The 136,818-nt window shown below is 43.4% G+C and overlaps 23 protein-coding genes and 1 long non-coding RNA gene across 32 annotated transcripts in view; 5 read left to right on the forward strand and 19 right to left on the reverse strand.

Annotated features, from left to right (window-relative positions):
* The window catches only part of LOC134179830 (beta-galactosidase-like), a 10,380-nt gene extending 9,826 nt beyond the window's left edge, over positions 1–554 (reverse strand). For both annotated transcript variants that reach the window (XM_062646807.1, XM_062646806.1), the window contains exon 1: positions 317–554. In XM_062646807.1, coding sequence (XP_062502791.1) covers positions 317–543 — 227 coding nt within the window. In that variant the 5' untranslated portion in view covers positions 544–554. The remainder of the gene's footprint in view (positions 1–316) is intronic.
* A 209-nt stretch (positions 555–763) lies between these two features.
* On the reverse strand, positions 764–3,645 carry LOC134180135 (uncharacterized). The gene has a single exon (XM_062647221.1). The coding sequence runs from the start codon at positions 3,580–3,582 to the stop codon at positions 973–975; it is 2,610 nt and encodes an 869-aa protein (XP_062503205.1). The 5' UTR covers positions 3,583–3,645; the 3' UTR covers positions 764–972.
* A 2,501-nt stretch (positions 3,646–6,146) lies between these two features.
* LOC134180045 (cyclin-dependent kinase 2-interacting protein-like) lies at positions 6,147–7,572 on the reverse strand. Its single transcript, XM_062647118.1, has 4 exons — positions 7,404–7,572; positions 7,205–7,334; positions 6,486–6,615; positions 6,147–6,424 (listed from the first exon to the last, which is right to left on the reverse strand). Exons 1-4 carry the CDS (start codon positions 7,532–7,534, stop codon positions 6,222–6,224), a joined length of 594 nt encoding a protein of 197 aa, XP_062503102.1. The 5' UTR covers positions 7,535–7,572; the 3' UTR covers positions 6,147–6,221.
* Positions 7,573–7,640: 68 nt separating this feature from the next.
* Positions 7,641–9,155, forward strand: LOC134180043 (uncharacterized). Its single transcript, XM_062647115.1, has 2 exons — positions 7,641–8,775; positions 8,932–9,155. Exons 1-2 carry the CDS (start codon positions 7,641–7,643, stop codon positions 9,153–9,155), a joined length of 1,359 nt encoding a protein of 452 aa, XP_062503099.1.
* A 134-nt stretch (positions 9,156–9,289) lies between these two features.
* On the reverse strand, positions 9,290–10,957 carry LOC134180044 (uncharacterized). 2 transcript variants are annotated; one of them, XM_062647116.1, is made up of 6 exons: positions 10,806–10,957; positions 10,642–10,696; positions 10,401–10,536; positions 9,991–10,310; positions 9,784–9,843; positions 9,290–9,697 (listed from the first exon to the last, which is right to left on the reverse strand). In XM_062647116.1, exons 2-6 carry the CDS (start codon positions 10,693–10,695, stop codon positions 9,560–9,562), a joined length of 708 nt encoding a protein of 235 aa, XP_062503100.1. In that variant the 5' UTR covers position 10,696; positions 10,806–10,957; the 3' UTR covers positions 9,290–9,559. The 2 variants fall into 2 exon arrangements, with proteins under 2 accessions (XP_062503100.1, XP_062503101.1); XM_062647117.1 differs by lacking the exon at positions 10,806–10,957 and having other exon boundaries at positions 10,642–10,799.
* A 196-nt stretch (positions 10,958–11,153) lies between these two features.
* Positions 11,154–20,524, reverse strand: LOC134180165 (serine/threonine-protein kinase Nek9-like). Its single transcript, XM_062647259.1, has 28 exons — positions 20,397–20,524; positions 20,117–20,294; positions 19,996–20,048; positions 19,851–19,921; positions 19,683–19,788; positions 19,576–19,625; positions 19,437–19,518; positions 19,289–19,348; positions 19,181–19,225; positions 18,426–18,544; positions 18,305–18,365; positions 18,167–18,241; positions 18,043–18,105; positions 15,828–15,972; positions 15,603–15,770; positions 15,512–15,550; positions 15,403–15,449; positions 14,938–15,096; positions 14,822–14,877; positions 13,258–13,310; positions 13,033–13,194; positions 12,813–12,971; positions 12,567–12,742; positions 12,443–12,511; positions 11,793–12,387; positions 11,623–11,723; positions 11,507–11,560; positions 11,154–11,437 (listed from the first exon to the last, which is right to left on the reverse strand). The coding sequence occupies exons 1-28, from the start codon at positions 20,493–20,495 to the stop codon at positions 11,309–11,311; spliced, it is 3,174 nt and encodes a 1,057-aa protein (XP_062503243.1). The 5' UTR covers positions 20,496–20,524; the 3' UTR covers positions 11,154–11,308.
* Positions 20,525–20,698: 174 nt separating this feature from the next.
* Positions 20,699–21,950, reverse strand: LOC134179557 (transmembrane emp24 domain-containing protein 10-like). Its single transcript, XM_062646485.1, has 5 exons — positions 21,725–21,950; positions 21,546–21,663; positions 21,396–21,475; positions 21,207–21,333; positions 20,699–21,151 (listed from the first exon to the last, which is right to left on the reverse strand). The coding sequence occupies exons 1-5, from the start codon at positions 21,896–21,898 to the stop codon at positions 21,030–21,032; spliced, it is 621 nt and encodes a 206-aa protein (XP_062502469.1). The 5' UTR covers positions 21,899–21,950; the 3' UTR covers positions 20,699–21,029.
* Positions 21,951–23,780: 1,830 nt separating this feature from the next.
* On the reverse strand, positions 23,781–33,189 carry LOC134179305 (protein broad-minded-like). Of its 2 annotated transcripts, none has more exons than XM_062646170.1 (39): positions 32,894–33,189; positions 32,693–32,836; positions 32,579–32,636; positions 31,595–31,765; positions 31,452–31,532; positions 31,260–31,385; positions 31,128–31,206; positions 30,919–31,022; positions 30,800–30,861; positions 30,608–30,737; positions 30,486–30,545; positions 30,307–30,421; positions 30,115–30,243; positions 29,979–30,053; positions 29,816–29,907; positions 28,932–28,994; positions 28,745–28,872; positions 28,413–28,605; positions 28,283–28,350; positions 28,150–28,207; positions 27,996–28,076; positions 27,631–27,718; positions 27,454–27,572; positions 27,234–27,398; positions 27,085–27,173; positions 26,911–27,021; positions 26,748–26,853; positions 26,374–26,482; positions 26,276–26,321; positions 26,150–26,220; positions 26,002–26,085; positions 25,880–25,940; positions 25,700–25,821; positions 25,479–25,633; positions 25,327–25,410; positions 24,353–24,409; positions 24,185–24,286; positions 24,027–24,113; positions 23,781–23,966 (listed from the first exon to the last, which is right to left on the reverse strand). In XM_062646170.1, the coding sequence occupies exons 1-39, from the start codon at positions 33,097–33,099 to the stop codon at positions 23,853–23,855; spliced, it is 3,993 nt and encodes a 1,330-aa protein (XP_062502154.1). In that variant the 5' UTR covers positions 33,100–33,189; the 3' UTR covers positions 23,781–23,852. The 2 variants fall into 2 exon arrangements, with proteins under 2 accessions (XP_062502154.1, XP_062502153.1); XM_062646169.1 differs by having other exon boundaries at positions 25,880–25,943.
* On the forward strand, positions 33,154–34,857 carry LOC134179308 (ribokinase-like). 2 transcript variants are annotated; one of them, XM_062646174.1, is made up of 8 exons: positions 33,154–33,295; positions 33,375–33,507; positions 33,566–33,629; positions 33,857–33,939; positions 34,003–34,084; positions 34,149–34,237; positions 34,297–34,485; positions 34,553–34,857. In XM_062646174.1, the coding sequence occupies exons 1-8, from the start codon at positions 33,225–33,227 to the stop codon at positions 34,730–34,732; spliced, it is 891 nt and encodes a 296-aa protein (XP_062502158.1). In that variant the 5' UTR covers positions 33,154–33,224; the 3' UTR covers positions 34,733–34,857. The 2 variants fall into 2 exon arrangements, with proteins under 2 accessions (XP_062502158.1, XP_062502157.1); XM_062646173.1 differs by having other exon boundaries at positions 33,857–34,084.
* On the reverse strand, positions 34,099–39,255 carry LOC134179306 (ephrin receptor 1-like). Of its 2 annotated transcripts, XM_062646172.1 has the most exons (17): positions 39,130–39,255; positions 38,794–39,057; positions 38,410–38,682; positions 38,159–38,344; positions 37,081–38,097; positions 36,760–37,004; positions 36,494–36,648; positions 36,390–36,426; positions 36,174–36,329; positions 36,034–36,101; positions 35,857–35,968; positions 35,746–35,793; positions 35,563–35,658; positions 35,388–35,501; positions 35,226–35,311; positions 34,929–35,149; positions 34,099–34,223 (listed from the first exon to the last, which is right to left on the reverse strand). In XM_062646172.1, exons 1-16 carry the CDS (start codon positions 39,179–39,181, stop codon positions 34,972–34,974), a joined length of 3,087 nt encoding a protein of 1,028 aa, XP_062502156.1. In that variant the 5' UTR covers positions 39,182–39,255; the 3' UTR covers positions 34,099–34,223; positions 34,929–34,971. The 2 variants fall into 2 exon arrangements, with proteins under 2 accessions (XP_062502156.1, XP_062502155.1); XM_062646171.1 differs by lacking the exon at positions 34,099–34,223 and having other exon boundaries at positions 34,749–35,149.
* Positions 39,256–40,259: 1,004 nt separating this feature from the next.
* On the reverse strand, positions 40,260–44,780 carry LOC134180252 (uncharacterized protein K02A2.6-like). The gene has a single exon (XM_062647355.1). The coding sequence runs from the start codon at positions 44,671–44,673 to the stop codon at positions 40,465–40,467; it is 4,209 nt and encodes a 1,402-aa protein (XP_062503339.1). The 5' UTR covers positions 44,674–44,780; the 3' UTR covers positions 40,260–40,464.
* Positions 44,781–48,256: 3,476 nt separating this feature from the next.
* LOC134180009 (uncharacterized) lies at positions 48,257–52,558 on the reverse strand. The gene is made up of 7 exons (XM_062647065.1): positions 52,483–52,558; positions 52,147–52,410; positions 51,763–52,035; positions 51,509–51,697; positions 50,488–51,447; positions 48,689–48,814; positions 48,257–48,623 (listed from the first exon to the last, which is right to left on the reverse strand). The coding sequence occupies exons 1-7, from the start codon at positions 52,532–52,534 to the stop codon at positions 48,355–48,357; spliced, it is 2,133 nt and encodes a 710-aa protein (XP_062503049.1). The 5' UTR covers positions 52,535–52,558; the 3' UTR covers positions 48,257–48,354.
* Positions 52,559–53,407: 849 nt separating this feature from the next.
* LOC134180583 (uncharacterized) lies at positions 53,408–58,633 on the forward strand. The gene is made up of 2 exons (XM_062647763.1): positions 53,408–56,030; positions 58,506–58,633. The coding sequence occupies exons 1-2, from the start codon at positions 53,408–53,410 to the stop codon at positions 58,631–58,633; spliced, it is 2,751 nt and encodes a 916-aa protein (XP_062503747.1).
* Positions 58,634–59,983: 1,350 nt separating this feature from the next.
* Positions 59,984–63,094, forward strand: LOC134180010 (uncharacterized). 2 transcript variants are annotated; one of them, XM_062647066.1, is made up of 3 exons: positions 59,984–60,409; positions 60,459–60,736; positions 62,076–63,094. In XM_062647066.1, exons 1-3 carry the CDS (start codon positions 60,061–60,063, stop codon positions 62,256–62,258), a joined length of 810 nt encoding a protein of 269 aa, XP_062503050.1. In that variant the 5' UTR covers positions 59,984–60,060; the 3' UTR covers positions 62,259–63,094. The 2 variants fall into 2 exon arrangements, with proteins under 2 accessions (XP_062503050.1, XP_062503051.1); XM_062647067.1 differs by having other exon boundaries at positions 59,985–60,409; positions 60,471–60,736.
* A 647-nt stretch (positions 63,095–63,741) lies between these two features.
* Positions 63,742–64,095, reverse strand: LOC134180584 (ankyrin repeat and SOCS box protein 13-like). The gene has a single exon (XM_062647764.1). It carries the CDS (start codon positions 64,093–64,095, stop codon positions 63,742–63,744), a length of 354 nt encoding a protein of 117 aa, XP_062503748.1.
* Positions 64,096–65,343: 1,248 nt separating this feature from the next.
* On the reverse strand, positions 65,344–67,555 carry LOC134180100 (uncharacterized). Its single transcript, XR_009969935.1, has 5 exons — positions 67,249–67,555; positions 67,063–67,187; positions 66,356–66,995; positions 65,991–66,298; positions 65,344–65,744 (listed from the first exon to the last, which is right to left on the reverse strand). It is a non-coding gene; the product is annotated as an uncharacterized LOC134180100 (long non-coding RNA).
* Positions 67,556–72,382: 4,827 nt separating this feature from the next.
* On the reverse strand, positions 72,383–73,777 carry LOC134180585 (dual oxidase maturation factor 1-like). The gene is made up of 3 exons (XM_062647766.1): positions 73,766–73,777; positions 73,219–73,418; positions 72,383–73,156 (listed from the first exon to the last, which is right to left on the reverse strand). The coding sequence occupies exons 1-3, from the start codon at positions 73,775–73,777 to the stop codon at positions 72,607–72,609; spliced, it is 762 nt and encodes a 253-aa protein (XP_062503750.1). The 3' UTR covers positions 72,383–72,606.
* Positions 73,778–79,837: 6,060 nt separating this feature from the next.
* Positions 79,838–85,509, reverse strand: LOC134180333 (dual oxidase maturation factor 1-like). Of its 2 annotated transcripts, none has more exons than XM_062647466.1 (5): positions 85,342–85,509; positions 85,086–85,143; positions 84,889–85,023; positions 84,726–84,818; positions 79,838–79,888 (listed from the first exon to the last, which is right to left on the reverse strand). In XM_062647466.1, the coding sequence occupies exons 1-5, from the start codon at positions 85,507–85,509 to the stop codon at positions 79,872–79,874; spliced, it is 471 nt and encodes a 156-aa protein (XP_062503450.1). In that variant the 3' UTR covers positions 79,838–79,871. The 2 variants fall into 2 exon arrangements, with proteins under 2 accessions (XP_062503450.1, XP_062503451.1); XM_062647467.1 differs by lacking the exon at positions 79,838–79,888 and adding an exon at positions 84,545–84,657.
* An 8,629-nt stretch (positions 85,510–94,138) lies between these two features.
* On the reverse strand, positions 94,139–95,526 carry LOC134180586 (uncharacterized). Its single transcript, XM_062647767.1, has 3 exons — positions 95,406–95,526; positions 94,541–94,929; positions 94,139–94,465 (listed from the first exon to the last, which is right to left on the reverse strand). Exons 1-3 carry the CDS (start codon positions 95,524–95,526, stop codon positions 94,139–94,141), a joined length of 837 nt encoding a protein of 278 aa, XP_062503751.1.
* Positions 95,527–95,971: 445 nt separating this feature from the next.
* On the reverse strand, positions 95,972–96,541 carry LOC134180587 (uncharacterized). The gene has a single exon (XM_062647768.1). The coding sequence runs from the start codon at positions 96,539–96,541 to the stop codon at positions 95,972–95,974; it is 570 nt and encodes a 189-aa protein (XP_062503752.1).
* A 5,720-nt stretch (positions 96,542–102,261) lies between these two features.
* On the forward strand, positions 102,262–115,141 carry LOC134179827 (dual oxidase-like). 2 transcript variants are annotated; one of them, XM_062646803.1, is made up of 15 exons: positions 102,262–102,401; positions 104,767–104,928; positions 109,794–109,981; positions 110,058–110,277; positions 110,347–110,513; positions 110,582–110,739; positions 110,795–110,990; positions 111,047–111,244; positions 111,308–111,486; positions 111,547–112,871; positions 112,930–113,220; positions 113,284–113,658; positions 113,751–114,409; positions 114,473–114,628; positions 114,700–115,141. In XM_062646803.1, exons 2-15 carry the CDS (start codon positions 104,769–104,771, stop codon positions 114,949–114,951), a joined length of 4,524 nt encoding a protein of 1,507 aa, XP_062502787.1. In that variant the 5' UTR covers positions 102,262–102,401; positions 104,767–104,768; the 3' UTR covers positions 114,952–115,141. The 2 variants fall into 2 exon arrangements, with proteins under 2 accessions (XP_062502787.1, XP_062502786.1); XM_062646802.1 differs by lacking the exon at positions 102,262–102,401 and adding an exon at positions 104,170–104,244.
* On the reverse strand, positions 105,337–106,654 carry LOC134179828 (uncharacterized). The gene has a single exon (XM_062646804.1). It carries the CDS (start codon positions 106,628–106,630, stop codon positions 105,509–105,511), a length of 1,122 nt encoding a protein of 373 aa, XP_062502788.1. The 5' UTR covers positions 106,631–106,654; the 3' UTR covers positions 105,337–105,508.
* A 3,072-nt stretch (positions 115,142–118,213) lies between the features above and the next one.
* Positions 118,214–119,419, reverse strand: LOC134180592 (uncharacterized protein K02A2.6-like). The gene has a single exon (XM_062647773.1). The coding sequence runs from the start codon at positions 119,417–119,419 to the stop codon at positions 118,214–118,216; it is 1,206 nt and encodes a 401-aa protein (XP_062503757.1).
* A 16,656-nt stretch (positions 119,420–136,075) lies between these two features.
* Positions 136,076–136,818, reverse strand: part of LOC134180598 (dual oxidase maturation factor 1-like) — a 6,702-nt gene continuing 5,959 nt past the window's right edge. Inside the window, exon 6 of the mRNA XM_062647785.1 lies at positions 136,076–136,818. This exon is cut by the window's right edge and continues 20 nt beyond it. Coding sequence (XP_062503769.1) covers positions 136,289–136,818 — 530 coding nt within the window. The 3' untranslated portion in view covers positions 136,076–136,288.

Genomic DNA, 136,818 nt, shown 5'->3' on the forward strand with positions numbered 1-136,818 from the left:
AACTGTCTCTCTGATGCTCCGTTCATTCACATTGACAACTGGTAACAGGCCAGGTTGTCCAAATTTTCAAAATCCTAAGCATATTTCTAGATTTGCCACACTTTGCTGCACGGGATTCAGAAATAGACAATTTAAATTATCAGCAAAATGTTGGGGAAATCCCCCCCCCCGGAAATGAATGTGCTTCCCGGGCCTCCGTTCGATCTCCCTGATGCTACCTGCAGCTGCTATAGCTAGATCCGCCCGAGTCGTCGTACTGCCCGCCCGCGCGCTGTCAAAATGCATTTCGATCCGTTTCATGAACACGTCTACGTACGTCTGAACTGCGTTGAGTCCGGCTGCGCGCATCTTCAACAGCCTGTCTTTCCAGTAGGCGCTTGGCACGCGAAAATAGTGGAAACTTCCAGAGACGTAACGAAATGGTTTGCCATCTCTCACAAACCGGTCATTGTCATAATCAATAGTAAACGAACGAGTCGCATTTGATCCAGACGATGCACCAACGAGAAGAAGCAACAGGCTGACAAGAATCTCACAAGACATCGTAAATCAAGGGAGATGCGCGTGCTCGTCAGACGGCACGCCTACGCATCATTAAATCGGAGCGAGAACGATTGCAAGCGTATCTATACACTCAGTAACTGTAGTCTAGCATCTATCTGCACACTAACAATTTATAGCTGCTGCGTGTTTAGTGTGCATTCTGGCTCAATCTTAGCTTCGTTTCGCATTTTTAATTAGAGAAATTGTTTGCCCATGAACCTGCATGAGCAATTGACACATTATATATTGCTACAGTGTACAAACTTGGATTTTCTGAGCAGCAATTAGCTCCAGCTATTGATCTCAACAACATTCTAAAACACTAATAACCGCAAACTTATCTGTCACAGTTGGTCAAACGACACCATAAAACAGCATACATAAGCTCATGCACAAAAAGTTAGTAATACCACATTTGGTCAGTTGCTGTTACTCCTGGGTGCTGTCCTTGTGTTGATTTTGCCAAACTGCATTGGGGGTTGGCAGCTGATTAACAAATGTCACGCCAGTACCTTTTATCCATTTGTCAATTGGAGTGTCTGGTGGCTTCGACTTTTTGTGTAGAAACATCAACACAATGGAAACAATCACACCGACAATGGCTACCACTGCCCCCACAATAGGAATGACTGCTCCAGCAATAAATTCACTCAATGCAATAGCGCCAAGTTCACCAGCAAGAGCAATAGTCTCAGCAGCAAACCCAATGCCAGCGGCCACAACATTGATGATATCTAAGACTTTAATAGCTATTGGTTGGTTGGTTTTAAAATCTTCACTGACTTGAAATCCCATGGAAACAACTGCCGCACCCATTGCTACCACATTTGTCAGTCGAGCAACCTTACCTGCAACACTGAAGTTCTCCCAGATGCGTACAGCTTGTACATCCTCAGCAGCAACTGCACCTGCTGCACCTGTGCCTGGATGGCTCAGATCTCCCAAGTCCATTTCAGCATTGTATTCTACTGCTGTCTCATCCATGTAATGACCCCAGAGCTCTTGCAAATCTTCTGCTTCAAAGACGGATTCAAACGTAAACATGTCTTCAAAATTAAATGCATCCATCAGACCATTCCAGGCTTTTTCTGCTTTAGCAATGACATCTGACAGCACAGCAGAACCCTGAGCTATAATTGCAACCTTTTGGTCAGTTCGAAAAGTGTTCCAATTGTTCCCCAGAACCACAAGACTCATGATAGAAACCCCAATTGTAGTGATCCATACTGCATGCCCAAATAAGGTAACTAAAGCTGATCCAAGTTTAGTAGTTTTGGGATACGTTTCACCAATCTTTGACCACCAATCACTTAGACGTTGCCACACTGGCTGGTCACGATTGGCACTCATAAAGACAGCACATTCCTCCCATAAGCTTTGAAATTTAGAAACAAATGCTTGTGCATTCTCGGAATTTGATTCTGTAATAGCTGAACGCACTTGAGAAACAATTTCTGCTTTGATTTGGGCAGATAATTTGATTGATGGATCGTCAGCATCAATCAAATTGACAAGCTTTGTGATGATTGCTGGGACAATTGTCTTCATTAATGCAGCGTTCAAAGAGCCAAAGTGCTGTCGCATGTAATTAGTTTGAACTTCAAGAACCCTTGCACAGAGATCTGTTGCATACGATTTGCCTGGTGCCAAAGCATATAGAATCATGCAGAGTTTATTGAGCTGGCTGTTGTCCGAGACAGCCGTGAGAACAGCCAGTCCATTGACATAGTCTGTACTGCTGACATACTTGTACAGCTTGTCTGCCCAGTCAGCTGGATTGTCATTCAAGTAGCGCTGCAATGCTGGCAAGGACTCCGTAAAGGCAATACGAGCCACCCCGTTGTTGACAAAATCAAATGCAGGATCTTGTGACAGGATGTTGGTTGCTTTACTTGCATCTGCTGTAACTACCTCATCAGCTTTGCCAGATCCCTGCCAAAAGTAGTGCAACCGCTCTTTTGTAGTCGTTACTCCACCATCCACCCCACTGAAGTCCTTTTCCAGTTGGGATGAACCACTCAGTGCCTGTACGGCATAAGCTCTAAAGAATTTCTCAGCAAGAAATTTCCTTGCCTTGCTGCCATTTGTTGGATCATCAATAATTGCTTGTTCTTCAGAACTCAGTGTTGGTGGCGTGTCATCCAGTAGAGTAGCCAATGTGTTAGAGTCAACAGTTGCCTTCATCAGGTTTGTTATCTTGGCAAATGAAAGCTTGTTTACTTGTTCACTGTCTGGTGGTGCCATCTCTGCCAGTTCTTCTGTGCTCATCGGTATTTCACTTTCCATCAGTTTCATGGATGATGCAGCCCATGCTGGTGTGGCAGCAGTTAGAGGTTGAGCAGGTACACTGAGCATTTGTGCAGATTCTGATGTACCGTTGTCCATTTGGTCACTGTCTGATGAGGTCATTTCTGCCAGCCCTTCTGTGCTCATTGGCATTCCACTTTCTGCCAGTTTCATGGATGAAGCAGCAAACACTGGTGTGGTACAAGTTAGAGGTTGTACATAGTCACTGTGCGTTTCATCAGACTTCGACGAGACGGGAACTTGATGACTCACAGACAAATCCCAGGCTGAATGCTCATGAGCTGTTGCAATGATGCCAGTCCACTTGCATCCTTCACCTTTGCCATTCCTCATTGTAGAATCATACTTGTAAAGAGTGCCATTTACTGACTTAAAGTCGTGTGACACGAGACCATCTCCACTGTGCCAACCAATGGCGAAGCTGTACTGACCAAAGTCTAATTGCACTTGAAGCTGACCATTTTGCATAGTAAGAGTGCATACCTTTGACAACATTTTGTTTGTTGCACTTGTTGATGGGTTGCAGGGATCACTTAAAAATGCAGTAGGGGCACCAATGTCCAGCCCTGTGTGCATTTGGAACCAGTTGATCCATGCGTCGCCATCCAGATATTTTGTGTTGTGTGTGTTTTCAGCACTTACTGCATACCTTTCTTCTACAGCTTCAACTCTTGAATTGTCTTCAGACAATCTACATTTGACTGCAAACCCACCTAAACCAGATGGATGCATGCGAAACAATATTATGGATGGCAAAAATCTGGCAACCACAAAACCATCATCTGTAAAATAAGCATCATGAGCAACTTGTTGATCCAGTGCAACTTTGCCTTGCACCATATACAGCTTGCCACACTCTGGAACCACTTCCCGATGCTTATCTGACCGAAGATGAGTGTGAGTTGAAATTGGTGCAGTGGACTCATCTACCCTGTGCAGCTTGTATGTCAGATGAGAAATGTGGTGTGCTCGAAATAGTGAAGAATAGTGACGATAGAAATGGTTGTTACGCTGATGCTTGTGAGGTACTGTATGCTTCATTTCATCGACAGCGCGAGCAATTCCATAAAGTGGCCAATCAGAACCTATAGCTTGACTTAAGCCTGATGCAGAAGTATAGAGTGCTGCATGGAGTTGCTGACGATCGATGTGGTGCATGTGCTTAGCACTAGCAAGACGATGAGTCAGTCGTGCCGACGTCAATTCTGGATAGTTTACTCCAACTAGAAATCCATTGGCATGATAAGAGCGACCTCCTTCACGAAAGTGGAGACCATAGATAACTGGTTTTCTGACAACATGCTCAGTGATTTCTTGGACCCTAATGGGAGTATAGTTGATTTTGACTTTGAATGGCTTGTGTTTCTTCACTTTAGCGTGTTGTACTTGAAACACTGTAGAGCCAACACCCAACATCTTAGCTTTCAACCATTCATTCTCTGCATTAGCACATCGAGGACAAACAGCACACCAGCCTCCTTCTACTGTCCAGAATGGATGAGCTTTAGTAAAAAATGGACTGAAGTCCATGTGACTGTGTTGTGCTTTGATCCCATAGATGACAATATCTTCAGTCATTTGATGAACTACTGGTTCATCCGAGACCACAGACAAAGAACCATTATGAGAAATGACAAGATCTCCTTCCTTTACATTCTCAATGGGAACATGTTCAACAGACCTGCCATCACTGGTAATCATCAAGACTATAGTGCCTGCCAAAAAGCAGCCGCCTCCACCTCCACTACTGCCAGACATAGTCCTGTGGTTGTTGGGTGAGTTAACGAATATGGCATTGAGATATGGTTGCTTCTGAGAGTTGAGCCAACTCTCCACTCCTGCTCCCCATGTCTCATGAATTTTACCTGGAACACACACTATTCCTCCACCAGCAACTGAGGGCAAGCAATAGTCAGAGTCTTGCTGTTTCTCATATGCCAGACATTTGCTCTGCACAGTGCCATAATGAGTAGCTTGTGCCAATTCAAGAAAAGCATTTGTATTACGAAAAGTTTCAAAAAAGTCAAACTGACCACCAACTAGCTGAAATGCTAGATCAACATGTGAGGGATCATGCTGCTGCCATGCCTCTTTTATTTGAGCCATAGCGCTGTCATCCAGCTTGCTCTTTGCAACAATCAGAAAGACTTGCACATGAAGAATGTTGCTTTCAACAGTAGCCTGCACATCAGCTCCCTTAATGAAGGTGCCATTGCTGTTTAAAAGTATTTCCTTTAAGAAATTAGAGTCAAAATGAGCATTTGCCTTTGCCATCCATTGATCAAATCGCATGCTAATTTGATGGTAAATCATGTCTGCTCCCACTCTCTTACCCTTCTCTGAGAACCACGTCTTGGTGTTTTGAGCAGCTACAGCTTGATTGATGGCCACAGAAAAATCCGGATGGCCATCCTGACCCTTCACAAAGCCAACAAGATAGGCCATTGAAGGAACTGCCAATGCATCTAAGTCTTCAGACAAATCTGTATGAAAGGGCTGAAACACACTGGGTTGCTGCCCAAAAAACTGAGTGGAAATGGCATGTCCTGCAGTCTTGAAAGCGCTAAGTAAGTCAGTGGCTAGACTAGGTAAAGCGCTAATAGTCTTGGAAAATTCCCACGCATACTATAAAAATCCTTAGGTAAAACAATGATATGATACAAAACCAAATGTTGTTAATTACTCACATTTGTAGACATGGATTCCTACTAATGCTGCTAGAGCACACAACAACAAAAGACCACTCAGTGCACTATTGATGATATGGAAATGTATGGGTGATTATCAACTTTCAAACCTGCTGTTGTGTCTATACCCATGCTTCTTATACACGCTACGATCATTCATTGGTCAGAAACTAATTACTGCAAATTATGTGACCTTCCTGAACTAACAATGCTGCCAAGTGTTAGAGCCATTGTGAACCTTGTTACCAAGCAAACCTGTTACCCTTAAGAACCTATCTAAGGCACCTCTTAAAACTAATTATCTCCTAGAAGACCCTTTAATATAAAGTAAAGCAAAATTCTTGGATGAAGCCCCAATGAGTGGGGCGCATAAATTTTTTAGTTTCAGAGAGCCCTTCCAACAGCATTCCAAAACAGACATATTGTGTGTAATGTGCAAATCAGTGTGTGTCTCAAAACTTTAAAGTTAATTAATTAAACATCCTCTAAAAATACAGTAATTGTCACTAGCTAAGGTAGGGTATTTACTAATTATGGGGCACATGGGTGCCATATGTACCTGCATGGTTCCAAGCAGCTAGTGTACTCTATACCTTCAAGTGCCCTTGCTCAGGTGTGCGTCTTTACTAACCCATTCAGACATCTATATACATGTAGAGCACAATGGATTGTTAGTACAACTTATTAGGTCTTTTTCAAGCCTGTCTCTATCAACATTGATTCCAACAATATAATCGAGGACTCGTCTATATACGGTTCATGAAGCCACGTTGAAATATATAAGGTTAAAGTGTCTCTATTCTGTTCATCTGGAATTGCACCAATAATCGTCTCTTTTACTGCTAGCTCATGAGTATATATGTCATAAAGCTGCTCAAATCTCTTGCCTAATCCAGATAATACAGTAATGAGCTAGACCATGGTGGCCAACACATGAGAACAACTTACTAAATTGACAAGCAGTCATTGTATGAAAAAGAGGCTTGCTTGATGCCTCTTCTCCATTACTAATCCACATCAGTTGGCTGACTGCACGCACATTTCTAGAAAGAGATCCCATTTTTTGGTGGACTTCTCTCTAGAGTACACAATACAACAAAACAAAAAATATAAGGTATGTTAAAAATCCAATCAAAAATCCATGAAAACAGCAATTATTTTCCTATAAAAGCCTTTCTTGTTGTTAACATCTGCCATGCAAGTACAGATCTACCAAGCAAGGACAGAGAAACAGACAGAGAGACAGAAAGACAGACAGACGGACAGAAGATCAAGAAACAATGAAGGCTATACAAATAAAGCTGACTTTAGAGGTTTTTGGAGGAAAAAATTCTCAATAATATTACAACAATGTAACGCTAAAGTCATCCTCCACAAGCTGACACGTGTCTTCCCTAGAGAAGTAGATGAGAACATACACAATAGAGACTATCAAAGTAGTTTGCATTAAACTAAAGCTGAACTCGGTAGATTGCTTGTATTTAGTGTTAGAAATGTAACGTAGAGTTTGTGTTTCAATAAATGAAATTGACAGACAGACAGACAGACAGACAGACAGACAGACAGACAGACAGACAGATACACACACACACACACACACACACACACACACACACACACACACACACACACACACACATGTATACACACACACACCACATACATACCAAAGCTTCAAATATAATTTTCAACTCTTCATATTTCTTTTCCACGTCGTCCTGCAGCTTCGCTATCACCCGACCTGGTAAGTCTTTCACGTTACTCAGACTACCCCAACTCTCAGCTCCATCTACATAACTACAAATATACAAAATTCATTTCAAAGCGAAGAGAGAGAAAACGTTAAAAATGCAACCCTATTCCTACTCTGTTTGTAGTTTCAAATTAATGAGATCGTTGGCAACTCGAACGCCACTTGCATTAAGCTTCTTCCACTTTTGAATGTGTTCATGTAATGACGCACAGCAATCGCTAATCCGTCGCTGCTCATCCTCCATTCTAGAGACTAGGCATGCGTACTAAAACAAAGACGTCATTGCGTTGCTACGTTACCTAGCGGCGCCGTTTGGATACCCTTGGTTCTCGGTATTGTGTCTATTCCGCATGCTGGTGTCCTATATGGATCGTCAGAGGTCGCTTACGACCGAATCGAACAGCGCGAAGAGTTCGACGAGCATTAGATCAAGAAACGGCAAGACAATGACGTCACGTTTGGATGAAATGAGGGAGAAATTCCATCATCGGCTCATGCAAGAAAAGGAGCAAAAGCTGGTTGCGATATACGAGCGCCAGCAGCAGCAGGCTTTGAATAGAATTGGCAGAACGTTTCATCACGAGACTCCTGTCGACTCGTCACCTCGAATTGTGAAGACAGCCGGTGGATTGAATGGTAGAGCCGATCTAGAGAGACCGAGACAGAGAGCTATAGTGGGAGGTAAACACAACGCTCTTGAGCCTCTCAACAAAGCCCCTAGGCCGAGTCTCCCACGACCATCAGTGCCTAACATAAGATACAATAGCCACGTGTCTTTTCCCTACGAAAACGTTACACGAGGAGGTTTCGCCTCAGAGAAGGGAGCAAAGGTGCCTCCAGCACGTCCATACTTGAGTAGACACCCTAAATTGCCTGCTGTTGAGGATAGAAATGCAAGAAGGGCAGAGAAGCTTAAGGTGGAGAGGAGTGAGAGATGTGGAGTGAGTGAGACTGATATTCTAGCTGAGCAGCTGGCGAAGAAGCAACGGGAGATATTTTTACAATTACAAGAAAAACAAACGGCTCTGGAAGTTATACAAAAACAGAGAAGAGAGGCTGATAAAGAAGTGATGCTGAATAGGGACATGAACACTGCCTCACAGATTTCAGTGAGAAGGCAGAGTACCAGCAACAGCAGAGGATCGATGAACAAGAGTCCCGGCAGTGATGTACAACAGACCGAGGAATATGTTGCCAACGGTGGTAACTTTGAGGCGACATTGCAATCGGCTCTTGGACAAACTGATGCAGATGAACCTTCATCTGTCGACTTTGTTCCTTGTTCTGTGTGCGGCCGCAAATTTGCTGCAGAACGTGTTGCAAAACATGTTAGTATTTGTGAGAAATCGAAGAAGACGAAAAGGAAGGCGTTTGACACAGTAAAGATGAGACTGGCGGGCACTGAATTAGTAAAGTATAGACCTAAGAAAGCAAGTGCAGCAATAGAAAAACAAGCAGGAAAGTCAAACTGGAGGGCGGCTCATGGTAAGAAATGGAAGAGATCAATACTTCACACTGACTAGCACTATTTGCATGAGACAGACTTGTGTGGTGTGTGTGTGTGTGTGTGTGTGTGTGCGCGCGCGCGCGCGTGTGCATACACACTTTTTTGTTCCTTCCTATGTTCATTGTTTGTTGCAGATGACTTTATCAAAACAGTCCGTGCGGCACGACAGATGCAGGAGCATATTAGGAAGGGAGGCAAGCTGTCTGATCTTCCTCCCCCACCACCAACCGAGAATGCACATTACGTCCAATGCCCACACTGTCAGAGAAAGTTCAACCCTGCAACAGCCGAGAGACACATTCCCAAGTGTAAAGACATCAAACATCGCCCTGCACCTCCGAAAACAAAACGAAAATAGAGAACACGATTTTTGTAGATAAGTGAATACCAAATTTGAATGCAATGCATGACATTAATTAATCCACAAGCAGGTGCAGGTACTGGGCATTGTCCGATTGTGTGATGAAAGAGAACAAGGAATACTCAATGTGGTTCAGATCTCTCGTTGATATCTCAGTTTAATGTACACAAATATTGGCAACAGCCTACACTGCACATACACACTGCATATACACATTGCACGTAGTAGTCAAGTCTTCTGCTCATTGTAAATTACTTAGTATACATATATACATCAGTGAGTATATACACACGCGGTGTTAATATATAAGCGTTTTCCTATAGGATGCAAAATTATGAAACTAGATCTCTCAGACTTAATTAATTAAAGATTGCCAATGGTTAACAATCCATGATCATCGATCAGTGCAGGCAAGGAACGACATCCATCTGAGTAGGCAAATGCTGCAGTGCCAAGAACGCATAGGGAGATTCATCTTTAGGCGGACACAAGCTGATGGGAGTGACCCTAGCGTTTGACGACTTGAGCCCGTGACTCAACTACGCAAACAGCACGTGCTATACTTAGATACCATCACGTGACTAACAGCAAAACAGTTACTCAGACAGCAGATACAAGGTCGCACCTTGAGGCTATAAACTCGCGACTCTTTACCCCTCGGATTCGGCACACGTCGGAATCCAGTCTGGAACAGAAACCACAATTAGCAGCACAAACATCTAAGGTCACGTGCATGACAGCATTCACGCTGTGCGCAATCTACACGTCAGACCGGGACCGAAAAACGTACACACAACGGCTCCAATGTTGCACTCACACACACTGCACTCACCGAGAATCGCGACTGACGCATTTTCTCGAAGTTGAGAAACGGACGAGTGACGCCGCGATGCTTCTTGCACGGACTCGCATCGATCCGGCGACGAAAGAGTGTGGAAGTGGAGGTCGCCGACGGCGTTGCCCAAGCGCCACCTCGAAGTATTTCCCCCAATTCGTCATCGGAGGATGATGACGACAATGTCATGTCGTGTCTAATGTGTTTACGTTTCGGGTGGTCGCAGCGTTCATTGCTTTGTCGACTCTCGCTTGCCGGTTCGGAGAGGCTCATCGCTGCCGTCTCTCTTGCCAACTCGCTGTCGTCTTCCTGCGAGTCTAAAAAAATTGAAAAAATTTGTGAACGCCTGGTGGGCTAGGAAATGAAACAATCGGACCAATTAGATGACGGCCATTTACTACACCTACCTTGCTCATGTTTCTCTCTTGTCTGCTGCTCGCTCTTATCTAGACTATCCCTCTCTTCGATGCCCTGACTGTGGCTGCAAGAGTCAGTGCGAGCAGTGTGTGATACCGTATCGACGACGTTCTCTTCCCGTGCAGGCTGACAAAACAACAACAAACCGAAATGTTAGCTAGCAACCAATTGTGGAGTAAGAATGTTGCTGTAGAACAAGCATCGTGCACCCCGGGTGTGTCGAGCTCTTACTTTTACTTCGACTTCATTGATTCCGGCGCTGGATCTGCGAAAGAACCTCAGCATTCTGTGCCGAGAAACAGAGAGAGGTAAACAAATCAATTGCAGAATATTTAGGACGTTGTGGTAAACGCTCTAAATGAGATTACGAGTGCAAGCAGCAATGAGCGACTCACTGAGTAGCACGTTTAGAGTAGAAGCAGACGAGTAGAGGCTATAAACTGGTGCACACGAGTTCAAATTGAGATTGTACCGAGGGCAGCCACGCGATAGCACCTTTCTCAGGGAAACGTTGATTGGTCGATTTCGTTACATCCGGTGATAGGCAATGGGTAGACCGGTTATCGCAAGTGCGTGCAGATACGCCCACCTTTATGCACATCAAACAAACTTTGAAGCAACAGCGCCGTTGCTTGTAGACGAATGCTTGTATACCGAAAAGCCACAGACGCCGCGCTGTATCTGTTCCGGTTTCCGGTGTGTTGGCGTGTATGCAATGACGTTACAAAGTGGACCACGCATCCTCCCCACTGATGTAATTAGCAATTCACTTTTGTATTCATTACACTTCCTTGAAAATCTTTAAAAGCGTTACAGTACTGCAATTTATCAAATTCATTCAATATCTCAATGTAAACTTGAGGTATAAGTAAAGAAAGTTGAGTATATAAAGTTGTGGCTATACATCCCATGTACTGGCAACAACAGATCTCTTGGGAGAATCAACTGCTAGAGCAACACGACAGTCGAAAGTCCAGTTGGCTAGTAGTCGCCACATGTCATCTTCCTTCTGCCTTCTCATCTTGTTCTTTTCATCATCCAAAAAAGAAGAGCAGTCAAAATGCTTGATTTTACTCCTAAACTTTTGTGTTTTTACCTCATCTGTTAACTTGTCAATCTGTCGACGTTGTTTCTCAATTGTGTCTTTCATCTACAAGAGAGAACGATTGCAAGTTCAATGGAAGATCAGTTTCAATGCAGAGCAGGGTTAACCTTGTCATTTTGAGCCTTTAACTTTCGAAGCTCTCGAAGTAAGAGCTGATCATAATCACTCAAACTATCCTGCCTCACTCTGCTACCTTCATTGCTTGACTCTGTAATAGACCAAAGATAACAACTTATTGCCAGTGACTTTAGCTTAAGCAAGCAGTAACCATGCATACCAGATAAAGTTTCTCCACTTTCTGATTCAGGGCGTTCTAAATCTAGTTGAATTTGCTCAGCTAATGACTGGATCTCATCCATGACAAACTTGTGGTCGGCTACTGACATGGAAAAGGTTCTTACGGGCGCTTTGTGCTTTCTCTTCAAACGTTTCTGCACCTCTTCCCCGCGTTTCTGCACCTCTTCCCCACGTTTCTCAGTCTGTCCTGTTGTGTCATTATACAATGCCATATCAAGACAAGAAGGGACAAGCCCATGAGCATCTGTTTCACCAGCCAGCATTCCAACATCATCAGACTTCACTTTCAACTTGCAGTCACCATTGAGTTTCCCAGAACTTTCACTCATCGCTCTGGTGTTTCCGGCCAAAGCATCCTGGCTCTTGACTATTACACTTCCAGAATTAGTTATTGTCAGTGTTGCAGAAGCAGAAGCAGTTGCCCTTTGAATGGCATGAAGTCGATCCATTGATGAAGACTTACAAACAGTACCACTAGACTGCTGTTGGGGAATTGTTGGTCGGCCTGCATCTAAAGACCTGCTGGGAGCATGTGGCCTAGTTACCAAATGTTTTTCTGTCCAAGCTGCAGTGTCCTGTACCAAGAATTCTATACTGAAACCATACCAATGCAACATACTCACAAGCAACCTCTAAAAGTGGCATTGTTCCATGCTGGCGCTTATCAATCGATTGTCTAGCAACTGCGTCTTCCCACTCCTAACACAAGCAGTGAGCACATAGCATCAAATGAAACAATCAGAAATGTACAAACTCTTCTCAGCCATGATGGAAGGCTGGTTGAGTCAGCAGAATTGTTCGCCTGAATCTGAGAATGACTCTTTGAATCATTGACACTGACAAACACTACGTTCTCTCCATTTAGAGAAGGTTCAGATTGAACAGTGTTGTCACTAGAACTGCTAATGGTTCTTGACGAAGTAACACGTTCTATAAAAAATATTTACATTACCCAACATATACTCTAGTCTATTATATAGTAGTTTCTCCACCAACCTACCTGCAATCATAATTGTATGCCAATGTCTACATGATAACTCGGGTATTGAGTACAACGACCCAAATACAGGTCTGGGCAACAACACTGTCTTTCTACCATCTGGTAATGACGTACCAAGCTGCCCTTTATCGCCAATACCCCAAGAATACAAGACATTGTCTACACACCATGATAGACATATATACATCTAAGACATATAAACCTGCATAAAAGTCATTACCGGATGTAGCAGCAACTGTAAAGCCATCCCCACATGCCACTTTAAGGACAGTCTTGCCTAGAAGTTCCCCTTCAACAATATGTGGTGAGTGGTACTTTTTCAAATCTCCAGTGCCCAGTTGCCCATGCTTGTTAGATCCAAACGTTATCAGTCGACCAGTATCTTACAATCAACAAATAGTATAAATACAAAAAACAAAAACGGCTTCATATGCAGGCAAATTACCACTAATAACAGCTGAGTGCCTGCTGCCACACGCTAACGATGAGATGTGGTACCTATAATGCAAAATACTTCAATATGCACAGAAATTCATATTTCTATTAAAATACACTACTGACAAATACACTTTGTCAACCTTGTCAACACAAAATCTATCTTATTAAGCCATGGGTTATAGAGTCGTCTCACAGGAAGTGGTGCACGACCGACTTGACAGAAATACCGACTCACCGGAAACGACCATGTAAACAACTTTGGAATGTATAGCGTGCATTCACTGGTGCAGTGTAGCGCTCCTCTAATCTCGACACATGGTTGTTGGAGCTTGTCCGCTAGTCTAGGCAGAGTCACACAGGACGTTCCAATTTTGATTACTGATCATAACTTTCGAGTGTACTTTCAAGGTCATAGCGAACAGAGAGTAAGTTAACCTGCGACAAAGCACCGTGCCGAAGTGATTTACCGTTTGATGATAAGACTGCCTGTCCTTTCTCAGCCACCTGTATAAACAAGTGTTGGGTCTATATACTAATGTCTAGTGAGGTGCACGTGGTGTTAATTAATTTGTGCATGCTTGCAAGTAGGAGCTTGCCAGTACATGTGCAGCAACTGTTTGGTGTTGTTAACCCTAGGCGTTGTTGCAAATAGAGTACGTACCTGTGCCTCGTTGTTGAGGCTAAAATCAATCATTAGATGTTCTAGGAACATACGCATAGGTAAGTTTCCTGCTTTGCAGTGCGTTTGGAAGCACATTGCTAATTCTATTGTACCCAAAGTACCCAGAACTAGAAAGGAACCAATTTCTCATCGCTTAGGGTTCAGCACTGCTAGTGCTCCCTTTCATTTTCAAACTGTATTAACGAAAGGTAACCATTAATTAAGTTGCATCCATGAGACTCGTTAGGATATAAGCAAGCAGTCATATAAACTGCAAGCAAAGATAATACAAATTTCTCAAATTAGAATTTGGGAAAAAGATACAACATACTTGGCAATAGTACAACAAAATGACACATTCATCTCTAACTAAGCCCTTTGTGGGCTAAAGTGACACAACAACCCAGTATTACATAACAGAGCAAGTTTACAATGATATCATACTAATTTTGTAATAGTCGGCACGCCTCACGTTAAGCCCTGTCCACACTGGCAACTGAATCGTGATCCGATCACGATAAATCCAATCCACATCGCAATGTGGTTTCGATCGCAATCGGATGGTGGAATCAATGTAGTCGGAACATCTAACCCTCCTCATTCGTCTTTGTTCTCGCTCACCTTACGTTGCTGTATCAATGCTTTCCACAAGCAAAGAAGCCACATGTACACATCAGTCATCAGTCGCATGAGATCGAAAATGAGATGAAGGTAGTGTTTTCAGAGTGCAGTGTAGATGCTCACTATCGCAATCCATTCTGGCCTAGTGTGGACAGGCATTAAATTACATGGTGCTCCCTCAACCTTAATACTATTTAATTAATTAAGCTAATTAACACATCAAAATCAAACATTACATGCTTTTACATAACCGGCAATTGTATATACACAGTTACTCTTGCCACTGTACCTGCTGAGTGACTTTACTTGTGATGGTAACGTTTTGTAACTTACCAGCTGTGCGCCCTAATGGATGACACAACCTTAATTCAATGTCTTCATGACACATCCAGCAAAACTACCTACCTTAGTTTTACTACTTCGAATTGTCAATGGAACATTGAGACCAAGCTGGTTGCACTCATTGTCTCCGCAAGCAAGGACTCTACCATTCGTTGTTAAAAGTAGTGAACCTCTTCTTGTACAGCATACAGCAATAACAGGACTCCGACCCGGAACATTCACCTTTAGAGTGTAACATTGAAATTCTCAGTTAAGCTTTTCAACACCACTAGACTACAGAGTTACTCACTCATATCCAATAAATGACAGTATAAAAGACAACAACATTAAAACTAACCAGCTGGTCATCTAATAAACCATTCATTTTCAGTCTCACTCATGCACAATTACATTCAACACACACACACACACACACACACACACACACACACACACACACACACACACACACACACACACACACACACACACACACACACACACACACAATCAATAAGCAAGAAGTGTAGCATAAATACAATCAATCACCTTTTGAGGAGAAGACACGTTCATCTCTGAACCCAATCCCAGTCGTCCTGCAAATTTTGTCATAAATTGGACAACAACAGACACACTATCACAATAATTATTAACCAACCAAACTCTCCACATCCCCATGATAATACTTCTTTGGATCCTAAACATCAAAACTTGAAGCAATTTGCAGTTATAAAACTGAAGACACGCACTTGTAAGTGCCACCACATGAGCATCTCCACAAGCAATCTGTTCAACTTGAAGATGATCAGGCAATGAGACTGGTACAGGAACTGTGTAGGACTGCTCCTGTTCAACAGGTTGACCTTGGCCAAGACAGCCCCAGTAATCAGACCCACATGCGTACACTTCACCATCCTCTGCAAAGCAACAGTCACCACAGCAAAATCACATTGGAGTTTCAACACAACTACAACCTGTGAGACAAATTGTGAAGTCTTCTCCACAAACAGCATGTCTAACTGGGATACCATCCAGTGTAGTAACAAGTTTCGGTGAACGATATGATGCCTTGTCACCGTGACCCAGTTGACCATACATGACCCCTCCACCCTGCCAGCTCTGTAACATAATACAATAGATAACAATTCTACAATTTAAATAAACCCAAGTTAGAGAACCAATTCATGGAGAAATACAGAGCAATAAGATAATTAAATAAAGTTATTAAACCTTTCAATTAACAACTGTACACATCTAGCCTAAGTTTTATGTATCTATCATACTGTTCTTCCACCTCTATCCTGTACTTAATTCAAAAAGCACACAAAAGTAACAACATGTAGCACAACTGCAAAAACGAATGTTTTGAAGGATAAGGTACAGTTAGTAAGAAGATGTTATACAAATAGATATAGGTCATGTTTCCACTAGCTGCACCTTAAACTAGTTTAGCTTAAAATGCGTTTCAAACTAAACCAGTTCAAGAAAGCGACTGTTTCCACTAGGAACTTGCACATCCAAGATGTGCTAAACAAACCGTCTAAGAACGCCTTAATTTGAAGTATTGGGCTGGTCTTTCACCGAGTCAGGGCAACAGTTGATTGTTACTGATTCAGCATCTGCTAGTAGGAATTTGCATGAAGATGACCAAGGACACCGTCTTCTCTCTTCTCTCTCTCTCTCTCTCTCTCTCTCTCTCTCCCCGTAGCTGATTTCTTTCCCCTAGCTAACGACCCTTACATCTTCTAGGGCAATCGTATCCCGACAAAATAGTCAATATCATCAAAACAGGGTTGTCAGAAGCCATCTAAACAAGCGCGCTACTGTCACGTGACAGTTAAACCTAAACCACTTTGCTAAACCTACTTCAAAGTAGGTTTAAGAAAGCGGTTTAGGTTTAACTTATAACTGGTTTAGTGCAGGTGGAAACAGGTCAATTCCAGGTTACCTTAAACCACTTGGTAAACCAGTTTAGGCACTAGTGGAAACGCGCCCATAGTCTGTGTTCAAAGCAAAACTCCAATCAACTTGGAGTCCATCTCCTCTGATCATCCACCAGTCACTGTTCTCCCAGGATTTTCCCAAACAATAAAGCTCATCATGTTATGACTTCACTTAAAATGATGTCACTCCCACCTTGTAACTTTGACATATTTAGGATTGATGCCCAACTAAACATTGACTAATACCCATTTACACGAGCACACACAGTGAGCCAAGCCGCACCAGCCTAGTATTCCCGCCCTGTATTTACATAACACTGTAGAAGCAAGCCAATGCTTTTAGTGGCATGAACGTGCGTTACTTACTTGAGATTGACATAACTCGCGTTAGCTCACGTTTACAATGGACAGAAGCCAAACTGTTGCATTTTTCTCTATGGCTTTACAACAGTCATATCAAGAAATGCATAGAACATATACGAGACATTGTACTATTCATAGGAGATATACGTCTATCGCCAGGCGACTGTTGCAGAAAAAGATTTGTTTCTTGCACATCTTGGTGGCTCCATAATCGGATAAGACAGAGTCTCCGTCTCGCTCCACACCATTTGTACCAAATGAGCATGAGCATCTCGTTTTCCAGCACGCTACACATTTATATGACATACTTGACCTGAGCCAGCCCGGGCTAGCTCGGCTAGAAATACCGAGCCAAGCTGGCACGGTTTGGCCCGCATTCACATGTACAGTAGAAACCGAGCCAGCACGGGCTGGCCCACTTACAAGTGCTCGTGTAAACAGAGTACAAGACCAAGATTAGGCCATAGAGACACAAATGCACTAATTCGAAAATAGAGCATACTAAGTATGTTCTTACTGCTGGTATTGGATAGGCATACTTCACCATCACACACACACACACACACACACACACACACACACACACACACACACACACACACACACACACACACACACACACACACACACACACACACACACAATATTTCATCTGCTTCTATCATTAATGTGCTTGACAACAAACAATACACAACAGAATTAGAGCTGTGGCTCATGGTACCTGTCTGCATAGAACCCATACTTGCATGCATGAAGTATAGATGTAAATCATGAAGTATAGATGTAAATCATGAAGTATAGATGTAAATCATGCCCAGAGCCTGTTAATTTACTCTTAAACTACCAGAAGCACAACCAAATTGTAAAGTTAATGCATGCTTACAGTCCATGTGTAGAGTTCCTTTTCAACAGTTACGACTGCAAAATGAGAGTATCCAGCAGAAACCTTTAAACGACAAATTAGAACATCCAATTAGAAAGAAGAAACCACATCCTCTTGTCACAACCTTCAATGCTGCTTTTCCGTGACTAAATTCATCCAGTCTCATGGGGGTCTGTTTCCCACCACCCCAACAATACACCTATCCACATCATAAGCTATTTATAACCATTCACCACAATACTGTGCACATGCAAGAAGATACCTCACTAGTCAGTGTTGCAACTACAGGCACTGAAGATCTGCTGGAACGCTCAGACATAGATCTTGACATCACAAAAAGAAGTATAATAGTATTGACTACTGTATATCTCCAGCCCACATACCGAGAGTTCTTCCTGCTGGCATCATCCAACTGTGATATCTTGATTTCCATGTCAGCTCTCGTTGCCTTCACTATCGGAGTTTCTAAGACATCATCTATGGTCGGCCTCTGGTCCGGGTTCTAACCAACACAATTAATTAACATCACTGACATCAACTTACCCACATATCAAAAACCATTAGTCTAAACACTCCACAGTAATTGTATACCATTACAAACAGCCTTCTGGCACTTAATCAAGACTAGTCAGCAGTTGTTTTGAGTTGCACACATCATAGAGAAAGATATCAAAAGCGGAATGTATAGCAGATGGATAGTACTCCTCAATTTAGGTGTGGCATAAACCATAATGTTCAGTACCCTAACCAACACATGCAAAGCTTCTGGAAGTAGATCAGTTCCATGTCACGAGCTGGACGACGAGTAGCAGCAATGTAGGTACAGCGAGAAGACACGAGCAGTCGACACCCTAATGAGCGCACAAAACAAGAGGACTTCTATTATCACCTGCACTCAAACTCTCCTCTTCACCGACTGACTACTATCCAACCCACCCAACCCACCGGACTAGTTCACTCAAACCAAAACGCACTTTCAGTCAAATACCAAGAAGATGCAAATTAATTATGGCCACATATAACAAAGCAACATAATTAATCAGTAATTAACTATATACATACCCTCCCACACAAATGTGTAGGCAAAAACGCTACATTCCAACTAGAAAAAAAGATTGAAAAATAAATCATTTCTCACCCTAGTCAGCAGAGACTTGATTAAATTCTGTAGATCACCAGTGTACTATAAAATCAAACCACAAGAATCAACAATACCAACAACTGAAGACAATCAACTGCCAATTACCTGCTGATGAATGAGTGGGATATCAGATTCCACAATTTCCAAAGCCAAACCTGCAGGGTTCTAAACACAAAAAAGAATACAAATTTCTACTATATACACACACAGTCGGCGTCATTCCAGTCTCTGCTAGTCCAATGACGTCACTCACAGATGTTCTAAACGGTATATCTAGTTCACACAGCTCAAACAGCACACATCCAATAGACCAGATATCAGCTTTTTGGTTGTACCTACAGATGACACAAAGTGACTAACTAACACACTATAGCAACCACAGGAACGCTCACAAACGACCAAGATGAACTTCTGGAGCCATATAGAAATACGTGCCCACATTCTGCGGTAAAAATTACCTTTATCCATATACGGGGAAGTCATAAACGTAAATGTTTACCGAAGCGGCCATTTGTCTTGTATCCTCCATAATCAACGACAAACCGAAGTCTCCCAGTTTGCACAAGCCTGACTTGGTCAGAAAAACGTTAGCTGATTTTATATCTCTACACAGACGCAGAGGTTCAGAGGGCGTGTGAGAAGCAAACGAGAGCGGAAACTGTCAGACCTGTGCACAATGCCATGCTCGTGGATATGCTTCACAGCAGAAGCCACTTGGAAGAAGTACCACCAGATAATCTGTAACACATCGGCTCTATGGACACACCGCCTTCGAATATAAATGTGCCGTCTCACTCTGCACGTTTCCCTACCTCTTCAGAAAACATCTCAACACGACATTTGATCAGTTCTTGCAGCGTCCCTCCTGACACCATCACAACAACAAATTGCACTTCGTACGTCCATTGTGCTCAATCAGACTATCGCACTTACCATTGGCGTATTCCATTTCGATCAGCAGCGTCCTCCCGTCGACGTAGTCGTTGTAGAAGGTGATGATATTGGGATGATTCATCAGAGACAAAACGCTCACTTCCTGCTTCGCACGCCGCAGCTCTTTCTCAGAGGCACGACTCAGGTCGATCTCCTTCCACACGACTAGAGAATCGTCCTATATAAGTATGTGAGAATGAGTAGGAATACAACAAAGTTAGATGAGGTCGAGTACACGCCCACAAACGGATGAGCAAATGTAAACATGCTCGACGTTTACCTCTACACGTCGATAGAGAACTGCCTCGCCAAATGCACCTCTTCCCAGGGTCTTGACGGGATGGTACAACACGTCGCTTGGTAAATCGTCGTCAGCCATATCGCATTGCCTGTTTACGTTACACTCACTTCTAGGTATCCCGGATTTGGATTGATCTGTGGAATTTGGAAAAGACTGCGTGCAGTCCGGCCACGCGAGGCTCAATGTTTTTAGTGAGATACGTTACTTTAGTGTACAGTACTGTAATACAGATTAGCAAGCTTTAGGCTACTAAACAACTGTCTACTCAGGAATGATGAAGTGCACAAATGTAATGAACCACACACACAGATATAAATAGCCCCAGTAATTGACGTCCCTACCCAGATGACAAACTACATCAAACAGACTACATCTCAGTTACTTCGAAGAACACGTGTATGTGCATGCATGTTGCACACATTTTACTTGAAACATGTCAAAGGTTATTTCAGATACAACTATCTACGACTAGGACCTGCCAGTAGACTACTGTAGTTGACATATTCACAACACTGACTGTTACACAGTAGATGAGGTTTACAACCACCTACTTAAAAATTATGCAGTCAGAGTGGCAATGACAATAGACAGGTCATCCATCGATCATTCTGTTTATTCAATTAGTTTCTTGGCTTTGAAATACCGTCTCAGGTAGAAGACTTGCCACACAGCCAATCCCAATAAACAAACCATAGAGAAGATACTAAAGTACAGCACTCGGGTGTTCGTTGACTCTAAAGCAAATGAATATGAATGTATGACATTGTGTACAGACCTCACAATCCATACCATTAGTATCTCGCATTTCTTCTTCTCTTGATCGCATGTATGCAAAGTCTTTCACAATAGACTCTGATAGATCCTCTAATTTTCTCAATTCTATTTCTAGTGGCTTGAGCTTTTCAGCTTTCCCCAACTGATAAAATCCAACCACATGGTAAACCACGTGAAACAATAAGTGACCAATTTCTCGCTGACCTCTGCATAGTTCTTTGCTTCTACTCCATGCTTCAACGTAACAGTAGCTTCTCTTTCAGCTCCATACCCATGGCCGTCACCTAAGAGCGTCGCACAATAGATGAAATTTCGTTACTCCTCGCCATCCGGGAATTTCAACGAATCACTCACCAGTCATTCGACTCTCCAAACACACTTCAAACATGTCGTAGTTGTCCGTAGTAAACGCGAATTTACCTTTGGAAGCATCCTCTTTCTTGTAAAGAATATGATTCTCAGAATCGCGAACCTGAAAGTCACAATTCGCTCTGTTAGATTCTCGAATATTTTCCGGCTCCAGTAAACATTACTTCTAAATTCGTTTGCTGCATAGGCGCGTCAGATAAGTGATATTCGCCTACAACTAGAACATCTCGATGAACTTCCTCTCGTAGACACTTCTTGACTCCTACAGGTAGCTGAAATGAAATGCCGAACGCTGTTGTAGCTATAGTTAACAAAATCAGTATTCTCAAGCGCTCCATCTAGCCGCCAACTATCAAACAAACGCAGCTATGCCACGTTGTTCACATACGGGACACTAGGGTTCCCCGGTCATGGCAAAGGGAAAAGCAAGGTACGTACACACACACTGTACAGTATGCCATGTCTCCAGTCACTCTAGTTGGTTGTGTCTGGTCTAGTTGACGTCCTTGTCTGTGTACACATATGCATGTGCCTGTTTGTCTAGATATGCGTGTCTGTTTTGTTCAGAGCTGAAATTAATATTGAGTTGCTTGGGCAAGGAACACACACAAAGTTGCTTTTCTTGACTCAGGAGCATTAATTAATGAGTATCTGGTCTTTGACTGGAAGTGCAACAGATTGAATGTATATATGTACGTTTACTAGTAATGATGTCGGTATTTCAATACAGTTTAATTAGTTAATAGTTAATTACCCATCCCTTTGAATGGTTGGGCAATTGAAACATATAAGTTAATTAATGACTCGACTAGGTACTAACTATTAAAGAATCTCTTGATTCATCTCTATACCAATAATATATATTTTTGACACACCACAATTGGTACAATTCCCTTATAATGTGCACTACTCGGAAAGGCTAAAAAGGTTAATGTCTTGACGTGAACTTGTCCACTTGTTAACCCAATGAGGGTTACAGTAGTGCCTCTGTGGACCAGCGGCCAATTGGAATGCAGCGCATGCGCTCATTGTTATTGCTGTGTTAATTAATTAGTGTGCCATGTGATGATGCTTTCAAGAGGTATCGAATAGCTATCCAATGTTGACAGTCCCACCTGCCAGTCAATGTGTCCAGCCTCCTCTTCATTGGTTCTAACTAATTAGATTCAAGGTGGATGAACGCTTGTAACCTGCAGTCAAAGTTTTGCACTCTAGCACTTCTTCATGTTGTATTTCTAGATCTGTCTGTCTGTCTGCATGTGTTTGTGTGTCTGTATTCATGACAATATATCAAATCTGTTTGTATCTTCTTCTGTCTGTCTGTCTGTCTGTCTATCTTTATGTGGTATGCGTTCATGTACGTGTCTGAATGTCTGTACATACGTATACCAATCTTTCTTCTTGCCTGTTTTTCTTGGTTGTCGCATCTTGTCTGTCTGATTTGTTCATTTCTTGAAGGACGATAGTCACACGGTTGGTTAGTGCTGCTGGAACAGGCTATTACTACACCATCAAGAAGCCACGCCTAAGAGATAAAATGGTCTTGAGAAAATATGACCCAAGAGGTGTGTCAAGATCCAACTTTCAAGTCAAAAAAAGTTCGATTGCACATGTTAACTAAACTTTGTTCCTTGCAGTTAGACAGCACGTGCTCTTTGTTGAGCAATCTAAGAAGAAATGACTACAATAAAAACTTGGTTCTTGAGTTGTTGCCATGTGTATAATACTCAGTATTACTATATTGGTAACAGCTTGCATAGTGTCACGTACAGTACCGGTACATGTTTTAAAGACTTTATTAAATATGAATCAGGTGTCTACCTCAAGCTGTGCTATGCAGTACAAGTCATAGTTATTCATGAAAGGCAATGAATCCCAAGCTAGAGTGTGCAGATATAGTTTGGCAGGCAAGTTCAATGTACTTGCTGGCTAATGGCTATGTTATTTGCTGTTGCATCAATACCACAAAAATGTGTACGTCAGAGTTCTTCCTGAAGTACAACTGCGAGGCACAACACTATGCTAAATTCTTACAGATTATTGGAGCATACATGTACATTCGTGGATAAAGTGTTTGCTTGTACAGTCTGATTAGACTACCATGAAGGCTACTCGGCGTAGTTATGTGGCAGCTGCCTCCTTATACTGTAAGAGTAGAGAGGAAAGAAAATATGTTGTCATATCTGACATGCTGTAATATGGGCTGCACTTTGATCTAAGTCATGGAAATTAGAATTGATTGGTATTAGTTGAACCACTACATCTTCAGTTACGATCAATAAACAAAATTTTTTAGGGTTTGCTTATATCTTTCAAATCAGTCAGAACGATAGTTCGATATTTCTGTTCCAATGATTTCATGTATTCCAAGTGTTCTGCACATTTGAAATTGGTTAATGGTGTTTCCTACAAACCAAAACAACTACCTAAATTACAATCAATGAAATAAACAGTGTTGATATTGACCTTCAGAAACAATAGGAGATTGTGCCGCTGGGTAGCCTCCAATATAGCACACTCAAGATGCCGAAACACGGCAACACAAAAGTAAACCTTAATTAACAAGACAATTTCCTTCATGTGCTCTGAGAACAGCTAGTTCAGGTGATAAAGTAATGACTCACTTCATAGTCAATTCCCATTACAATACACACAGAAAGAAATGTACAAATCTCTGGCCAATCCAAGTAGTTCCAAAAGCACTGGCACAACCAGTGCTGTGACATCTAGCCAATATGATATAATATGGAATTGTTTATCTTAAATACATAATAAATGCAGTTGATATGTACCTGTGCAGGAGTAAATCCTGAGAGACGAAAAGCCGAATAAACAAGAGGAACCTCAGCCTACATGCATACACATCTAACTTAATAACAACATGAATTAAGTCTCCTAGTCCAAAACAACACTCATACAGGCGTGTTAAGCCTAGTTACATATGTAACCCAACCTCAGCTCAACATCAATGTCAGTATCATTCGACATTGAAACTTATTGATCACTCAATGCAACTGCAATCAGTAACATCTCATCAGCAGCAAGGAATATCGGGCATGTGAAGGCTCCTGTTACCACATGTGAAATGAGCAATGCTACAGCTGTAATACCGGATTACAAGAATTCCTAGTTTTTGGTTCAGCTTATTTAGAGCTCAACAAGGGCATCATCACCTGGCTGGACACATTCTCTTTTCATAGTCGTCCTTATAACAGGTATTGCTGAATTGTCACAGGCAAGCAAAGTCTCTCACATCAATAAGAAGCTTCCTTTACAAAACACACACAAATGAACAAAATGTGGACAAATGTCAAGCCCTCCAGGTCATTTGACGTCGACCTTGAGGTCAGTTGCGGAGATAGCTTCCCCTGCCTCTAGAGACAGGGCCTCTATGCGCTACGTGGAGGCTTAGGGCCAGCGCTACAATCCACCTGGAGCTTGGTCGGAGTCATCCAGGTGCACTGACTATGGTGCAACTCTGGAACTGGACACCAAGGCCCACAAGTACCCATCTGCTGCATGATGTTACTGCCAAGCCAGCGGTCATGTCCTCCCCAGTCAATGAACAGATACTCATTTATACTCCTGAGTCGAGAGAAGCAATTGTGGGTAAGTTTCTTGCTAACAAATTGAGCTATAGTACTACACGAAACACACACACACGCACACACGCACACACGCACGCACGCACGCACGCACGCACACACACACACACACACACACACACACACACACACAAGTTTAGCAGAGAAGCAGAACAATGTACCTGCAAGAGGAGTTCTACATTATGAGCCGTTGACGAAAACAATGGATGAATGCCACTAGATGCCAAATTAGCTGGAAGGTGAATCTGAAATAAACAAACCTCCAACTACCCGTATCCAAAGCCATCATGTAAGAGAAAAACAGTTTACTTACAGATGAGTGCAGACGCGGAATCCAAAGGTAGCAAGACACCAAAAGTTGAGATAAATTCATTAGGATGTGCCACACACGATCACATTTTCCAGAAAACAAGAGAAACAGTGATGAAACAAACCAATCATGACCAACATATTCTCCTTTCATTGTGCCTACTCAAAGACAAACAATCACAAGTATTTAGTTATTAACCCTAGTATTACTTGTATTCAGCATACAGCAAGAGCTTTCAACAACTTGTCGTTGCTTCTTGAGAAAGCGACAAGTTTGTTGCAGTAGCTGTTGTAAACCTGCTTTGTGATCAGTAGGCCCTTCCAATACTTTTAAATACTCACCATAACTAACACAGAGAGATCAGACAGGCAATATCTTGTCCAATAGAGAAGAAGAGTTAATACCGTATGACAATATCAACACCAAGTCTTTGGATAGCACTGATTGGCTCACTAATTATGTCATCTGCTGCAACAAATTATTGCATTGAATAATAGTTATGTTGGCCACTGGACATAAAGCTAACCGGATTGGGAATTCAGTGGAAGAACAACTTCACCAGGAATATGGACTTGAGCCTCTACAACTTGCTCTAGCACTGCAGCAAATGCTGTAGAAATTAATCACACTGTTCTGTTTGGACAATAAGGAAACATTGATAACGTCTTCTATACTGTTTTCTGACAATGATTGTGACTTCAATGAATTATAGAAGATCTCACGACATTCCTGTATCCAGTCTGGGCTAAAGACAATTGAGAGTAATTACACATCTGGAGAATCTAAAGTTGATCATTTACCCTCGTTCAGTGCCTTTTGTTGCTTCAAGGTATTTCAAAATTGCATCTAGAGGTAATAATAGTTGCACATTGTCTCACAGACATTGAAATTGGTGCACCTGGTTGCTGCTGTCGTGGCTGATGTTGAATGAGATGTGGTTTTGGTCTATACTCACTCGGAACTGGAATGCTGGAAAACATTGGCCAAGGATAAGGGTTGTCTCCGTCCTAAGAATCAATGGCTCTTGAGCTTTCAAGATATAAGTCCAGTAATATACATACTTAGGTAACCATTCATTATATTATAGAAAACTGGCTTCTGAGGTTGTGTGTGTGTGTGTGTGTGTGTGTGTGTGTGTGTGTGTGTGTGTGTGCACGCGCACGCATGCACATGAGAGCATTGTTTGCAGCCAAAAACCCTAACTACAGGCTCAGCTTTCTCACAAAGTGCTTAAAACTGTAGCCATATACAATTATATCATAACCATGTCACCTCCAGATCTCGACTTGGTACAATTCTCTCCGAAGGTCCTCCAGTCAGATATGAGGCAATAAGTATGCGGTTCCTCTCAACTGAACACATATCAATTATGATGCGCCTGTAAAAGCATCTCACATCACAGTATTATCAGTAAAATATATTGTGCAACTCCAACCCTTCTTTGGTTGTATCAAGTTCCTGCAAAGACAACAGAGCATCAGTGATATCGTAGCAACTCTCCAAAAGTAGAAAAGAGTCAAGACATGTTGTCAAAACACTGAGAAATCTTCAACACAGCAGCAACATTCATATTTCTGATAATTTATAACATACATACATTTGCTTGTACCTCAAACCAAACAGGTGGGACTGCTCAAACTCCCATAGAGATTGGAATTTTGGCTCTGAATCTACCAATACCAACCTATCAATCAAGTCCTAATGAGACAGCCATAATGATAACACAATAATTACAGTGACCAAACAAAAAGAACTAACAAAAATAGTTGACGGCCAGCTGCTGGAATCTGTAATACTGCTCCCCATCACTTCACGTGCAAGTGAACGAGGATTTGAAAGAGCATTAAACGACACAGGTGGTTGGTGAATGACTTCATACAATGCAGAGAAAGACGACAGTACATTGAGAAGATTTACCAATGCCTAGCAGCAGTAAAAAGTTCCATCGTGTGCTCACTCACACAAACAACAGAATGACCTTGTGTCCTGCTCTGTGGATGGGATCCATTGGATCATGACGAGCAGAAGCAAGACGATCATCAAAATCTGACCCTTCTGTTACCATCCATAAGTCATGCACCAACAGACACAAGAAACCTACATATAGAGTTGTTTACCAAATATAGTTGAGAGACCGTTGTAACCAGAGTCACACCTGTTTCATACAAAGCAACCATTCCAGGAGCTGTAGATGCCACCATTGTCACCATAAACCCATAACCAAACTTTTCACATTTGCTAACCTATAAGCACATTGCAAACAGGCAAATTAGGTGAGACAATATGAACAAGAAATGCTGATATGACAACAAAAAGCACAATAAATGCCATTCAGTGACTGTGGTGACTGTATACTGTTACAACAATAAATAAACGTACTGATCAAATGTAGCTGGTTAGAAAAATACGGTCGGTAAGCACAATCCCTTGGGTGTAGTGCTACACGATAGAGCTACTTCCTCTATCTAACATCCTCCTTTAGCTAAATTAAAGACATTGAGTATATGACATCTTCTCTACCTGCAATTTATTTGTATATCGTTGATACATGTAGTCCACACAGCGACTCAGTGTCCCCGTCTGTTGGAGAAGTAGCAGCCCCTACAGTACGTTAACAATCAAGGAAGTCAGCTGATAACATAACAGGATCTTTATTCACTATGGCAAGACTGACCTTGGGAGTGCCAGCAAAGTTTAAAAGGTTGTCAACTAGTGTGTCTTCCCATTTAAAACTACAAAGTAATCAATCAAAACATGTTTATCCATCATATATAGTAACATGTCCATCTGCTCAAAAATATGCTCACTTGTCAGCACTAGAAGATCTTGATCCAGGAGATGGAGGAGGAAGAGGAGTGGCAACTGCTGAGACAGCCTAACAGTGACAATAAACCCTAAAAAATGCAGTGCTATCACCAGTTAAGAGTTGCATCTTGCCTCTCTCCATGCTACAGCTACATGCATGTGAAGCTCATATGGATAAAGAACAACTAGACCCTCGCATGTGTTGTACAATTGACGACAAACAAAGACGAAAGAACTGACTGCTTGTTCTGACGGTAGAGAACTGCTAAGGGAGCCTTCTAAAGCACGCTGAGCAAATTGAGCTAACGTGTGGACAGCAGAAAACCTGTAAAGTAAACAGTTATAATCAGCAACCAATAAAATATATCACCTACTTTGTAACACACACAAGTCAATAAAACATCATTTGTTCAATTAGTAAGAAACAAATGAGTTGATCAAACGGTTAGAGATCAAAGCCTGACCTAGTCTTTGTCCATCTTGGATTCTTCTCTCCATAAAGAAGCAGCTTGCGACCAGCCTGTGATGATGCCAGTACAGCCATTATGTCTCCGATCCACACCAGTGTTTCATCACACACATCTTGTGCCTGCTACAAACAAAGTAGAAGAAGAGCGTTATAAAAGATCAGATACAGCCAAACAGACTAACCTCAGAATCTGCAGCAGACAAACGCTGCTTAAGAGGAGATAGTAGAGCATCAATAAACTCATCCTAAAAAGGGTTGACAGAGCATCAACAACACCACAGTTGATAGTGACACGCTTCAACGTTATCAAACATACAAACTGACATCATGACAGCCCACAAACTGATTTGCTACTTGTAAGCCAAATGTGTGTGTGCGTGTGTGTGTGTGTGTGTGTGTGTGTGTGTGTGTGTGTGTGTGTGTGTGTGTGTGTGTGTGTGTGCGTGCATGTGTGGTGTGTGTGTGTGTGTGTGTGTGTGTGTGTGTGTGTGTATGTGTGTGTGTGTGTGTGTGTGTGTGGTGGGGCATGGTGGAGCAGATGATAGAGCGTTGGTGATGACATCCGGGATCTTGTATTCCGTGATGAGGATTGAAGGTTCGATCCTGGTGGAGGCGACACTGTCGCAGTTTCCTTGAGCAAGAAACTCACCCACACTTGCTTCTCTCGACTCAGGAGTATAAATGAGTACCTGGTCATTGACTGGGGTGGACAAGACCGCTGGCATGGCAGCAACATCATGCAGCAGACGGGTACGTGTGGGCCTTGGTGTCCAGTCCCAGAGCTGCGCCATTGTCAGTGCCCTTGGATGACTCTGGCCAAGCTCCAGGTGGATTGTAGCACTGGCCCCAAGACTCCATGTAGCGCATGGAGGCCCTGTCTCTAGAGGCAGGGGGAGCTATCTCCGCAACTGACCTTAAGGTCGATGTCAAAAGACGTGGAGGGCTTAACATTTGTCCATTTTGTGTGTGTGTGTGTGTGTGTGTGTGTGTGTGTGTGTGTGTGTGTGTGTGTGTGTGTGTGTGTCCATCTTTTCAATCACCTACAGGTCCACACACTATAACTTACAGTTAGGAAATGCTCTTTACATTTGCCTCGACCATACGCTATTCGTTTGAGCATATGCTGTACCAGAACTGCAGGATCATAACTGCCACCAACTACAAATGCAGACACCCAATTAGCCAGAAGCCATAACTGTACATCCCAACATATTGGCACCAAACCTAACCTCCCATGCTGCTTCTCCTGGAATCATACCTAAACATTGTCTTCAAACTTGCCACCAAAAAATCAGTAATTGTAACTAACAAGATATATTCAATGTAGATTACAAGTAGAACACATTCATCACATAAATATGTTACCCTGACAGTCATGCAGCTGCACAGGAAAAAGTTCTCTACCACTAGCATAGATGAGTAAGCGTCCAACCAAGCTGATTGAGCTAACAAAGCATGCATAGTTGATCTCATAAGATGTGTACACATACTCAGCTAAACACAAACCAACAATCATCCATCGGAGATTTTAGATATACTAACATACTGTGTTTATACCAGATGGATCGTCAACCTCAGGCGTCTTCAGCCGATCCATCTCTTCTTCTCTTCCAACATTCAGAAGACGAGAGTGGAGAAAGAAATCCATACACACAGTCACTGCAAACACTACCTGTAAACAATTGCATGACCCATGTAAACACTACAAATCGACAACTCTGTAAAACAATCAGCACCAGTTGATTCTTGTCTTTTCTTAAACATTCAACAATATCTGCTCTGCCATAGTTTGGATGCTACAACGTGACTCATTTTCGCAACAAAGTCATAGCAGCATATCCCACACGGTATTACACACCATCCATTTCTTGAACCACAATGCTTTTGGATCAATCAAAGCTACCAGCAAGAATGAACTCACTCTATGTCGATCATCAAGTGCCAATGATAAAAATGTAACTGTGGATGACACGATTTCTTTTGTGAACCTACAGAAACAATACTGGAAACAAAGGTACATTGTAAACCAATAACAAAATATTTTATGTACCGAGTAGCGTAGCGAACCCAGTACCCTGGCATTTCATGCATCAAGTCATTGAGCAGTTGTATCTACACAGAGCAGAGGCTTTGCAAGTTAAATACTCTTGTGATGATTGTAGTACAAACCCCAGTCAATACGTGATCCATTGATGTGTCAGAAGTGCAAAGACTTCCACCTGTTCTGAGATGAAGTCCAGATGGTCCCGTAAAGAAACTGGACAAGTGAGCAACTGGTGTGTGTGTGTGGGGGGGGGGGGTGTAATGCAATAATGCACAGAACAAAACAAACAACCTTTTACAACATAACACATGTCTATACTATTACAAATACTCACCAAGGTTTGTAAATATTTCCTTGGCACTGAAACCATTAGAAGCATTAAATAGCTTAGAGTGAAGCCTCAAACTTTGCCCCTGTGCCAAGAATTAATTAATCATGAAGTTACACGGAGCAACTGCGTCCTTACAGAAAGTGACTGATCACGGTCAGATAATGTTTCTTGAAGAGTCTTCTTTAGATCAGGCCAGAACTGACAATTCAGCAAGTCACCTGGAGCATAATGCCCCAAGGTATGTAATGCATCCAGTCTAACCTACACACAGTCACATGATGTCAAGGATCAGAGCATTACACTAGAGCCTACGAAAGCCTTACATACTTTTGATGGTTGAGATGAACTGAGATTGGCTGAAATACTTCGAAAACTGTTTGAAGACAAAAACATAAAACCAGTCCCTGTCTGTAAAGACGAAAGACATAAAGTTATGTTGCTAATATATGTGAGTGCATGATTGGTTGTACTTGATTCAATGTAGATGAATCGGAAGAATCATCATCACATGTGTACAGATAGCTTGGTTGTTCAGTTTGTCTTGACCGATTGTCTTTTAGTGCTGCAAGTGATGACTCTCGAAAATTACTACCAACAGTTACACCAGATGTACTAGATGATACACCAGCATATTCTTGAATCTGTCAACATTACCAATTGCAATGAAAACTGTTATACATGTACAACTTATACATATTAAAATCACATTACGATACGCAGTAATTCTATATGTTACTTTTTAGAGTTGTCAGTATGGACACTGTCATACTGTAAGTCATGCCATGTACATGTATAAGTACAGTACATGTAACATAATCAACTTCAGTTGACCAGAAAAGCAACAACCTTAAATTACAATCCATCCAGTCTCTCAAACTCCAACAAAAATTTTTTGCACCAAGGCCAAAAACAAAACAAACAGGGTCCATTTTTGGCAGACAAATATAGACCCTAACCCTAACCTAAACACTAGAAATATTTTTAGGATGTTTACTTACTGATACAAAATTCTTTACACAATATTATCATACGGTTGAATTAAATGTCAAGAAAATTGTCGAATGTATCTTTACAGCAGACATTTCCACTATCTTGGTTCAGATAGCAAGCTTCCAAACACTTGATCCAATTTTAGACATCCCGGTCTTTCCAATAATGGACCAGGATCCACTTTGGCCCGATCCATTTATGGCATGACAGAACACTACAATCATTACACAAACTGCTCACTTCAAACACTGTACAGGATGTGTCACATTGGTCATACAATTGGTCGATCGTTGGGCTACGCCAGCATGCACTTCCATGCCTCAAGTATTAAGCTAGTGCATATGTGCCTGCTCACCGACACTAATTAAATTATCAACACACAAATTTCAATAGAATTTCAATTAAGGACTTTGCCATCACCACAAATACATGCATGCCATAATTAAACATTCAATCCAACTAACCAACACATTGGCCGCCGATTTCACTGCATCCACAATATTTTCTCCGAGTTCAGCATACCTAAAATACAAGACCTAGAGTATGTAACAAATTAACTGCGGGTATCATTAACATACTCTGGAGACGTCAGCAGTTGTTCAGTGATCAGAGGCACCACATCATGGCCATCTCCCTCAAACACTTGCCGTTCGAGCTCAGTTTCAATCAGTGGCCCCAACTGTTCGTCTATCTTTGATCTGACAGTACGCACGATTTCATAGCTAACAAGAGAGGCTCTAGTCAGTTTATCAATCAAGTGCCATGTGACATCACATTGCCTGTGAAAATGCTCGTCTGTTGCCTCTAGATTAGCAAGCATGTCCTCCACTATTGGCAGATGTCCTGCATTAGCACTGGCTCTCACAGCCGACTCAAAACTAGCAAGCAATTGCCGCAAACCAAGAACCAAACGATTGTGATCGACATCCTGGACCCTGTAGGGCCCCACACCTGCAGGCAATCCTTTGCCATCTAAAGCTGCCATTGTATCTTCAGGAACATACTAGATACGACACGATTCCTTGCATACAACATGCAACAACATTCATCTGCGGCGTCCTTGGACACCGCATTGATGTCAACAACTCTATCACGTGATTTCGCACAATAATGAGCAGCAGTGGAAGTAGCAAAGAGTACGACGTCGTGGTGGTTGGCTCGTGCATGACTGATTTAGTTAGGTGGACACTATTTTATCAAAACTAATTGAGACATTATGTATGGACTAGATTTCCTGATCAATAGCATTTCATGTTGTAGTTATGTTCCTCGTCTGCCCAAGCCGGGAGAGACAATTCACGGTACTCGCTTTAGTATTGGCTTTGGAGGCAAGGGAGCAAACCAGTGTGTAATGGCGGCCAGGATGGGAGCGAAGACGGCAATGGTAGCAAAGGTGGAAGTTTCTGTCTGCGGCGAGTGAGATGTTGGTGCGGTACACTTTCAATGTTCAGGTAGGAAACGACTCGTTTGGCCATAGGACGGTAGAAAACTTGAAAGACAACGGAGTTGATGCAAGTAAGACTGTGTGGTAGATGTACTTTAATTTCAGTTCCCGGATGATCTGCTGTATGTACAGTACGTGTACGGTACGCGTACACGGTAGACTACACGTTTAATATCTGGGCACTGAACTATAAATGTAGTCCAGTTGAGATGGTGTGGCGTCTTCATTTTTCTGGGAGATGAAGTCTTCACACGTTGATTATCTGATGACTTTGTACGTTATAGCTTATTGTGTACAGGCTGTGTTGGTGTCGTTGATGGATTGTCATCAGGAGTTGCCCCTATAGCTGTTGATGAAAAGGGAGAGAATGCGATTATTATTGTGAGTGGGGCAAATAGTGACCTCAGTCCAAGTGATGTTCGTACTGCTACCTCTATTATTAAGTCAGCAGCTGTAGTTGTATGTCAACTTGAAGTGCCATCTGAGACTAGCCTTGCTGCATTAGAAATGGGACGTCAGAGTGGTGGTAATTGTAGAGCAATCTCTGATTTTAATATGCTTGATTTTAATGGATCTGCGTGTTTGTGCAGCAATAACCATCCTGAACCCAGCACCGGCTCAGCCTGAACTAGATCATCTTCTTAGCTGTTGTGAAATTGTTTGTCCTAATGAAACAGAAGTAAGAATGAACACTACAAATAATTGGAAACGATGCAAGAGCTGTTGTTTTGTATGAAGGCAGAGATTTTAACTGGTTATGCCGTGAAGACTATTGCAGATGCAAGTCATGCAGTCAGACTACTACTTAGTCGAGGATGCGAGAAGGTAGTCTTAACGATGGGAAGCCAAGGTGCTGTTTATGGAAGTAAAGAGTGTTCAGAGCCATGCCACGTGTCAGCAGAATCAGTTACTCCAGTTGACACGACTGTGAGCACATCATAGTTATCACAAGCAGTACAGAGGTTTATTGCTCAGTAATTCTCCTTTGATCTAGGGAGCAGGAGATGCTTTTGTTGGCAGTCTGGCTTACTATCTTGCAAAGCTACCAAACTTGTCATTTCATGAAATAGTCTGTAGGTCCTGTAAAGTAGCTGCTCTTTCAGTTCAGAAACCGGGAACTCAAACGAGCTTTCCATTTAGAAAGGATATGGTAGATTCATTGTTTGCAATGTAATCATTTAGACTCGTTTGTTCAGTACATTCATTTGATACAACTATCAGAGTTTTAACAATTCCATTTTCAATGCGATTATTTAACGGCAACCAACAGCAATAGTCTGTGCATGCAACTAACCGACCATCTGACTCAGAATCGTAAGATACATTGTGCCGACATGGGGCCTGTGCCAACATACAAATGGACAACTAACCTTTGTAAGTTATCGTATTACTATGCGTCAGAAACAAGGGCAGTTAGTCTTTGTAAGAACGTTGCAAGTCCTTGTAAAGCATTTCCGCATATCTGAGCGGATCCCCAACGTGTCCACCTTCTCCTTCGCTTTGGCTGTTGTTAGTCAAAAGACTGTGAGTAGGTGCGGCCAATCGAGACACAATATCTCGAAACGACGGACGCTTATGGTGATTCGGATGCCTAACAACACAAAGTTATCTCCGTCTACGCCGATGGTATATGATGGTACAAACTGTAATAATTCATTGGCAATTACCAGCATTCTATCATTAACGCGTAGATTGGCCGTGGGCAGCCTGGCGGCGGAGGAAGTCTGTAGCCATGATCAATCATTGACAAAACCTTGTGACACAACATGTTGGTAAAATAGAATGTAATGAATAGAAAGTATTTAAGTTAAGGGATTAGGATCACATACGTCGCTGTTGTTCTTCTTGCCGTAGGGCCGCATCCCCACACTCCAGATCTCGTACAACACAATACCGTAGCTCCACACATCACTAGCGCTAGAATACTTCTTAAAATTGAGAGCCTAACATGGCAGAGTGTGCAAAGTACAAAATTTGGTATAAATGCATGACGACGTCGCTCACCTCGGGTGCCGTCCACCTTACCGGTATTTTCCCATTCTGTTTTGATCGATAGTAAGAATCCTCGGCGATATCGCGAGAAAGACCAAAATCACCGATCTAAAGGGTATATAGAAATACAACGAATGATTAATTATATTAGTCCATCATTTGATAGTTACGGGCATGGTCATTGGATTGTTTTACCTTGCATTTTCGCTCACTGTCAAGCATCACGTTACGAGCTGCAAGATCCTAAACACGAAACAAACATTAAATTAAAGAACGAAGCAAGAGCTGGTTTTTCCTCCGTCTTACTCTATGTACAAAGCGTTTAGCGGACAAATATTTCATTCCTGACGCAATTTCGCGAGCCATTTGCAACAGTTTAACTTGTAACTTTTCCTCCGCTTCTTGACTATCGTCTAAGCTAAATGAAACAAACAAATACCATGTAAGTACTATTGTTCTCTTTACAGATGAAATGCAAGTAACTGAAGTCGGACGTCTTGAAGGTACTGCTTTAGATCACCGTTTGCCATAAATTCCAACACAACCATTAGCTGCAAAATATGAACATTAAGTATAAAATTAAACAATATAAACAGTTGTGCGGGTGTATATGCGGTACGTACCGCGTCTCCTTCTGTTACAACTCCAATTAGCGAGACAACATGTTTATGTTTAAATTGCCCCATGATTGCTGCTTCTTGCATGAATTTGACTTTGTCTTCCTCGTTGGCTTTGGAATTTAGCGTTTTCACTGCTACAGTTATTTTGTCATTCACATTCTAAAGTGGAACAGAAGAGATTGCACCAGGTGATAAAATACTTTGTACTATTGCACTAACTTTTTTCCACTCTGCTCTATGCACGTCACCAAACGCACTGCAGAGAATAAAATTAAGTAAGAGAAACAAACATTTCGTGATGCAATAACGCAACTACAGTGTACCCAGATCCAAGAGAGTCAAACATTTGAATCGATTTGACGTCCAGTTTGCGATACCGACGGCTTTCAAACTGTTCGTAGATTCCTTCGATTGTATCTGCTGGTTCTAGGTAAACTGCTGCATCCTCTTCTCCATTTGTGCTGAAATTTCTGGAGACCTAAACCAGATAAAACAAAATCAAATGCATATTTTAGAACGACAACAGCACAATTATCTACGAAATACATGTTGAAGAGAAACATCGAAAGCATGATCGATCGTTGGTTACCTGCGGCTGCTCATCTTCGATCAGATCCACGTAGGCCGACGTCAACAGCGGCTTATCCTCAACAGTTTGCGATTGATTGTATTTGCGACTTTTGGATAGAGCTTCATTCGTCGCCAGATAGCCGTCTTCATCCACAGCAGGTTCGTGCTGAGGTCCGACGGCAGCGTAATTTTGCTGCAAGTTTGGATCGACGTATTCTCCGTCTACATCAGCAACAGAATACGTCGGGTTCAACACGCCAATCTCTGAACATACAACCGAACAATTAGTTTAAGCTCGAGTACAACTGCAGACACCCTGCACATCTACTGTATACATTACCAGTTGTGTGGTGTTTAGGCACACACAGTTTTCCCGATCTGCGACGTCGCCGTATTACCAATAGAATAATGACAATAACAACGATCAAACATCCGACGGCTGCCGCAGGAGCAGCGATTAGGACTATGCCATCGTGTTTTTCCGACTCATGACCCTGTGGAGCATAGACGGTAGTTGCTGATAGGGACGCTGTAGCTTGCACGCTTGTGGACATATTCATGCGTGCTGTTGATGCTCTCTCACTCATTGCAGACTCCGAGCTTGTAGATGTCAAGAACGCTGGTACTCCATCTGACTGTCTAGTTGTTTGCTGACCAACTGTCGGGGATATTCTTCTAGCTGCAGTTGTCACTGAATTCAAAAAGTCGGTAGTAGCGACGGTATTGGCAGTTACTTTGCTGTCGATACTCGCAGTCCCAGATGTAGATACTTTGCTTGTGGCTGTTGTAGAAGCTAGACTTTCAGACCGACTACCTTTGGCTGATTTTGCAGCCTGACTGCTAATTTCATTGCTAGTCTGAGAAGATGTAACAAGTGATGATAGTGTATTGGTAGCATGAACAGTAGTCGTAGATGAAAATGACTTTGACGTTTGAGCATTAGTAGCAGACGTTGGGGTTTCTTTGCTGGTTGTAAAAGGACGACTAAAGTTTGTTGCGATGACGTCTGTTGTAGACAACTTAGTGGCTGTTGTTGAGCTGGTTGTCGATAGAGCGGCAGTTAATGGGGCGGCCGTCGATGGGGTGGTCGTTGATGGGATGGATATCGATGGGGCGGCCGTTGATGGTGCGGCCGTAGATGCAGCAGCAGTTGTTGGAGTGGACGTTGATGGGATGGATGTTGATGAAATGACCGATGATAAAGCGGCAATTGATGGGGCTGCCGTCGATGCAGCAGCCGTTGTTGGAGCGGACGTTGATGGAATGGATGTTGATGGGGTGGCTGTGGATGGGATGACCGATGATGGAGCGGCCGTTGATGGAGCAGCAGTTGATGGTACAGCCGATGTTGTTGGACCTGAAACACGAAAACGTTGGAAACTAAAACGTATCCAGTCTCTATACAGTATAAACATCACCGCCACAGTAGCAATGGCCCCATTTCTCCATCTTTCCGTCGCCGTCGAGTTTGGTTGCGCACCAGCTTGATGTAGAAATCTTGTAGTTTGTGCATTCTACAAACCTTTTGCTGTCATACTCGAACGGGAACTTGCATGCTTTTCCACCTCCATTCCCACCACATGTTTGAGTAATGACAGGAACATCTGTTATTATTTATCATAAACAACTTGTAAACAATAAAACTCGCTTTACAATAATTATTCTATACCATTGCATTTCGGAATATCACAATCTTTTTCATTAATATTGCCGTCTTTTTTGTACTGACAATAAGGTTTGTTGTGGTCATCACTATCGGGATATGGATTTCTGCAATAGTTGTGATCTCCTATTCCATATTTAGTGAATTCTTGCTTCATATAGTTGCTTTCCAGATCAGATCCTGATGCCGACCATTTAATGCATGTGTTACCATCTTTGTCTTGATTAACTGTTCCTCTGTATCCGCCACCAAAGTCTATCACACTGTAACACGACGTGTCTAGTACCAAAATCATAGCAATTAGATAGACAACATGGAACCAAACTGTCCAGGCATACAATCACGTTTTTATTTAAACAATTAACTGCATGAAGTGCGGTTATACTGTACCTGCACACTCCTGTACATCACAATATTCCCACTTTTTGTTTTTGTTGATAAAACACCATGGTTTGTCGTAAGGGTCTCCTTTTGGATTACGACAATAGTTGTGATCTCCGATGTCAGCTTGTGGGTAGTCGTCTGGCTTGTAGTCATCGTTTGATGTCCAACTCAAACAAGCGTTTCCGTTAATCGTCGTGCTATTAGTACCACGATAATAGAGACCGGCAGTTGCGGCACGATAGCAATTTTGTACTCTGTTGCTGCGACATTCTGCAAAACAGAACACTTCAAGTTAGCAAAAAGAAACGTAGCCATGCATGCACTCAACGTGTCGATGGAAACCTGTGAATGCTAGAAACAGCCACACTAGTATGCGCACGAACCGGCGTGTCATGCTGGCCTAACTTAACAGCTTGCAGCAACCACTTGGATGGAGTGATCAGAGTGCGTCACAACGTAACTGACTCCTGCACATTCCTTCTCTTCGAGCGCTCGTCATACCAGAACTAAGTCACATGACGACACGTGAGCTCCACTACTCATTCTATGCATTGCTATGACGTGCCATTTGTGTCAAAATTAGACAATGAGACGAGGCCATGAAACAATGAGATCATGCGATGAGACGATGAGATGAGACTGACAACCAGCGGCGTCCCAGGCATGTTTCCAGGTTGTCCGAAAAACCGCAAGAGGGCGTCACCTCTACTGCTACAGTAGCGCCAGTACTGAAGGATCCTATTTCACAACTGTAGTTTAACTTAATATGAAGATTGTTAGATCACTGATGCTATGCGATAGCAACAGGCAACGCATCTTTAGTAAAGTTTTTCTCACTCACCTTTTGGGTTTGTCGTTAACTAATTAACTCTAGGGTACGCAATAATTATATGGTACGGCTGACTATGGTACGCAAACCGTGAGGTTGTGTCAGAGATTGTATACATCCAGTAGGTTCATCCAGGGAAAGGAGATTGTGGCAAAGTGAGTCTACTAAACCTTGCCATGGGTGCTTAGTACGGACAACCTTCCAATTGATTGTGCTGCAAGATGTGTAAGTCTCCAACCAGCTACTAAAGACTACTGCATCCCACACATGCCATTATTGTGTATACAGTTTACCGTATTATTTATTAAATGTGCAAGAATGGTCTAGTTCTCAAACAGCTACACTACAAATTGATCGGGTGTTTGCTCTGCTCTGCTCTGTCTGTCTGTCGAAGTTGTCTAAGTGCAATTTTGATGACTTTTGTCTAGATAATAAAGACATTCAACATTTCGTTCATTGAATGTTATTGTTATGCATACGTAAAGTTAGCGATTGTTATTGGTAGAGTAAGAGTTCAAATATAACAATCTGTCTGTCTGTCTGTCTGTCTGTCTGTCTTTTCCATATATTTCATAACTGAATGCTATTACTGTGTCGTGTTCTACGACTCTGTTAGGTATTACCTAGTACACACACGAGAGGCTGCGGTTCCACGTGGCTCTATTGTCAGACTCACACCACGCACCCTCAAGTTACACAGTACCCGTATCTACCTGCTACTATATATAGTCCATATATACTCTACATCCCTTTTTCTTTAAACACAAAAAAAACAAAAAAAAAAAACTGCAACACAACCATCTAGACGTTCAGTCATTATACAGTACTGTCAGTTTTTTTTTTTTTAGCTACGTAACATAGTCTTGAAGATACTTTGGACTCTTCACCACTCGTCCACTTCTGGTAGTTCTCGTTGAGTTGTCTTGGGAGGTAGTGGTAGATACTGGCCGGTTCTCTATCTGCCTCTTCGGTGTTTTCGTAGTCTTTGACTGTACAACTTGCTGAGGTGCATGGTTGTCATTCCTTCCTCCTGCTGTGTCCTTTACCTGCTGGGTAGGAATCCTCACTGGTTCTTCCTTGACCTTCCTCAGATGAACCCTATTGCGTCTCAATTCTTTACCATGTTCCGTCAAGATTCCATAAGATCTATTGGGTAGCACATTAGTCACTACTGCCTTCGGCCACACTACGTCTCGTTTCTGTGTTAGTGGCTGTACTCGTACCGTATCACCTGGACGCAATTGTGGCAAATCTCGAGCGTTTCTGTCGTAATTCGCCTTTTGTTTCTCTTTGTTGACCCGCTGATGGTCACTCTCATCTGGATTCATCTTTGGTTCAAGAAGACTAGCTTTCGTCGGAAGAAGGGTGCGTGTTCTCCTATTGAACAGTCGCTGTGCTGGACTTGTGGCAAGTCCTTCACTCGGGGTGTTCCGATAATCAAGTAATGCTAGGTAAACATCTGTACCTGCTTCTCGCGACTTCTTGAGAATTCTCTTGGCTACTTTAACTGCATTTTCAGCTTTTCCGTTACTCTTCGGATATCCTGGACTTGCAGTATTATGTTGAAAATTCCATACGTCTGCAAAATGAGCAAATTCTTGTGACTGAAATTGCGGCCCATTATCGCTAAACAAGTGCTCAGGAATTCCGTGTCTAGCAAATTGTTGTTTCAATGATTTGATCACAGACTTCGACGTTGTTTCATATAGTCGCTCCATCTCAAGAAAATTGCTTTGGTAATCTGATATTACCAAGTAGTGCTTGGACCTATACTCAAACAAATCAACTCCAACTTTCACCCAAGGTCGTTCTGGGACATGGTGCGATACTAGTGTCTCCTTAGATTGCTTCACTGGATACTTGTTGCATTCTTCACATGACTCTATCTTGTCTCTTATCTGTCCTGTCATGCCTGGCCACCAAATACTTTGTTTTGCACGACGAATGCATCCATTGATGCCCAAGTGCGTCGAATGTACTCTGTCTAGCATATAGGATCGCAGTTGATCCGGGACTAGAAGTCTGTCTCCACAAAAGACTAGTCCATTCTGTACTACCAGCTGATCACGAACACCAAAATAAGGGGTCAGTGCTCTCGGTATCTGCTTCTTGTGATCTGGCCATCCTGAAAAAATCATTTCCTTTAGCTGCTTAATACCATCATCCGCGATTGTTGCCTGTCTAATCTTTTGTACTGTTTCAGGTTTCAAAGATAGCAAAGCATTGTCTTGTTCCTCATCTGCGTCTATTGCCATAATATCTTCCCGATTAGTCTCTTCTCTAGATCTTCTGTCACTCTCTACTGGTGCTCGGGATAGAGTGTCTGCTAAATGCATATCTGTTCCTTTCTTATATCGAATGGTGATGTCATACCGCTGTATACGTAACAACATACGTTGAAGACGTTTTGGCGCTGCCTGCAACGGCTTCTTTGCAATCACCTCTAGCGGTTTGTGGTCGGATTCCACATCTACTGCACGACCATAGGTATACTGATCAAACCGTTCGAGTCCGTAAACTATCGCTAACAATTCCTTTTCTATTTGCGCATAGCGCTCCTCCGCATCTGTGAGTCGTCTGCTAGCATACGCTACAGGTTGCCCGTTTTGCATCAACGCAACACCGAGTCCAACACTGGACGCATCACATTGTAGCGTAACACTATCTTCAGCTGAAAAATATCGAAGAACTGGAGCGGAACTAACTACTGCTTTTATCTGCTCAAAAGCTCTCTCTTGCTGATTCGTCCATTTCCACTCCACGTCTCTTCTGGTCAATTGATGTAGAGGTTCACTAATGTCAGTTAGATTCCGAAGGTATTTGGCAAGATAAGTTACTACTCCTACCAAACGACGAACTGCTGCCACGTCATTCGGTCTGTCCATTGCTAGAATAGCTTTCACCTTTGCTGGATCTGGTCTCACACCTTCCGTGGTCAAGATGTGACCCATGTATGGAACATTCGTCTTTCTTATGCTAAGTTTGTCTCGGTTTAAACGCACTCCTCGCTCCTGACAACGTCTCAAGAGCTGTTTCAGCTTCTTCTCATGATCTGCTACTGCGCTCTCTTCAGTATCTCCAATGCCTGCGATCAGAATATCATCTGCAATGGCCCACACACCATCAATGTCAGCAACCATTTCGTGCAGTCTCCGTTGGAAAACTTCTGGCGCTACGGAGATGCCAAACGGCATACGTTTGTAACAATATCTACCAAACGGGGTACCAAACGTCGTCAGCTCCCTTGACTTCTGATCCAGTTCAATATGCCAAAAACCACTTTTTACGTCAGCCACCGTAAAAACTTTAGCATTTGCTAACTGCGGTAGGATATCATCCAGGACTGGTATCTGATACCGCGATCTCTTCAGCGCTCGATTCAGAGGTTTGGGGTCTAGGCAGATCCTGATGGTACCGTTCGCTTTCTTCACGGCCACCATACTAGACATCCATTTGGTCGGTCTACTTATCTTTTCTATTACTCCAGTCCGCTCTAGTTTGTCTAATTCAGCTTTCAACGGTTGTCTCATCGCTACAGGAACACGTCGTACGGGAATCTGAACCGGTGTCACTGTCTCATCTATGTCAAGTTGTAACGGCTGTCCTAACGATCCAACTTTGCCGTCAAACACTTGCGGATATCGCTCACTAACATTCTCTACCGTCATGAGATCCTTGTCTGTTTCTACAGCGGGGTGTGTAGACGGAGCATCCAACAGCTGTATTCGATCATACTGCACTGTCACTAATTGCATTTGTTGCGCCGCACGTGAACCCAAAATAGAGACTGCTGCTCGATCAACTACTACGAAATGCGCACGGTAGTTTCGATTATTTCTAGGATTCTTCAATCGGAGCGTACAGCGTCCTACGGGAGTCACCTTCGAACGATCATAGAGGGTTAGAACCTGAGGGGTAGACTCCAGTTTGACATGTTTTGGCACATCAGCTCTCCGTATCACATTACACGAGGCACCGGTGTCAACTTGAAACTGTACCATCGACTTGCCTTCCAACAGCATTGTTGCCATGATCTGTGGTCTGTACTTCGCTGTCCTAACTGCATTGACATCATGCTGCCCTGTCAGAGTCAGCGTCATGAGCTCTTCTGCCTCATCACTACTTACAGATTCCTGCGCACAGTGTACACGCGACTTCACGCTTGGCTGACTACGGCACTTCCGCGCATAGTGATTTAGTTTGCCACACTTGCTACACTGCTTTCCGTTCGCTGGGCAGTTCACGCGTCCCTTTGCATGCTGCAAACCACAATACTGACATTCAGTCTTAGCGCTCACCTTCACTGTGTCTTTAGACTGATATCTCTTTGACTTCACTTTGGAGGACTTGGGTACGTACTGCTTCTGCACCCTGTGTACTTCAGTATCTGCTCCGCTCATCGTCTTGGCCCTCTTCTCGGTAGCCTCATACGCCCTGCATAGATCAACACAGTCTGCTAATGAGAGATTCTTTCTTTGCAGGAGTTGTTTACGCAACCCCTGATCATGCACACCACACACGATTCTATCACGGATCATGTCGCTTTCTTGGTCACCAAACCGACAACGTTGAGCTTGCTCTCTCACCGACGTTAGAAATTTGTCAAATGGCTCACCATGATTCTGCCGCCTCTGATCAAGGACAAAGCGTTCGTACGTAACATTTGCTTCACCCACGCAATGCGCTTCCATTAGCTCAATCACTCTTGCCATATCCGTCTTCTCCGCCTCCTCTGCGAATGGTAAGCTATTGTATATGCGCAACCCTGCTCTACCAATGCATGTGATAAACGACGCAAGCCTGTATTCATCTGGCTGCGACGTCATCCGCGTCACGGTCTCGTACGATCTCCAGAGTTGGCTCCATTCACGCCAATTCTCTGCCAAATTACCTTTTACCTGAAGTGGTCCAGGACTGGGAAAGGTCGCTTGAACTAGCAGTTGAGCCGCTGCGCATGCAGCTCCAGCTGCAACGTCTTCCGTGTCGTCACCTTGCCGGTCGGGCACTTCCCTGGCTTCCAGCTCAGCGCCGCTTCGTGGACTGTCTTCAGTACTCATAGCGCTAGCACTCCTGACACCATGTGTCGTGTTCTACGACTCTGTTAGGTATTACCTAGTACACACACGAGAGGCTGCGGTTCCACGTGGCTCTATTGTCAGACTCACACCACGCACCCTCAAGTTACACAGTACCCGTATCTACCTGCTACTATATATAGTCCATATATACTCTACAATTACAACCAAAACTATTTAAATGTTCCAGAGATCTAGACCCAATAGGGTCAATACATGTGCACCTCGCAAACTAATGTACGCATGATAGTTCTTTACATTGCTAGAACTGTCTGTCTGTCTGTCTGTCTGTCTGTGTGTCCGTCTGTCTGTTTCTTGATAATCTAATGTCACATTAGCCTGTAGATCACAATGGCCCGTATCTAGCAAATGGCTGTAAACCAGGTAGCGTGAGTAAGCCGATCTACCCAAAGTAAAAGTATGCGAGTGTAAAACACGATTAATTGATGTACTGGGACTATTTGGTCGCGTGGACTATTTGGTCGCGGGCAATTATCTCGCTCCTATTTGGTTCCCGAAACCGTTTAACTAGGGCTTATTTGGTTTCGGCCACCTGCAGGGACTATTTGGTCGCGTGGACTGGTCGCGTGGACTATTTGGTTTCGCATTTATTGCGCCTCAAATCGGCACTCTCCAACTCTTACAGCTGTACGAGACGGACGCGAACGACGTGACGATGGCCATGATAATTTTCACGCGACTCACAGACGTCTCGATGAGCCGAAATCGAGTGCAACCTGCTTCTTCTTCGTTTGTATTTGGCTTCATATGAATACCGAAGTCATCACGACATTGGCGATCGCAATTTTGCGTGTCTGACGTTTCGTTTTGAGGAAAATCTCGGTAGCGGGCGTGTCGAAAGTAGGCGGAGTAAGAATGTCTTGTGCGTTACAAGGTAAACAAACATGATTTGATCACGCAGCGCACGTGTAGAGATGTGCCTAGAAATGTTTTACTGCGTAGAATGCTGCGGCTAGCTGCAGATTTATGCATCGATCCTGCATGGCATCGATCGATACTTTTGTGCACAGCGACATGTGCGTACTGTCTACGCAAGGAAGACGATCTACGTCTCTGAAATTGGTTGCGCACGACCAAAGATCGGTGATGACGTTCAGAACAGAAGAGAAAATAAGTGAATATATGTAGTTCGAGAAATAACTAATTAAATGTATCTGATATAAAATCACTTATTTGCACTTGGTCTCTCAGATGAGTATTGATGGTTGTTTGTTTGCGTTGTTGTCCACTATCAAACAATACGTTTTGTAGGTTAGCTAATTAGTGGAGCCTAGTGAAAATCTTGTTTTCTTGTATACATGCATCTTCTGTGTCTTTCTGCCATTTAGTCTGTCCGTCTGTCTATCTTTTCTTTGAATGGTGACACAGCAAAATGTGCTGCAGTAGAACCAGGATATGCAGGCAAGAAAATGAAGACAACAAAACAACTATACTAATCAGCATGCAGCTATGCGCATGCAAGCAGATATGAGTGTGTATACAGAGATGCAATGCAAGAGTGATCAGTGGAAAGTTTCTAAGTTAAATTGTCTCATCAACAATGTAAAGTAGAGGACTTCTTATAAGACTGAAACATTAATTAAGCTTATTACGTTAATTGATTTAGAAATTCTAGCTTTGTTACGGTCTTGCGACTAGATCATGTAATAGTTTGTATTGAAGAATAAATAATCTGTCTGCCTATCTGTCTGTCTGTCTGTCTGTCTGTCTGTCTGTCTGTCAAATACATATATTTTTCAAATCCAAAGAAATTTCTATCAAGAGCTTAAAAGCTAGTCTCTTAGTAGAGTTCCTCTAAATCAACAACAAACACTTTGTCTGTCTGTCTGCCTGTCTGTCTGTCGTTTGCCTGTTTTTTGTGTACCGTGCTATTGTTGTCCAATCTTATTTCTGAACCAATGCTTAAGTTTTGGCTGCTCCTCGGTCTCTTTGTCTATCTCTGTTGTTTGGTTGTTCTTTGTGTGCCTTGGTAGTGTATTCAAGACTGTTTCTTATTTGTAATAATTAGGTTTTTGCTTTGAATTCTAGATAGATCGGTGATAATATTCCATTGAAACTTTTGTACCACTTCTCATGTTTCTCACTTTATGGCGTTATCAGTATCCTGGGAGAAGCGTTCCTGAAAGTATACGCATCCAACTAAACGTGGCGTTGCAGAGTATAATGTAGTTTTCTAGAGTGCGAGGGAATAGTCTAACTACTAGTAACTGAAGTTCCGAGGCTAGACGAATATTGTACTTTAGCGAATTTAGTGTAATATACAAACGTTCTAGTCCGCTGTCAAGCGACTTTCCACTTTGCAAAAGTTGTATTATATCTACAACTGTAGTCGTCCTCGCTAGTGCAACAACATCTGTGTTTACCTTGTAACCTACAAGACATTCTTACTCCGCCTACTTTCGACACGCCCGCTACCAGACGAGCCGAGATTTTCCTCAAAACGAAACGTCAGACACGCGAAATTGCGATCGCCAATGTCGTGATGACTTCGGTATTCATATGAAGCCAAATACAAACGAAGAAGAAGCAGGTTGCACTCGATTTCGGCTCATCGAGACGTCTGGGAGACGCGTGAAAATTATCATGGCCATCGTCACGTCGTTCGCGTCCGTCTCGTACAGCTGCAAGAGTTGGAGAGTGCCGATTCGAGGCGCAATAAATGCGAAACCAAATAGTCCACGCGACCAAATAGTCCACGCAGGTGGCCGAAACCAAATAAGCCCTAGTTAAACGGTTTCGGAAACCAATAGGAGCGAGATAATTGCCCGCGACCAAATAGTCCCTGTACAATTGAGATAAAATGCGCTGTCTAGTACCGATTCTAGGCTGTGGAGCTCCGTCACAATGGAAACATACCGGTTGTAAAGTATCCCCTGGCCCGTTTAGTTCTAGAATCGACCTCAACACGTACTGATCATGAGCTAGACTCTAGTGGGGGCCCGTCAACTTCCGGCTATAAACATTACGCTAAATGTATGCATACCTCTCTTCTATCCTTGACTTCTTAACTTGAGACGTCCAAAAACTGCGTAGAAGTAAGAGTTCGTACTAAACATTGGGCCTGATCGGCACACGGTCGTAGATGTGGGGCAAAAATATCGAGCAACAATTTAGTGAAGCACGTCCCCGCACTGCCCTCGTGACTCCGTCAAAAAGCAGAGAACAAAATGCTCAACTATCGGTACAAAACGGTCCCGTATGCGGAACAAACAGTCCCGTATGCGATACCACTTGCTTTTACCGCCTAGAATTTACCTTAGTTTCGTATACTATGCCTTCATGCGCGGCTGAAGAAGGCCTTGTCCACATTGTGTTCGCATGCACGAATAATACTCTGAAATCGGGGTATGCTATGCACGCATGTGAATTAAGCTGACAACAGTACTCCAGTTTTGAGCGGATTGAAGTCGCGTAGTAATAATATGGCGCAGCTGGTAAACGAAATCGAGTTGTGCCAGTCCAGTACTATACTAACCTTCCGGTATGAGTACACAAACCTGGTGCCTAGACATATTAATTACTAGTAATGGGTATTGTCACAAAATCAGATAAGTTAATATCATTGACTGTGCATTGCGTAATACGGTAATGTAGAAATTATAATACTGTAACTGGTATATGTTCCATGCAGCATGCAATCTGTCACATGTTGTAAATGACGTTCTCTGACTCACGTGCCGCAGTTCTCTCTATCCGATCTGCTGATTCATAAAGTAGATTCATTTTGTCAGATCTAGAATCTTTGCGAGACTCGGTCGTCGTCGAGAAATTTTCAGACATCTGATGTTGCAATGCAATGTCGCTATAGAGTGGATTCAACTGCATATCGTCTGACGTTTTGACATCCATTGTATACGACGAGTGAAGATCGTTTTTCCTTCTTCTATTTAATCGTAACCATTTCAATATTTCTAGAACAACAAGTATCATACATACACCTTAAGCAGCTCGATCCAATTTGCAATATAGAAAGTACTTCCATTGCACGCATCGTTTCTCTCTTCATGTCTTCTATTTGATAAAGTTGCTCTATGCTCTGCGTCATTTGCTGACCCACTTTTAGCGTTTGAAAATGTAGAATTACTGTTTGCAGATGATTTTTCTATAGACATTATAAAATAGAACAAAATCAGATTATTATGTCGTGCTCAACCAGATCAGTCTGGTTTGTAAAGTCTATTACAAGTACCGGAAGCAAACCCTGCTTCAGAAGTACTTAGACCATCACGGCTGTCTAGAAAGAAGACATGACTTTACGAAGGATCCGAGTAGATCCCAGAAGCACTGTTTTCTGTAAGTGCTGCAGGTTGTGATGACCTGGAATAATGTCCAGCCACCGTGCAATACCTGCGTGCACTGTGCCCAAAGCTCCCAAGACCACCGGAACCACCAGTGTTCGACAATGCCACATGCGGCTTATCTCCACCCTCAAGTCACTGTACTTCGCCAACTTCTCAGCATGTTTCTTGCCAATGTTGCCATCAGCAGGACAGCTGATATCAATAAGAAGACAAGTGTTTGTCTTCCTATTTCTGAGACAGATGTCTGGACGATTGGCTTTGATCCTCCTGGCAGTGGGGATGGTGGTATCCCACATCATAGTAATGTCATCCGTCTCCACAAGCCTATCAGGATGATGCCGGTACCATCTGCTCTCCACTGGAACCCCAAAATGGCGACAAACGTCCCAGTGAATGATGGATGCCACCTGATTGTGTCGATCAGTGTAGTCCGTCGGTGCCAAAGCACTACAGCCTGCCACAATGTGGTCGACTGTTTCCATATTGTCGTGCTCAACCAGATCAGTCTGGTTTGTAAAGTCTATTACAAGTACCGGAAGCAAACCCTGCTTCAGAAGTACTTAGACCATCACGGCTGTCTAGAAAGAAGACATGACTTTACGAAGGATCCGAGTAGATCCCAGAAGCACTGTTTTCTGTAAGTGCTGCAGGTTGTGATGACCTGGAATAATGTCCAGCCACCGTGCAATACCTGCGTGCACTGTGCCCAAAGCTCCCAAGACCACCGGAACCACCAGTGTTCGACAATGCCACATGCGGCTTATCTCCACTCGCAAGTCGCTGTACTTCGCCAACTTCTCAGCATGTTTCTTGCCAATGTTGCCATCAGCAGGACAGCTGATATCAATAAGAAGACAAGTGTTTGTCTTCCTATTTCTGAGACAGATGTCTGGACGATTGGCTTTGATCTTCCTGGCAGTGGGGATGGTGGTATCCCACATCATAGTAATGTCATCCGTCTCCACAAGCCTATCAGGATGATGCCGATACCATCTGCTCTCCACTGGAACCCCAAAATGGCGACAAACGTCCCAGTGAATGATGGATGCCACCTGATTGTGTCGATCAGTGTAGTCCGTCGGTGCCAAAGCACTACAGCCTGCCACAATGTGGTCGACTGTCTCCAGGCCTACACTGCACATGCGGCAAGTAGGACTGACATCACGATGTAGAATTTTGCGCTCATAGTACCGAGTCCGAAGAGCTTGGTCTTGAGCAGCAACAACCAGTCCCTCAGTTGCAGCAGGAAGATTCGCTGCCTTTAGCCATTCGTAGGTCTCTTTCATGTCCACAGGCGGTTGCTCAGTGAGACGGCGATACTGCCCGTGCATAGGCTTCCCGCTCCAGGACCGCACACGAAGAGAACTGCAACACGTACGGTAATGTCTCGCATCTGTTTTACATATTATTATTATTATTATTATTATTATTATTATTATTATTAAACGTAAAAGTTAAAGCAACGATCTATCACCTGCCACATGTGCTAGAACTAGTCTAGAGTCGAACTTTCTTACTCTTCTTCTCCAGACGATAGATGCGAAGACTATACACGCAATTAAAACAATAACTCCGATTGCAGCGACAACTGCTGCGTATATTGTATGGTTCGAAGAACTCGATTTTGCTATTGTAGCCAAGTCTGTTACCATTAGTGTCGTTGCCTCACGAGTTGTTGCATGTCTAGAATTGCTGGATCTATAAATTTGTGTAGTGTGAATTAATGACGTGAATGCAGGTTTTGTGACCATCGTCTTTGTAGAATCACGAGGCAAGACAGACAAAAGTGTTGAGCCAATCGGTGTAGAAAGAGCGTCGCTAGCGTGAGCAGTCGGTGTTGCATCAAGACGGGTTGCCGATCTCGTAGCCTCTCTCGATGACGCGCGCATAGAAGTCGTGGTAGGAGTGGACATTTGAGTGTTGACTTTAACAGTGTTTGGCCGTGAAACAGTTGTAGTCACTACTGTAGATCGAGTTGCCATTGACACAGACGCAACAGACCTAGTAGGTAATTGCGTTCTTTCTTCAGCAGTATATATAGTAGGTGATACAACAGTAGTTGTTAATGACGTCGATTGTGTTGTAAATGGACGACTAAATTGTGTTGTGATGACGTCTGTTGTGGACAACTTAGTGGCTGTAGTTGGGCTGGTTGTCGATAGAGCGGCAGTTAATGGAGCGGCCGTCGATGGGGTGGTCGTTGATGGGATGGATATCGATGAGGCGGACGTTGATGGTGCGGCCGTAGATGCAGCAGCAGTTGGTGGTGCGGACGTTGATGGGATCGCCGATGAAGCGGCAGTTGATAGGGCTGACGTCGATGCAGCAACCGTAGTTGGAGCGGCCGTTGATGGAATGGCTGTTGATGGGATGACCGATGATGGAGCGGCCGTTGATGGAGCAGCAGTTGATGGTACAGCCGATGATGTTGGACCTGAAACGCAAAAAACGTTGGAAATAAAACGTATCCAGTATCTATACAGTATAAACATCACCGCCACAGTAGCAATGGCCCCATTTCTTCATCTTTCCGTCGCCGTCGAGTTTGGTTGCGCACCAGCTTGATGTAGAAATCTTGTTGTAGTTTGTGCATTCTACAAACCTTTTGCCGTCATACTCGAACGGAAACTTGCATGCATTTCCACCTCCATCCCCACCACATGTTTGAGTAATGACAGGAACATCTGTTATTATTTATCATAAACAACTTGTAAACAATAAAACTCGCTTTACAATAATTATTCTATACCATTGCATTTCGGAATATCACAATCTTTTTCATTAATATTGCCGTCTTTTTTGTACTGACAATAAGGTTTGTTGTGGACATCACTATGGGGATATGGATTTCTGCAATAGTTGTGATCTCCTATTCCATATTTAGTGAATTCTTGCTTCATATAGATGCTTTCCAGATCAGATCCTGATGCCGACCATTTAATGCATGTGTTACCATCTTTGTCTTGATTAACTGTTCCTCTGTATCCGCCACCAAAGTCTATCACACTGTAACACGACGTGTCTAGTACAAAAATCATTGCAATTAGATAGACAATATGAAACCAAACTGTCCAGGCATACAATCACGTTTTTATTTAAACAATTAACTGCACGAAGTGCGGTTATACTGTACCTGCACACTCCTGTACATCACAATATTCCCACTTTTTGTTTTTGCTGATAAAACACCATGGTTTGTAGTAAGAGTCTTCTTTTGGATTACGACAATAGTTGTGATCTCCGATGTCAGCTTGTGGGTAGTCGTCTGGCTTGTAGTCATCGTTTGATGTCCAACTCAAACAAGCGTTTCCGTTAATCGTCGTGCTTTTAGTACCACGATAATAGAGACCGGCAGTTGCGGCACGATAGCAATTTTGTACTCTGTTGCTGCGACATTCTGCAAAACAGAACACTTCAAGTTAGCAAAAAGAAACGTAGCCATGCATGCACTCAACGTGTAGATGAAAACCTGTGAATGCTAGAAACAGCCACACTAGTATGTGCACGAACCGGCGTGTCATGCTGGCCTAACTTAACAGCTTGCAGCAACCACTTGGATGGAGTGATCAGAGTGCGTCACAACGTAACTAACTCCTGCACATTCCGAGCGCTCGTCATGCAGAATTAAGTCACATGACGACTCGTGAGCTCCACTACTCATTCTATGTATTGCTAAGACGTGCCATTTGTGTCAAAGTTAGACAATGAGATGAGGCCATGAAACAATGAGATCATGCGATGAGATGAGACTGACAACCAGCGGCGTCCCAAGCATGTTTCCAGGTTGTCCAAAAAACCGCAAGAGGGCGTCACCTCTACTGCTAGCGCCAGTACTGAAGGATCCTATTTCACAACTGTAGTTTAACTTAATTAAGAATATTGTTAGATCACTGATGCTATGCGATAGCAACAGGCAAAGCATTTTTAGTAGTTTTTTCTCACTCACCTTTTGGGTTTTCTTGTTAACTAATTAAGTAGATGGTATGCAATATGGTACGGCTGACTATGGTATGTAAAACCGTGAGGTTGTGTCAGAGATTGTATACATCCAGTAGGTTCATCCAGGGAAAGAGGACTATGGCAAAGTGAGTCTACTAAACATTGCCATGGGTGCTTAGTACGGACAACCTTCCAATTGATTGAGCTGCAAGATGCGACGTGTTGTAAGTCTCCAACCAGCTACCAAAGACTACTGCATCCCACACATGTCATTATTGTGTGTAGGTACAGTTTACCGTATTATTTATTAAATGTGCAAGAATGGTCTAGTTCTTAAACAGCTACACTACAAATTGATCAGGCGTTTGCTCTGCTATCCGCCCTGTCTGTCTGTCTGTCTGTCTGTCTGTCTGTAACATTGGCTCAGTTGTTCAAATATATAGTAAAGAACCTTTATGTCTGCTGTACGCTGTCCCGTTCCCGGTTGCGCCTGGGAGAACTCCCTAAAGCGAGTTCTGGCGCACATTCGCAGTTTTCATGATGTCGATCAGTGTCCAGAGGAGTTTATTCGGGAGTATGACCTGCAACAATGTCCAAGATGTCGTAAGTGGTATTTGAAGCTACAACAGCATCTCTCAAGTTCCACGTGTTCAACCGTTGGGAAAGATCTAGATGACGTAACAGGAAATGTTGGGAATGACGATGTAACAGGTGATGGTGAAGTAGGCAGAGTTACAGGTAAAGGCAACGTTTCGGATCTATTGTCTGAGCTACGTTTGGCTTCTAGTGTCATGTCTGATGACAGAAGCCGGAATCTACATGATATTGAGCGCGAGGCGTGGTTTGTGGTTGAGTCTCTCCCCGTTGCGGATATCCTCAATTCTTTGCCACCACAGACTATCCTGAATATTCCACGATCTTTACGACCAATGTTTCAAGAGTGTTGCAACATTTCGCTACAGAAGATTGATGAAGACCCCTCTAGTGATGTGGGTTGGAAACTCTTGTTTTTGTTACCTAGAATCTTACTAAAACCTCACGTGAGAGGCGGCAAGGTAGGATACAAGGAAGTGAAGGCCCGTTATCAAAGTTTTCTGAATTTTCGCTGGGATGAGCTAATTGAGTTGAACACACCAACAAACAGGAAGTCAGAAAATAAATCAATGACTGATGAGAACAAGAGAAAAGTAGCTGTAAAGTTGGCCCAAGTAGGTGAGATTTCCAAAGCAGCTAAGTTTCTTACAAGCAATGGTTTGGCCCCAGAAACAAGTGAGGTTCTTCAAAAATTGAAATCTAAACACCCTGAGGGACTCATTAATCCTAACGAGATTCCTGATGTATTGTCTTCTTCGAGTCCAACATTTCTTGACAGATCTGTTTTCATCAACGCTATCAAAAATGCTCCAAAAGCTTCTGGGTGTGGACCCTCTGGATGGAGATACGAACATGTTCGAATTCTCCTGGATAATGACATCACCACAGATCTACTGTTTCAGACTTGTAATCACATATTTTCAGGAGATGTGCCACCCAACGTAGTTCCTTTGCTTTCAGCCTCTAAACTCATAGCAATACCTAAACATGGGAATGATGTGAGGCCAATCGCTGTAGGGGAAGTTTTTCGACGACTTACTGCCAAGACTATTTGTCAACAGAAGTCACCTGAGTTTGCTTCATATTTCTCCCCTATACAGCACGGCATTGCGACACCTGGAGGAGCTGAGCTGCTTACACACCATATTCAGATCTTATTGGAGCAAAATCCTGATTGGTCAATCCTTAAAACAGATGTCAGGAATGCCTTCAATTCTGTTTCAAGGGAACGACTTCTTCAGCAAATTGCTAAAGACTTTCCTGATATCTATCCTCATGTCAAGCAGTTGTACGGGGAATCAAGCAAGCTGATATACGTCACTGACAAGGGAGTTGAGTTATTAACATCAAGTGAAGGAGTTCATCAAGGAGACCCTTTGGGACCTGCTCTTTTCTCAGCTACTATCCATCCTATTTTATGTGAGGTGATCAAGAGACATGAGGGTGTTACTATGCTGGCATATCTAGATGACATCTATGTGGTAGGTCCAGTCAATAGTCTTCGAAATATTTTGGATGATTTGAAGTCTTCCCTGTCCACGTTGCATTTGGAAATTTTAGACAGAAAGTGTGAGTTGTTTTGTCCCTCTGGTAATGTCTGTAATTTTCCAACTCCAGTTACCTCTGATGGCACTATTATACTAGGCACACCAGTAGGAAAACCTGAATTTGTTCGTTCTCAATGTGCTGACATTGCCAAGGGTGGGAAGGAACTTTGCCGTGAATTGGCCCTGCTGAATAATCGGCAAATCTCCATGCTGATTCTACGACACTGTCATGTGCCTAGATTGAACTACTTGGCAAGGCAAGTATTTCCTCGTGATCTAGAACTGGCAGCAGTCATCCATGACAAAATGACTAGATCTTCATTTGTGGACATCATTGGTTTCAATCATTTGAATGATACAGCCTGGAAACAAGCGACTCTAAAGCTGAAGAATGGAGGCTTTGGTTTAACACAGATTGGACAAATTTCTCATGCTGCTTTTGTGTCTTCTTGGTGTCAATCAATGAAAGAATTGCCATCTCGTTTCTTATGTATGACTGACTTGGTTGATTATCTTACTTCTTCTAAAGAAAAGTCGGGGTCGATTGGCTCAGAAGTAATTTCTAGCTTTTCCGACTTGCCACCATTGTCCAAGTCAGCTGACAATGATGAAGATTTTCAAACACTTGATGACATCATCGCTTATCCTAAGAAACTGCAGCACCGTCTTTGTACTGAGATAAACGAAATTAATGTGTCTGAACTCATTGCTCAGGCTCCTTCTGATAAAGATGCGGCAAGGCTGCGGTCATTGCAAGGTCGTGGAGCCGGAGATTGGTTAGATGCCATTCCTACTTCTGATAGGCACGCACTTAAAACAAACGACTTTTCTATAGCGTCCTATTTGAGGTTGGGATTGGCTTTACCGTTTACCAAGTGGGTGAAAGTGTGTGACTGTGCACAACAACTGGATCAACAAGGATACCACCTACTAACATGTAAATATGGAGGAGGTCCTGTCTGGACCCACAATACTATCTTGAAGGGTTGGAGTGAATGTTTGAGTGATTTGCACATTCCCCATCAAACCGAACCCCGGCATCGTTTTGTTAGTAGCGAAAACCGTCCTGATATGACACTCTTTGATTCTGAAACAGGACAGAATCTTGACGTGGATGTTTCATTAGCACACCCATGGAGTAAGGATGCTCTCAACCACGCACACAGAGAAGAAGGGTATGCTGCAAAAGTAAGAGAGGAGAAGAAACTAAAGAAATACTCAGGAGAGGTCCTGCATGGTGGTTTATCATCCAAGTGTGTTCCACTAGTCTTTGAACATTTTGGTTTGTGGGGCTCGCACGCACACAAGTTTTTGTCTCATATATCTAGGCAAAGCTACAATACCACTCATGCACATCCTTTTAACAGCGCTCAACGTTTTAAGGCATTCTGGAGAAAGCAATTTTCCATCATTCTTCAGAGATGCCACAAATAAAACGTTCGTGGTGGGGGTGGGGGGGGTGGGTGTAAGGACACACACAACACATGGCAAAGGGTGGTGGGGGTAGGGGTGGGGGGGTTATGGAGGGTGGGGTTATTTTTATCACATCTATTACAATATTTTCCATCATTCTTCAGAGATGCAACGCCAGAGTGATTTCGAGGAAGCTGTCGAGATTTTCATGCAGTACAAACGACAGTGACATAATGTTTGACTGCAATGTTGTAGGCCAAGTCCATTAATGTGTTATAATTTGCTTAGTTATGAAGGACTGGTAGATATTTGAAAGTTTCCTGTACATACGTAGAGTTTTGATGATAATAAATGAATCTGTCTGTCTGTCTGTCTGTCTGTCTGTCAAAGAACATTACTGAAAACATCAACGCTAATACAGAAAGGGCTACAGATAACACTAAGAGTTCAAGATAAACAACCATAGTAGTCGCACAAGAAAAACTCTAACGAACAGCCATCTGATGTTTGTAGCTATCATCTACAGAGTCATTACTACAAACTATTTTGTCAATCTTTTAGCTGTCTGTCTGTCTGTCTGTCTGTCTGTCTGTCTGTCTGTCTGTCTGTCAAAGAACATTACTGAAAACATCAACGCTAATACAGAAAGGGCTACATACAACACTAAGAGTTCAAGATAAACAACCCATAGTAGTCGCACAAGAAAAACTCTAACGAACAGCCATCTGATGTTTGTAGCTATCATCTACAGAGTCATTACTACAAACTATTTTGTCAATCTTTTAGCTGTCTGTCTGTCTGTCTGTCTTTCACTATTGAACACAAAAAGCAAAATTTTACAAGAACACTATAGGTAAAACTGCCAAGCTAAATGTCCATCTGCTGAGACATACAGATTGAATACTGTACTACTAGAATTCTAATGAACGGTGTTCTGAATGTCTTTCATTGTCTGTCTGTCTGTCTGTCTGTCACATCTTTATATTTCATACATATGAACTATTACAAGCTATAGATACAAAAGTCTGTTATATATCAATTAGACCCACACGGGTTGCATGCAATTGGACACTAAATATGTCACTAATGTAATTTTCTTTGCTTCGTGAGCGGTTCATCTTCTGGATGAGAACCTTTACGTTGCACCTTCGGAGAGCTACAGCAAATCTTCTTCTTCAGTAGCACTTGAAATCTTGGTCACTGTTACCAAGGTCAATGTTTTTACTTAGTTGAGATAATAGAGACAGGAATGATTGTGCTTGTCTCCCCCAACGACCGAAGTGTTCCATAACTAGAGGCACGGAGTTGAGGCATAATCCACCCAGCAGAACCTTCGACTGGTATTTCTCGACTTTCCTCTCTTCCCTTCTTACCGCTGCTGCCCCGTCTTCTCAAGCTGCTCTTGACAAGATATTGGCACACCGTGGGTGGGCCAAAGGCACATCTAGTTCGACGTCTGTTCCGGTTACTGGATCCATGATCGCTATGTCAGGTTGATCCTCGCAATCACAGTACCTTTCTTTGGGCTCTTTCTTGTGGTTTATGTGTAACTGGCTCAAACATTCGGACCAAACACCTACAATGGTATTATGGGTCCAGACAGGGCCTCCTCCAGTCTTACACGTCATGAGATGGTATACCTCAGAATCCAGGTCTTTTCCGCAATCGCATCTTGTAATCCATTTTGAGGAGTCTACCGGCAATCCCAGTCTCAAAAAGGTCGCCAACTGAAATTCTTTTGGTTTTAGTGCAAACCTTTGTGAGTTCGGGATGGCATCTAGCCATGCTCCCGCACTCTTCCTTGAATTGACCTCAAACGCAATACTTCTTTTGGACAAGTAGCCGAGTCAATCCTTTCACTGACTTCAGACCTGAGCAGACTGTCTGTTAGCTTTCGCTGTAATTTTATTTCAATTGTCAAACTGGATAGGTGGTAGTTGGGATGGATGGCTTGATGTAGTGAATGACTAATGGTGTTGTCTTCCTTGTTGGAAATCAGGCGGTCGACTACAAGACTGGTATCTGGAAAGCGCTGTGGCAACTGTGACAGAGAATGAGCCCAAGATGATACAAAGACAAACGCTGATGTGGATGAGAGCGAAGTCATACCAAAACCTCCATATCTGATAGGCCACACTACTTGCTGCCACTGGCCTTTACTAAGAGTCTTGCAACCCAATTGACTGCAGAATGTTCTTTTAGTATGTTCGTCATGTATGGCAGCCGCTGTATGTAACATTTCTGGTGGTATCACTCGCTCTAGATGATTCAACTGGCTCACATGGCAGTATCTTAGTAACAACATTGAACTTTGGACATCATTTAAGTCAAGTAGCTTGTTGCAGAGGAGATCACTCTTCTCAGCATTTGAACAGCAAGCTTCTGTGACAAACTTGCTGTGCTTTGAACTTGCTTCTGTTTGTCTGTCTGTCTGTCTGTCTGTCTGTCTGTCTGTCAATCTGTCGATCTGTCTGTCTGTCTGTCTGTCTGCTTCTCGATAATCTAATGTCACACTAGCCCGTAGATCACAATAGCCCGTATATAACAAATGGGTGTAAACCAGGTAGTGTCAGTAAAGCCGATCTACCCAAAGTAAAAGGTACGCGTGTAAAACACGATTAATTGGGATAGAATGCGTTGTCTAGAACCGATTCTAGGCTGTGGAACTCCGTCACAATGGAAACATACCGGTTGTAAAGTATCCCTTGGCCCGTTTAGTTTAAAATCGGCATCCACATGCACGTACTGATCATGAGCTAAAACTAGCCTCACCGTGCGAGCAGTTCCGGCTCAAGCACTTCCTCTCACGTGCAAGCAGGTGAACAGCACGTGAGGTCGCACAGCGAGCACGAGGAAGGCTTGGCTCTCGAGGCTAAGCTAAAACTATAAATTATGGGACCTGAATGAGGCCCGTCAACTTCCGGCTATAAACACTACGCTAACATTGTATTCATACCTCTCTTCTATCCTTGACTTCTTAACTTGAGACGTCAAAAGCTACCTAGAAGTAAGAGTTGCTACTAAACAGATCGGCAGACCGCCGAATGTGGGGACGAAAATACACACACACACACACACACCACACACACACACACACACACACACACACACACACACACACACACGCACGCACGCACGCACACCCCACACACACGCACACACCCCACACACACGCGCACACACGCGCGCGCGCGCACACACGCACACATACACACGCACGCACATACACACGCACGCACATACACACGCACGCACGCACATACACACGCACACACACACACACGCACACACACACACACGCACACACACACACGCACGCACACACACGCACACACACACACACACACACACACACACACACACACAGACACACACACACACACACACGCATTTTTAGCAACTGAACTTACCCTCTCAAAAGATTAGAAACAACGACGACGAACATGTAGGCTTTTTCCATTTGCGCATGCGTGGTTATGCGAACTGGGTTGGACCTACTGATTTTGCGCACAAAAGTTACATTTGGCTTACGGTGTGGTGTCTTGAGTTGCTTCATGGCTTCATCTGCTCGTTCTGCTTCTCATGTTGAGACAGACGACGATGTATGGTGTGTTGTGAGAAGCAACTATGTCTACCTATCTGATCGTCTCCGTTTCAACTCTCTCTTCCCCAATCTTCTGTATGAACGAGGATTTCTGTCGAGAGGTGATATAGACGCTCTTCGCAGCGACTTTGTCACTCACGACGACAAGGTTCGTCGTCTACTCATCGATGTCTTGTCGACGAGACCGCCAGAAATGTTTCCTGTTTTCTGCGACATCCTCAAAACAGTCGGACAACCACACGTTGTAGAACAACTGACGACAACGGGGAATACCCAGGGGATACGAAGAGGCCCCCAAGGTAAGCAACCAGTCCCTGTCTAATTAGACTGATTGATATGATTGGCTAGTTGCTGCTACAGATGTTGGAGAGATGGAAATGCTGAAAGATCAGGTGGTACAGTTGGACAGAGAGGAGAGAAAGGTGACGGTGCAATTGGAGAAGGAAAGAAAACGAGCGGAGGATGAGATGTGTACAGCAAGAGAAGAAATCAGGAAAGCAAAAGAGGAAACAAGCCAAGCAAGACAAGAAACTGGACAAGCAAATATTGAAACAAAGAGAGAACGGCTGAAGATTGTGGCACTTGAATATGAAAAGTCAAGGTGTCCTGCTAGTCATCATCATCAGGTAACTGGTCAGTCTTTCTGCATGTTGAACTAGACACAGGAGCCCAAATTGTGACCCTAAGGTACCGAGGGGCTGCAACATCCAGATACATTTCTACTCTACAAAAGTAGTCAGCTCCTCGAAAATGTTTCTGTTGGTCCCTCATCAGAAGGCTTCAAGCATTGAGTTATTGACATAGCACAGTAACATTTTATCCAGGCGGTGCCTTGCTGTGTCTTTACAAAGTCTTCCACAGTTTCAGTCTAACCTTAATTAACGTCAACTGTTTTGTCAAGTAAGTATGTTATGAGTTGTCTTTGCACCAACTCTTAGTCAACCAACTGTTGTGGAAATTATCACAATAATCTGCATTTCCTTTTTCATATTCTTTCTGTGAATAAGATTTATTAAGTAACTAAGTGATATTTGTCAACAAAACAGTCAAGCTCTGGATGCCTTGTTGTCATCCAAACTGATAACTATTACATAACAGTTTATTGCCGTTTTGTCTGGGGTCACAGTTTTTAGCCTGAAGCCACAATTTGTCCTATCACAGCGCGCACGTGTGTGTGTGTGTGTGTGTGTGTGTGTGTGTGTGTGTGTGTGTGTGTGTGTGTGTAGCTCAATTGGTTAGAGAGTGCATTTGGAGAATGAAACATCCGGGACCTTGCAGGGTTGGAGGTTCAAGTCACAGTGATGGCGAGCTATGGCATAATTTTCTTAAGCAAGAAACTTACATACATTTGCTTCTATCAACTCAAGAGTATAAATGAGTACCTGGTCATTGACTGGGGTAGACATGACCGCTGGCTTAGCAGTAATGTCATGCAGCAGATGGGTACTTGTGGGCCTTGGTGGCCAGTCCCAAAGCTGCGTCATAGTCAGTGCCCCTGGATGACTCTGGCCAAGCTCCAGGTGGATTGTAGCGGTGGCCCTAAGCCTCCACGTAGCGCATGGAGGCTCTGTCTCTAGAGGCAGGGGGAGCTATCTCCGCAACTGACCTTAAGGTTGACATCATTCACGAATGACGTGGTGGGCTTGACATTTGTCCATGTGTGTGTGTGTGTGTGTGTGTGTGTGTGTGTGTGTGTGTGTGTGTGTGTGTCTTTAAAATTAAGAAATAAACTTAAACAAGGTTAAAGGGATTGGTGGGAGGAAGAAGAGTGGGTAAAAGAGTGTATTGAATAAAAATGTGTTATAATATATCTTTTGATGTGATGTTTGATTGTTTTATAAAATAGTTTAGACTTGATGTAGACATGTAAACACATCTGATGTGAATTTGTATTTTTATTTTGTATTTTATCTTTTTTATAATTGTTTTTATTTCCATCTATTGTACATGTTGTGTTGATTCTAGATCAATGACAGTCTGCCATCATGGACACAGTGGAATGTACACATGCCTCATTACAGGTGGCCATATAATAGAATGGGAGAGATTGAAGGCAGACTAGTGGTAGGAGGTTATGATGGTAATCTGCATGTTCTCACTTATAAACATGATAAGTGGGACATGTTGTCAGAAAGAATGGTCACATGAGGAATGTAGTGTGTCATGAAGGTGTGTGTCTGGTGTGTCTGTATGATGGAGATAAACATCAGTTTGTGATTAAACGATTTAATTTGAATGAAGACAACAAATGGCGTTTCCTCACAGTTCTACCAAACGAACTGCAGTTGGATGGTGTATCTGTTGCTCTTCACGACAACTCACTGTATGTGGTGGGTGGTAGGACCAAGTCAGGGGAGAAAGTGAACACAGTACATGTGTGTGACCTTCATAGCGGTAATTTTTCTAAGATGGATGACATGCAAACAAAACATTGTGGCTGTTCTTCTGTTACTATAAACAACACAGTGTTTGTAGGGGGAGGATGGACTGATGGATCTTGCTTTAGTAATATTGTTGAGTGTGCGGATGTTTGTGATAGAAAATGGAGAACAATCCCCGCTACAACCACATATGACCCATCACTGATGTCAGTCAGTAACAGACTGGTGGGGACTGGAGGAAGGACACAACGGAGGATTATTTCTCAGTCTAATATTGTAGAATTATATGATGAGAGGTCTACCAATTGGCTTCCTCTTCCACACATGACACACAAACGGTGGGCACATGCTGCATTCTCAACTCAGAATGGAGAACTCATCACAGCAGGAGGAGAATGGGATGAAAGACTCAATACCATCAGTTCAATAGAAAGTCTGAAATGTCCATAATATTTTGTGTTAACAAATTACCTTATTTTAGTTTGTGTGTATTTGACATTTGTTATGTTTATCCAACTGTATGTTTATGGTAAGATACTTCGCATAGTTGCAAGTGTAAGAGCATCTAATGATACCATATTATATTATTATATCACATCAAGCTCCATATTCACGTTTTTCTATCAAACATACCTCATTACATCACCAAACGTTCAGAAACCGCTCAAATCTCATAAAACAATAATACCATCTATTATCATTCAGCAAGGACATAATCCATATTCTTCATGTGTACAACTGTTTATATAATTGACGTCGGTAGTAAACTCGGTCAACATGAACAGTGTCACCCACTGTCAGGACGTGACCTGTAGAACATGTCTTTGAGGTACATTCTGAGTGAAGGTGGTAAGGGAAGTTGATCGATTTGTCGATTCTTGATGGACCAAGCAGTTGGCGAATAGATACATGAAATAATTCGTATAGTGTTCGTAGACGACCTACAGACGTGGGCATGATGCAAGAATAGAGGTAGACACATGCAAAGGAACAAAGACAGGCAGACAAATAGCAAATGCTTGATAAATGCATGCGACACACACACACACACACACACACACACACACACACACACACACACACACACACACACACACACACACACACACACACACACACACACACAACTCACCATCAAAATAGTTTAGACTATCCATCATTTCTCGCAAACACGTCACATCTCGAGGACTCACAAATCCTGAAGAAGTATGTCTTGCTCCCCTTTCCTAGTAGCTCTAGCCAGCTGCCGTTCAGCCATCTGTCGCGGTGTCATGCACACTCAGACCGTCCTTTCGTGTTCTTTGACCACCACCAAATTGAAGCAGCAGCCACACCCTTTGTAGATCCCGACGATTAACAGCCCAATGCATTGCAGTTTCCTTACTAATAGGGCTCACTAGGTTAGGACCGGCACGGGCATCTAACAATAACTGTACAGCCTCGTATTGACCTGACTGACAGCAGACCATTAGAGGTGTGCAACCAAAACTGTTAAATTTGTTGAGTGATGAATAGTGAGAGATGAGCAGTCTGATGACGTCGAGACTGGAGTAATGACATGCCAAGTGGATGGGATATCCATCATCACATGCGACAGTTATCATATGTTTAATTGCAGAAGGTTTCAACTGTACAAAGGAGAAGGCAATTGGTCAAGTATCATTACTGGTATTGTAGTGGATGAATGCATCTCACATTAGACTATTGTATTGGAGGAATGCATCTCACAATTCGCTAGACTATTGTATTGGAGGGATGCATCTCACAATACACTAGACTATTGTATTGGAGGGATGCATCTCACAATACACTAGACTATTGTATTGGAGAGATGCATCTCACAATTCACTAGACTATTGTATTGGAAGGATCCATCTCAAATTACATCAGACTATTGTATTGAAGGAATGCATCTCTCAATACACTAGACTATTGTATTGGAGGGATGCATCTCTCAATATTAGACTACTAGCTTCCACCCGGCAAGTCTGAGGGCACGCGGTAGGCAATGGAAATCGAACCCCCCCCCTCCGCCCCGACTCTACTTCCGGTTTAGGATGAAGCAACTTCCCATGATGGAACAAAGCCCACCCGAGTCGAGTCCCCGGCGAGTGCAAGTGCAGGCGCCAGCCAGTCAAAATTGCACCCGACCGGCAGTGTCAGAGTGCTGATCCGTTCATCCGTCCTGCTGTACTGCGTGCATATGGACGATCTATATACTTCCTGTCTAGAGCATGAGGCAACTTCCGGGTATGGACGGGACGAGAAGGACAAAATGGCTGCTAGCACAAATTGCCAATCATATCTAGATTGCATTGGAGGGATGCATCTTACAATACACTAAACTATTTTATTGGAAGGATGCATCTCACAATATATTAGACTATTGTATTGGAGGGATGCATCTTACGGACTATTGTATTGGAGGGATGCATCTCACAGACACGTGCCCACACTGCCCCCATGGTTCGGTCAAAAAGCAGAAAACAAAATGCTCAACTATGATCGAACGGTCCCACAATTTTGGTACAAACGGTTCCGTATGCGGTATGCATAGTCCCGTATGCGGTACAAACAATCCCGTATGCGATACCACTTGCTTTTACCGCTTACCTTAGTCTCGTATACCATGCCTTCATGCGCGGCTGAAGAAGGCCTTGTCCACGTTGTGTTCGCATGCGCAAATAAATTACCCTGAAATTGGGGTATTATATGCACGCATGTGAAGCTGACAACGGTACTGGAATTTGAAGTCGCGCAGTAATAATGGCGCAGCTAGTAAAAGAAATCGAGTTGTGGCAGTTCACTACTATACTAACCTTTCGTATGAGAACACAAATCTGGTGCCTAAACATATTAATAATAATGGATATTGTCACAAAATCATATTAATATCACTGACTGTGCATTACGTAACACGGTAATGTAGAAATCAAATACTGTAAAAAAACTGGTACATGTATATGTTCCATGCAGCATGCAATCTGTCACATGTTGTAAATGACGTTCTCTGACTCATGTGCCGCAGTTCTCTCTAGCTGATCTGCTGATTCATAAAGTAGATTCATTTTGTCAGATCTAGAATCTTTGTGAGACTCAGTCGTCGTTGAGAAATTTTCAGACATCTGATGTTGCAACGCAATGTCGCTGTAGAGTGGATTCAACTGCATGTCGTCTGACGTTTTGACATCCATTGTATATTACGATGAGTGAAGATCGTTTTTCTTTCTTAGTCGTAACCATTTCAATATTTCTAGAACAACAGCAAGTATGATACACCTCAATTAAGGCACGTCTTGCCATCTTTGTCTTGATTAGCGGTTCCTCTGTATATCCGCCACCAAATGAAGTCTATCACACTGTCACACGTACGACGTGTCTACAGTACGAAAATTATTAGAATTAGACAACATGCAACCAAACTGCATGCCCAGGCATACAATCACGTTTTTATTAATTTTCAACAATTAACTGCATGAAGATTGAAGTGCGGTTATACCTGCACACCTGTACATAACAATATTCCCACTTCTTGTTTTTTGTTGATAAACACCATGGTTTGTTGTAAGAGTCTTTTCTTGGATTACGACAATAGTTGTACGTGTGATTGCCGATGTCGATCAGCTTGTAGTTGAAGTCGTCTGGCTAGTGCTTGTACGTACTGTAGGCATCTTTTGAAGTCCAACTCAAACAAGCGTTTCCGTTCTAATCGTCGTGCTTTTAGTACACTGTACCACGATATTAGAGACCGGCAGTTGCCGCAGGATACCAATTTTGTACTTTGTTGCTGCTACATTCTGAAAAACACTAGAACACTTAATTAAATAAATAAGTTAATTGTTCAATATGAGAGTAACAACGCACTTGTAGCTAGATGTTGATGGAGACTTGTGAATGCTAGAAACAGCCACATTAGCACGAACCGACGCGTCATGCTGGCCTAACAGTTTGCAGCAACCGCTTGGGTGGATAGATTAATTAACTTAATGGAGTACGTACTCCTGCACATTTCTTCTCTTCGAGCGCTCGTCCTAAAAGAAGTCACATGACGAATCGGTGATCACGAGCTCCACTACTCATTCTATTTTATTGCTATAGAAACGATTGAGATATTAATAACTAGATGAGGGTTTGTGGATGGAGTTTCACAATGCACAATCAACTCTATAGATACACGAGCTCCAATGCCTGGCTTCGCCCGAGTAATAGTTTAATCACACAAATTATTGATTGATTTGCAGACACTGTTTGCTATTAATGACAGACAGACAGGACAGACAGACAGACAGACAGACAGACAGACAGACAGACAGACAGACAGATAGACAGACAGATAGACAGACAGACAGGTCGCCTTTATAGGTAGAGATTATAGCAGAAAGTATCTAAAAATGCGTTTGATGGTTGGAGAGGCAGAGGGGGTGTAGCCAGGTCACGTACAGTTTCTAGAGAGAGATCTTTGTAGATTTCCAAACTCTCTGCTGTATAGTGTTGGTTACCATTCCTGTGCAAAAAAAGTTCCAATCACAGCACAAACCAATTACACTAACTTATGCCCTTGTCAGCGCAACCTGAGCCAGTCCGTCTCTTCGGAGGCATTGTAAAAACAACGAAAAATGTCGCGTGTACACTTGCAATCGTATAGTACTCCCGGATACTCCGCAGCTAGTAGACTGTAATGTTTTGGCGCAGTAGACTGTAATGTTTTGTCAGTAACCGTTTACTGTCACGAATTAGCCGTGGTGTAAGTGCTTTACCGTTTAGTAGCAGCCAGACAGAATTCTCATTCATAGTTATATCCCGTTCAATTGCCGTTTCCAAAAATCCTGTTGGTTGGATTAGCGATTGGTTGAAGCCATTTCGACTTGGACGTTGCTGCCTTTGCGAGGAACAGGTGTATCGAACTTGGCATCTATTCGACGTGTCCAGTTTCAAAAAATCCCGTTGATTGGATTATTGATCCCGTTGAAGCCATTTCGACAGTCCCGTTGCGGAGAACAGGTGTATCGAACCTGGCATCTATAATTTCGACGTGAATCCCGTAACTTGCAAGTCACGTGCAATACTTACCCGGATAATCCGTTCCCCGCCATTTTGACAGTCCCGTTGAACGTCGTCTCTTCGAAGACGTTGCTGGCGTTTCGGGGAACAGGTGCATTAAACACGGCAGCTCCGTATCTAACGAAGTCACGACTCGTACCGACTCTCGTCATTTCGACAGTCTCGCTGAACGTTGTCTCTTCAAAGACGTTGCTGGCGTTTCGGGGAACAGGTGCATCAAACACGGCAGCTCTTCGACGGTCGTAGACTGGCAAACATTACTGCGAGCGTATTTTTTCAAGACCCGGATATGAGCAAAAATATCTTCCGTTTCCCAGGGTCGCCCGCAATAAACGACACGCTCAGCGCGTACCGCCCAATGTCGGGAACGGGCAGCCTAAATTCGGTGGAGATATAATGCGTCATTCCAGAGATATTCGCGCGAGAGCGGAAGCGAGTGCAATCGGCGGAAAATCGCGTCGTCGTGGGAGAAGTCAGGAAGACGACCACAGTCTCACTTTCGACCGGAATGAATTCGGCGTGCGCGAGCCAAATTCGGCCGAGATCGGACTCGCCGTTTTTTAGAAACGCTCCAACAGACGGACACAGACAGACAGACAGACAGACAGACAGACAGACTGTTTTATTCTCTTCCAAACTGTAAATGTAACAGTTAATCGCAGAAGTAAAGTATCCTAAGCATTAGCAAAAACTACTGAAATGTCTGAAGTCATAGCTACAGTATTATTCTAATGAACATAGTGTTGAATGTCTATATCAAAGAAAAAATCGTCTATCTTACCTACGTGCAATTTACTTATCTTCTTTAATATAACTCTAGCATTACATCTCTGGATAATTATACAAATCTGTCTACGCCATCTCGTCCTGAAGTCGGCTTCAGTACTTCTGCCTTCCGAATCCCTTGATTTCTTTGAAAGTGAGTTCAGGAAGTTATCAGCCTCCTGTCCCCAGAACCCAAAGTGCTCAAAGATCAGAGGAACCAAGTTAGGCGTTGTGCTGTCCTGAACTGGCAGAGCTCCGTATTTGCTTTTCTTTCTCATCTCACGCCTCTCAGCTGCATAGCCTGCCTCTCTTTAGATGCTCTATTTAGGATGTCTTTGCTCCAAGGGTGAGCCATGTTCACGTCCAACTCTGTACTTGTTTCATTGTACATTAAAATATCGGAGCGATTCTCAGATTCTGTATATTGTTCTCTTGGCTCCTTGCGATGGTGCAGTTGGAGCTCGTTCAAACAACTGCACCATCCTGACACTACAGAATCGTGTTGCCAGACTGGTGCTCCCCCAAACTTGCATGTGAAAAGATGATACCCAATTCCATCCAATTCTACTCCACATTCACATTTGTTTATGCATGACTTAAAAGGCATTGGTAGACCGAGCCTCAGAAAGAACGCTAGGCGGAAATCCTTTGCGATGAGTGCGTACATATCTGAGGATGGTAAGGCCTCTAACCAAGCCCCAGACCTCCTACCTTGAGCAGAACGCAATCTTGCAGCATCCCTTCTATGAGGTGCAGAAGACAGACAATGAGCTGCACTCAAGAGAACAATTTCTGAGCTTAGATTGTGCTGAAGCTTACCCTTTGTAGCTGAAAGGGTTGACAATGATTGAGGCCTCGGTGCTTCATCGTCTCCTAATCTAATTGGAGGCAAGGACTTGACAGCTGAATGAATGTCGAAGCCAAGTGAAGAGAACGTGGAATCGTTTTCCACCAGATCTTGAATACGTTGTGAAAGTGAGGAAAAGCGATTAGGCAAATCTCTGACAGATTGAGCCCATGAGAGACGTATGCCGAGCATTTACTCTTGTTGACTTCAAACAAGCCAAACCCACCCAATTTGATGTTTAATGAGGCTTAATTCCAGGTGAAATCATCAATAGAGTCTAAGTCCAATATCTGGACAAAGGTAGACCGGGTCACGGCATCATGTAGTATTGCAGCATATTCAAAAGAATAAGGAGACACGCATCTAGCTAAGTGGTTCATCCGAGTCACGTGGCAAAATCTTAGCAAGAAAGTTGCACTCTGAGGGCACCTCAACTTTACGAGCTCTGAGCAAAGAGCGTGACCTGAATTAGCAATCTCGGAGCATCTAGTTTGCACAAACTGGTGGCAGCCGATGGGAATCCCTAGAATGTCTGTGCCATGTGAGACCACAGGAACAGAAACAAACGATTGTACAGAATCTGGCGTATTGAATAACTCGCACTTTTTCTCGTTGACTAGTAAACCGACGTCTTTGAGTGATGACTGAAGGTCAGATATGAATGGTTGCATACGAGCAAACTTACCAACTACAAAGAGATCATCTAGGTAGACGAGGACGGTCAGGTTGTTATGATTCTCCTGCAGAGACTCCAAAATGGGTTGCAAATCAGCAGAGAAGAGAAAAGGGCCGAGGGGATCTCCCTGGTGTACTCCTTCTTCTGACCTAACAGTGACGACATCACCGCCCTTGACATATATGAGAGAGCTAGCATTACTGTACATTTGGCACGTGTGACGGTAAATCTCAGAAAATTTTTCTGCTACCTCGTCGAGAAGATGTTGCCTAGAGATGCAATTGAAAACATTGGATATATATGTCTTCAACAAAGATACATTCGAATTTCCATCTAATAACAAGCTTAAGGTGACACGATGTGCTAACAGCTCCCCTTCACAAGGAGTGGCTACTCCATGTTGAATTGGCTCAAAATAGGTGGAAAATGACGATCACAGCTGGAAGCAAATCGCTTTGGCAGACAATCTCCTTAGAGTCTCCCCAATAGCAATAGGTCTTACGTCACCATTCAATTTAGGCAATGCAATTAGGCGAGAACATGACAACAGGGGTACCGCAGAGGATGGCACCTTGTCTTCAGCTATAAGTGAACATAGCGAAAATAGAAGGTCGCTGGTTGAGGCATTGTCTTGAAGTACTCTAAGATGTTCAAGCCTCCATCCAGAAGGACCGGCTCCCGATCCTCGTGGACTTTTCCTCAATGATTCAAGAAATATAGACTTGTTCAGTCGAATAGAAGAAACTTTGTCAACACCAGAAAGATTCAAACTCATCTTCCGAGCAGGGTGTTTAGCCCTCAAGCGTTGGATTGATTTCTCTGAAGGAGGAGCCAAGCCATGACTAGTCAAAATTCTTGCTGCTTTTGAAAGCTCACCATATTTCACATGGCGGAGGGCGGCTTTTCTCCTCTGATCTTCTCCTTTCTTGTTAGACTGTTGTGAATGACTATGATCACGCAACTCTATCAGCTCTTGCCAGTGAAAACCCAAGAATCGATGATAAATGGCTTTGATTTCCTTAATTCCTGATCTCCCTCCTCTAGGATGAGGTCTCATGATCATTCTAGGAAGAAGCATCAGTAACTTCCAATCTCCATCGTAACCCGGATCCTCGCTAATTTTTGACAAAGAAACAGAACAGCACTTCTCTAACAAAGTTCTGAGACAATATGGCACGTATTGAACTGTCCTCGGTGGCAAAGAACGTAGAATCTCGTCAACAGACAGTGAATCGATCGTCTCCCACGCCCTGCGTTGAGCATCCAGAGACGTAATTCCATCGTCATCAGCTCGCTGTTCTAAAGATTGTGGGCATGGACAATCAGCTTCGTTTGAGAACGAAAGCAGATGAGTACACGTAGCGGAGTGTTGACGCAGACGAATGAATCACATCAAGCATTTCGGACATTGTACCAACCTGTTCTCCCTCACGAAATCAGCCGGACAATCGACGGAACGGTGAGACAGCCGAAGATGCGCAAGTACTCGACGCAGAGGGCCATCGAAACAGCAACCAGATACGGGACAGGAGATGTTTGTCATCAAGAAGAACGTGGAAAAAAAGAAGAACGTGGAAAAAAAGAAGAACGTAGAAAAAAAGAAGAACGTGGAGACCAAACCAACTGAGACAACTGCCGAACTCAAACGCGGAGCACCTCGAAGGGGTTCCCAACGAATAACAGCGACGGCGCGGAGGTTAGCGGCCGAAGCCGAAAACACTATCGCAGGAAAGGTTCTCCTTCTCACTATGCCTGAAGATAAACTAGCTTCTTCAAAAGTTTAGTAACCGCCAAGCTACATACGGGGACAGACAGACAGACAGACAGACAGACAGACGGACAGACACCTCTCCTTTATATATATATATATATATATATATATATATATATATATATATATATATATATATATATATATATATATACTCAAGTGTCACATCATGCATACTAATGATAGATGATCAAGCAGCTACTATAGTACATTGTAGGACATAGGACAATGTCCCACCAAATGTGTTGTTTGTCCGACCAAATATTGCGCCAGTTTTGGGACGTGTTTGGACAAAACATCCACCTCTATGCATATATGATAAGCCCTAATTGTCAGTCACTCTCTTATCACGTGATGGCCTTTCCAATACTAATAATTATAGTGTAACAGTTAGTTTCATAAACTTAGGTGCCTCTAGCATGATTTACCTAGCCAGAGAAAACCTCAGCTGCATTGGAAGTTGGATTATCAATAATTAAATGCAAAATGGTTGCAGTAGGGGTGGCACTAAGTTCATGTAACACTATACAAGAATGTCCTAACTATAGGCTCAGTCTGTCCAAGCCAAAATAACTCCCTATTTTCCACACTGGCATGGCATTACCAGAAAGCACAGGCTGATTGATTAATATATCTAGAGTATACGCTGTGAAGCAAGTTAGAAATATAACAATCGATAGCTAACAAACTGTTAACAACTGTTGGTGAAATTCAAGAGTATTGGTGTGATCAGTTAGATACTAAACATACATACAGTAGATCGACGTAGAATGTACACATCACATTTCTTTGCTTTTCTGTTGACACTCCAGTTCTATACTATCACTAGTACTATGGACACACCAAGAAAAACCCAGCACTAAGCGATCTAGATCAAAGTTCTAAGACAATTTACTGCAAGTACAACTTCGTGTCGATTAAATTCATGCCCTGTGTATCCTTGTTCATTGCCGTGACAGCCCTTATTAACATCTATCAGTGTACCCATTGTACATTTATATCGAGTCTTCTGAGGATTTTGCAACAAAAACTTCCATTTCTACAGCGCTGCTGGTCAGTTGTGATGTCCTGCCACTGAGTGTGCATGTAGAAGTGTTTTCAATAGTAACGTCCTCAACAGAATACATAGGCTTGATTTGGGAATGTTGACTTCTCGATTTTTGAACAGATCTGGGTCTTTGAGGTGCAAGTGTAAGAGGAGCATTTTCTTGTGAATCTTCTTCAAGCAGCAAGCAGTCTTCATTCGTCAAGTCAAATAGTGACATGAAGAGCAGTGGCCATCTCCAATCGAGAACAAACAGAGCAAGAAAAGAAATAATACAAAACATTCCTGAAGCAGCAATGAGCCAGAAACTCCAGCCATAATTCAGCTCTAAATCTCCATCTCGGAATGGAATTTTTAGCTCAGGCCATTTGTAAATAATGCCAGTATACATAATCACTGATGTGAGTAAAATGACGCCAGTAAGACCCCACATATAACAACCAATTCGAGGAGAATACAAAAAAAGAAAATTGACAATCAGCCATAAACCAAATGCACTCCTGCAAAATATCACCAAAATCACAAAAAATCAATGTGCACAATGTTTCTGCTATATTCATACCAGAGCAAGCCATGAGTGTAGAATCCAGCTTCTCGGTATCCTCTGTTCCAGCGAATGTTTTCTCCATCTAAAGTGAAATATTCTGCAATCCATAAAATGGGTAGAGGCATACCTCGCCATTGAGCATCTCGAAATTCTCTGTTGAGTTGATTGGCTATAAATATTTTAATGTTGTTATGAGTATCAGATGTACATAGCAGCTAATTATGATAACTGTCAAATATTGTGCAGTATATCTACTCTGACTTCAAGCAGCAGCCAAGTTACTGGATAAAACTAATGATTGCAATAAAGTTCCAGTTTAGCAAGATTTTAAGACATGGCTAAACTCAAAGCAACAAGCAATGAGCAACAAGTTTCTATAACATTAACAATTATTGTCCTATGAGCAATTCGCCTGAAATCATCAGCTCCATGCATGTCTGCTGTATTGTGCTTGTGATATCAACACCCTTGTCATTTACAAGAAGAGAACACAGACAAAATAAAATCATACAGAAGAGTGCATGACCATGCAGTAGCAGCAGAATACCGACTTCTTTCTTACAAGAACAGCCATCATCAGTAAAATGAGCAAGTTCAGTATCTATTTCTATGCACACACGCATGCACACATTCATGCACGCACGCATGCACACACACACACACACACACACACACACACACACACACACACACACACACACACACACACACACACACACAGGGGTGTGCAACTGGCACTATTGCACTGCATGTAGCGCCAAGCTCAAGTTTGCAGCGTCAAGCCAGCTTGAACAGGTCAAGAATAAGAGCATGTGCACTAAATTTTCCACTGATTTTCTCAAAGTGCAATTTTAAGTGTTTTAAAGTAATTGAACTATTGACCATCAGCAACGTCTACGAGCAAAACATTGTACGATTCAGCTGCAAACTTTACGAGAGAAACAATTACAAACGTCTCACTTCGCAATGAAGCACTCTACTCCTGTCTATTTTCCCTATATCAGTGTTGTGTGAGAGAGGCTTTAGGATATAAAAATAAGATATCTCAGCAAAAACTTGAATGCCTGCATGGTACCATAGAGTGTACCTAAGAATAGCTTATAATTAGATATGTGATCACGTGCTTCTGGTATCGTAGAGAATATAGCAGAGCACCTATAGTAATAAAGTGTCTTTCGTTTGTTCTACGCTCCTACACCCGCATCTCTCTACATCTGGTGGAGAACCGTTCGTTTGGTTTTGAAACTGGTGCCTTCGTTATGACTCCGCGAAAAAGTAAAAGGTCACAGGCACGGCAAGATCGTTCGATTAGCCCAGAAGACCCTGTCCACTCTCACCGTCTGGATTCTGCATCTCGCCGTTCGCTGGTTTCAGTTCAACTGGACAAGTGTTGGGGTGACGACGGAGAAGATTTGGACAGTTGGCTCTTCCATGTCACTTCAGTGGCACAACTTGAACGCTGGTCGCCCCAACTTCAACTTCGACATGCTGCGGTAGCTTTGGCTGGTCGTGCTCGTGCAGAGTATCGCTCGTTTGTTGCAGTAACTCCAGAAACAGACCTGTTGTGGGACTCATTTGAATCGCTCCTGCACACTCAGTTTGGGCCAAAGAATCCGGTGCGTTTCTACACTCGCAAATTGATGTCTCTTCGTCAGGGCGGACATGAAACCGTTTCGGGGTACAGCTCTCGTTTTCGCCGTACTTTACTACAGTTGCACACGGCTCAGGTCTCGGCGCTACCCGACCTTACGGTGGTCACTTGGTATCAGGAGGGCCTTCGCCCAGAATTTCAAGTCGAATTGGAAGAGACCAACCGAGTACTTTAGCAGAAGTCATTCGAAGTGCGGAGAAAGCTGAAAGGATTTGGAAACGTGAAAGAAGTCCACACCCTGCACCTGACGGTACAGCTGAGTGCTTTGCGGTCACCTGCTCACAATGGAAGTCCAGTGGTTCGTCTGGTGGTCACCAGCAACAGCCACCTACTACGGTACTTTCATCGCTTTCTGACCACTCCACTGTTTTGCTTCAACAGCTCTTTACTCAGCAATCACAATTATTGGCACAACAAAGTCACGTCATCAAGCTCCTTCAGTCACAACAGTCGACTGCGGTATCTCCCGCATCCTCTTCTCGTGGTTTTGTCCAGTCTGGTTCTACAGCTTCCGGGTTTCGTGGTGAATGCCTCTACTGTCATAAGTGTGGACATCGCATCGCCGAGTGCCGCAAACGTCTGGCGCGAGAAATCGCTTCTCGTTTCCAGTCTCAACCTCAGTCTAGTCAAACATCTGTTGCTCCTACCGCAATTCAAACACCTGTCGCCACTACTGAGCGATTCGTTGATTCACAACGCGATTCTGCTCCTTCATCCGGTTCAAGTTCTTTCACTCAACCACCGCAGTGCACCCATAATCCAGTCTACGTTATTGACCGCGAGGAGTCTAGTTCAGAGATTCTCAATCCTCCACTTCCAGCTGTTCCCACTTGACACCTCACTGTTGACGGAACCGAAATTACTTCTTGTGTCATTGACTCTAGAGCCGTTGCCTCGCTTGTTTCTCATATTTTTGTCGAAGGTCTCGGTCGTGACGTCACACCGCCGTCAGCTGTTCCACACACTCTTATTGCGGCGGATGGTGGTCAACTTCATGTGGTTGGTCAAACACAACTCACGTTGTCTGTTGGCGATAAGCGGATTACACATTCATTCGCGGTTGTCCAAGACTTTGCATTTCCTGTTCTCTTGGGTTTCGACTTTTTGCGACTTGTCCGCGCCGTCATTAGCTACGAGAATGGCACTGTTACATTTGGCGGCCCTGGTTCAAGTCAAAAAGCCACACTCTCTATTTTCGGCGTTTTTACCGATCAGGATGGCACTGCTGCTTCCGTCGACCTTACAGGTCCTGTTGGCCGTGTTTGCGTTCTTACTGTCTCGCAGTCTATTCCTGCACTATTAGATCCGACCGTGACTTCTACCATTCCGATCTCTAGTCATTGTGCCGACTCACCTTCTGTCTCGGACGTACTCGATCATCCAACCAGCTCTTCATCACTTAGGCAAGCAATTGCTTCCACTTTTGTCAACGAGCATCTTCGTTCGTCACAAAAAGTTAAGTTACGTACTCTGATTGACTCATACGCTGACGTTTTTGCGCAAACCATTGATGACCTTGGCCGTTCTACTGTCGCTACTCATCGCATCGATACCGGCGACCATCTCCCAGTTAACACGGCACCGTACCGGCTGCCTCCGGCCAGCAGAGAAGAGGTCCACAAACAAATCCATTGCCTCATGCGCAACGGTATTGTTTGAGAATCCCGTTCTCCATGGGCCAGTCCAGTCGTTCTTGCCGATAAATCTGACGGAACAAAGCGTTTTTGTGTCGACTACCGACGAGTCAACGCTTGCACAAAAAAGGACCGTTATCCTCTACCTCGCGTCGATGATAGTCTCGATATCCTATCGGAAAATAGTACTTTACAAGTCTTGATCTCATGTTCGGCTACTGGCAAATTCCTGTCGCTCCGGAGGATATTGAGAAGACCGCGTTTATTACTTCTGTTCGATTGTTTGAGTTCACCACCATGCCATTCGGTCTCTGTAACGCTCCCAGTTCCTTTCAACGGGCAATGGATTCTGTTCTCGCTGGCCTCAAATGGCGTACTTGCATCGTGTATCTTGATGATATTCTTGTCTTTTCTACTGATTTTGACAGCCATCTTAAAGATTTGGAAACAGTATTCCAGCGCCTCCGACACCATAACCTCAAGTTGAAACCTATCAAATGCAATTTTGCCAAACAAATACTTCGTTACATTGCATATCTGATCAACCCTGACGGTATCGGCCTCGATCCCGCTAAAGTAACAGCTGTCACTTTACTCAAAGTGCCTCAAACCAAATCTCAGCTCAAGTCATTCCTGGGTTTGACGTCCTAATTCCGCCGTTTTGTCCCATTCTACGCCGCTGTTGCTAAACCACTGACGCGATTACTCCGAGACAACACTCCGTTCCAGTGGACTGTCGCTCAGCAAGAAGCTTTTGATAGTCTGAAACAACAACTCACGTCCGCGCCGCTTCTTGTTCATCCTGACTGGAGTAATCTCGTTCTGTTACAAACGGATGCTTCTGATCTTGCTATCGCCGCTATCCTGGCTCAGGTCGACGACCACGACAAAGAACATGTCATTTCTTATGCTAGTCGTCAGCTGTCCGCTGCCGAACGTCAATACGATACCCCCAGAAAAAGCTTTTGGCCGTTCTGTACGGAGGCGAGTGTTTTCGGAAGTATCTTCTCGGTGTTCACTTCACGTTGGAGACAGATCACGCTAATCTTCGATGGCTGTCTGCTAATCATCAAGCAGGTCGTTTAGCTCGCTGGGTTCTGAGACTTTAAGAATTTGATTTCACTATCCGTCACAAGCCAGGCAAAGCGAATACTAACGCTGACGCCCTGTCTCGCCTACCGAACGACACATTCGTGACTCAGCCTTCTGATGTTTCTATCCTCGCTGTTGGTCCAGACACTATTGCTCTTCCGACTCGTGATGAAATCCGGCAACAACAGGAAACTGATCCGCTTTTACATGATGTCCTCGACTTTCTGAAACACCCTCAAACAAGACAGGCTTCTCCAGAAGTTAAGCAGGTTCTTCGCGATACCGGCACTATTTCGATTGACTCCAGTACCGGTCTACTTATGCACACTACTGTTGTCAACGGACGTCGCTGTCATGTACCTATACTACCACCAGCCACCCGTCTAGTAGCTATGAAAGCTTTACACGGTCTGCCGATCGCCGGTCACCTTGGGTACAAGAAAACCTATCACCGTATTCGTTCACAGTTCTACTGGAAAGGTATGGCTCAAGACATTAAGGCATTCGTTCAATCATGTCTTTCTTGCCAGTCCCGTAAGCCTCCTTCACCTTGTCACTCGGGCCATCTACAACTCTTCAGTGCATCTCGTCCTTTCGAGGCTGTTGGTGTTGACATCTTCTGTCTACTGCCACGTACAACTCACGGCAACCGTTATGTGGTCGTCATGCCCAAGACAAATCGGATGTCTCTCGTAAGCGATATGATGATGCCACTCACCGTATCGTTCATTTTGACGAAGGTAGACTGGTTCTTCTGCATTTACCTTCCCGTCAACCAGGTCGTTTGCCTAAGCTCTCACCGCGTTATCAGGGGCCCTACCGAGTCATTCGCAGACTGTCCGACGTTCTGTACAAAATTTCTCACTTGGAAGCCGGTGCTTTCGTTTGTTCTACAATCCTGCACCCGTCTCTCACTACAGTACTGCATAGATACAGTCAAATGTCCAGCTAGTCGTCTCCCCCTCGAAGGAGAAAGATCGGCTAGAGACATAAGTCACTTAGACAAAGCGACGACTCTCTATCCTCCAATCAGAGTGCCGTTCAATATTTGTGTCGCGATCGGCTCTTTGCTAATGTAATTTCGCCTTGACGCAGGTGCCAGCAGTCTCGACAGGTGCCATCCAAGTCTACAAACAACAGGCCAACTCTTTCCAGCTCTTCTCGTTGTCTGTGTTTTCTCTCGTTCTAAGAGGGCTAGACTCAAAGCTTACCGCAGAGGTCGGCCAACCAAGGTCGTCCACAACGTACGCAAATCATATCTCTGTGCGTCACCCTGAGTTGAGTGCCAATACCAACCTTTGTAGAAGACAAGGAAGACAAAGGAGAAGACGACATGCAGGTGTAGCTCACACGCCAACAAAATGTGATATCAGATGGTAAAAGCAATTGACTACTCCGTTACAAAGGCATTAGCAGAGAGCCAATAGCAGAGGGCATTGCTATCAGCAATTATCGTGAAAGTAAGCACAAACACTAACCAAACGTGTAAAATTCTGATCGGAGGATAGCGAGTCGGTGGTTTCCTTTGAGTGGCGAATGTCTCAAACCTGACACTCAAGCCTAGGTACTGCAGGCCTTAGATTAGAATCTTCCAAGTATTCGAACATTTGTCAGAACAACTTGGAAGTTGTCCAGACATCAATGGCAGCTGTCCAGGACATTCAAGGTGACTGTATAGTCAATTTAATGAAATCTTGTTGCACACTAATTGAATGAAATCTTAATTCCTAACTCAGAACAAAGCACTACACTATGTCTTCATCTAATTCTGGGACTTCTGAACACTCTCCCCACTCTCCCCACTCTCCCCACTCTCCCCACTCTCCCCACTCTCCCCACTCTCCCCACTCTCCCCACTCTCCCCACTCTCCCCACTCTCTCCACTCTTCAAAACCTAATTTTGCTTCTGCCAGTGATTCATCTTCATGCAGATGAGTGAGTATCAGTCTTCATAATTGAGTAAACATTAACATCTGGAACATCTATTAGCATAAGTTCTAATGAATGACTAACTGTTAGCAAGTCATAAATTAAGACCAATTAACCTAAACAGCATCTGCCACTCAGAGCAGTTTTTGTTTATAGGCAGGGGTGTCTAAGTTGTCGCCATGTTGCCAAAATTGGCGACAGACTTGTCATTTTTGGCGACAAACATATAAAACTCTGAAGTGACTCAGACCTTCAGGCGCTGGTAGACTCCTGACTCCAGTACTGTAGTAGTCTTGAAGTGGATATAGACCTACTGAGAACGATGTGGCCACATCAGCAAAAACAATCCAGTAGAGTAGTACTTATTTGGCACTATAGACTTCACAAAAGGCACCAATTAATTGAGGAACATGTTGCACACTATTATTTTATCTGTCCAGAGGCGTGCAGGTGTTCTGTGCTAAAGTAAGGTGTCGGCACGGCATTCAGTACAGCAGCTGAGCTAAAGTAGTGAATGTGAGAGAGATAGGTTTCGGTACACTAGCCCATCTAAAAAATAAACTTTGAAGTAGAATGTGAAACTATTGCATGCATGGGTGTTGGTCTTGAGAGAGATCTGTTTATGAGTTTCTTTTGTAAACTTTGTATAAAGATATCCAAATAGAAGTGAATAGATGGCTCTGTTCACGTGACCTCAACAAAGCCCAGCAATTGGCCAGTTGGCGTCAAAGTCCATTCTGTCTCCAGAACTTGCCAAGTCTTATGCTGCATACAGGCCTCAAACATTAGGACACCCCTGTAAAGGCTAAAGACAGACCTACACTAGGCTAAACAGTTATCCTTTTAGTGGGAAATGATTTCCCATAGGGTGTGAGTTATCTAGTAATTTTAATGTGTGGTTTTTAGCTAACGATGTAGGTACTGACCATATACTTCAGACAGCATGAAGTTAGTAATGTATGTGTAGCCTCGTCATGTATGTGTATAGCCTCATCCCCAGACTCCTCATACAGGCACCGGACAAGACTACAGTAATTGACGAGTGCAGCGAGGCTTCTAATCCGGGTCGCACAACAAAAGGGGCGTGATCCTATATGCCTCTCCATCGAACTTTTGGTATCTATATCTATAAAGGAAAGTAGGCCCATGGGCTCAGCCATTTTGAATTTTTGTTTCGTAATTGCTCGCAAATTGCCATTCCTTTCCGCTCCTCCTTTAGCACAGAACCTTCTCTACTTTCGTAAAGCAAATGGTGCTCTTCGCGGTCGCCAGTACCACGTACTTTGGTTTGTGTTGGCGGTTTTTTGAAAATCGTGACGTCACAAACAGTTTGTTTCCTATGCGCTCGCAAACCGCTGCACTTCCTCGCTTTTCTTTTAGCATGCGGCATTTTCTCAGTTTGGAATAACAACTGGTGACATTTTCGGTAGTCTGTGTTCAATAGCTAGGCGTTGCTGGCGTTCATCTGTACTTCTTGATGTCATTCTATGCCTACTCATTGTTGCGTCACCTACTGTGACGTCACAAACGCTCTGCTGTTTGGCTAAAGCGCGACAAAAATTGGTCATTACAGCAAACCCGCCTGTACACTGTCAAAACGCCTCCCAAAACGCGCTCTCTGTCTGCTATTTCGTCAAGGGCAAAGCGACGAAAGTTATCACTGCAACAGGAAAAAGATAACGAAGCTACTCCGTCTTGCCGGCTTGACTGACAGCGCCAGCGCAGTGCTCCTCGACGGATCGCGAAAGCTACTACTAAATCTTCTTCTCCAGTCGATGAAAGAGTTAACGATGAGCACCGCTGTCTTTCTCAACACGCGCTTAGCACGCGCGTCAATGACCACATACTTCTAAAATATTCTTATACTTTCTAACCAAGTTGTCTCCTTTTTGGAACTGTGTCTATGTAGACAATGCATACCGTCATCAATGCTTATGGAAAATCATAGTTATAGCAATACCACAAACGGTCCTTTGGCGTACAGTTTCGCCTCTATCTTGCATGTCGCCGTCATTTACTAAACGTTTCTAGTAGATATCTTACACTGAAGCCTACTCCTAACAACATTGGCAAAATGAACCTCAATTGCAAACATTGCGAAGCACTGACATGGAAGAAGGAACCACCAGGCATCTGCTACAGTGGCGGAAAAGGCTTGTTACCCGCCATACCCACACCGCCTACCCATCGCTCGATCTCCTTTTGGAACAATCAGTTGAAGCGCAGCATTTCCTCTCAAACACGCGAGCGTATAACACGGCTTTTCAGTTGACGTCCTTTGGATGCGATGAAATTAAAGCTCGCATCGATTGGAATCCCTGTTTCAAAGTTCGGGGACAAATCTATCATTCTATCGGAAGTCTTGCTCCTCCAGAAAATTCTACTGCTAAATTTGCTCAAATTTACTTTGTCGGTGATGTCATGGCCAACGTGATCCACGGACCATGAGAACCGCTCAACAAAAATTCGCCTTGCATGGTTGACAACTACTGCTCGAAGCATTTTCCAAAGAATTTCTGTCGGGAAACTCAATGCTTCAATGACGGATATCCACTTTATCGTCATTCATGGGTGTCTCCGCTTAGATAACCGAATTTTATTATGCTCCAAGAGTCTAGACGCTGAAATTGTGTTAATTAACTTAATTAATTGGCCCGGGCGAAGAACGGGCTACATGACTTTGTGTGTGTGTGTGTGTGTGTGTGTGTGTGTGTGTGTGTGTGTGTGTGTGTGTGTGTGGGTGTGGTGTGGTGTGTGTGTGTGTGTGTGTGTGTGTGTGTGTGTGTGTGTGTGTGTGTGTGTGTGTGTGTGTGTGTGTGTGTACACACAATTCTCAAATTTCTCCTCTCTACGACCACGTTTCATGATAGGACCTATCTTAGAAAATCGTTTTCGTGTCCGATTACAGATGGGTCTAAGAACGATTCGTGCAAGTGACCAAACGGCAAAGAAAATGCTTCATGAAGTTCCGTCGCTCCATCCTTTTGTATTGTAGCTAGGGACTGTGTGTACTTGACAACAAAGAAACACCTTCAGGAGTTGAATGCCACCTACAGTTAACTATTCACACGTCCCATACTACAGTATGATCAATCTTTTACTACACTGTGCTGCATCTAACACTGTTGATAGTCAATGTTTGCCGATATCAATTTTTATGTCAGTAAATACCATACCACTGTCGTTACAACGGAACTGAGTCCATACCTAGACTGTACATTTCAATTGTCTTGATCATGATGGCAAAACGACGACTACCTATACCAGGCCTATATACGTAATCTAAACTACTAGGAAGTTTGCATGTTTACTTCCATAACAGGGTTCCAACAAATACCTATTGTCTATAGCCAGGACTCAGGGTTGCAGTAGAGGGTCTGTTGGGCGTGTTACTCATGAACGCGAGGCGCCTACGGATACCGTACAACTAGTTACCCGAGGCCCAGATTTCCGGATGGAGGGTATAGTAATCGTTCTTCGACCGACCCAACGACCGTATATATAGTTGGTTAGCACAGATGCAAATGAAGCTATTCCGACCAATAGAGGAGAAGTGATGTCATTACCGACCAATAGACGAACGTTATGTCATCATGAGGCTCCACCTCTCTTTCTTTGGTAGCTGCTAACGAGAATTCGGCCATCGGGCGTCCGTCGTGTACATGGTGCTGAGTCCTTTGCTTTAGCACATAGAAACAACGCCTATAGTTTACATTTGCACGTGTATGTTTTCCCAACAACAGCCAGGAGCGAGGGTGTGTAGCTGTACCTGACTTGTAACATTTTGCTTGTTTCACAGTGCTTCTGCATAGTGGTTCTGCAGTCTACCAGCTTGAAGTTTCGGTGTGCGTGGCTGAGCGGCCGTGGTGTTGTTGCAAAGATCACTAGTGTCGTCTTCAACAGAAACTTGGCGCTTGACGGGAATTTGCGAAGGGGAACGTGCATTGTTCATGACAGCGTCTGCTTGTCGGACGAAGCGGCTCGGCTGACCTGTAAGTACTCTAGTGCGTCTCTAGTCATTTTTGTTTTACGGTATCCAAAGTCAGAGCGAACAGACACCTAATTGGCTCTGGGGTCACCTCATTACAACAACCAAAATTGCGGTTAGACGGATGGCTGTGTAAATACAGTACAGTGTACAGTAGGCGACGTCTAGCTAGAGAAGCGGCACAAACAACAAGACGCCTAGAGAAGCTGCACAAAGAACGAGACTTTTACATTCTTGTGAGCTGGAAAATCGGTGGTGAGCTGCTTATTTTGCTGACGTGCCATGTTTCCCACTAACAAACAGAACAGTGATCACACCCGTTACTTCATCACGTAAGGCGAAGATTGCCAGCCGGCCTGGCGTCCAGTCTCTCCGACTTGTAACATTTGGCTTGTTCCAGCACTTCGAAACAACTACATTTCTAGAAACAACGCCTATAATCTAGCTACATTTGTAACGTTCATGTTTTCCCACATCTAATTTTGTTTTGGCTCTGGTGTTACCTATGCCACGCCTAAAACCGCCTCTAGTGGCTCATTACGACTTCAAAAGCTGCACAAACAATCAGACGCCTAGAGAAGTTGCACAAAGAACTAGACGTCTAGAGAGCAAAGGTTGCAACATTATGCTTGTTCCATACTGGCCAAGGGTTTGCACTTCTAGTGCTTCTTCATTAAATGTGTAGGCATGTGCAATTCCCGTATGGCTATGGTATTCCCTATTCAGCGCCAATGAGTCCTATTGGCGCTAGATGTTTAGGATCATTGCTCCTAAGTTTGAGAACCCCTGCAGACATTTCATTTACAAACAGCCTGCAAAAGTGGCTACAAGAGTTATCTTGTCAGACTAATTACTTAAAAACTGGCATTTCCCCCTGAGTGTGACCTCGGAAGTGAGTAATGAATTAGCAAGAGCTGATCCAGTTGGACCATGCACGTTACGCCAATTTCCAGTTGCTGATCAGTTGGACTCACAAGATAATTGGATAATAATTAACCATTGCTCCACCCCTATGTCTTTGATACGCAAACGTATATTATTATCCTTCCGTTTTCTTTGTAGAAAAATTAAGGGCTACACCTAGCGGTTTCTAACGATATCGAGATCATCGCGAAGTTCAAAGAAACAACGAAAAATATTGAAGATTTTCAAAGTTCACACTTAGGAGGAAACATGCAGACAAGGATCAATTAATTGATTAACTGGCTATCAATAAAGTAGATCTTACCATAGGGTCCAAATCCAATCCTAAATTGCTGCCATCCCCAGGAAAATTGTTCGTTGTAGTTAATCTGTTCTTTTAGTTGATGTTCTGGCTCACCTAACAAAATTTTAAGTAAAAGATTGCATGCATGCTAAAAGTTAGTAGTGGTGTGTGGATGTATGCCCACCTTTCAATGTGATGTTGATTCCTCGCAGGCCAACGTGCAGTCCAACTTGAGCAGCAACTTCATGATCAGTAAATGCCTTGTACGCTGTGCGCGTCTTGATTGTTCCGGTTTGCCAACCGTAACCATAGTTACCAACTAAACCAATGGGCCCGCAGTCAGGAATGGGATATTCACCAGTCAAGTAACTAAAAGCTAACCGATGATGGTGCAGCCGACGAAAAGAGATGCTCCGACTTTTAGGAAGTAGACTAGAGCCTGCAAAGTTTCGCGCCAACATGTTAGACAATGCCGGACAAATGAAGCTCTGTGACACCTAACAGCGCTTTTCTCGAGCAGCACAGGGTACAGTCTACTTAGTAACACACACTTGGAACTTCTAATCGTACGATGTCTCCGCATATACGGAAAGCGGAGAGCTAGCAACTATAGAGAGATCAACTGCATACATCTCACCTTTCTTCCACGGATTGCTGGAGAGACGACAAGAAGAGTAAAGCCGAGAACACCAATGGCTACCACAAGACCAACTACGAGTTTGTCTTCAGTAACTGCCGTCTGGCTAGCACCGTACAGAGTAGGATATGGCTTGCTGCGAAAGGCGTCAAAGAAGGCTACAATCATAGTACGTGCCTCTGTCGCTCCAGAAATGACACCGAAGAACTGCGATTATGCGCATTTTGTTTGCGTTACTGTCCGGAGAGGAAGCTTTTTAGGTTTTCCGGAACTGTCAGATCCGTGTATACATTATTGTCGTGTACGTTTGGTTGCCTGATATTTGAGATGAGATATTGTGTGAGACAAGTTAGGCTGAAACAGCGTCGACAATGCGGGAACAAACCAGAGTGCTTCTCAGATTTTGTCTTCCTGCAGCTGGTTGTGCTTGTACTAGCAGGTGAGACTGCGTTCCCAATCCTGGTTAGGTATTTTAGTCAACTTAACTTGTATGACTGTTTCATGTATGTGTGTGTTTATAAATGTCAGCTATTACAAGATGTTCCACTAGCCATCTAGGTAGGCGTCGGAATTATCCACTAGAATGCACTGCGACTTACAAACAGGCATATCCAGATTGTATGGGCTCCTTTCTGTAGAGCTACACCTTCTAATAGCTAGGGCAATGCCATAGTCACACATTCATTATTGCTATTGTAGCACGGCTGTCGATTCGTCCTGGTCAATCGCAGTACTACACGATCGAGTCAGAGACAGAGTGTGCTCGATAGTATATTTATATAATACTAGAGACAGAAACCAACTAGGATATAATCTACTAGGCTTCACTGTGAACTCCGGCAGGTAACTGCAAACTCTAACTAACTACTTCAAAGCTACTTGTGTCTATAAGTACTTGCACTCGTTACGGTGACGTAGCTCATCTCAGACAAATGATGAGTCACGCTAGACAATGTGGACCTTCAATGCACGTCATTAACAACTGACGTCTTAGTCCTAGAGAGTGAACTTCCAGTTCTACTGCGTGTCAGTGTTGTAGTTATATTTCTACTACGCGTCAGTGATGCAGACGACGTCGGTGGCAAAGGTCAAGGTGTGTACGTAATTTAACTAGTCGTATGGTATCCGTAGGCGAGGCTCGCGTTCGTGAGTAACACGTCCAACGGAATTTTCAGACGGTCTACTGAAACGTCGAGTCCTAGCTAGACAATACGTATTTGTTGAAACCCTAGCTGTCATGGAAGTAAACATGCAAACTTCCTAGTAGTTTAGATTACGTCTATAGGCCTGGTATAGGTGTAGTCGTCGTTTTGCGATCGTGATCAAGACAATTGAAATGTACAGTCTAGGTATGGACTCGGTTCCATTGTAACGACAGTGGTATGGTATTTAGTGACATAGAAATTGATATCAGCAAACATTGACTATCAACAGTGTTAGATGCAGCAGTGTAGTAAAGTATTAATCATACTGTTATACCCCGCTTACAGTGGCAGTCGAGAACGGTTCTCGAGTTCTAGAATAGTTCCCAGTAGCAGTGTAAACGCTCTGTTCCCGTGGCGTTTTGTTCCAGAACAGAACCTAAAGAAGAGTGGTTCCAGAACCATTTCAGAATAGTTCCAGGTACAGTGTAAACTCTCCCGCACCCCAGAACAGTACCGACGCAAGAGCAATTTTTCTTGTAGTTTTCCGGATATCGTTATGGCGGCGTGGAGTGATGATGAGACGATGAAACTCATCGAATTGTGGGGGGGGAGGACTCTATACAGCGGCTCTTTGAGTGTAGCCATAGGAACAAAGATGTATACGAAAAAATTGCTAGGGACATGGAGGCTGCTGGCTACACTCGAAGCCAGAAACAAATTTCTTCCAAGCTGAAGAAATTAAAGTATGAATATCGTAGAACAAAGGATGATTACAACCAGGAAATAGTTGAAAGCAGTGACTCGAGACATAGTAACGTGTTATCTAATCGATCACGTGACAGCTACAACAAGAAGCGTGCGTTACGTCTTTCTCTCCTAAAGGTCTGGGAGTTCGAGGACATCGAGGCGTCAGAACGGCTAAGCTGGATGCAGTGTAAACGGGCGCCAGAACAGCTCCCAGAACAATTCTCAGAACTGTTCCAAGAAACTGTTCCCAGTGTAAACGAGGTATAAGTATGGGACGTGTGACTAGTTGACTGTAGGTGGCATTCAACTCCTGAAGGTGTTTCTTGGTTGTCACGTACACACAGTTCCTAGCTACAATACAAAAGGATGGAGCGACGAAACTTCATGAAGCATTTTCTTCGTGGTTTGGTCAATTAAACGAATCGTTCTTAGACTCATCTGTAGTCGGACACAGAAATGATTTTTTAAGTTAGGTCCTATCATGAAACGTGGTCGTGGGGAGGAGAAATTTGAGATTTGTGTACACACACACACACACACACACACACACACACACACACACACACACACACACACACACACACACACACACGCACACATATACCAGAAGCTCGATAGAGACCCATATAGGACCACGCCCGTTTCTGTTGTGCTACCCAGATTAGAAGCCTCGCTACGCTTGGCAATTAACATTATACCACATCTGGACCTGTCGTAGGTAATTAGAATCAGACTTGCTACAATTCTCCCCCTTTGTCTATGCTTCGTCCCGAAGCTTAGGGTGGATTGTCCAGAAGTGATAGATCAGTCACTAAATGTTGGAGGTACTGTGGTTTCTTAACCGCTGGATTGTTCATTTAGACTTACTTGATCACCACAGTGATGATTTACGCGTTGTCTCTTCATTGCATCGTAGTTCCGTGTATGATGGAATTCTCTCGAACGATTACGAACGCCGTATTTGTGACGACTGAACTTGTTTCCTAACCGATGCAGAGCTTTAGAGTGACTAGTTGACTCCTCTTGCATGTTCACACAATTCTTCAACTGTACGGCTGGTGCTTTACCCAGTAGACTTTGCGAAGCGGTTTTTTTTGATTTCAGATTCTCTTCTTCAGTTCTCGTACGCCTAGATTGTGAATTTGGCTTAGGAAGAAGTGGAGACTTTGTCCACTCCCTCTTCTCTTTTTCAAATATTCTTCTTTCTTGTGCTCGTTCTCTTTTCTCTTGGTCAAGTTGACTTTCCAGGTCAGCAGCTCTTGCTAGCGCCTTCCTGAAAGTTTCTCCGGTGTTCTGTTCCATTTCAGCGAGAGCAACAGTGACATGACCATCTGAATTATTAGTACCATTCTGTATTTCTAACGATAACGCTTTGTTCCTCCTTGGTGTCCGAATGTCGACTTGGCCTCTGTCCCATTGAATAACTTTCTTGCTAAAGTCAATTGTCATTTGCAATGCCTCGAAAAAATCAACACCCAAGATTGATAGAGTCTTTACGTCTGCTAGCAGAAATTTGTGTCTACCACAGCGGTGGTCTCCCAATGCGACTTCAACTTTCGTAGACCCAAATATTTTCAGTTTCTGTCCGTTAACCGTTCTGACGTTCGTCTGTTTGTGTTCTGGTTGTAATCTCACGGTTGTAAAGAACTTGATCGGTAGAATCGATACGGTTGCCCCAGTGTCTACAAGACAGTCTGTGCCTTTGCCATCCATAACTGCGGAAACCCGAACAGATGACGATCCGCATACACTTACAACTTCAGTTCTTTCTTGTGGTCGCCACCCACCAGCTTCTCTAGCCATCTTTTTGCAGTGCTTCTGCACGTGCCCAATTTTCCGCAGTGCCAACTCTCCACCCGTTTCTCTGTGTTTGACCGTGGCCCTCTAAAGTCACAGAACTGGAGACGAGTAGCTAGGTCACGAACGACCTTGGTCAAATCAGCTAATTGTTCTCGTAGTTCTGACACTTCCGATATTTCTTTGGTAGATGAAATATTGTTGCAATCTCTGCCACACACGATTGGCTGTCGAAATCTGCTCGTATAAGTCTCCGTACCAACTCCTTCGCTTGCGCATATGTCCCTGGGTCATTCTCAATGACCTTCTGCCGCAGCTGAGATGAGAGTCCCTCAATAAACTGATCCATCAGTTGTTCGTTCCTAGCGTCTTCACCCTGCTGTGGCCATGCGCGTGAATGCAGAAGTTCTAGATTATAGACAAAAGCATCAAGATCTTCGCCCAGTCGGAGAGTTCTACTCCTAAATTGCCGTTTGGCATCGATGCGCGCTTCCTTAGGACAGAATCTGCCAATCAAGCCACCCTTGGCATGTACCTATGTGTCCCTCTCATTCTCGGTAGGGAGTTCAAATTTAGCAAAACCTAAACCCTTCAAAAGCGTTGGAAGTCTCGCCAATCGTACTTCTCCATCCCAACCATTGGCTGCAGCGCAGTACTCGAAGCGTCGGAACCAATTGCAAAACTCCACGTCCACGGATCCTTTGCCTGAAAATGACTCAGGTACAACCACCTTACTAGCCATATAAAGCTCAGTTCACCAAAATCTCTTCGAAAAAATGTGAAGAATGAAATCCCACTTGGCTTGTCACCAGATTTGTAGCACGGCTGTCGATTCGTCCAGGTCTATCGCAGTACTACACGGTTGAGTCAGAGACAGAGTGTGCTCGATAGTATATTTATATAATACTAGAGACAGAAACCAACTAGGATATAATCTACTAGGCTTCACTGTGAACTCCGGCAGGTAACTGCAAACTCTAACTAACTACTTCAAAGCTACTTGTGTCTATAAGTACTTGCACTAGTTACGGTGACCTCATCTCAGACAAATGATGAGTCACTCTAGACAATGTTTGTGGACCTTCAATGCGCGTCATTAACAACTGACGTCTTAGTCCTAGAGAGTGAACTGTAACGATCTGTTCAGTGCTTGCTAACAGCTACACGTCCTCTAAAGACATGACTTACGTCACAATGCTAATTATAGTACAGTCTCGTTACATTCCTCTTTCTTTAAAATTGTAACACAACTCAATCAGTTTATAACCAGTAGGCTGTACCATACCAACGTTACGATGTTACGACATGTCGTAGTTTCTGTATTCCCGAGGTAGCTTGACTGTTCTACCGCGTGCGGTTTTCTTGATGTCTGGGTATGTCTGGACAGTCCTTGTGGGCGGTGGATGGATCGGTACGGTCGTCTGTTTTGGTGGTGTGTCATCACGTCTGTCTGGTACAACGTCATCGTTGTATGGTTCGTCATCTTCGTCTTCTTCTGAGTCATCACTCACCAGTGGGTTTGGTCTACAATCTTCTTCGGTGGTTCTGAGTTGACGACGGTTCCGTCTGTATTGTCTACCTTCTGATTCAACTATGTACGACCGGTGTCCTGCTGGTCTTTTGCACACGGCCAGCGACCATGCTGTTTCACCAGGTTTTTCATTCTCACGTTTTGGCCTGGTGCAAGCGGTGGGAGGCTCTTTGAGACTTTGTCGTAGTTCCACGCTTGGCGTTGCTTGGCTCTGTGTAGTTTGTCTGAGACGTCTGTCCCTTTCAGTGCTGTAGGTTGCAAAAGTTTTGGTGATATGGGTATCTGTGTTTTCGTCCGTCTCCCGAACAATCGTTGAGCTGGGGATGAGCCAATGCTTTCGGAGGGCGTGTTACGGAAATCGAGGAGCGACATTTAAACATCTTGGTTGGTCTCTTTCGCTTTCTTTAGAATGCTTTTGCAGGTCTTGACGGTATTCTCCACTTTTCCATTAGCTTGTGGGTATCTGGGAGATGTCGTAATGTGATGACTGCCATTGTGTAGCAAAGCGCTCGAATTCACCGCCGGCAAATTGCGGGCCATTGTCCGTAACTACGATCTCTGGAATACCGTGTCTTGCAAATTGTCCTTTGACTTTGTGGATAACTGTGTTGGACAAAGTATCATTGAGTTTATCGATCTCAAAAAATTTGAATAGTAGTCGACAACAACTATGTAATTTGTGGTCTCAAAACTGAACAGATCTATGGCAACCATTTGCCAAGGTGTAGACGAAATTTCGTGTGGCTGTAGGAGCTCACGGCATTGCTCTGGGCGATACGCAGCGCAAAAGGAGCATCTCCGGACAAAATAACTCAGTTCTGCATTCATGCCGGGCCAAAAGAGCGACTCTCTTGCACGTCTGAGGCAGCCTTCCATTTCCAAGTGTGTATTGTGTAACTTCTTGATCACACTGCCTGTTAGGGATATTGGTATAACTACACGGTCTCCCTTGAAAACTAAGTCATTCTGTACTGATATTTCGCGGTGACACTGATGGAATGGTCTGGCTGCGACCGGTACGTCTATTGTCCGTGATGGCCATCCAGTACGAATCAGCTCACTGATGCATTGCAGCTCTTGATCTTCCTTTGTAGCTCGCCTGATTTCTTCCAATAACGGGTTGTCGATAGGGACGTCTTCCACCATATTGACTTCATCAACTTGCAAACAGTGTTCACTCTGCCAGTCTTTGGCGGTAACTGTACCTTCCAAATACGCGCGGGAAAGAGCATCCGCTAGGTACATTTCTGACCTTTTTTTGTACGTGACTTGGATATCATAGCGCTGAAGATGCATCAACATTCGTTGTAATCGTTTTGGCACATCTGCCATGGGCTTCCTAGTAGTGTCCTCGAGTGGCTTGTGATCAGACTCTACCGTTGTGTGTTTCGCGTAGATGTATTGATCAAATCTCTCACAACCAAAAAGGATTGCCAAGGGCTCCTTTTCTATTTGTGCGTAATTTCTCTCACTTGTTGTCAGTGCTCTTGATGCAAAACAAACTGGCTGACCCTCCTGGAGCAGGGTGACTCCTAAACCAGTTGAAGAAGCATCACATTAGATTGTGGTTTCCTTGTTGACATCGTAGTATGCTAGAACCGACGTCGTTGTAGTCAGTCTTTTCACTTCCTCGCAGGCCTTTGCGTGTTCCTCTCTCCAATGCCATTCAACTCCGTTGTGGTCTAGCTGACGAAGAACTTCACACACTTCAGATAAGCGTGGCAAAAGTTTTGAGAGGTTTGTAACCAGTCCTAATGCTCGTTTCATTGAAGTGGTATCAGTGGGCGTTGGCATGTGCACAATCGCTTCTACCTTGGATGCGTCTGGCTGCACTCCATGGACAGTTAGCTTGTGTCCAATGTATGGAATCTCAGTCAGCCTGAGCTTGACTTTGTCTGGGGTTAGCTTCAAGTTCCTTTCCCTGCATCTGTCAAGAAATGCTGACAGATTGCGATCATGACTCTCAGTCGCCTCCAACATTGTGTCTCCAAATCCAATAATAACAGAATCATCTGCAATGACTTCCACTCCATTCAAGGTCTCTATAATCTGATGCATATTTCGCTGCCATATCTCCGGTGCTGATGCTATACCAAAAGGCATCCGCAATCATCTGTACCTGTCAAAGGCTGTTTGGAACGTGGTCAAGTAGCTCGACTTCTCATCCAGCTTTATCTGCCAAAACCCACTCTTGGCGTCTAGTACCATAAACACTTTGGCTTTGGTAAGCCGTGTGGCTACTTCCTCGATAATGGGCATAGGGTAGTGAGATCTCTTCATTGCCAGGTTGTGCTCCTTGGGGTCCAAGCAGATCCGCACTTGACCGTTCTTCTTCCTTACTGTGACCATTAATGATACCCATTCTGTGGGCTCTGTCACCTGAGCGATGATGCCTTCCTTTGTCAGTCTGTCGAGCTCCTGCCTCACTGCTTCTCTCAACGGAGTTGACGTCTTCCGTGGCGGGTTGACTGATGGTGTGGCCTCCTTGTGAAGTTCACTTGAGTACTCTCCTCGTAGACATCCAAGGTTTTCAAACACGTCACAATGCTAATTATAGTACAGTCTCGTTACATGAATTTCCAGTTCTACTGCGTGTCAGTGTTGCAGTTCTAGTTCTACTACACCTCAGTTATGCAGATGACGTCGGTGGCAAAGGTCAAGGTGTGTACGTAATTAATTAACATCATACCACATCTAGACATGCATGTCGTAGCTAATTAGAATCAGACTTGCTACACTATAACACCAGCATATGACATCACAACTACTACTGGGTAATAAGAATGTAAGTGGTTGGTATAGCAACCATTAACCACTAGAAGGACTCTCTGAAACATGTTTCTCATCTGCTTTCTAACTGTTGCAGTACTGGTTTGTTCTGTTGGTGCCATCAATGACAAGGAAGCGTATGAAAATGAACGTTATAATGGCTGGTATAACAACAAAGCTCATCCTGATTGGGGTGGCGCAGGTGAGATGTCTTACTTCAAGTCCATTATTTCACATTGATACTGTGCACAGTAAACTTGTAGGTGCACTCAATCTGTTCTGTACACATGTACTACAGCAAGCTGCAAGTGCAGAAAGATGTTAGTCAGGACATGCATGTTTACTCCGTCATATGCATTGCAATAGTTCTAGGTCTCTGTGTTATGGCATTTTGTGAAACATTTTGTGTTTGATTCCTTACCTTCGTCGGATCTTCATAGTCTTATATATCACCAGGTAACTTCGCCGTCAGATACCTTCACAGGACGAACTTCGCCAGACTTGCAGGAGAGAAAGTCTGGCCCCGGCGCGAGGATCGGAGTCCAGGTATGCGCTTGCGTGAACCGTACCGTGCTGCAGGAGACGGTCATCAAACCGGGACTCCGACTCATCCGGGGATTTTCTTAAAATCACCAGCCCAAGCACGGTACACTGTACCAACTATCATCTCCTACCTAGCGATGTGTGGCATTTCCAAGCACCGTACGTAAGGAGCTGATGCGGGTGAAACAGCTGCCGTTTCTGTTGCGTTTATTATAAAATTGTGTTAACCATTTACTAGGTTAGTAGTGCACACGCCGACCGTTAATTACACGAGTGACTGCGAAAATTCTGCTAAACTGCTGCCAGGGATTCTTATGCACGACTCAAACGCTGTACTCTTCCACCTTTCAAGGGCTTTGATTATGGAATCGTCCAACCCTCTTGCCTTCGCTGTCGTCGTTGCACCAATGCGGAAGCTGTGGCCTGTAAAGCCTGTGCAGTCACGTCCGGCTTCTGTGAGCGCCCGTTGAACTTCTCGGACCAACCTATTGCGCGAGAGTGACGTGCCATCGTCGTAGAGAAATAAGGGGCCTTGCGCGTTGCCTCGAAGCACCACATAGCTCAGCAGAGCAACCACTGGGCAAATTTCTTGCTTCGATCAACCCAAAAATATGTTTACACCTTGACGGAACGGTTCTGTCTTTGATTGCTTTAGGTGAATGCGCACCACAGACGGAGTGACATGTGAGTCGATGCTGACGTCTTGTGGAGCCAGGTGAACAGAGGCGTCGAATGCTGCTACGGAGCTTACGGTAAACTCTCCCGCTCGCGTAAAGTCAAAGAAATCCGTGCAGACTGCAGCCCATAGCATTGCGTCGTCGTAAAATGGTGATCTTTTTGCCCACACATCTTTCAAAATTCTCAATTCTGCCGGTGTAATAGGCAAGCGCTGGTCGACCTTCAGACGAGGTTCCTGCTGACGTCGAATTCCTTTCAAGACATAAGCTAGTTGTGGGAGAGTAGCGGTGAATGGGTCGCCCAAACCCGACTGGATCTGTAGGTGGCGCAATGCTGACAGGTAGCTTTTGATAGTTTTGTGAGAGAGACCTTCTTCGGCTAGGTGTGAGACAAACAAACATAGGCGGTCCTCGGATGTGGAAAGAGAGATGAAGGAAAACGATTGCAGAATATTAGATACCGTGCTTGACCGGACGCGTATGCTTTCCTGGTAGAATCAGCTAAGCCTGACGCAAAGAAACGGCAAGCCGACGTCTCCAGGTGTGCGAGCTTCAGTCTAGATGGGGAGACAACAGCAGCTCCAGAAACTGTAGTGGAATGGCCGCTGGCTGCTCGTTGAGCTGCAAAGACAGACATTGATTCTTAGGCATACTGTCTCGTGACAAGGCGTCCGCCGCTACGTTAGAGACACCCGGTATGTGCGTCGAGACCCAGGTAAAAGAGTAAAGGGCTGCTACAAAGTGCAACACTCTCAGCAATTGCATGACGATCTTATCTCGGCTAGACGATTTAGCAAGAGCCGACACCACAGTCTGATTGTCACATCGAAACAGTACTATTTTGCCGCGCCAAACTTTTCCCCGTGTAGCGCTTGCTAGTAGAATTGGTAGCAGTTCTTTCGGTGTGATGCTGATTTCCTCCCATTCGCGCGACCATTTCCATTGAAACCAGTTGCACCGCCAAATGGCTCCTCATCCCCACGAGCCTGATGCGTCCGAGGTAAGCTGGATCGCTGGTGGCCGTGATACCAAAGTGTTAATAATGCTTTTTCCATTCCAGCTTTCAAGAAATGCGTTCTACCACCGAAGATCCGCCCGCGCCTCGCTGTTAATACGCACCCAGTAATGCAATTGCTTAACGGTACCTGCAAGATCGATTAGCCGACGCAGAAACGCTCGAACTGCTTGCACCATTGAAGTTGCGTGGTGCAGAGTACCAATCAGAGAGAGCAGCTGGCGCTTCGTGCAGGCGCGGTGCGTTGGCCATTCCGCAATTGTGAATTTTACTTTCTGCAGCTTAACGGCTAGTAAGCTGATGATCCCATCCTGCGAGTCGAGCTGCAAACCCAAAACTGTCAAGCACGTTGTGGGCCCCTCAAGCTTGTTTGTAGCTACTGGCACGTCTAGCTCGTTGCATATGCTTAATGCTTTTGCAGGTTCTCATCGCATTCCGATGCTTGCGGACGTCCGAAAAATAGAAAATCGTCCAAATAATGTATGGCGGCTGTTATGCCTCGGCAGGACATAATCCACATTAGTGCGTCTGCTACAGCAGAAACTATCTTGGGGGCCAAGGGCAAGCCAATAGGTAAAGCTCTGTCGAGGTACACCTTGCCTTTCCATGACATTCCCAAGAGATGACGATTGTCTGGGTGAACAGGGATATGTCGATATGCGCTCTGTATATCAAGCTTTGTCATCATAGCCCCTGTTCCCAGCTCGCATATTTTCCGTGCTGCCACGTCTATACTAACGTATGAGAGGGAACACAAGTTAGGTGCAATGCCATCATTGACGCTCGCTGCGCAAGGGGATGACAAATCTACGATAAGGCGCCATCGACCAGGTTGGTGAGCTTTTGGAATTACCCCCATAGGGCTGATGTAAGCCTCCGCTGCTCTACGCTCGTCAGGACACGAGATACGTGCTGCCGCGCACTCTTCTTGCAAGTAACTGTCGATAACCGCGGCGTTTGCTTTTGCCGTTTTCATGTTCCTGCGGGATCGTCTTGCTTTTGCTTTGTTGTAATCGTAACCAATCCGAAATCCCCGAGACAAACAACTTACGATGTAGCTAGCGAAAACTGTATCCGGGTGGCTCGCCAGCGCTTGCCGCTACGCGCATACCATTGACGGGTACGTCCGAACCGTGTCCAGATGACGAGATGGCACCGTCGGGCGGCAGCTGTCCAAGGCTAGCAGGTCTTTGGTGTAACGGTAGCGCGATCCTTGTACATCGCCCCTCTCTTGGGTATTTCGCAATCGACGATGTGTTGAAAGAGGAGTCTGCCAAACAATGCGCTAGTTAGACCGAAGAACGCTTATTGTACGAGGTACACACTTATAGTTGCCAAGGGCCCATGAGGCTTACGTATAAGAGAGCTATTAAACGTTCCAACTCAAAAACAGAACACACATGCCACAACAATATCCTGCAAGTAAGCAATCCAATCAGCAATTACAAGCGCAAATACTAAGCGCAACAATATATTGTTGGCTTATTGTCTTCCGCTATCCTGTCCTCTGCTGGACGCTGCTGGCTTTCCAGAGGCTATCGGTGTAGCTGTGCGTTGCTCTGGGCACTCGCGCATCCTGTGGTTGCTTCGACAGCGCAAGCAAATATGTCGAAACGTGCAGTCGGGATAGTCGGCACAACTGCTAAAATTATAATTACGGCAGATTGGCTTTGGACCATCCCATGGCCTGTCACGTCGGTATCTTAATCCGCCTCCCGACAGCGTTCTCGAAGCGGGTCCGGCTTCACGCAGAATTTGCGGTGGAGCGTCGTTCGGTTCTAACGCGCAAGAATCGGGAGTATGATTCGCTTCTAGGCAGTGAAAACACCTCGCCGTTGGCGCTTGGTCCATTGCCAAGATTGTCGCAGCAAAGAGAGGCGCGTGCAGCTGGCTCCAAGAAAGACTGCGGTTGAAAGCCGCCAACTGCCGAAAGCGCGTCATATAACAGCCAGCCTGTCCCGCTGTGACACTGCGCTTCGTGCGCTACAAGCCGCAAGTACGCCATCACTTCTTGCGCCCCGGGCAGGGTGCTTCCACAGAAGAATCCAGGCGTACGTAGCAAAACACTGCACCCACGTGGGCAGTGTCGTGATCTGACGCAGGCGACGACGATTGGCTGGTTCCGCTGTAGCTTGCATACGCCGCAGTAGCTCCAGGTTATCTGGAAGAAGCTCCGCAAAGTCCACGTACTCCTGTGCCTGGATTAGTCGAACCAGACGAGCGGGTATTGGCGTGGTTCCTTCTCCCACAATGCAAGCTTCCGCGCTAGAGCTGAGCGCTGTTACTGTCGGCGCCACCGCTTCGACGCTGACAGACGTTGATAGGCTTGGCCCTAACGATGGCACAGTCGATGGCTGCATTAAAGAAACGCTGTGAATGGCGGATGCTGCTGGTAGCGCTCCAAGCGTCTGTTCTGCAACAGCGCACGACGAAACATTTTATATGACTACGTTCAGCACTACAGCATGGACGAGTATAAACAAGCGAAGCATGCGTTAACTACTTTTTGTGGCATACCAGACTACGTGATTACGACCCAACGGAGCCGTAGCCGATTTACCAACTATAGACCTATGCTAATTACTCACCGACCACAGTTGATGTAGCGGACTTGCCTGCCGGACGTAGTTATTTACCACTCTTCTTCCGCTGTAGTCACTTGATCCGCCGTGCAGCTATAACCAAAGCTAATTGCCGTTTTGCGGAATTACCCAGCTGCAGCTGTTAGACAGACATTGACTAAGTTACGTCCGCGCCGCTAGAGCCGACTCGGGCCGACTGTTGCCGACCCTAGCTGAATAAGCGACGCCGCGTTATTAACTAAGTTAAGTCTTGCGGCGCTGCTAGAGCCAACCTGCTCACCTTTTCTGAATGCCACACGTGCCTCTGACTGCAAGTATAACCTCGAGTTTATAGTCTTGACTGTCTCTGGTTATAAGCGTCCAACCGCCTCCAGCGTATTGCTGCTCGCTGCGTGGCTATACCTACACCGGTGCATATGTAACTACAAGCACATGCGTGCTGTCTCGATAACTTATTCTTATGTTCTACGTAGTCTCGCGTAGCCAGACCCCTTTTCCGCCGCGTTCTCCCCGGCGAAATGGGGTTTGGTGAACGGCCTTTGATTTCGCTGTGTGCCGCGTAGCCAGAAATCGGCTATCTAAAGACCGAATTTGGTTTCTTAATTAAACGCTTCACTAAAGACGAGACTGGTATGCACGCAGTGCAATCCTATCTCATTAGCTTCTCTTGTTTCGTAGAGAACAACTCGAAGACTATAGCTTTAGAGTCGTTGCTGTTTGTAAAATCTGCATGTTTACAGCAGCGATTAAGCGCGGCCGCGGGAACGTTGACGTCGACAGGCTTCGATTTCATGCAGCCACGATCGACGTCGCACGATCTAGCGTTGTGCGCTCGTGTCACAACGGAGACTGAATGCGAACGTACTGGATGGATGCGAACGTACTCGGTGCTGTTTGCTGTTTGCTGTTTTTTGACGTCGAAAGCGATCGCAGACAGTTCAGAGTGAGCTATATCTGGAAGGGTTTGAAGCTGCATGACGTCATCGAAACAAGATGAGTCGTCTTTCTGTGTGTGGGTAATCATTTCATGTGTTTTGCGCTTTGCTTTGGTCAACACATACAGTAGCAACCAGGAAGAGACCACGTTGTGATTGGAATAATATGAACGGAAGCAGCTTGGGTTGCAGACTTCACTTCTGACACTGCATGTCAATCTGTGGAACACGCAAGTCTCTACTACTTACCTTTATACATTATATGATATCTGCCTGGCCCTGAGTAACCTTTACGTAACGATCAACACTGCATGCGTATACTGCATGATCATCATGTATTAATTCATAGATATACATATATGGTAGTCCATATATAGCTAGTCTAGAGTTGTTTTTACTAAATCTTTTGTACTAAATAGACAACAGTTGGTCACTGTATCTTCAGCTTAGATCAAAGTTGGGATCCCACTTTACATTTCCATCAGATTGTATTGATTTGCAAGAATTTCGTGTAGTTGATATGTATTCGAGTGCCTCCACAGTCGAGATGAAAGAAAAATCTTTGATGTCATTTAGTAAAGTAGACAGCACATTGAGAGTTCTGATAGCTACAACAGCATTGGGATGGTGTTGACATTCCCAACATTAGGCGGATTGTTCATTGGAGTCCTCCAGACTCATTGAAGATTATGTCCAAGAGACTGGGCAAACTGGAAGAGATGGCTTGACAGCAACTGCACTGCTTGTATATGGACATCTGCACAGGACAGTTTCATCCTCGATGAAGAAGTATGGACAAAATTTACAACTTGTCGTAGGAAGTGCTTATTTGCTGATTTTTTATTTGCTGGTAGTGAAGACAGTGCAGGGAAAGGATGTGGTTGTTGTGATGTTTGTGTACGTAGTTGTGACTGTGGTAACTGTTGTACCTTTGACCTTCCAGTGAAGTAAATAACTGCATGTTGTAATAACTGTCTACCATTCTAGATCATGTAGTGCTGCATGCATGATCATAAATCATGCAATGAAACATAACTGTCTGACATGTCGACGTGCTTTTGTGTTTGATTAAACGACCAGATGCTATCACCTTGTTGAGCAAGAGAAAGCAGTTGGATGGAAGTAGTCTCCCTGAAGCTCCACATACTCTGGAAATTACGCTGCAGGAACACGCGTAATATCTAGCTCTTCCAAACAACACATCGAATCTGTACCACCTTGAGATGTCCAGCATTTCTGTCAACGTGGTCTCTTCCTGGTTGCTACTGTATGTGTTTACCAAAGCAAAGCGCAAAACACATGAAATGATTACCCACACACAGAAAGACGACTCATCTTGTTTCGATGACGTCATGCAGCTTCAAACCCTTCCAGATATAGCTCACTCTGAACTGTCTGCGGTCGCTTTAGACGTCAAAAAACAGCAAACAGCAAACAGCACCGAGTACGTTCGCATCCATCCAGTACGTTCGCATTCAGTCTCCGTTGTGACACGAGCGCACAACGCTAGATCGTACGACGTCGATCGTGGCTGCATGAAATCGAAGCCTGTCGACGTCAACGTTCCCGCGGCCGCGCTTAATCGCTGCTGTAAACATGCAGATTTTACAAACAGCAACGACTCTAAAGCTGTAGTCTTCGAGTTGTTCTCTACGAAACAAGAGAAGCTAATGAGATAGGATTGCACTGCGTGCATACCAGTCTCGTCTTTCGTGAAGCGTTTAAGAAACCAAATTCGGTCTTTAGATAGCCGATTTCTGGCTACGCGGCACACACCGACATCAAAGGCCGTTCACCAGACCCATTTCGCCGGGGAGGACGCAGTGGAAAAGGGGTCTGGCTACGCGAGACTATGTCCTACGCTGCTACGCTGCTCGGCGTTGGTGCCTATAGTAGGCTGCACTTTATGTATTATTCCCCTAGCTCCAAACGTATCTGAGGCAGCTTGAGATTGAGAGGCGAGTTTCTCTTGATCTTCTTTCAGAGCAGCCCGAGTAGCCTCTTTGGACGTCTCTGCCATCAGGCCCTTATGTTCAGCCAAGGACATGGTCACCGACGGGCTATCCTGGTCTTCCACCACAATTTTTTGGGAGCGCTGACAACAAATTTTTCTGAAGCGTTGACGCTTGCAATTGCTACAATGACCGCAACACGCCTGCAGTGCCAAGTATATAGCACTTCACGCGGATAACTCCGCCCTTGGCTACAAAGCGCGCCACGGCACCGCGCACGACTCCGGGGTGGAATCAACTTTGTCTAACGTTGTTAAACAACATTTAAAAAATAAATTGCTGTCATATCATGCGATTTTATGCACCTAATGACAAGGAAGTTACAGTAGAACTATTGATTTTGTTCTATAGTGTATCAGTTACTATAGACACGCTAGTACCCCATTCACACGAGCACAGTTCCAAACTGGGCCGAGCCGAGCCGAGCCAGCCCGAGCTAGAAAAGCGAGCCAGCTCTTATTCACACGACGTGTACAGAAAAGCAAGCCAGTCGCTATAGTGAGCGTGTTCCTTGGCGCGCACGCTAGCTATGTTGTTTGTGTAGAGACACTGCACACCCGTTCGTAAGTATCCCGCTTTCTTCATTTGTTCCGCTAATTCAACGTAAACTTCCCTGTTTCTAGCACAGCCTTCAATTTGAACCTGGAAGCTGTCCTCAGCCCACAATGCAATGAGGTACAAGGTTTCGTGTTCTGACCACGCCATTTTCGTAGGGGAGGTGGCCCTAGTGTGAGACAGTTCTGTAATAGGATACTAAACATAGCAGCTTGCTTCCAAACTAGAAGTTTGATTGCAGTTAAAGTTTCTCAGTTTGTACCTCTAGAGTTGGGGAATCCAGAGACGCGCGACTTGGCTTTCAAATCGTGTTGCGCTTGTAAAGGCATATGACGATTTTACGGCAAGCTGTCACGTGTTAGCTGAATAGCCCGGATGTACCTAACGCGAGACAGTCTGATTTCTAGTCTTGGAGGCCTCCAGTTGGGTGCTAATTTTTTCTCCGGTAGGTGAAAGAGACCTTGTTTTTCAGTGTTAGTTGTAGCTTATTTTATGTTGTTCTTTTGGAGTAGAACTGCGCTATGATTTCGACTTGTAAACATTCACGTTGTGGCGGTTGTGTCAAATAATTTTGCAATTTGTATAAGTTTTGCCTGTGTATTCCAATTTGGTCGTTTAACTAAAGCTTTTACAGGGTCTAGGGTGCGTTCGAATACTAGTTCCAGAACTGTCAGAACTGTTGGAACTCTTGCTAACAAACGAACGCCTAGAATTGTCAGTAAGTTGAGCATGCGCAAAGGCTCATACTTACGGTAAGCGTCAATACGAAGTAGCATGACGTTTCTACTCCACTTGTTGTAGTCTGTTCGAACATCAGCAGTGCTTTCGCTTTCGGTTTTTTGGAGCTGCTCGCGCCAAGAAGGCACTGTAATCAGTTCCAACAAGAAGGTCCACAACGGCCTCAGCATCTGTACCCATCATTCACTTTGTCAACCTCCGGGAATTTTGCATTTAGGGCGTGACAGTTCTAACAATTCCAGCTCGCTAGGCAGAACTGTTCTAGAACTGTCAGAACTACCAATCGAACGCTATAGAACTTTACTCCCCCCCCTACAAGTCCAGTTCTAGAATTAGTATTTGAACGCGCCCTAAGACTACCAAGCTCCATTGCACTGGTTGTGACTTTGCTATTTTTAGACGTTATATGGATCATCTTACATGTGCGCATCTATACATTGACCCTGTAGCCTCTATGCTAAATTTACCTTGTTGTTTTAGTAGTTGTTGAATATGTTCTGACTACTTAGTAACTATTATTTGGACAAACACAACAAAAGAAGGGCTCTGTTTCATCCGGCATAATTTGTCGGAGGTTCGAACACCAATAACGATATCACTTGCAGCGTCCAGGAGTGTCACATCCTAGCTAGAAGTCACTTGTATTGTCATGTTTATCATAATGATCTTTACATTCTTGACAGGTGTTTTTGTCTACTTGTTCAACCTGTTTGGTATGATCTCTTGTTTTTGTTTTATTTTCCTACCTTTTGTTTGCTTCTTTTGTTCTCTCTCGTCTCACTCTTGCTTAATTCTTTCAAATGTATCATCTTCTGTGAGAGCTTCTCCATAATGCTTTGGTCTGATTCTTGTTTTTGCTTTTGCTTTTTTTCTCTTCTGCTTTCTGCTCAAAATATTTGGTGAAATACAATTCAACCCTCTGTCTGGTTGCGGTAACAGTTGGAGCCATTGGATTTGCTGGAATAGTAGTTACCTAGCTAATTGATGTACAAAGGGAACTGCTGTTTTTTGTCTTTCGATCTTTATTGCTAAAGATGATAGTAGATGAATTCCAGCTCCTCGAAAACCACTCACGAGGTGTTCAGGCAAGAATGATCCAGCAAAGAGTTGACGAGAGAGCACAAACAGAAATACGTTTCTAGAAATTTGTTTAGTACTGGTGGCTAGTTTGTGCTCTCTCACTACTTTCCTCCACACAGATTTCAATGGGCCAAAAACGGCTACATCGTGTGCTTGCAGTTGGTCAGGCCTGAATTCACAGCTCTATTCAACTCGCATTAGCAATCTTCACTGCAAGTTAGTACAGTGTAGTCCTACTAGGCTGCTGTAGCCAACAGCAATAAATTACTGATGTTTCATATGTAATATTAGGTATTAGCATTATTTATTCCAATATCAATCACAACAGCTAGCTTTCATTACCAGCAAACACTACAGTTTAAAATAACTACAATTTCTATTTTTTACACATGTAACATTTAAAGGTAGAAAGGTAGTAGGAAGAGTATAGCTGATACCGATTAGGTAATTATACTCTGTAGAAAATTTTGCGATTGTACTCGATTTCCTTTGTGCATTTACATAATAATCAGAACCGTTCTGCTTTGAAATTCACTAGACATGACTGACATTGAAAAGCACTCTAGACGTAGGTCTGCCATCACAGACAATTTGAGAAACGAACTGGTTGTATTGACAGTTAACAAGGACCGACTGCTGTACTTGTGCAAAAGTATGAGCAAACAACAACTTTCCAGAAAAGAAAAATCGACTGTCTCACATTAAGTGCATCCGGGCTTTGGAAGGCGTTTCCGTGTTCTCGATGAAGAATGTCCAGTTTCTCGCCAACGATAGCAGGTGATGAGGAGATAAAATATGTACCCCAGCACTGGTCATAGAGGTGCTACCTAACGTACAGCCTAGTACCGCTAGACTCTCTTTTGCTGACAAAGATTGCAAAGAATTCCTACGCCTCCGCAACTGTCTCACATTAGGGACACCTCCCCTATGTATTGAGCACGCGTGGCCGTCAGCCTGGCTTGGCCCGCATGCACATGACGATTTTGAAGCCGCGCTGACCTGGGCCAACCCGTGCTGGCACAGCAAGTTGTGGTGGGCCAAGGCCAGCACGGCTCGGCCCGCATTCACACAACGATTTCATTCAGCACTGACCCGTGCCAGCCCGCGCTGGCCCGGTTAGGAGAGCTCGTGTCAATGGGTATTAATTAAGAGTAGTATTTGATCAATCTGTTGATTATGCAGACTTACTAAGTGAAGGAAGTATGATATATGCTCAAATATGTTTGTAACATTGTACTTTTATACTTTAGAGCTGCTTCTCTAAATGACTTTCTCTTTCTGTTGTTTCCATTGGTGCAGATATGACTCTGACCAGACGTCTTGGTCATGCATATGAAGATGGTGTCTACCATCCTTCAGGTTATGAAAGACCAAATCCTCTCACCATCAGTCAATATGTAATGAAAGGGAAAACAGGCAAACCTTCTTACATGAATCGTACCGTGCTCATGACATTCTTTGGTATGTACAAGAATGTATACAAAACTATAGCTCTAGCTGTTAATAAGGCCGTGTTTCTACTAGCTGCACCTTAAACTAGTTTAGCTTAAATGCGTTTAAAACTTAAACCAGTTCCAGAAAACGACTGTTTCCACTAGGAACTTGCACATCCGAGATGTGCAAAAACCGTGTATGAATGCCTTAGTTTGATATTAGGCTGATTTGTCACCGAGTCGGAGCAACTGTTGGTTTTCACTGATTCAGCATCTGCTAGTAGGAATTGGAATGACGATGACCATGCAAGGACATTCTCTCTCTCTCTTTCTCTCTCTCTCTCTCTCTCTCTCTCTCTCTCTCTCTCTCTCTTTCTCTCTCTCTCTCTCTCTCTCCCTCCCTCCCTCCCTCCCTCCCTCCCTCCCTCCCTCTCTCTATTTAGATAATTCAACATCAACAAAATACAGCAGACAATTTCAACAAGCTATAGGAGGAGCTGAAAACAGTTCAACTGAACTAAAACGAAACTATGACTAAAGAAGAACTCTACATAGATTACGAACTACATAAGATTCTAACTAAGCATGCACTATGGTAATTACTTTAATTAACTAAAGTCAAGTCCAAAGCATCTGACAGGCTGCTTCTGACGAAAGTTGGCATCCACAGTGGTCTTTGGGACAAGCGATTTCATCTTTTCTGACATGATGGAAACGTTTTCTTTTTGAAGACACGTGGCAAAGCGTCGGCGCCACATGTGGAGGAACTCAGCGCTGGATATTTGTAAAGATGAAGCTGCGAACTTTGATGTTTCCGATAAAAAATTTTGGGCTGAATCACTCCATCGGCCAAATACTTCCATTGCAAACGGTTTGAAAAGATACCCCAACTCTCTAGATTTAGAAAGATACTTTGTGTTCTTTTGCTTTTCTCTCTCTGTAGCAGCAAAGCCTGCTACTGAATGACTTTTAGAGATGTACTTCCTAGCTGCAGGATGAGCAATGGTAACGTCAAGTAGAAGTTTTTTTCCATCTTTATAGTCATAGACAGCAACATCTGGTCTTTGTTTTCCATCGAATTGATCTGGCAACTCCTTTCTGCATCGATATCCAACAGAGGTAAGCATTTTGTATAAACAATCTGCAATGTGATCATGGCGTCGAATGATTCCCCCTCCCCATTTACACGTTAGTATGTGGTAGCCACTACTGTCAAGAGGTTGTTTACATTGAGGAATGCAGTTGTCTAACGCTTGTAATTCTGGCAGAGGAGCACCAAGTCGCAACAAAGAAGCAACACGGAAATCCATGTTACTCATAGTGAATTCCTGCGTATTTGGTATAACGTCCAGCCAGCTCCCAGCAATAGGCCCACCGCAGCTAATGACTCTTGCCTTATCATATTCAGATGAACAGCCTTTCAGGAAGGTCTGAAATTGAGTGTCAAGGTGGCGAGAGTACAATCTGGATTGTAGTTTGAAGGGTTGATTAGGCAAGTCTGCCAATGAAGAGATCAAAGATTGTCTATCAGTGTGAAAAAGTTTTATTTCCTGAAGTGAATCGATCAGGTGGTCGGCGATTGAATAGACTGAAGGAGCCCTATCATCACAAATCCTAGCTGGAGTAATGACTGTATCACAGAAAGAGGCTAAAGAGGGCACTCTCAAAGGAAGCTGGTGTAGAGTGCTCGCCCAAGCTCCCAAGAAAGCACATGGAGCAGTAACACTCATTTGAGATAAACCGAATCCACCTTGACTGAATCGAAAGGAGAGTTGTACCCTTTGTTGCTCAGATAGCTTACAGCCGATGATGGTCTCAAAAGTATTTATGATTGCTACGTCAAAATCTCTCGTAGCCTCAGCAGTAACCGTTGGAGGAACACATCGAAGTAAGTGTGAAATCTTTGGAATTCCACAGTAACGAAGGATTAGCATTGCGGATTGTGTATCGTCAATATAAGGAAGTTTTGATAGGAAGGTTTTGGCAGTGTTGACTTGCTTCATGCACCGATCTTTAACAAAAGACAGGGATCCAATAGGAGTTCCTAAGACAACAAAGCCGTTCTTTTGTACAGGAATGTTCAGAGGCCAGTCATGGATACCGATTGGTGAGAAAGCTTCACATTTATCCTCTCTCAATTCTAATCCAATTTTAGATAGTTTAACTTTCAAATTGTTGTAACAATTGATCACTTCCTCTTTTGGCCCTAGAATCATGCTGTCATCGAGATAGCTAGGCGTAAGAACTGACTCGTGATCTTTAGCTGCATTGATCAGTATTGGTTGAAGAGCTAGGGCAAACAATAGGGGTCCTAGAGGATCGCCTTGTTGTACACCTTCCTCGGACAATATAAATTGTGTTTTACAGCCCACTCGAACAGTGAGTTTAGCTGGAGGAATATAACATTGCGCCACAAATGGATACAGTTCCGGAAAAGTTGAAGCAACTTCAGACAAAAAGGCAGACCGATCAACAGTATTGAAAGCATTTTTTGCATCAGTTTTAATAACAATCCACTCCGGATGCTCCTCCAGAGATGCCTGAATGAGATGTGTCATTAGCTCAGCTCCACCCGGCGTTGAAACTCCATATTGATGAGGGGCAAGGAAAGTCGAAATCTTCTTCTTGAGTTGATGACATGCAAGTTTGGCCGTCAGTCGTCGAAAAGAATCACCAACCGCAATTGGTCGGACATCATTCACGTTTTTCTGCAAAGCAATCAACTTTGCGCCAGCTAGAGTAGTGGCCACAACATCTGGTACAGAACCTGATAAATAGCTATTGCACAAAGAATGCAAATGAGACGTGGTGTAGTCAGAATCTAACAATAATTTTAGATGTTCAAATCTCCAGCCATTGAAACCGCAACTAGATCCATTCGGACAATTTTTGAGAACTGAAATGAACAAAGAAAGAGATACTTGGACTGGAGAGCAGGTGGGTTTGTGGTGCTTTAGTTCTTCAGAGATAAGATTTTTGCGTTGTGGATGTTTTTCTTGCAGACGCTGAAAAGTCTCAAGGGATGTAGTTGCCAAACCTGAACTTGTTAAGAGATTGCCTGCTCTAGAAATTTCTCCATTTCTCACTTTTGACCGGACTGATCTGATCAAGCTAGATGAAATAACACTATCAGAATCAGGGCATTCAAACTTATTTTGACGTTCGTCAGGACGAGGCACTGATGAGTGATAAAGTTCGTCAAACCTCAATTCTCTGAACTTTTTATATCGGCTTTCATGTTCTTTCTTGCCACATTTGCCACCACGAGTCACTGGTTGCAATAGAAACCTAGGTGTTAGAAGAAATAGTTTCCACGCTGACAGGTCACTGCTGTTTTCTGAAAGTTTCACTAGAGACATAGCACAACATTCCCTGAAGAAAGCTTGTAGATGCCTAGGTACGTTCGAAATAGTTGGAATAATTGACCCACTAATAGATTCAAAATCTAAGTTGTCAAGAAATTCCCAACCCTTGGTTCTGCTTCCGGGTGATTTGACTGCTGGTGATGTACTGATTTGATCAACATTACCCTTGACATTTGATGTCTGGCCCATGTCTGTGTCAGTCGCACCTCTTCCATTCCACTGTAGTTGTAGCAATTCCCCGTTGCTAAGGGTGTTAGCCAGAGGTACACATGATGATGCAATGGCTTCATCAGCTAATGAACGGCGGCTGGATGACAATTCGAATTCCGTGACCTGCCTGTTACACGTATTGGACAGACTTGTAACGGACAAACTTGAAGAATCAAACGAGACAGCAGCCGTCGCTGTGTCAAGATTATCTGCCAAGCTGTTGGCCTGTAGATTTGATTGTGCACTTCTGCTAGAGCAGGCCTTGCTGTGTCTTGCAAGAGCGTTGAAGCCCGTGAAAGCGCACCTAGAAACGTACAGCTTATCACAAAAAGGGCATGGTTCCAATGAATGACGTAATCGAAAGTCCTCCGGTATTGTACTGGCTTCATGATTCTTTCGAATGTGCTCAAAAACCCGTTGGCGTTCGCCATGACGATATCTCTTGACAGGACAATCAACGATCGGACAACAAATTGAGTTTGAAGACTGCATTAGCAGCACGACTACGAGGAGAAAACCAGAGAAAATCAAACCAGTAAATCTGTAACCCTCTCTCTCTCTCTCTCCCACTCTCTCTCTCTCTCTCTCTGTCTCTGTCTCTCTCTGTCTCTCTCTCTCTCTGTCTCTCTCTCTCTCTCTGTCTCTCTCTCTCTCTCTGTCTCTCTCTCTCTGTCTCTCTCTCTCTGTCTCTCTCTCTGTCTCTCTCTCTCTGTCTCTGTCTCTCTCTCTCTGTCTCTCTCTCTCTGTCTCTCTCTCTGTCTCTCTCTGTCTCTCTCTCTGTCTCTCTCTCTCTGTCTCTCTCTCTCTGTCTCTCTCTCTCTCTCTCTCTCTGTCTCTCTCTCTCTCTCTCTCTCTCTCTGTCTCTCTCTGTCTCTCTCTCTGCCTCTCTCTCTCTCTCTCTCTCTCTCTCTGTCTCTCTCTCTCTCTCTCTCTGTCTCTCTCTGTCTCTCTCTCTCTCTCTCTCTCTCTCTCTCTCTGTAGCTGCTGATTTCGTTTCCCTAGTTAGCGACTCTTGCATCTTCTAGGCAATCTTATCCCAGGAAAATAGTCAACATCATCAAAACAGTGTTGTCAAGAAGTGCTACTGTCACGTGACAGTTAAACCTAAACCACTTTGCTAAACCTACTTTGAAGTAGGTTTAAGAAAGCGGTTTAGGTTTAAAATGTAACTGGTTTAGTGCAGGTGGAAACAGGTCAATTCTTAAACTAGCAGCTTTAACCACTTGTTAAACCGGTTTAGGCACTATAGTGGAAACGTGCCTTATGATTTTAGCTTTCAGTATGGTTTATGTAATCTTGCTGATATGATTATGTATAGGTCAGCAAGTTGTAGAAGAAATCCTTGATGCACAGCGGCCTGGCTGTCCGCCAGAATATTTTAACATTGACATACCAACTGGTAATGAGCTGTATGATTCCACTGGTGAAGGAAACAAAGTCTTGCCTTTCCTGCGTACACGCTACAACATGTACACTGGTTACAACCCAAATGTGCCTCGAGCGCAGGTGCTGTAAATAATTGTCATGAATCTTGCTGTGTATTGTCGTCACATTAAAAATTGGAAAAATTTGGTATGTCTAGCTGAATGAAATCACACCTTGGATTGATGGTGGTCTTATGTATGGAGTAGCCAAGGCTTGGGCAGATGCTTTACGATCGTTCAAGAATGGCAGTCTGGCTTGTGATAAAAAAGATGGAGTTGAAGATTGTCGATTTCCTATTCGTAATGATCTTGGTCTACCCATGGCTAATCCCCCACCACCTAGAGATCATGTATTGAAAAGTTCACGAAGATTTTTTAGTAAGCAGGGATTTGATTAATTACATGTAGTAGTTATATTAAATGTAAGAAGAACACATTGTGTGCCAGGACTGGGAAATCCACGAGGGAATGAGAATCCGTTTCTTTTGACTATGGGCATACTATGGTTTCGTGTTCATAATCATTATGCTCACTGGATTCAGTCTCAACATCCTAACTGGGACGATGAACTTGTATTCAATCGGGCAAGGCAGTGGACAATTGCTTTACATCAGGTCTCACCATCCTGCACTTGCTAATTCCAGAAGTCTGCCTTATATACTATCCTTACCTTGATATGTAGAAAATTGTTCTTGAAGACTGGCTGCCAATATTCTTAGGTGTCCAACCTTCCTCTTATAAGGGATACAAGCCATCAATCCACCCTGGAGTAACGCACGTGTTTCAGTCAGCTGCTATGAGATTTGGTCACACCATAGTGCCACCAGGAGTGATCCGACGGTGTTGTAACTTGTATTTATTAGTAGGAACTTTACGTTAATTGATTGGATCTTAGGCACAAAAACTGCAGTATCATGTACACAACTGAAGCCACTGGAGCAGCTGGATATGTTGCTGTTCGTACATGCAATTCATACTGGAATCCACAAGACGCAGTCGAGGAAACCGATGTTGATCCACTGCTAATGGGAATGGCTACCCAAATAACCGAAAGAGAAGATAACATAATTACAGAAGATTTGAGAGGAGGGGTATTGATAGAAGCATTGGATGGATAATGTTGGATTTAATAGATTTTCTTCATTAGGTATTTGGCCCACTTGAGTTCTCACGACGTGATTTAATGGCACTTAACATTCAACGAGGACGGGATCATGGACTGCCTGATTATAACAGAGCTCGAGAAGAGTATGGATTGGATCGCATGACTAGTTTCCAAGACATCAATCCAGAGGCTTTTGATACGAGTAATCCACACTACCCTGAGTTGGAACATATGAGACTTGTACGACAATTTATGTTATTGTGTATCGGTATACGATGTTTCATGTTAATGTTTTTTGGCTAGGCTATTTCAAATCTCAGCTGGTTGTACAATGGAAGTTTTGACAATTTAGATATTTGGCCAGCGGGTCTCCTGGAGACAACAATGTCAGGGCCAGGTCCTTTGTTTAGAGCCATTATACTTGATCAGTTTGAAAGGATTCGAGATGCCGATCGGTTTTGGTATGAAAACAAAGCCAACGGGTCAGAAAATCAGTTGATTTACCAGAAAATCCACTTTAATCCTCTTTCTTTCTACTCTAGACTATTTACAGATGAAGAAGTTGATTTAATCAGAGGAACAACTTTGTATGACCTTATCATCAATGTGACTGACATCGGACCAGATGATATTCAGTCTAATGTATTTCTAAACTTGGCGTCTGACTCTACGAGTCCATGCCATTTTTCTTTTCAGCTAAGCGAGGACATGTTGGATGATTGCACTGAAATGAAGACATTTGACTACTTTACTGGTAGTGAGACACCATATATCGTGACATTTTCTTCTCTAGGATTGTGGATTGTGCTTTTGCTTGCCGTTCTTGCTGTCGTCGTTAGCAGAAGAAGGAGAGCTATGAGAAACACAATTGTACAACAACCTCTTCGTTCTGAGAAACCAGAACAACTGAGTGGAAATTGGAAAACAATAGCACATTGTTGGGAACTAATGACTGACGAAGGCACCAGGCAGATAACTCTTTGTGTTATAACTGAGGAGGGATGTGAACTGATTGTAACCAATGGTGATGGAGCAACACTGAGAAGAATTGACTTATTTACACATGGACACATCATTATATGGCAACCGTGTAACGACTCTACTCTTTTATTAGCTCGTGTGAAAAACGGACATGACTTGATCTTGCGCTTTTATTCATCCCCTGGTCGTGATCAATTTATTTGTGAGCTGTTAGAGACCTTGACACCAAGAGATATTATTGTTGAAGTGATAAATCAGCACGACAATCACTACATCTTGTCCAATGCTATAACGAGACAGAAGAGACAGCAGCTAGTTGAAGAGTTTATGCGTGAAGTGTTTGCATGTGCACAAAACTCTCAGGCTTGGCAAGTTGAAGGCAAAGGCAGAAAAAAGGTCACAGAACTGGTTCTTGACTTTGAGTTATCAAAAGAGGATTTTTCAGGCACTATGGGAATGACAACAAACTCATTGTTTGTGGAACAAATGTTTAGTCTAGCTGACGCAGATAACAATGGATTTGTTACTTTTCGCGAGCTGCTGGACCTCTTGGTGATGTTCAACAAAGGCAGTGTAGATGATAAGATGATGCTTTTGTTTAATCTCTATGACATAGACAATTCAGGGAGTCTAGAGAGAGAAGAGTTTTTCAGAGTTACCAGATCCTTGTTGGAAATTGTGAACACTAGCGTAAGACCTGACGAATTGGATGAAATGGCAGAAAGTATATTTCAGTCAAGCAACTTTGACTCCAAAGATTACTTGACATTTGATGACTTCAAAGTTCTTATGCAAAACCAAGGAGCTTATAGTGCAGTCACTCCTACTCCCAGCCATGATGGATCTTCTTTGTCTAACTCAAGGCTATCCCCAATGATTGTAACTGGTAAGTGTATGATTTCTCTTTTACTACTGGTGACCAAGCATTATGCAATTAACACTAGGTGATCACTTGCAGTTGCCAGGACTTTCACTCAGCAAGTGCAAATCTCCTGTGCATACAAGAAGTCTTCATGATAGAAAAGTTGCACTGGAGTCTGCATATGAAGTGCATAGACTTCGGTCACCTCGAAATTCAGCCATTGATTTAGATTCGGATGAAGGGGAGAAAGCTGGAACTGCTGCCACTGGATGGGAGCGATACGTTCGCTTTATAGACAACTACAAACTGCAGATTTTCTGGGTGGCATTGTTTCATCTTGTTGTGCTTTTGATATTTGCAGAGAGAGCTTACTGTAAGTTAGTCATGTTAAACTTTTAGTGCAGATATTGTTCTAACAAGTCTATTGTCTCTTTAGATTTTTCTGTTGAACGAGAACATGCTGGACTTCGTCGAATAGCCGGTTATGGAGTGAGTATTACTCGTGGTGCTGCATCAACCATGGCGTTCACCTACTCTGTCATTCTTCTACCGATGTGCCGGAACATGATTACTTACTTGCGTGAAACTCCTCTTAACCGCTTTGTTCCGTTCGATTCTCTGCATGGATTTCACCAGCACATTGCCATTGCTGCTTTGTTGTATACTCTGTTGCATATCATCGGTCATGCACTCAACTTCTATCATATTTCCACTCAGACAGCGGATGATCTCACATGTCTGTTTAGAGATTATTACCATTTTTCAGATGAACTGCCAAAGTTTCAGTACTGGACTTTTAACACCATTACAGGTACATGTACATTGTTATACTGTTACTGTTAACAGTCTCAGTGCATGCCGTCGTATATGTACATGTTTCTGGTTGATTGATGTATGTCTCAGGTGTCACTGCAATTCTTCTTGTCATTGTGGGAGCTGTTATCTACATCTTTGCTATTCCAGTAGCTCGCCGCTACATTTACAATGTCTTTTGGACAAGCCATCGTCTCTACATACTATTTTACGTTCTTCTTATTCTCCACGGTGCTGGCCGCTTGGTTCAAGCTCCTCTCTTCCACTTCTTCTTTTTGGGACCGGCATGTTTGTACGTTGCTGACAAACTGATCAGTTCTTCTCGCAGTTACATCGAAATATCTGTCATCAAGGCCGAGCTGTTACCATCAGACGTCCTAAGCATTGTCTTCAAGAGACCGTCCAACTTTGACTACAAATCAGGCCAATGGGTTCGAATAGCTTGTTTGGGGTTGTCAAAAAACGAGTACCATCCTTTCACCCTTACATCTGCTCCTCATGAAGAGCACCTAAGTGTACACGTTCGTGCTGTTGGTCCTTGGACAAATAACTTGAAAAATGTGTACTCCAATGTTCCATATCCACGCCTTTTTATAGATGGACCATTTGGTGAAGGCCACCAAGACTGGCATCGTTATGAAGTGTCAATACTGGTTGGTGGGGGAATTGGCATCACACCATTTGCATCAATCCTGAAGAGTGTTGTCAACTTGAATAGGAATGATTTCGGGAAGCTTTCCTTGAAGAAGGTATGGCAGTCGTTTGTTCAAATATAGTCATGTCTGCATGGTATCAATCTTGTCTCTCTTTAGATGTATTTCTTATGGGTTACACGCACACAGAAACAGTTTGAATGGTTTACAGAGATAATCCGTGAGGTTGAAGAAGCAGATTCAAGAAACATGGTGGAAATTCACATATTCATTACTCAAGCGTATCACAAGTTTGATCTACGGACCACAATGCTGGTAAGTTAGTGAACAGACCGTTGTTTGGAATTATATCTAATTAGGGTGGTGAATTACCGATTTGTGTCTAGTATATATGTGAACGCCACTTTGAGCGTATCTCTGGTCGCTCTCTTTTCACTGGTCTTCAATCAATTACTCACTTTGGACGACCCCCGTTTGACATTTTCTTGGCCAAAGTAAAGGGCCGTCACAGTGATGTCCAGCGTATTGGAGTGTTTTCTTGTGGTCCTCCTCCAATGACCAAGTCTGTAGAGGCTGCTTGCTCCAAGGAGAATGAATACGAATGTCCTATCCTATTGCATCACTATGAGAATTTCTAGCAAGCTTGCAGTTGTGACCGCTTGGCATGTACCATGTTGTGTTTTTCTTGTGTAACTGTAATAGGCAGTATAGTCAACAGCTGAGGTAGCATAGCACTCGTGATCATATAGTAGTACAATAGCAGTTAGCAGTGTATCTTGTCAGTGTCAAGAAATAACAATAACAAGTGTATACGAACTTGCATCAAAATATTTCAATTGTGTAATTCGGCCAACATTGACAAACAATAATAATGTGTATTATGTGACTACTTGTAAGCACAAACATATGTACAGTGTACTGCTTATATGGATGAGCACCTTTTAACAAAGCATGTTTCAAAGTAATTGTGCAAATATATTGTCATAACGCATTGCTTATATACAAGACTGCTTGATCTACTTATACTAACGTTGCTTGCAAGAATGAAGAGAAAGCATCAGTCTTTTATATAGTATTTATGTGCCCTCTGATTTTTGCTAGAAATGATCTTAGTAGGCATGCACTTCCACTATGTCGAGTGGATGCTGTTGTATACTAGTTTTGAGAACTTATAACTAGAAATGTTGTATAGTCCCATGATCTTGTGTGTGTATTAATTAATCCTAGTATAGGTGCACTCACCTTTTTAGGAATACACTTGATCCTACAATCAGAGCACACTCCTGCCATACCATTACTCAGCAGCGCTAGGTGGACCAAGTTCATCGCGTGACTTCTTGGCTATCCTTTCCAGAAAGTTTTTCCCCTCTCACCTCATCGTCCAAAATGTTCTATAACTAAGGGAATGAACCTGACTGTTGATCCACCTGGTAGATTTTCCTTTGCATATTTTGCCTTCTTCCTCTCTTCTCTTCCTTCTGCAGCAGCACCATCTGACTCAGATGATCTTGGAAAAATATCAGAGCTCCAAGGGTGTGCCAGAGATATATCCAGGTCAACGTTGCAACCCTTGTCGGGATCAAATGCCACAATGTCTGTCTGTCTGTCTGTCTGTCTGTCTGTCTGTCTGTCTGTCTGTCTCCCCTTGGATGTGCTAGCTTTAGGTATAGTATTTTTGTGGGGTATTTAGCCAAACAAGTAGTGATAGGTAGTGTTTCAACTCCTGTTGTTCCAACAATAGTAAAATTAATCCCTACAATTTTTAGTTTGTTGGGGGCTCTTATGACCCTTATAGGCTGGTGTGGTGTCTTGAGTTGCGTCATGGCTTCGTCTGCTCGTTCTGCTTCTCGTGTTGAGACAGACGGCGATGTATGGTGTGTTAATTGTGAGAAGCAACTATGTCTACCTATCTGATCGTCTCCGTTTCAACTCTCTATTCACCATCTTCTGTATGAACGAGGATTTCTGTCGAGAGGTGATATAGACGCTCTTCGCAGCGACTTTGTCACTCACGACGACAAGGTTCGTCGTCTATACTCATCGACGTCTTGTCGACGAGACCGCCAGAAATGTTTCCTGTCTTCTGTGACATCCTCAAAACAGTCGGACAACCACACGTTGTAGAACAACTGACGACAACAGAGAATACCCAGGGGATACGAAGAGGCCCCCAAGGTAAGCAACCAGTCCCTGTCTAATTAGACTGATTGATATGATTGGCTAGTTGCTGCTACAGATGTTGGAGAGATGGAAATGCTGAAAGATCGGGTGGTACAGTTGGACAGAGAGGAGAGAAAGGTGACGGTGCAATTGGGGAAGGAAAGAAAACGAGCGGAGGATGAAATGTGTACAGCAAGAGAAGAAATCAGGAAAACAAAAGAGGAAACAAGCCAAGCAAAACAAGAAACTGGACAAGCAAATATTGAAACAAAAGGAGAACGGCTGAAGATTAATTATGGCACTTGAATATGAAAAGTCAAGGTGTCCTGCTAGTCATCATCATCAGATAACTGGTCAGTCTTCTGCATGTTGAACTAGACACAGGAGCCCAAATTGTGACCCTAAGAGGTACCGAGGGGCTGCAACATCCGAAGACATTTCTACTCTACAAAAGTAGTCATCTCCTCAAAAATGTTTCTGTTGGTCCCTCATCAGAAGGCTTCAAGCATTGAGTTATTGACATAGCACAGTAACATTTTATCCAGACGATGCCTTGCTGTCTTTACAAAGTCTTCCACAGTTTCAGTCTAACCTTAACGTCAAATGTTTCGTCAAGTAAGTATGTTATGAGTTGTCTTTGCACCAACTCTTAGTCAACCAACTGTTGTGGAAACGATCACAATAATTTGCATTTCCTTTTCTCATATTCTTTCTGTGAATATAGGATTTATTAATTAACTAAGTGATATTTGTCAACAAAACAGTCAAGCTCTGGATACCTTGTTATCATCCAAACTGATAACTATTACATAACAGTTTATTGCCGTTTTTGTCTGGGGTCACAGTTTTTAGCCTGAAGCCACAATTTGTCCTATCACAGTGAGTGTGTGTGTGTGTGTGTGTGTGTGTGTGTGCGTGCGTGCGTGCGTGTGTGTGTGTGTGTTTGTGTGACCCGCATCCTTTGGCACCAGAAGAAGATCAAGTCTAGTACCAAGCTGAACATCTTTGTCTCTGTAGTTCTTTCAACCCTTTTGTATGGTTTGGAAACAGCAGTACTTCTGGAGCCGCAGATACATCGCTTGCAGAGTTCTGTGGTGAGAAGCCTCCGCTCCATCCTTGGAGTGTCCCTATGGGACGGAAGAGAGACACCTCCATCAGAAAGATAGCCCACCTGCAAAGAATCTCCACCATGCTGACACAGAGACGTCTTCGGTTATTGGGTCACATCTTGCGCATGGATGAGTGTCGTCTACCTGTAACATCCGTTCCAAGCTACGGATTGTATTGTAAAAGTAAATCACTACAGACTAAGTACAGACCGAGAAAACACAAGGTAATTACTTAACATCCTTTTTCTAACGTACGCTACCCATTCCCAAGCGTACTGTACATTACATCTCCCTTTTTCTCAAAGCGCCAACACAACACAACAGTTCAAAACACCGTCACGAAACATAGTCTTTTCGCCAGGCCGAAGGGCGTACTTCTCGTCCACATCTCGTAGTCGTCGGGGGCACTTGAACCTGGGGTTGTCTCACTTGAACCAGGGGGTTGTCGACATCTTCACCTTCGGCAACGGCATTTTCTGGCAATCTTTCTTCATCTTGAATCGTGGTATCGACATCCGCTGGCCAACTATCCCATTGACGTTAAGAGTAGAATGACGACGGAATTTCAACTGATGACGATTCCTTCTGATTACCGATCCTCCTGGTATGACCACCCGGTATGACCTTCCATTCATTTGCCTCTTGACTTGTCCTGGAGTTCGCCATTGTTTCTGGTCTGCATTCCATACAAGAACATAATCTCCTGGAAGTAGCTGTGGGAGTGTACGAACGCCTCGATGTCGGTTGTAAGTTGATGCTTGATCTGTTTTGCTTTGAATGTCTGAGACACGACAGCATCTCTGGATATAGTCTCAGGCTGGAGATGACCTGGAGCAGACGGTAGCGTGTTGCGCAATCGGCATCCCATCAGCAATTGAGCTGGCGAGATCCCTGTGCTGCTATGAGGTGTCGTTCGATACGCCAGTAAGGCCAGGTGTGGATCTTCCCGAGTTACCGCAGTTTTCTTCAGAATATCTTTAACCGTTTGCACCGTGCGTTCCGCTAGCCCATTCCCTTGGAGGTACCGTGGAGACGATGTAGTGTGCTTAAATCCGTAACGACGGGAGAACTGGCGGAATTGTTCATTGGCAAACTGCGGTCCATTATCGCTGACAACCTCCTGCGGTATTCCATTTCTACAGAATATCCCCTTTAGACTTTCAATAACGGTTGCAGCTTTTAAACCGGATAGACGTTGCAGTTCCGGAAATCGCGAGTAGTAGTCGACCACAACTAAGTAATTGCAATTCTCAATTGAAAACAAGTCCATTGCGATTCGCTCCCATGGACGACCGGGCAATGTTGACGATTGGAGAGGTTCCTTGCGCTGCTGGTTTTGGTACTGGGCGCATGCTTCACATTTTGAAACTGCTTGTTCTAGTTGACTGTTCATCCCCGGCCACCAGACAACTTCACGAGCCCGTGTTTTGGTTTTGACGATGCCCAAGTGACCTTCATGCGCGAGGTTGATAACGTGGCTGCGCAAGGATTTTGGAATCACTATTTGAGAACCTCGTAAGATTACTTCATCTACTTGAGATAGGAGGTGTTGACTGTCCCAAAACGGTGTTATGAGCTCTGGTAGCTGTCCTTTGTACGAAGGCCATTCTGATTGCACAATGAGCAAAAGAGCTGAGAGCTGAGGATCGTGCCTTGTCTCCCCCTTAATACGCTGCAGCATTTCGTCTGAAACAGGCCATGATATTTTGACTCCAAACACGTACTCTTCAACAGTATCGTCCGGAACCCCGACTTTCACTGGGCTACGGGACAAGGCATCTGCGACGACAAGTTGTTTCCTCGGCACATACACTACATTGTAGTAATACTGCATCATTCGGAGGCGCAGACGTTGCAAACGGGGCGGGCACTGATCCAAGCTCTGACTATTCATAATTGACAACAAAGCCTTATGATCAGTGTCGACCTGAAAAGGCGTGTCACGACCAAAGAGGTAACATCGAAATCTCTCACATTACCATGCCATAGCCAGCGCCTCCTCAATTTGTGAGTACCGTTGTTCGGTGGTGGTTAGCGATCGAGAAACGTAGTAAATGGGCGCTCTACGGCCATCTTCCTGAACCTTGAGAAGTACCCCTCCAATACCCCTCGACGATGCGTCTGCTGATACAATTGTAGGAGCGTCTTGGGAATAGAACGATAAGACTGGAGTATCTGCGGCCATCTTCTGAAGTCGCTGGAAAGACTCCTCTTGGACAGATGTCCAACACCAAGCGACGTCCTCTTTCAGTAGGTCCCTCAGAGGACCAGCTACATGTGAGTACCCCGGTAAAAACTTGGTCAAGTACGTCACCATCCCCAGGAATCTACAGAGGTCTTCCTTGTCGCAAGGAGGCGTCATGTCTGTGATGGCACGAACTTTGTTGTCATCTGCCTTAACCCCGTCCGCTGTCAGCACATGAACAAAGAACTTGACTTGCTGTTTGAGAAAAACGCATTTCGAGAGATTAAACTTGACTCCTTGATCTCTACCTCGATTCAATACGTCCCTCAGTCGAGTATCGTGTTCTTCTTTCGTGGAACCCCAGACGAGGATGTCATCCATATAACACTCTGCACCCGCTTGCCCAGCCAAAATGTGCTGCATTGCACGGTGGAATACCTCAGGGCCTGACGTGATGCCGAATGGCAAGCGTTTAAAGCGGTAACGACCGAAGGGAGAAATAAAGGTGGTCAATGACGAGCAGTCCTCGGACAAGGGGATTTGGTAAAATCCGGATGCCGCATCTAATGTAGAGAAATACTTAGCGCCGTGAAGAGACGCAAACAGCTGGTCTGCTGTAGGCTGCTGAAATTGCTCTTCTTGAACTGAACGATTCCGTCGTGTCAAGTCCACACAGATTCTGACGCTGCCATTCTTCTTGGGCACAGGGACCACGGGACTCACCCATGCTGTGGGTTCTGTGACTTCTTCAATAACTCCAGACTCGACCATCCGCTGCAGCTCTGCTTTAACTTTGTCAAGAAGAGGATACGGTACCCTACGCGAGGCAGTCGCTGCATATGCTGTAGAGTTTTTCTTCACCTGAATGGTGTAAGGATAGCGCTTCATATGACCAATGCCTGTAAAGATATCAATGTAATCTCGTGCCACTGAGTTTTCAGCTGCTTTGGAAACATCAGAATTTTCGGGCGCTTCAGTTGTGCACAGGCGCTTAATCAGACCTAGATCCTGACACGATTTCAATCCCAGTAGTGGCTCAGCCGACAACGGTACTACAAAAAAATCGAAGGTACCTGGCACCATCTTCTCAGGAGCAACCTGACAAATGCATTGTCCATCAACTGGTAGGGTGCTTGACGATCCGTAAGTTAACAATTTAGTCTGTGTCTTCTTCAGTGCTGGCCGTTGACTGAGTCTTCGGTATGTCTCTCTAGGTAAGATGTTTGCCTGAGCTCCAGTATCTAGTTTATACTGAACTGATGTTCCACATGTCATGAGAGACGCCGTCCAACCCGCATCATTGTCCATAGCACACAGAAAGAAAGTGGAAGATTTTACGGAATCATGGCTGCTAGTGACATTCTTGATTTCTGAATTTGGTTGTTGTAACATCTCAGTTGGAGTACTTGTGAAGGTGTCTACTGTATGAATTTTTCGGGGATTATTGCGACACATAGTAGCGAAATGGCCCTGCCCTTTACAATTGTGGCATACCTTCCCTGTTGCTGGGCAATGTCCTTGACTGTGAAAACGGCCACAACGAGAGCACGCGTATGGGTCTCCATGATTTCCGGAAGGTCAGTCTGCTGAGCTTGCTTGGGACGAGCCGCGACGACCTCGACGCCACGATCGTTGTCTCCTTCTATGACTCTAAGCTGCTCTTGCGACGACTCTGCGGCGCGGCAGATGCTAATGGTCTTTTCTAAGTCCAGGTCAGTAGTTCTTAGAAGTCTCTCCGTAAGACGAGTGTCCGCCACTCCGCATATCATACGGTCTCTGATGAGAGAGTCCTTCAATGTCGCGAACTCTCACGTACGCGCGAGAATGCGAAGGTCTGTAACATACTGATCGACTGTCTCGTCTGGTTTCTGATTCCGGGTGAAGAATCGGTGACGTTCGTATGTGATATTCAGTTTTGGTACGAAATGATTGTGAAACTTTTGTAGTATCGCTGCGAAACTCGTCTGCTCCTCCTCCGTCAGAGTGAATGTATTGTAGATCTCGATGCCTTCGGATCCAAGCGCATGAAGAAGGAGAGAGACTTTTACCCTTGTCAGTAGATTCCTGTCGACCGGATGCTGTTAGGTAGATTTCAAAGCGTTGGCGCCATCTTTTCCACTCAATGGCTAGGTTGCCGCTAAAATCCATCGGGCTGGCAACGGTAACTGCTGAGAAGCCATCTCCTGTCACCATGTAACATCCGTTCCAAGCTACGGGTTGTATTGTAAAAGTAAATCACTACAGACTAAGTACAGACCGAGAAAACACGAGGTAATTACTTGACACCCTTTTTCTAACGTACGCTACCCATTCCCAAGCGTACTGTACATTACACTACCAAGGAAGCTTTTGGTGTGTGCATCACCACAAGGTAGACGTTCAGTCGGAGGCCAGAGAATGAGATGGAACGATTTAGTACTGAGGCATTTAAGGAATTGCAATCTTGATGGGGTTTGGAGGATACTAGCAGAAGAGAGCAATGAGTGGAGGAATCAGATCTGGGCTGCCACACAGGAAGTAAATTTCAAGAAGGAAGAACAAGAGAAATACCGCAAGGATGAGCAGAAACGTAGCCGCGAAGCAAGGCAAACGACATCAGAGTTTGCTTTACACTGCAGCTTTGATGGTTGTGGATTCACTGCTGTAAATCATGCTGGCCTTGTAAACCACCAGAGACAGAAACATGGTCAGTCCCTGACTAGTCAATGTCAGTACTGTCACCAAACATTCCGCCAACAAGGCCTCCACAACCACGAGCGTTTCTGCTGTCAGAGAACATCCCCTCCTCCGATATAGCCTATGGTGACCTCGGCCTGCAACGTTTCTCATTTGAATGAACACAGCGTGAAGTGAAGAAGTGAAGTGTGTGTGTGTGTGTGCGTGTGTGTGTGTGTGTGTGTGTGTGTGTGTGTGTGTGTGTGTGTGTGTGTGTGTGTGTGTGTGTGTGTGTGTGTGTGTGTGTGTGTGTAGCTCAATTGGTTAGAGAGTGCATTTGGAAAATGAAAAACATCCGGGACCTTGCAGTGTTGCAGGTTCAAGTCACTGTGATGGCGAGCTATGGCATAATTTCCTTAAGCAAGAAACTTACACAAAATTGCTTCTCTCGACTCAGGAATATAAATGAGTACCTGGTCATTGACTGGAGTGGACATGACCGCTGGCTTGGCAGTACTGTAACTTCGTGGAGCAGACGGGTACGTGGGGGCCTTGGTGTCCAGTCCCAAAGCTGCGTCATAGTCAGTGCCCCTGGATGACTCTGGCCAAGCTCCAGGTGGATTGTAGCGCTGGCCCTAAGCCTCCTCGTAGCGCATGGAGGCCCTGTCTCTAGAGGCAGGAGGAGCTATCTCCGCAACTGACCTTAAGGTTGACGTCATTCACGAATGACGTGGAGGGCTTGACATTTGTCCATTGTGTGTGTGTGTGTGTGTGTGTGTGTGTGTGTGTGTGTGTGTGTGTGTGTGTGCGTGTGTGTGCGTGTGTGTGTGTGTGTGTGTGTGTGTGTGTGTGTGTGTGTTTGTGTGTTCAAAATTAAGAAATAAACTTAAAACAAGGTTAAAGGGATTGGTGGGAGGAAGAAGAGTGGGTAAAAGAGTGTATTGAATATAGGTGTGTTATATTGTATCTTTTGATGTGATGTTTGATTGTTTTCTAGAATAGTTTAGACTTAATGCAGACATGTAAACACATCTGATGTGAATTTTTTTTATTTTGTATTTTATCTTTTTATAATGTTTTCGTTTCCATTTATTGTACATGTTGTGTTGATTCTAGATCAATGACAGTATTCCATCATGGACACAGTGGAATGTACACATGCCTCATTACAGGTGGCCATATAATAGAATGGGAGAGATTGAAGGCAGACTAGTGGTAGGAGGTTATGATGGTAATCTGCATGTTCTCACTTATAAACATGATAAGTGGGACATGTTTGTCAGAAAGAATGGTCACATCAGGAATGTAGTGTGTCATCAAGGTGTGTGTCTGGGGTGTCTGTATGATGGAGATAAACATCAGTTTGTGATTGAACGATTTAATTTGAATGAAGACAACAAATGGCGTTTCCTCACAGTTCTACCAAACGAACTGCAGTTGGATGGTGTATCTGTTGCTCTTCACGACAACTCACTGTATGTGGTGGGTGGTAGGACCAAGTCAGGGGAGAAAGTGAACACAGTACATGTGTGTGACCTTCATAGCAGTAATTTTTCTAAGATGGATGACATGCAAACAAAACATTGCGCTGTTCTTCTGTTATTATAAACAACACAGTGTTTGTAGGGGGAGGATGGACTGATGGATCTTGCTTTAGTACTATTGTGAGTGTGCAGATTTTCGTGATAGAAAATGGAGAACAATCCCCTCTACAACCACATATGACCCAACACTGATGTCAGTCAGCAACAGACTAGTGGGGACTGGAAAAAGGACACAACTGAGGGTTATTTTCTCATTCTAATATTGTAGAATTAGATGATGAGAAATCTACCAAATGGCTTCCTCTTCCACACATGACACACAAACGTTGGGCACATGCTGCATTCTCAAATCAGAATGGAGAACTCATCACAGCAGGAGAATGGGAAAGACTCAATACCATCAGTTCAATAGAAAGTCTGAAATGTCCATAACATTTTGTGTTAACAAATTACCTTATTTTAGTTTGTGTGTATTTGACATTTTGTTACGTTTATCCAACTGTATGTTTATGGTAAGATACTTCGCGTGTATGCAAGTGTAAGAGCATCTAATGATACCATATTATATTATTATATCACATCAAGCTCCATATTGACGTTCTTCTATCAAACATACCTCATACATCACCAAACGTTCAGAAACCGCTCAAATCTCATAAAACAATAATACCATCTATTATCGTTCAGCAACGACATAATCCATATTCTTCATGTGTACAACTGTATATAATTGAGGTCCATAGTAAACTCGGTCAAAATGAACAGTGTCATCGACTGTCAGGACGTGACCTGTAGAACATGTCTTTGAGGTACATTCTGAGTGAAGGTGGTAAGGGAAGTTGATTGATTTGTCGATTCTTGATGGACCAAGCAGTTGGCGAATAGATACATGAAATAATTCGTATAGAGTTCGTAGACGACCTACAGACGTGGGCATGATGCAAGAATAGAGGTAGACACATGCAAAGGAACAAAAAAGACAGGCAGACAAATAGCAAATGCTTGGTAAATGCATGCGACACACACACACACACACACACACACACACACACACACACACACACACACACACACACACACACAACTCACCATCAAAATAGTTTAGACTATCCATCATTTCTCGCAAACACATCACATCTCGAGGACTCACAAATCCTGAAGGAGTATGTCCTGCTCCCCTTTCCTAGTAGCTCTCGCCAGCTGCCGTTCAGCCATCTGTCGCGGTGTCATGTACACTCAGACCGTCCTTTCTTGTTCTTTGATCACCACCAAATTGAAGCAGCAGCCACACCCTTTGTAGATCCCGACGATTAACAGCCCAATGCATGGCAGTTTTCTTACTAATAGGGCTCACTAGGTTAGGACCGCCACGGGCGATTTTTTTTGGGGGGGACGAGGTTAGGGAACTTATCGGCGCGCCAATTGATTCTGGGTAGTGAATGGACATGTTACAACCGCGTTTTTGACTTAGACGAACTGCTGTCTATTTGCGCATCTTTCGAGCAGTAACCTGCACCGTTTATTGAAAGGAGGCCTCAGTTTTGAGTGTTGTCCGCTGAACGTTGCTCTCTCGGCACAAATCGACTTCAAATGAATTGGACGGCAGGTAAAGTGATTTTTAATTACTATGTTTCGCGGTTAAATAAAAAAATTGCAGTTTTCTTGAAATATTTTTTGGGTGCACGCATCTGCTACGCACATTATTAATTATCTGGATTAAATTGTGCGTCAATATTTACATTGTGGCGTGCACTGCATACATCAAATTGTGTACTATTTATTGCAAATTTATTTCCTGTGTCCAATTAAATAATATGCAATTAATGAATTACCAATACAATTAGAACAGTGCAAAGTACTCAGGCAATTTAATTCTATTTCACAACTACTCCTACAAAAGATTTATTAACAGATAGACACTATACAATTAAAATGACAGCATACGATATGTGCGTGTACACAATATTTATTAATTAAGCATTATTTAGTTGCTATAAACACGTAAATGAAATAATCTATAGACACTTCAATACTCATTACAAATCAGATCATTTAATGCAAACCACATAATAATTACTAATGCATACAATCATTGTAGATGGATGGCGACGACATATTCATAACTCTGCTGGTTGTCACACAGCTACAGTATTATTGAGGTAATGTATGTTTAGAGCTAGCCTTGGTTTTAATTAAATTAAGTTAATTAATTTAAGTTCAGTTACTTAATTAAGTTGATGGTATCAGTCATTGCGTTGTTGACACTTATAGGTATACGTTGTATATGCCTATTGCCAACTGGTATTGTATTGCAAACTATATAATTATTATGGCATTGTTATATGGTTGGTGACGTGAATGACAGTTATATAAGTAGTGTACTGTGTGTGTGTGTGTGTGTGTGTGTGTGTGTGTGTGTGTGTGTGTGTGTGTGTGTGTGTATGTGTGTGTGTGTGTGTGTGTGTGTGTGTGTGTGTGTGTGTGTGTGTGTGTGTGTGTGTGTGTGTGTGTATTTGAACAGCATATATATATATATATATATATATATATATATATATATATATATATATATTAGACATAATAAGAAATAATTGCATTATGGCTCTTTGTGAAGTGATGATGTATATTTTGACATTAACTAACATAACTAACTGTACATATTTAAATCTATAATACATAGAATTTAATTGCAATTGATCCACAATAAGTACTAAAACTTTAGTAAGAGATCTCAACTAGGGGTAACTACTAATTTAGACCATCTCAAACATCTAGGCGATCTACGGTATAAATGTGTAGGGGTGGTCTCTTAAGCAACAAAAACACAAATTCAGGGGTCTTTGTCTGTTTGTCTGTGTATTGGTAACGCTATGCCACACTATCCCGCATGTCGATCACAATGGCTGTATATAGCAAGTGGGTGTATAATATTATTAGCGATGTGAGTAAAGCTGACCTACCCAAAATATAGCAAAGGCAGAGTATGTCTAAAAACACAACTTCGATAGAATGCATGCACCGATTGTTGAATTATAAAAGTGTCTAATATGCTTGTTAGGTTGTAACCATTCATCACCATAGAAACAGATAGACATGCAGTTGTACACTAACGTGTATACGCAAGTGAGTGTTCTAAATCAGCATCAAGTGGCATGAGTAAAGCCGATTTGTCCATAATAGAGCCAGATGTTTGTGTAACTAATGGAATGACCTACCATGTGTACAATCCATTATTTAGTATATTAGTAATGAAACAATTAAGGGCAAGTTCCAAGTTTTCAAAAGCAACTGCACCATAGTGCCAGTTGTGTTTTTAGTACTTTTATCAAGCTTCTTAATTGTGAAGTGTTTTTTCAAACACAGTGTGCCAATAGCAATAGCAAGCATTTACTGTGAACATTTCTCCTTATGTTTCATGAATTAACTAATTCTAGACTGAGCTGTTTTTCAGTTCTGTTTGTGTTACCATTTTCCAGCATTTTGAGTGCCAGTTTGGACACTCAATGCTAAATCATGACGTCGTTTTCCTTTTGGCTTATTGCGAATGGGCAGACTGTAACGTGTTTGGGTTTGCTGCTTGTTTTCCTTGCCCATATTTGCCTTAGCTGGTCTTCCTTGCTGAGCGAGCCTTTTCCCCTTTGACCCATACTTTCTTCTTCCCGATGCAGTTGCCTGAACTGGAATTCTTCTTCCTCTGCGAATTCCTCCTCCTTGTATGTGTGTCACTGTTCCACTACATCCGTATACTGAACCAAAGCAGTGAAACGAGGATGCTATAACTGCAGTTGACTGGGATTTCATTTTGTTGTATCTGTAGATGAACTTTTCCACTCCTGTTTGTAGCTGGGGATCATCCTTTTCAAGACGTAACTTCAAGTCAGCGACTACACTGTCTAATTGTGCTGACAGAGTGACTGGATCCTGGTCATCTTTTGGATTTATTGAATCTTCATGGGTTTGAACTTGGCCAATGTCCGTATCTTCACAGTCTTGTGTGATCTTTGCCCATAAGTTGGCTGAAATGTTTGGGAACATTGGATCTTCAGGTGTATTCATTGATCTAGTCGGGATTGTTTCATCAAGATGTTGGGATACTGAGGCATAGAAACTAATATCCATGTTTGCTTCTTTTCCCAGAGCTATGAAAGCTAACAGTCTGCGAGAAGATGGGTGTAGAGTTGGAATGCAATTCAAGGAAGCTTTTCGAAAGTGCAAGGCAACTGCTAACTGATGAGAACACGGTGAGCCATCTGTTCCTCGAATACAGGAGCATGTGCCTACTTCCATGTCAACTTTGTATGAGGAGTCTGGATCTCGTCTGCTTTTGATTGTGAATAGATTATCATCACTAGGCACTTGTGCAATGTGTTCTTTCTTTAGTTTGCCAGCACTAATACCACGGAATTTGACTTGTATGTAGCGATCGATTCTGTTGTGTGCTACACTAAGGAGCTTTCTCTTGTAGTAGCACTCCATCTTCTCAACTACAAACTGAAACATCTCTACAAGATTATATGCCTTGACTCGACTGAATACTATCTCTTTCAAAATACGTATGCCCGCTTCAGATAAGTTGTTAGTGTTGTTTCCCCTTACTGGAATATCTGATCTGTATGCCAAGGCCCACTCCTGACGACGAGGCCACAATGCCTGCATATGCCTCATGAAGTTTGGGTACTTACGTACTGTAGAGTGATCTAGAAACCTCTTATATTCTAGCTGCAGGAGTTTCTCAGACTTGGCATACAAAAGTACTTTTACAAGCTTTAGGAGTGTAGCACGTTCTGAGTGAAGAATGTGGTTTTTGCCTTCATACAACCATGTCCATCTTCTCTGTAGAAAATGAAAAGTACAGAGTAGCTGTTTTGCATGTGGCCACATTGATCTAAAAGCTGCTTTCTCAGTGGTGCTGTCATCAGTCATAATGAGCAACGGCCCTCTTTCCTTTCCGTTGTGGTAAAATGCTTGTGATGGAAGTATTTCTGTTAACATTTGAAGGCCCTTGGTAATGGTTTCTTCTCTTTCATCAGAAGCCAGTACTACACCTAGTGGTAGGCCCCCTGCAGGGTGGGCAGTTGACAAAATGAATAATGAAACATTGTTTCTGTCTAGAGAAGAGGTAGCATCACAGAAAACTAATTCAGCAGATTGTATGACATTTTCGTGAACTCGTGCCATTAGGGGTGTGCAGATGGCAGACACAAAGGGTGCGGTATGGGTGATTTTCTTCCATTTTGACTTTGGAGGCGTGTCATTATCACCATCATCATCACTATCATGGTCAACATCTGAGTTATCAGAACTGACTTCCCACAGCATTTTCGCTTTCCCACCAACGGCATTGTTGGTTTCATTGTACATTCTTACTTCTTGCTCAAGACGGTCAAAGAGGTCTTTCTCATTCTCAGGACCTAGGTGTTCACTTCTCCATTTGCGATAGAATCGATGTACCCACTGTATGCCTGGATTGACTGCACTGTCGGCAATGCTACTTTGGTCTTCTTTCTGCATAATCTCTTCTTCGTAGTGATGATGTGCTGATGAAGCAGAATGACCTAACACGAATAGATTAGCATACTCTTGCTTTGTGCTATGTGGTACTGGTCTGAATCCAAGCACATGTGCTGAGTCAATGGGGTGATTATGGTGGAAATTGACTTTTATGGTGGTTTGGTGTGTGTGTCAATAGTTTGGAGCTTTCAGCTGCGGTGGTTTTTGGACTGTAATATGTACAGTTGATGGGCACTGACTTTTCTTGCATCGTACACCTGAAATCATTGTTTTGGGGCTTGGTTTTCTTATGAGACAATTCCTTCTGTGTTAGCGCTTTTCTGAAGTGTTGGCAGTGCATGTCTGTTTTGAACAGAACTCTCTTAAGTGAAGGCTGTATGTTCGTGTTACTCTGTATGTGCATTTGCATTGCTTGGACATCAGATTAACCCATTCTCTAGCCTGTTCTTCATCTTCCAAGTTCACCCGGAATTCTGTAGTGAAATTTGTAGAATGAGCACCAGAGAAAGTGTGTGGGTCAAGATTTTGGAACATTTCAATAATGTAGGTGTAACTATCATTTGGTGGTAGTACACTTTGCAATTCAGGCCTAAGTTGGCACCATGACTTTGGAAGCTGGCTTATGTCCAATTCTGAGTCACTTGAGGACTGCGAAATCGGAGGCACATGACTCACCCTTTTACAACAGTGAGTCCTGTTAGCAGTGGTCTCACTTTCAGAATCAGAGCCTTCAGATTGAAGGTCAGAATCTGAAGCCACATTGCTGACATCAACACTAGATAGTAGGTGAGAGAGGGATACTGGCAAGGATTTATTAGAGATTTCACTGAAAAGGCAACCGCTCAGTAGCTCACTTGCAATACGCTGTCTGATACCGGATACTGAACCCTGTAAAAACATTTGAATTAACTTTTTTCTCAGAAATATTTTGATGTTTGGATACTTGTCTACCTGATTAAATGTCATGGGCTCGCTGAGTAAGAGGCACCTTGTGTACTGCAATAAGAACCATATTACTGACAGTATATTGACTATGTGAAAACAACTTGTAGATACAGGGAACTGTTTCAGGCCTCACAACAATGTATCTCAATTGTTAATTAATTAAGCATTGAATTGCACAAGGCTACATATTTGTTTCATCTATGAGCCATAAACAACGAGACATTGTAAAACTCACAACTTCCGGTTTGCGGGCCATGTGGACGAATGTGTTGATATGTGGATGGATCTTTGACTATATAGGTATGTCATGCTCAGGAATGTGCCATGCCCTCAATGCGGTCCAATCACTTAGCAGGATTTCATAATTCTTTGTGACAATCCCATCCCGGTGTTTAGAAGGCGTATAGCTGTGGAACTGACACTGTAAACACAGCTTTAATTACTAGTTTTGAATTGAAATTGAAGTGTGTGTGTGTGTGTGTGTGTGTGTGTGTGTGTGTGTGTGTGTGTGTGTGTGCATGTTATAACTAACTTGTCGCTAACTTAGCGAAGTCCATAATAACTATAAGTATGTATCTAGGACCTAAGTAATAATGTTGATGTACGGCAACATATCCCTTTAAAAATTTAGGTATTGAAACCAACAGAACAGATCCTTACCTCAAGTAAAAAGACTCCACAGTCCTGATTGTTTTCTTGCTGTGGAATGTCTTCGGCATTGCAAAATTTCCACCCATTCCAGTCAAACATTGTGCTCTGACGTCGAATGCTCTCATTTTCAAGATACTTCCTAACAGCAAATCATGTTCATGTGTTTGTCAGCATTGATACAAATGATGTAGCATACTTCAAAGCATTAGTGTATACATTTCCTTCACCTCCAAGTGAGTCATAGTACCTCATTTCTTTCTGTGTGTTGTCAATGACCTAAGTATCAACAAATAGTACACTATTGAAACTATTCTGCATATGTGTTGGTGTGAAAGTTGCAGAGGATGTATAGGTTATTGACATTTACCATCAATGTCCAGTGGTTCCCCTTGTCATTTATAATGCACAGTAGCCTGTCACACCCAAACAGGTCAACCTAGGGCCACAAAATTATATTATTCGTGTATTTTTAAATGAGATGAGGTGAAGAGCTTAAATGATGCTGCCAGGCACCTTTCTGTACCATCCTGTGACACTTTCTTGGCCGGTAGTGAGTATCTTCTGCATCAAGAAGCTGCTGAGCACTACGGTGTATCTTCTGCATCAAGAAGCTGCTGAGCACTACGGTGTTGTCCTGTATTATATAAGCATCAGCATGCAATCTTTAGAAACTACAGTATAATTTTGAATAGTACTAAATAGAAATTGTTTCTTACTTGTCCAGGACTTGACTGTAGAAGTAAATGTATGTAATTGGATATAATCTACCGAACAGATGAGTTTACCAGTCTGAATATACTTGTTTAAATTAGTAGGCGTGTGTGTCAATTAGCGGACAACTGTATTAGTTATTATCTTGTCATTTAATTAACCATCTATTACATGTTAGGCGCTCCACATCATCGTCTATCAACTCTCGTGTCGAAGTTACATCATCTATTTCATCTACATCGATGACATTGTACTGACTTTCCATTTTGACCTACGATTAAAGTACTTATAAGTATTGTAAGAATACTTCAGATAAAGCTCACCTGTATCTTGCTGCTATAATATCACTTGCTGGAGCTCTAAATATTTGCTTTCAGTCACAAGTCTCACACTTTCTCACAATTTCAGTCTGTATTGATGTGACTTTCTTTTAGTCGGTCAGGAATTGATCTATTGAACTATTAGTCTCTGTCTCACGCACTCTCGATCAGCTTGAAACACACACTGACTCACTCTCTTTGATTTTGGTCACCAACTGATCTGAAAGTAACACTTTTTCACCGACTTCTTAACAAATCTCTCAGGCCACCAACCGATCAAAACACACACACACCCACACACACACACACTCACACACACACACACACACACACACACACACACACACACGCACACACACACGCACACGCACACACACACACACACACACACACGCACACGCACACACACACGCACACGCACACACACACACACACACACACACACACACACACACACACACACACACACACACACACACACAGTGCGATCTGTTAACCGATTGAAGTCTTTGTCAAGAACTGGTGAATTCAGAGCTGTCTAATATGATCTTAGCTCCTCTCTTCTCTCAGTCAGGACTCACCAAATTCTTCGCTTTCAATAATCAATTTGAAGTGATCAAGACACTCGTAAACTCTGCATTCATCAATTGCGGTGTACAACTCTCTTTCACGAAACAATCAATTCAACTGAACAGTCTTACTGTCAATCTCACTCTCAGTCTGTCAACTCGAAGAATGCACACTCTCTGCAGGAACTGACAACTGGTTTTCAAACACGCAGGTGCTCTCTCGTGTAGTAGTGATGTCACTAAAAGTTACGCTTCGTGGTAGCGATTTTTTGCTATACCAAACTAATTAGGTTCGCGCGGAAACAGACAGGAAAGAGGATCACGTGATGAAGTGCGTATGAAACCAAAGCCCGTATTATTCTAATATATATTTTGTATTAAGCCATTACAGGTACAGTGCTCTAATTTGAGCTGCATATAACAGACAATAGAGACAGAAATACAAACTAACTAACATGCAATGACTATTCTGACTCAGTCTTTATCTAACTCTAAAGTCTGTCATCACCATGATTCTTTGTCTGGTCTCGTCCGTGTTCTTCCACAGCTATATAGCCTGCTCACCTTTGGACCAAACTTTTGACTGTCAAAATTACCTGTATTAAATCAATTAATATTTAGACAGATTGTTTTATTGATTTTAATTAGACTTCAAAACTTTAAAGATGCAACAAGCAAATGTTCAAACGTAAGGAAATCCATATCAGTCCATAACTCCGTTCATCAATTACGACCTAATGGATTAAAAACAGACAGACAAACAAACAGACAGACAGACAGACAGACAGACTGACGGATGGACAAACAGACAGACAGGCAAGCAAACAGTAGACAGTACAGGACAGACAAAACAATTTAGAGTAGGGCATTGTGCTGTCCATGCAGTCAAAAGAATGATTTTGTTGATTCCCAGACTGAATGATCTTGGCTCTATAAACAAGTGAATAATTATTTGCAGTATAATAGAAATGTTGGTGAATTTCCTAAGCAACATCTAGCAGAACTATTGCTCAAGAATTGGCAACCATTTCTAGTTTCATTGATAGTAATGAGAGAGTTGACTCCATCATACTGCACATGCCTTTCCATGCTACTAGCAACATTGGTCCATTCTTCACAGTTTTGCCTTGTCCAAGCGATTCTCTTGTGTTGTCTACTCGTTGCCTTTGCTAGTACAGACAATAAAGGTTTGAAATACGGAATCAAGTTAGTAAACTAGCTCAAAAGTGTACTAAATTATGAACGAACTGAAACTTGTAAAAGAATGTTCTTTACAAGAGTGCAGAAGCACTGTACAGATACAGTGGTTGAAACTGTTGACCCCAGTCACTGTACATAGATACAAAAGGCATATCCAATGTACAAGTGTCAACAACACAATGACTGATACTATCAACTCAAGTAACTAAGAAATGTTAATTAACTTGACTTAACTTAATTAACTTAATTCAAACTAAACCAATGCTAGCTCTACATATAGATTGCCTCAATAGTTGTGTGGCAATTAACCAGCACCGTTATAATTATGTTGTCATCATTCATTAGTATTATGCTGTCTGCATTAAATGATCTGATTTGTAATGATTATAGAAATGTCTAATGATTATTTCATGTACCTGTTTATATACCAACCAGATAACGCTTAATTAGTAAATATTGTGTACATATCATATGCTGCTAGTTCAATTATATAGCTTTTATCTGTTAATAGTCTTTTGTAGTAGTAGTTGTAAACAGGATTAAATTATCTGAGTACTTTGCACTTTTCTAATTGTATTATCAATTGCATATTATTACCAAAGCTAATTACATGTCTGTGTCTGTCTTGAAAAACAGACAGACAGACAGACAAACAAAAAGACAAACAGACAGGCAAACAATCAGTAGACAATACGAAGGACAAACACAATTTAAAGTAGGGTTTTGTGCTGGCCATGCAGTCAAGAGAATGATTTTGTTGATTCTCAGACTGAATTATCTTGGTTTTATAAACAAGTGAATTATTATTTGCAGTATAATAGAGATCTTGGTGATTTTCAGCAACCTATAGCAGAAATGTTGCTCAAGAATTGGCAACCATTTCTAGTTCCATTGATAGTAATGAGAAAGTTGACTAGATTATACTGCATGTGCTGTCCCATGCTACTATTTGTCTTGTCCAAGTGACTCTCTTGAGTTGTCTACTTGTTGCCTTTGCCAGTACAGACAATTAAGTTTTGGAATACGGAATCAAGTTACTAACTAGCTCAAAGCATACTAAATTTTGAATGATATGAAAACTCGTAAAAAGAGAATGTTCTTTACAAGAGTGCAGAAACAATGTACAGATACAGTGGTTTAAACTTATCACCCCAACAAACAAACCAAAACAAGCAAAAACAAAAATCGTAAGGACACATAGTTAATTGTTCAATATGAAAGTAACTAAGCAACGCACTTGTAGCTAGATGTTGATGGAGACCTGTGAATGCTAGAAACAGCCACGTTAGCACGAACCGACACGTCATGCTGGCCTAACAGTTTGCAGCAACCGCTTGGATGGATCGATTAGTTAGTGGAGTACGTACTCCTGCGCATTCCTTCTCTTCGAGCGCTCGTCCTAGAAGAAGTCACATGACGATCGACTCGGTGATCACGAGCTCCACTACTCATTCTATTTATTGCTATAGAAACGATTGAGATATCTATAACTAGATGAAAGTTTGTGGATGGAGTTGCACAATGCACAATCAACTATATACTCAAGTGTCACACACATCATGCGTACTAATGATAGATGATCCAGCAGATATTGCATGCAGTTGGAAAATAATGGTACATTGTAGGACATAGGACGATGTCCCACCAAATGTGTTGTTTATCCGACCAAATACTGCGCCAGTTTTGGGATGAGTTTGGACACAACATCCACTTTATGGGTATATGGTAAACCTTGTCAGTCACTCTCTTAGCACGTGATGGCCTTTCCAGTAGTGTATCTGTTAATTTCATGAACTTAGGTGCCTCCTAGCATGCTTTACTTATCCAGAGAAACCTCAGCTGCATTTCTCCCTTGAAAGTTGGTTATCAATAATTAAATGCAAAATGGCTGCAGTAGGGGTGGCACTAAGTTCATGTAACACCATACAAGAATGTCCTAACTAGGCTCAGTCTGTCCAACCCAAAATAACTCTCTATTTTCCACACCGGGATGACATTACCAGAAAGCACGGACTGATTGATTAAATATATAGTATATGCCGTGAAGCAAGTTAGAAATACAACAATCGTTAGCTAACAAACTATTAAGTTAATTAATTTATCAACTGTTGGTAAAATTCAAGAGTATTGGTATGATCAGTTAGGTAGCTACTAAACACACATACAGTATAGATGAACGTAGAATGTACAACTGAGTGCGCTACATCACATTTCTTTGCTTTTCTGTTGACACTCCTGTTCTATACTATCAGTATGGACACACCAAGAAAATCCAGCACTAAGCAAACTAGATCAAAGTTCTAAGACAATTTACTGCAAGTACAACTTCATGTCGATTAAATTCATGCCCTGTGTATCCTTGTTCATTGCCGTGACAGCCCTTATTAATATCTATCAGTGTACCCATTGTACATTTTATATCGAGTCTTCTGAGGATTTTGCAACAAAAACTTCCATTTCTACAGCACTGCTGGTCAGCCGTGATGTCCTGCCATTGAGTGTGCATGTAGAAGTGTTTTCAATAGTAACTTTCTCAACAGAATACATAGGCTTGATTTGGGAATGTCGACTTCTCGATTTTCGAACAGGTCTGGGTCTTTGAGGTGCAAGTGTAAGAGGTTTAGTTTCTTGTGAATCTTCTTCAAGCAGCAAGCAGTCTTCATTCGTCAAGTCAAATAGTGACATGAAGAGCAGTGACCATCTCCAATCGAGAACAAACAGAGCAAGAAAAGAAATGATACAAAACATTCCTGAAGCAACGATGAGCCAGAAACTCCAGCCATAATTCAGCTCTAAATCTCCATCTCGAAATGGGATTTTTAGCTCAGGCCATTTGTGAATTATGCCAGTATACATTATGACTGATGTGAGTAAAATGACGCCAGTAAGACCCCACATATAACAACCAATTCGAGGAGAATACAAAAAAAGAAAATTGACAATCA

This window comes from Corticium candelabrum, chromosome 5 (assembly GCF_963422355.1).
Source record: "Corticium candelabrum chromosome 5, ooCorCand1.1, whole genome shotgun sequence".
Classification (NCBI taxonomy): domain Eukaryota; kingdom Metazoa; phylum Porifera; class Homoscleromorpha; order Homosclerophorida; family Plakinidae; genus Corticium; species Corticium candelabrum.

Bases quoted from the DNA above. Each gene is read 5' to 3' on its own strand.
- LOC134180045 (XM_062647118.1), bottom strand. From the start codon at position 7,534: ATGGAGGATGAGCAGCGACGGATTAGCGATTGCTGTGCGTCATTACAT. The intron at 7,335-7,403 runs GTAGGAATAGGG...GTATATTTGTAG, and splicing joins AATTTGAAACTACAAACAGA to TTATGTAGATGGAGCTGAGA. The intron at 6,425-6,485 runs GTAAGTTGTTCT...TATCTGGATTAG, and splicing joins AATGACTGCTTGTCAATTTA to GCAAGAGATTTGAGCAGCTT.
- LOC134180583 (XM_062647763.1), top strand. From the start codon at position 53,408: ATGTCTGCTGTACGCTGTCCCGTTCCCGGTTGCGCCTGGGAGAACTCC. The intron at 56,031-58,505 runs GTAAATATGGAG...GTTGGAAATCAG, and splicing joins AGGATACCACCTACTAACAT to GCGGTCGACTACAAGACTGG.
- LOC134180333 (XM_062647466.1), bottom strand. From the start codon at position 85,509: ATGATTGTAGCCTTCTTTGACGCCTTTCGCAGCAAGCCATATCCTACT. The intron at 85,144-85,341 runs GTGAGATGTATG...GAAACTTTGCAG, and splicing joins CAGCAATCCGTGGAAGAAAG to GCTCTAGTCTACTTCCTAAA. The intron at 84,819-84,888 runs GTGGGCATACAT...AAATTTTGTTAG, and splicing joins AATCAACATCACATTGAAAG to GTGAGCCAGAACATCAACTA.
- LOC134180585 (XM_062647766.1), bottom strand. The intron at 73,157-73,218 runs GTATGAATATAG...GATATTTTGCAG, and splicing joins TACACTCATGGCTTGCTCTG to GAGTGCATTTGGTTTATGGC.
- LOC134180587 (XM_062647768.1), bottom strand. From the start codon at position 96,541: ATGAAAACGGCAAAAGCAAACGCCGCGGTTATCGACAGTTACTTGCAA.
- LOC134180584 (XM_062647764.1), bottom strand. From the start codon at position 64,095: ATGATAACTGTCGCATGTGATGATGGATATCCCATCCACTTGGCATGT.
- LOC134179828 (XM_062646804.1), bottom strand. From the start codon at position 106,630: ATGAGTGTTACTGCTCCATGTGCTTTCTTGGGAGCTTGGGCGAGCACT.
- LOC134180592 (XM_062647773.1), bottom strand. From the start codon at position 119,419: ATGATGCAGTATTACTACAATGTAGTGTATGTGCCGAGGAAACAACTT.
- LOC134180586 (XM_062647767.1), bottom strand. From the start codon at position 95,526: ATGAGGAGCCATTTGGCGGTGCAACTGGTTTCAATGGAAATGGTCGCG. The intron at 94,930-95,405 runs GTTTGGCGCGGC...TCTCACACCTAG, and splicing joins CAAGCGCTACACGGGGAAAA to CCGAAGAAGGTCTCTCTCAC. The intron at 94,466-94,540 runs GTGCGCATTCAC...GGTTGATCGAAG, and splicing joins CACATGTCACTCCGTCTGTG to CAAGAAATTTGCCCAGTGGT.
- LOC134180044 (XM_062647116.1), bottom strand. From the start codon at position 10,695: ATGCTGAGGTTCTTTCGCAGATCCAGCGCCGGAATCAATGAAGTCGAA. The intron at 10,537-10,641 runs GTAAGAGCTCGA...TTGTTTTGTCAG, and splicing joins TCAATGAAGTCGAAGTAAAA to CCTGCACGGGAAGAGAACGT. The intron at 9,698-9,783 runs GTGCGACCTTGT...CTGTTTGCGTAG, and splicing joins CGCGAGTTTATAGCCTCAAG to TTGAGTCACGGGCTCAAGTC.
- LOC134180010 (XM_062647066.1), top strand. From the start codon at position 60,061: ATGGCTTCATCTGCTCGTTCTGCTTCTCATGTTGAGACAGACGACGAT. The intron at 60,410-60,458 runs GTAAGCAACCAG...ATGATTGGCTAG, and splicing joins GATACGAAGAGGCCCCCAAG to TTGCTGCTACAGATGTTGGA. The intron at 60,737-62,075 runs GTAACTGGTCAG...TGTTGATTCTAG, and splicing joins CTGCTAGTCATCATCATCAG to ATCAATGACAGTCTGCCATC.
- LOC134180009 (XM_062647065.1), bottom strand. From the start codon at position 52,534: ATGACACGCCGGTTCGTGCACATACTAGTGTGGCTGTTTCTAGCATTC. The intron at 51,698-51,762 runs GTATAGAATAAT...AAATAATAACAG, and splicing joins TGATATTCCGAAATGCAATG to ATGTTCCTGTCATTACTCAA. The intron at 48,624-48,688 runs GTACTTTCTATA...TTGTTGTTCTAG, and splicing joins AAACGATGCGTGCAATGGAA to AAATATTGAAATGGTTACGA.
- LOC134179557 (XM_062646485.1), bottom strand. From the start codon at position 21,898: ATGGAGCGCTTGAGAATACTGATTTTGTTAACTATAGCTACAACAGCG. The intron at 21,664-21,724 runs GTAATGTTTACT...TGTGACTTTCAG, and splicing joins TGCAGCAAACGAATTTAGAA to GTTCGCGATTCTGAGAATCA. The intron at 21,476-21,545 runs GTGAGTGATTCG...CGACGCTCTTAG, and splicing joins TTTGGAGAGTCGAATGACTG to GTGACGGCCATGGGTATGGA.
- LOC134179308 (XM_062646173.1), top strand. From the start codon at position 33,225: ATGAGCAGCAGTGGAAGTAGCAAAGAGTACGACGTCGTGGTGGTTGGC. The intron at 33,296-33,374 runs GTGGACACTATT...TTCATGTTGTAG, and splicing joins TGCATGACTGATTTAGTTAG to TTATGTTCCTCGTCTGCCCA. The intron at 34,486-34,552 runs GTGAGCACATCA...CCTTTGATCTAG, and splicing joins TTACTCCAGTTGACACGACT to GGAGCAGGAGATGCTTTTGT.
- LOC134179306 (XM_062646172.1), bottom strand. From the start codon at position 39,181: ATGACACGCCGGTTCGTGCGCATACTAGTGTGGCTGTTTCTAGCATTC. The intron at 35,969-36,033 runs GTTACTTGCATT...TGTTTCATTTAG, and splicing joins CTTCAAGACGTCCGACTTCA to CTTAGACGATAGTCAAGAAG. The intron at 35,150-35,225 runs GTAATTGCCAAT...TTGTGTTGTTAG, and splicing joins GCGTTAATGATAGAATGCTG to GCATCCGAATCACCATAAGC.
- LOC134180043 (XM_062647115.1), top strand. From the start codon at position 7,641: ATGCTGGTGTCCTATATGGATCGTCAGAGGTCGCTTACGACCGAATCG. The intron at 8,776-8,931 runs GTAAGAAATGGA...TGTTTGTTGCAG, and splicing joins AAACTGGAGGGCGGCTCATG to ATGACTTTATCAAAACAGTC.
- LOC134180165 (XM_062647259.1), bottom strand. From the start codon at position 20,495: ATGGCTGACGACGATTTACCAAGCGACGTGTTGTACCATCCCGTCAAG. The intron at 19,626-19,682 runs GTAAACATTTAC...TTTTTACCGCAG, and splicing joins CAAGACAAATGGCCGCTTCG to AATGTGGGCACGTATTTCTA. The intron at 18,242-18,304 runs GTATCTTCTTGC...TGATGTGGATAG, and splicing joins TTGCAACACTGACTAGTGAG to GTGTATTGTTGGGGTGGTGG.
- LOC134180135 (XM_062647221.1), bottom strand. From the start codon at position 3,582: ATGCATCCATCTGGTTTAGGTGGGTTTGCAGTCAAATGTAGATTGTCT.
- LOC134179827 (XM_062646802.1), top strand. From the start codon at position 104,217: ATGTCCAGTTTCTCGCCAACGATAGCAG. The intron at 110,278-110,346 runs GTAAGCAGGGAT...ATTGTGTGCCAG, and splicing joins AAGTTCACGAAGATTTTTTA to GACTGGGAAATCCACGAGGG. The intron at 113,659-113,750 runs GTACATGTACAT...TGTATGTCTCAG, and splicing joins GACTTTTAACACCATTACAG to GTGTCACTGCAATTCTTCTT.
- LOC134180252 (XM_062647355.1), bottom strand. From the start codon at position 44,673: ATGAGTACTGAAGACAGTCCACGAAGCGGCGCTGAGCTGGAAGCCAGG.
- LOC134179305 (XM_062646169.1), bottom strand. From the start codon at position 33,099: ATGGCAGCTTTAGATGGCAAAGGATTGCCTGCAGGTGTGGGGCCCTAC. The intron at 30,738-30,799 runs GTACATAAAATA...TTGTTTCTGTAG, and splicing joins TGGGTTCGCTACGCTACTCG to GTTCACAAAAGAAATCGTGT. The intron at 24,114-24,184 runs GTGAGTCATTAC...TTGTTAATTAAG, and splicing joins TAATGGGAATTGACTATGAA to GTTTACTTTTGTGTTGCCGT.